This window comes from Mchenga conophoros, linkage group LG9 (assembly GCF_057382185.1).
Source record: "Mchenga conophoros isolate Kocher_MC1m ecotype Shallow Benthic linkage group LG9, M_conophoros_male_GT1.1, whole genome shotgun sequence".
Taxonomy (NCBI): domain Eukaryota; kingdom Metazoa; phylum Chordata; class Actinopteri; order Cichliformes; family Cichlidae; genus Mchenga; species Mchenga conophoros.
Genome location: NC_140534.1, coordinates 20,332,558 through 20,458,422, shown reverse-complemented (window position 1 = coordinate 20,458,422; position 125,865 = coordinate 20,332,558). Strand labels below are relative to the sequence as shown.

The 125,865-nt window shown below is 39.5% G+C and overlaps 2 protein-coding genes and 1 long non-coding RNA gene across 3 annotated transcripts; all 3 read left to right on the top strand.

Annotated features, from left to right (window-relative positions):
- The first annotated feature begins 4,279 nt into the window (after positions 1 to 4,279).
- pxdc1b (PX domain containing 1b) lies at positions 4,280 to 16,828 on the top strand. The gene is made up of 5 exons (XM_085286850.1): positions 4,280 to 5,047; positions 13,136 to 13,227; positions 13,320 to 13,437; positions 13,533 to 13,644; positions 14,159 to 16,828. Exons 1-5 carry the CDS (start codon positions 4,792 to 4,794, stop codon positions 14,280 to 14,282), a joined length of 702 nt encoding a protein of 233 aa, XP_085142976.1. The 5' UTR covers positions 4,280 to 4,791; the 3' UTR covers positions 14,283 to 16,828.
- A 1,028-nt stretch (positions 16,829 to 17,856) lies between these two features.
- On the top strand, positions 17,857 to 54,158 carry tmx3b (thioredoxin related transmembrane protein 3b). Its single transcript, XM_085286848.1, has 16 exons — positions 17,857 to 17,977; positions 18,243 to 18,300; positions 18,963 to 19,002; positions 21,985 to 22,108; positions 22,629 to 22,674; positions 25,463 to 25,543; positions 26,021 to 26,120; positions 26,324 to 26,401; positions 26,686 to 26,752; positions 31,846 to 31,944; positions 37,226 to 37,283; positions 37,487 to 37,540; positions 41,461 to 41,517; positions 45,609 to 45,738; positions 47,291 to 47,359; positions 52,045 to 54,158. The coding sequence occupies exons 1-16, from the start codon at positions 17,944 to 17,946 to the stop codon at positions 52,306 to 52,308; spliced, it is 1,359 nt and encodes a 452-aa protein (XP_085142974.1). The 5' UTR covers positions 17,857 to 17,943; the 3' UTR covers positions 52,309 to 54,158.
- Positions 54,159 to 65,284: 11,126 nt separating this feature from the next.
- On the top strand, positions 65,285 to 66,611 carry LOC146567180 (uncharacterized). Its single transcript, XR_014893887.1, has 3 exons — positions 65,285 to 65,756; positions 65,978 to 66,059; positions 66,585 to 66,611. It is a non-coding gene; the product is annotated as an uncharacterized LOC146567180 (long non-coding RNA).
- The last annotated feature ends 59,254 nt before the right edge of the window (positions 66,612 to 125,865 follow it).

The window sequence follows — 125,865 nt, the reverse complement described above, 5'->3', positions numbered from 1 at the left end:
AAGCAACGGAACGGTGGCCCAATATCAGAGAGAACTCCACTCTTGAGTGAGCACTGATAATTGAGCAGTCCGGTTTATTTTGCAGATTCAAGCTGCTCTTCAAAATTTTCACCACCAGATGTCACCGGAGAGGACTGTGTTGAAAAGCTTCGAGTAATGAACCGTTTTTCAATACAAGCTTCAGTGCTTCGGAAAGCTTCATTTGGCCATCACTACCGTGTAGTTTTAAACTGTTAAAAACACTGAGATTACCTTGTATAATCATTGCTACTGTCTCCCTAGATCAGACTGGAAGCAAAGAGAAACAGAAAGCCAGGCTTTGACCAGAATTAACATAGTGTGGACAGACTAGTTGATTCCCTATCACTGTTTCCTGGCTCCAGCTATAATTACACTGTGATTATATTTAATGGAGCGATTTCATCTCAATATTCTTGTCTAAATGATTTCAAGAAAGGAAAAAAAACAGCTTTGTTCAAACCTTTTTGTCCTGTGAGGACACTGAAACACAAACATACCGATGATATGTCATTCATGCATCAGACCAGGGGTCCCCAACTCCAGGCCTCGAGGGCCGGTGTCCTGCAGGTTTTAGATCTCACCCTGGGTCTACACACCTGAATCAAATGATTAGTTCATTACCAGGCTTCTGGAGAACTTCAGGACATGTTGAGGAGGTCATTTAGCCATTTGAATCAGCTGTGTTGGATCAGGGACACATCTAAAAACTGCAGGACACCAGCCCTTGAGGCCTGCAGTTGGGGACCCATGCATCAGATAAACCAAAGCCGATCAATACCTCCTGCGGCTTCCCTCACAGAGCTTTGGCATTCTCATGACTGTAATGGGAGACAAATGTGCTAGAACGTGGCTTAAACGGTCTGTAAGAGTGAGTAGGCAAATCTATTTTTCCATTTAAAGTTTATGCTTTCAGAGGAATTTCGTATATTGGAGCGAGGTATTGGGGTAGAATGTGCTGACTCTATAAATGTGGCCAAACCACAGATTGAAGCCCTGCTCAAAACAGACGTATCCCATTATTACACAAGGGGAGAAGGGGCTTTCTGATTATACCGAGGTGGTTTATTCAAGTAATATAATCATTCGTGCTTAAAATGAAATATGTAGCTTGTAGCATCTCCACACTTGGCTTATAGCTGAGAAAAGAAACCCCTAAACTCTTTTTCAGTAGGAAACTTGACAGAATGGCAGCACAGCGAGTTGTTTTCTAACAAATTAAAAGTCTGACATGTTCTCTGATTTAGTTTTAACTTTTGAAACATTTTGTTTTTAGTCATTTCCAATCTTAATAGGTTGGGCTATTTGCTAAGAATATATTTTTAGCTAATTTGCAATAGTAAAAGGCAAAACAGCCCAGTTGAACCTGGTTTAGGTGCTCAACATTCATCCCAAATGAAGTTAAAATGCTAAACTGTGATGAGCATCCTAACTTGCATCTTAGCATATAGGTGTTTTTGCCTATAGTAGCATTTGGATGTGAAAGAACTGATGGCTTGTCTGCAGACTCTTGTTTTACTGCAACTCACTTTTGGTTTTGTATAGAAGTAATCAAAGCAAAAAATGATGGACACAAATATGAAATGTTTTTAAAAATGGCAAAAAAGTTAATATCACTAAACCAACTAATACAAATGTAAAAAGTGGGTTGACATTCAAGGAGACAGAATGTATCTACTTGAAATACCACCCAGGCTAATAGGTGAACTGTTCCTCTCATCTTTCACCTCTGCTGTCCACTGGTTATCAGCAATGACAACTTGGCTCTTATTGATTCCTGTGTGTTTTGCATGTGTCATTCTGACACAAGGTAACCCCGTCTGTGGATAGATTTCTGCAACACAATAGTGCTGTAGTCATGCAAAACAAACTCTCCTCATAATAAAGACTGGGTTCTGCTGATGGGTCTGTCCTATGAGCACCGAGTAAAGGAGGCCAAGAGCAGGTGTTTTTCTCCCTACATGACAGCCTGGTATCAGTGTTTTTACACTGGCACTTTTTTTTTTTTTTTTTTTGTGTAAATTTCCCTCTATTTCATGTCTATTTGGTGTGTGAGCGTGAATTTGGACACGTCTGTCTGGTTATTTAAACACGATCAGACATTAGAGGTGTGCAACATAACCTTCATATTAATGTCTGGCCTCTAAAAAGCTAAAGAGATGGCTAACTGAGACTGTTACATTTCAGGATGCCTTTGCGAACACTTATAGATGAAACAACATGGCACGCCTCCACGTGACAATTCAACATCCAGTGCTTGTCAGAGCGACTATGATATTAAATGACAGTCATTTTCTTTCCACTCTGTAATTTCGGCTACAGCTATGATGCAGGTTAATGGTTGGTACTGTGCGAATAGCAATCTGAGAGAACAGTGTTTTATCCCAGTTCTTGGCGTAAACAACCAGCGACGCAAGCGATCATCTAATTTTGTATGCTTCGTGCGATGCTCCGTAACATTTCTAATGCTTTCTTTTGGACATGTAATATGTTTCCATACCAGATGTATGGAGGGATGTGCAGTTGTACAAACAAAACAAAGTACTATGAGGATCCAAGTACCCCAAAAAGCATCTGAATCATAGAGTGGAAAACTGAAATGGGGTTTAAACCAGGTTAGTTTCAGTCTTTATATTATTTTAAACAATATTCTTACAAATCAATAATTGGCCACCTCTATAGGACACTTGTTGGCTACCCAGTATTATACATTATAAGGAGATTGCAGCGTCTTTATGACCAGGGACTGTAACTCTGCTACTTACTTTCAAAGAGACGGCTATTCGTATTTGTGGAAATCACTTTCAGTAAGTAGGCTTCAAGATAATAAAACTGTAAATTAGAGGGGAAAAATGTTTCATGGGAAGTGCAAAATGAAATTCTATCTGTGGTTGACAATGTTGGACCTCCAGTGAAGTGGGAATCCCTCGAGTCTTTTTCCATAGCAGCCTTTCTGTGCAGACAGTATGATAATGAAGAGTGCTCACTGGCAGCGAGGAACTATGAAACAGCTTGATATTAAACTGTTAAATATGAAGGGATCCTCTTCGGACAGCTTCAATGTGGCAAATTGAAACTTTATACTTTCACGACTGGCTCGATTTCCTTGTTGGGAGTGCTCGTGTTTGCCATTATGATCCTAAGTCACTCACAAAGGTACAATTGTGAGCAACAAACGGGGCACAAAGGCGGACTCTGCACCAACCACCTGCTCTGTCTCATAAAACGTGATGTGCACATTGCACATCTCAGAATTTCTTTCACCAATCTCAACAGAACAATTCTCATTTTTTCTGTAATGATTCCTGTTACGTGTGCAGGTGCAATTGTGTTCCTGTACTGTAAGGGGTGTTTTACAGCTTGCTTTTACCAGCTATTAACATGCTATTTCCTGCGTGGAATTTTTATGAATTGCTTACCAGAAGTGTTTGCAGACAGTCCTTTCCCCCACTGTCTTTTAGTACAGCTGATTCGCCACTTTTTGACTTCCTGCAAAGCCTCTTTTAACCAGTCTCACCACTCAGCTAAACATCAGTGAGCAATGCAGAGAAAATCAGCTCTTTAGGTTATTCTCTCCCAAGATCAACATCATGGAGCAGCGCATCATTTTGCTGTGGTTACATATTGGCAAAAAATACCAGTACTTTGTGAAGACGGGAGTTATAAAATAGTTTGTGCTTCTCCAAGATTCTTCATTTCAATTTCATTGCCCTCCCGTGTTTCTGCCTGCTTCACTAGATTCAGACAGTAAGGGCTTGTTCTCTGTGTAATGTAATCAAATGACTGCAGAGAGGAGCGTAAAATGAAAAGAGACACAAACTTTTTGCAGACAGATGCAAAATGACCACAGAAATACAAACCAGTTCCCCAAAGCCATAACAGGACCTCATGGAGATGCAAAGACCACAAAGACACACAAACAACTGCAAGAAAACACACAAAGTTTCTCACTGCCAAGAACTAGGACCTTTAGTCCATTCAAAAGTTGTTTTTGGACTCCTTTCTGGGCATTTTTCTCCCTGTGGTTCATTCCAAACATCTCATTTCAAGATTAGGAGTGCTGATTTTTATGGAAATACACAGCAGCGACCTCACATGCAGGGTCACCAATAACTAGTTGACAGTGTGCAAAAGAAAATGAATGATTGAACCTGTCGATCCCGATTATACACAAGGAGATGGACAGTTTTGTCCTCACAGCCCTTTGCATTCCCTGCATAATAATAGCCTGTTGTCAAGGAGGGAGGAAGGAAGAAAGGAGGGAGAGGGGAGGAAACTGCGCTGAAAGAAAAGCAACTGCTGATCCAAGTGTGAGGTTAAATGCTCTGGAAGCGCAAAGAGGGAGGGAGCAGTGTCTTATTCTGAGAGGTGTGGGTTTAGTGTTGGATCTTTTCTTTCTCTCTTTTTTTTTTTTTTTTTTTTTTTTTTTTTTTTTTTTTTTTTTGTCAATAATTGACGAAAAAAACCCGCACTTGGATCAATATTACCAAATCAGTTTTTCAGGGGCGTTATCTCTGGCTCTAAAGTCTATTTTTTTTTTTCTAAGTCATGCCACGTTTGAGATTACGCCTGTGATGGGCTGAGCCATCATCCTCCTCTCGCTCACACTCTGCTGCCGCTCAGACTGTGCCGCTCAGACACAGAGGCTGGTCGAAAAGTTACCAAAGTTGCCTTGCCTTTTATTTGTTTATGTATTTGACATTGTCATCGCGAACACCTCATTCTGCTGTTCACCGGGCCCGCCGCAGCATGCTGGACTGACGGCTTGGAGGAATGGCATCGGCTGTGTTTGAAGGGACGTCCCTGGTCAACATGTTCGTCCGGGACTGCTGGGTTAACGGGATCCGGAGACTTATTATCAGTCAGAGCGGAGAGGAAGAGGAGTTTTTCGAGATCAGGACCGAGTGGTCTGACAGGAACATTTTATACTTGCATCGCAGTTACTCTGATCTCGGGCGGCTGTTTAGGAGACTGGTGGAGTCTTTTCCGGAGGACAGACGAGATCTGTCCAAATCTCCACTGATAGAAGGTTGGTGTGACAGCGGATAACATGTGACAGTTACTAATCTACAAGGCAGGAAGCGATGATCGAGCAGTATCAGAAATAACTCATTTCTATTATTATATTCCCGTTCAGGAGCGTAGCTATTGCATTTATACTGTAAGTGTAGGAAGTAAGTTGGCCACCCTGTCCTCTTTAGCACTACGAGTTTCAGATTCCAGAAGAGAAATATTTACTCTGAAGTCCCGAAACAAAGAAAACTAATTTTGGCATTTCAAGCAATTAAACTTGCAGATGGCATTTCTATGTAATTAGTGAAATAATTGAAGCTCAGTTTTCTACTATTTACCAGACTTTTGCAGCATTTTTCAGCAATATGAAGCTACCTCGAACTAAATCAGCACTGACCACTTCTTTTTTTTTTTTTTTTTTTTTTTTAACTAATTGAAAAGTTTGTCTTGGAGTTTGCGGTGGACTCCCTAAAGGAAATCCTCCTGCAGATTATATTCCTGTTTACATTTTGCAAGAGCTGGTACAGAAGTTGTTGTCTTTGTGCATTGCAGTCAGATCCAGATCTGCAAATGATCCATTGACACCATAGGGCTGATTAAAGTGCTGGTGATTAACAAAGCAGAATACACGAAAAATATTGAGCTTAATCAGCAAAGGCTTGGTTCTAATTTGAAAGGCTTCAGAGCCTTGGAGGTTAATAATTAACATTGTGCTCTTTAGGATGTCACATCAATAGAAGTCTGTGCTGACAGCATGTTTCTAATCTATGTCAATATTTAGGACCTAAAAGACTGGACACACTATGTGTAAGATTTGTTGCCATGACTCTGTGGGAGCTGGATTCCCTATGGGGATCCTTAAGTACCAATGCAGACTTTCAGTGTGGAAATCTGTTCTTTACATCTTACATCACAAGCTTGCTGCTGGAGCAAGTCTTTTCTGGTAGCTTAAAACTTGGATCAAAGGCCACGGCAAAAATATTTCTATTGCTTATGCACATTTTTTATTATGAGGGATAAAAGTACACAGTTTTGCAGAAGATGGGTGCTGAAATATAAACTTGTTGAGATATAAACAGTTAGTCCAGATGGTAGCATTTTAGGTTAACATCAGTTATTTGACACACTATTTTGCCATCGCATGTCTCCAGATTTGGTGATTCTTTTAAAGATATGAAAGTGAAGGTTTTTCCTTCAAAAGCAAGCGGGGTATTCAAGTTAAAGCTTGGCTTTACTGTGTCTGAGCATCCAACCAAAGCATACTGTTTACGTTGTCTTTGACCATGTTGCAATATTTGCCTTTCACAGTCACTTTGAACCACCTGTGTCTGGCTTAATCCAGGGGTCTTTTTAGTGGTTTTCCCGCACTCTTTTCCACTTTCTATTTTTATTTATTTTTAAATGGAAGTGCGGGAGAGCCATCCAGCCACAAACTACTGCAGAAATAACTTGTTTGTTTTTTGTTTTTTAAATTACTTCACTTAATTTTGAGTAAATATAACTAAAACGTTCGTCCAAAACTGAATGTGAAAGATTTTGTGCTACTGATATCAGGTAATTTAAACAGTAAAATATAAGGCAGTGCTTTGCAGACGGCAGTCTTTTGGTATACTATGTGTGAACCTCCAGCATTCAGGATTTGGATACCCCACAACTGTCACAAATTTGGCAAAACTCCCAGCCTCTCCTGTGTGAGAGAGGACCCCCCCCCCCCCCCCCCCCCCCCCCTCGGCACTTTGCTTTCGTGTCTACTTGCTGAGCTTATACCAGTGTTTTGGAGACATCCCTTTAGCTGGGACTGGAAAGGCTGGCTTCCTGCTCAGGCACTAAAATAGCTGACAGAGTTGTTGACAGCTAGCTGCTTCGCCTCAGCCAGTGCAGTGTGGAATGCATTTTGGGACGAGACATTTTTGATCTCATGACTCACTTTTCACTTCTTTATTCCGTCTGTCACTCTCATGCTGATTATAGCTCAATGATAAATGAAGCTGAAGGAGACATCAAGACCATTTTAGTGTTTGAAACTGGTTTGAGCATTTCATTGACGGATTGTGAGCCACAGGGTTAAAAGAAATTGAGGAATTCCTGAATTCCTATCCCTTTTTAATATTTCCTTTGCATGCCATCTAATCGCTGCCCTGATTGAAGATCTTGAGGGGAGGAAAAAAAACAAAACCATAGGTCTGCCCTTTCTCAGTCCATTTTGCCACAATTTCTGGCTCTGGTCATGTTTTCCTGTTTCTGTGCTGCGTCTAGGCAACAAGGAAGGCGTGCAGAGCTTTTCAGACTTATGTCATGATGAGAAAGAGGGCGACTGCGGAGGAGTGGACTTCCCATATTTAGTACCGCTGGTCTGCCAGGGCCTCATCACACTTACCTTACATGTGACCCCATGAGCATACAGACAGCGAGTGATTGCTCACATTCCATGTGAGCTAGATATGATCAAGGAATGTAGACGCAGACAGCGTTGAAATCACTCTTACAAACTGTCAGCTTCTGTTGCCTACTCAAGCAGTTTCTCTATTTTAGGCTTTTTTTTTTTTTTTTTAACAGTAATATATGAATGCTAAACAATATAATACAACCTCAATTTTTACTCTGTAGGCAGCGAAGGTGACACTTTGACACTGTGGAGAGGCTATTAAATTGGCAGACTACCTATAATGCACTGTATAATAAAAAAGGAATATGTGCACATCACTTTCATGCAATTTGACATTTAAAATGGGATGTGCATGCATTGTCTGTTCAAAATTTGCATTAGATGAGAGATGAGAGTGAAGAAAATAGGCAATTTGATCATTAATGTGCTCAGAATGGCTACAGACAGGAGAATTCACCTAACCTAGCACCTTTCAAAGGTACACGATCTGCTCTCATGTCATCTGTAAACGTCGCTATTTAACATAGTTGTTTAATCTAATCAAGAAAACTCAATACAAAACAACATTGCTGCATTTATCAATGATCTCGGAGGGGCAGGTGAGCTTTGGACGTGCAACACTATCAACATCAAGCATAACTCAAGAAACGAAATTCCTCGAAATGCCAAAGTCTTCTTTTAACTTCCAGCTTAACGACAGCTGAATCAAACTGAGCCATTTCAGCTTTTCACAAAGCAGCTTTGTGAAACCAAACAAATGGCAGCATACACGTAGCGGCTGCAAATAGAGATTTTACAGGAAATATAGTGTGCATGTGTAAAGATTAAAATGGCCTGCAGCAACAACTTGGTGCAACTTCTTGCTAATAAAAGTAACATCTTCTTTCTGACCATGCCTGGGGCTTGATGACAGAAGTATTCGGGAATAATGTGTTGACAAACTGTGGCATGTTAGTGGTTGAATGATTAAGTACTGTGCTGCTGACTGCAGCTTATCAGATCCCTGCAGAAGATAACTGTGAAATGTGGCTCTTACAACATAGGATGACTAGATAATGTGCATGAGGAAGACGTGGGGACGGCTGAGTTCCTGTTGTACACATGCTTCTATTTTTTGTAATATTACAGAGCTTCTCGTCACCATGGCATTTTATAATAATCTACCTTTATAATGACTACAATTAGTGCTACTGATTACTGATCACATTTTACCAACTAGCAGCCCCAGGTAAATAAACACAGTCACATGTTCTTCTTAAAAATAGAAGTACAGTAATCAAAAGTGAAAGCTACTAAGAGACAACTAAAAAGAGCCAAAATGGCTGGTTGTGAGGTCACTGTAGGGTAAAGTGAAAATGGTTTCACTGTAGAATAATTTGCTCTATACCACCAATGACAGCGTTGTTTAATTATTTATAGTGCATGCACCACTGTAACCAGAAAGTCCAAGCAGAAAAATCAGTTTACAACCATGTAATTCTAGCCAACACAGAAAATTAGACATCCTGGGTTAAACTCATGAGACACATGTCAGTAATCTAGCGAAGCACTCTAATATTGATGTGTTAGAGTGATTTCCAAAGCTATGGCACAAAATCCGCTCCCGAAAAATCCCCAAACTTTCTTTAATGAATATTTTTTCTCATCCAAAAGTTTTGCTGTGTGATTTAAAATGAACATTAATCAGTATTTGTCATCTACAATAACATGCTTACACGACATTGGGCCTTATGACTGATTAACACTGTATGAAGCCAACTGATAGCAGCAGTTGCGTGCTGAAATTTGCACTCTCTAATTAGACACATAATCAAGCTACACACACCAGATTAACAGTGGTTACAACTTGCACAACTGGCAGAAACGCACACACTTCTCTTTGGCACATCACACACGTTTGAGTCTTGGTGTTATACGCAGTCTTCCAGATTATGCAGTGAAAAACGTCCCATCGTTGTCACCCCTACCCACTAGTTCCCACTTTGAAAATATTTATGTGCAAAGACACAGCCAAGATCAGACTGTGAAGAAAAGAACAGCAATTTGTGAGCTTGATCGCTCCAAATCTCTAAGATTAAATGCTTATGATTTATTCCTCATAATTCATTCCTTGATGGACTGCGTGCATGCATGCAATAAAGTGTATTTCTTTTCATTTAATTTATAACATTACTGCACTACATCAGTGGACACAAACTTTGAAATCTGTCCCCGAGGATAACAACTAACAAGACAGGGTGTGGTTTGAAGTCTCCGCAGTGACGTTGTCATCCAGGCTTTGTTTCCGTTTAAGATGTTAACTGCTGACTGCTGACTCACACTTGAAACCTCCTGAGGTTTTGAATTAATATGAACAACTGTAACACAACCTAATGAACTTTATGGACACATTTCCAACATTGTGAAGCTTGTCTTGTTTAATCCAAGAGGTTATTTTCTGACTTCAGCTACATATTTTAAACAATTTTTACTTGCTCTCCATAGAGCTGCTTTTATTTACTGACACTACTCCCTGATTTTTCTGGTCGAGTGGACCAATCTGTAACACATTTATCTAATTTTTGCATGTTTACAACACTGAATATTGACACAAACCTATCACTAGCTTTAGTAGTAAAACATCTTAAAGTGCCTAAAACATGGGTGTCAAACATAAGGCCCGGGGACCAGAATAAGCCTGTGAAAGACAGCAGTGTTCATTTTGACAGTAAATTTTGATTTATTTTAATCACAGACTTTTGACTAAAATGTGAATTAGTTTTTGTCCTAATTTAGGCATCTAAATTTGTAATTTGTCTACTTTGACATTTTGTCACATTTTCATGAGAAACAGGGAGCACGGGAGTTAGCTGAACCCCTGTTCCCACCCTGTTTCCCGGGGCCAGATCAAATTGTGTGTCTAACCTAACTGCATAAGGAGTTTACTTCTGATTGAATCACTTCCAAACTTGCCCCGCCTTTCTACACATCTTAATTAGTTCTGGTTGGATCTTGTCTCTCTTGAACATTTTCTTCTTTTTATTTGACAAAAGTGTAGATAAACTTCATCATTGCTTTTTCCTTGTGCGTTAGTACTTATTTAGGTATCGTCTTGTTTTTATCAAGAACAAAAAAGATCGTTGAAGAAAACTATGAAGAAAATTAGTGAACTAAAATGTGAAGAACACATTTTAACTCTACTTAAAAAGAACACCCCTATGGCCATTCATACCATACCAATGTAACTAAGTGAGAAACAATTAAATGGCCGATGTGTCTATTTACAACAGAAATTTCTGTTTTAAAGCTTGTGGGGATAGGTTAATTGGAAAATCCAAATTGTCACTAGGTGTGAATGTGCGAATGAATGTGAGTGTGAATGGTTGTCTGTCCCTGTGTGTTAGCCCTGCGACAGACTGGCGACCTGTCCAGGGTGTACCCTGCCTCTCGCCCTATGACAGCTGGGATAGGCTCCAGCACCCCCCGCGACCCTGAAAAAAAGGATAAGCGGAAGCGAATGGATGGAAATTTCTGTTTTAGTTTAAAATAACTTTCTGTGAATGAACAAAAACTTTCTGTTTTATAATCACAAGTCAGGCTGGGCAATGCACTACCAGAATTTTTCTGTATTATTGCACATTTATTTCTTACAATTTGAGTCCAAAGATGCTGACAGATTTTGTTTGCATTTCTTTATCGCGAAGAAAAATTGAGACGTAGGATTGAAATTGTACTTCACTTCCTTATATTGAGATATTTCAGAGAATAAATGTGTAATTAAGCTTCTTTACACTAACAGAAACAGGAGTTTCATTACTTAGGATCAAAGTGGGCTGTACGATATAAAATGAGTTTGACATCCTTCGCCTAAAACTCGTATCTGTTCTTGCACCGCGCTCTGGCAAACGGATATCGAAAGGACTTTGCAAGTTAAACAGGAGGAGGGCACAACACAAGCTTCAGATTGGGCACCTAGTCATGATTCAACTGCCACATCACTCTTCACATCCCCCAGGATGTGATGTCATCACTGTGGGTCATTATAAATGGATGAGCCTGTGAGTGTGCATAGAGGTCGTCTTACTCAGTGCTTCCATGTAACCACTGTGTGACTACGTTTCATCTGTCCCAGTCAGTTCAGACAGAGCCACATCCCTGTGGCTGCAGTCTTCATCATTATTCTCCTCACCACATCCCTTTGTCAGCAGGCTGGCTGTAAATGATGCTCTGCTGACTTGCTCACTCATATCGGCGGTAGCCTTCTATTACCAAATGTGCTGATTTTACGCTCCCACTGCCTCTTAAATTGCATTCCTAGTTTTATGCAGGATTAGCGTGCTATCACAGACATTGTTCTACAGCCACTCCACCACCTATTATTACTTTCCTCTGTTATTACTGCTGTTATACAAATGCCAGCAATTGCGGTGGCAGTTTTACAGTGTTAGTGTGCACCCTGCTCTTGCTCTAAGGACAATGGTATGTGGTCTGTTTTTCTCTCCTCCTACGAGAGGTAAATATCATGGGGCATTGTGAGGAAAAAGGTTACCGAAATAAAAAGGACTCTTGCATTTGAGCCAGTCTTTTTCAAGAGTTGGGATGAATTAAAATCTGTCTGGCATTTGTGTCTTGACCTACAGAAAGCTAACACAGTGATGGCTGTAAAGGTCGTAGAGCTTGCCCTCTTTCATTTTCTAGGTGCAGAAATAGTTACACTTGGCCTTTTCATGGAGGGAAAGTTTCTTTGTACATCCGTCTCTATGTACAAATGATAAGGGCTCACCAAAAACATCTATACTAAAGGCACCGCTGCGTCAAATTTCACTGTGTCTTAGAGTTGTTGCGATACACTTTTTACAATATTAAAAAGACTGACAGGTGAAGTGAGTAACATTGAATAGGTCATAATAATGCAATGCTTTTAAGGAAAATGTTTGACCCCAAAGGAAGCTCAAAGGCTAAAAGCAAGACTATTTATCATCCAGGGCTCTTGAACTGTCATGGTTCTGCGTCATTTTGACCCAGTATTTTCAGTTTCTTGTATTTTGGTGTTTTTTCTGTATTATGGTTTGTTTTCTGATTCTTTAGTTGTCCTGTTTTGAATATTATAATCCTAAGTTTCAGTGTTATTCTGGTTAAGGGTTTGTTCTTAGGTTTAGTTCAGTGTCTAGTCTGTGCCTGTCATGTTTCCTGTTTTACTTTGAAGGTCCGTGTCTCATGTTAGTGTGTCCTGTGTAATTTTCCCCTGTGTTGTCATTATGTTTCATTCGAGTCAGCTGTGTCCTCATGTGTCTCCACTTCTCCTGATCACCTCATGTGTGTATTTAAGTCTTCAGTCTTCCTGTGTTCAGCGTCGTGTTGTCTGTGTTTCTTACCCCATGTCTGATCATAGTTTATTGTCGCAGTTTAAGTTGTAGTTCTAGGTCTTATTTGACTCGGTATTTTCTCAGTTAACTCTGTATGTTATCACCTGCAACTAGCAAAATAAAGGTTATTTTTGGACTTTAAAGTTTCATCCCCTCGCCTCTGTCTGCTCCTGGGTCCTCAACGCTAACCCACACATGGTCTGCCTCGGCGGCCTGTGACATGAACGGATGTAAAACACTTCATGGAGATCCAGTGGATGGTTTTAAATCGAAGGAATCAAGTTAATAGAGCTTTATTTCACTGACAGGAATTCAAATCAGCAGCCAAATCCAGCGTACCGCAATCATTTAGAGTTCTTTTTGTTTCTTTCAGGGCTGGTGAAAATCAAAGAAGCGACCGACATCGAGGAGAAGTTAAACGAAGTGGAAAGGCTACTGAAGAATGCAATCAACATGCCATGCAAGGTTGGTATTTCATCTGATGGCATGTCATATAGACTTATAAAAGCTTCTTACATGAGCACATCAGCTCTGTACTCAAAAACCTCTTTCTTTAGTATTCCAGATCAGAGGTGATGCTGACTTTCTTTGAGCGGTCGCCCCTGGATCAGGTGCTAAGGAACGACAAAGTCCACAGAATCCAGCCATGCTTTGACAGTCCAATCAAGATATCAGGTTCATATACTTATTTAATGTGAATATAACTACATTTCAGTTATTTTTCATGATTTCTTTAAGGATGATGTAATATTCCTCTCTGCATTTTCCAGAAATCATGCGGTCCAATGGATTTTGTCTGGCCAACACAGAAACCATCGTGTTCGATCACAGTATCCCCGAAGAAAAAGAGAGACCTTCATCGACCGACTCTGTAGAACATACGTGAGTATAAGGATCGCTCAGTCATTAATTATATCTGCCTTTGCATATGTTACTGAGCAAGAAAGCTATGTTTAAAATCACATTAAGGGCCAGAGTGAGTTTAACACAGTTGTAGGTTTGAAGGCCACTTCAGAGTAAGAAACTACCTACTTGCCTTCTCACAAATGTGAGGATTTCCATGCTTGCCTTTGAGTGTATACAATAAATGCTTTGGTGAGTAAAGAGGTCCTAGAATGTGAACCTACCCCAGGACCCTCCACCCGCTTCACATAGCACAGGAAGTGTGTCTGTGCAGCTCTTCCTTCCCTGGGTGTGTGTGTAGAAAGCAAAAGAGGAACACATTCCTCTCGGTACTTCACAGAAACACAAAAACAATGTAAATCACCCATAAATGGCAGCACAGTTCTAAGGTTTTGTCAGTGTTTTGATGTTGACACTTACATCACACCTTTGATTCCTGGGGTAAACTACACAGGCCTGGGTTAACCCAGTATGTCTTTCATTTTATTGCCAGGTATGAAGATGGAACAGAGTTTTTGCCATTGGAAACAGATGTGTGTGATGAAGAAACAGAAGCATATGTCACCAACCTCTCCTACTACCATCTGGTCCCATTTGAAACAGACATCCTGGAATGAGCATTGATCTACCAGATGCTTGTCGATGATGGCTTGTCACGCTGTAATATGTAGTCCTCAGTGGAACTCAACTATGCAATGCTGCACACCACGTAGCTGCTGCTTATTCCAGCGACTTTAAGAACTTTTTAAATAAGCATTGGTCATTTTGGAGTTGGCTGGGTGTACAGTTTGCACAGTAGTATTAGAGGAGCGCTACAGCAGCACGCCTTTGTTTTCATCCACTTTATGTGACATCACCGATGTGCCTCATCCAGAGCCTTACTTTTTTTCCCCACTTCAAAAGGCTTTCAGATGATGTACCTGAGGCAGCCACACAGTATAGATCCTCAGTGACACTTTTAACGTGCTGTTTGGCAACTTAAAAGAACTAAAATCTGTAGGTTGGGGTGTGATTGTAGTGGCGACTACGCAACAGTGGAAATTAAGAAGCAAAAGTAATTTATGGAAACATTCATGATTTTCTCTCATGGACCTAAGAGATGGATCTTTAAGGTTTATCATGTTCTCTGATTCCTGAAGTGATGCCACTTAGGAAAAAAGACAAAAACAAAAAACAGTTAAGGAGATTTTTATAGGATTTTTTTTTGTTGTTGTTGTGTGGTGCAGTTTCCACCTGCATTAAGTTTTTTGTAAAAGCTTAAAACTCACAGGAAAACTCTGATTTTGTTGCTGTGTCATGCAGCAGGATCTTTGGTATGACAGTACACTGAAAGCTGAATGAAACTAGAAAACATGGGCTCTGATGATAGACACTTGTGGAATTTAGCTAGTCTTGGAGATGTTACCTGTGACAAATTGTTGCAATTGCTAAATTAAAGGCACTGAAGTGTGCGCAGGGCTTTTTGAGTCCTATTTGACCAATCAAAGCAAACACCAGTCCACAAACTGGGGGGCAAGGTTTTCAATTTTGCATCTGTCCCATGACTGAACCACAGAGGTTTTGATTATGATGGTGAATTGAGCAAGAATTGTTATCTTATCCTCCAGCAGCATAAACATCAGCAGGAGATTCCTTTTCATGCTTCAGTTGGGCCTTGGACTGCTGTCAGTTAAAATAATATAAAGAAAATACAAAGTTTGGTTGTTATGTTGTTGCTTTGTGTTCAGATAAATGCTGCCGAGTTTGATGTTGATGAGACGTTTTTTGTATTAGTTTTGTCTGAATTATGAATTGTGATGTTAGACATGTAGCTTCATAAAAATGCTCATATTTTTTTGCCCATAAAGGAATAATTTGGTGTCAAGAGTGAGTGTAGCCTGTGGAAAACAGAATCATGTCTCTGCTGTTGTTTTCTGATGAGTGATAAAATGGGGCAAAGAAAGCTTTGTTTAAAGGCTCCATTGAGGTCACTTTTGTAAGATGACATGAGTGGGTTCAGTCAGACAGCTGAGTGTGGGAGTCTACAGAACAAGTCCTCTCTTTATGTAAAGAAGACAAACAACTTTGCTGTACTACAAGTTTCTATAGGAAAAGTTGTGAAGCAAGGCAAACAATTGGTTAAAATTCACGCCTTTGTATGTTTGTACTATAAGGAGGGCACTTTTACTTCTGAAACTGAGAACTCAGTGGTGCATTGCAGAGGCTTTGAATGTGACCCAAATGCTAAAAATGTATATTTGTGTTGTGTTAGCTGTCTTTGCTTCAGCGGTTTTGTCACTGCAGGAGTCACCGTGGCCTTACAATGTAACTTAACAGCTTGTGTCCAGGTTCCTGCCCTTCCAAATACAAAGGCATTCAGCCCTCCACAAACTTGGCACATGAGCCGTCAGCATGGCGATCCTCCACATGAATCTGTTTAGTAACACAGTCATGATCACTATTCACCCCGTGAGAAAGTACAGCTCTTTCACAGGATACAAAAGTATTTCATGCTTTCTCTTCTTGTTTTTTGAACAAGAATGACGTGCTGATTTTGTATATAAGCATTTCTGTCTAAGGTGCGAAAAAAAAACTGGAATTTCCCACTAAAATTTCTGGACCAAGATTTTGTTCTACATGAAATTGTCTGATATTGATGAACGAGCATAGGCGTTCATATTTAATAATGAAAACTCCAGCAAGACCTCTGCCTTCTTTACGACTCTTTTGCAAGCTTATGGCATTCAGTTTATTTTGAATATGAAGTTCTGAAATGGTACTCAACGCATTCAATGCAATGAGGAAAAACACAACGCTGGTACTCCAGTGCCAGTGAAACTCTGAAACAAAGCTACATGCCTGGTGTGCCAGCCAGAGGTTTGAAGAGAGACAAGTGAAGACAATAGGAAAATAAAGTTACACAAAATATTCTTATTTATTTTGTAAATTTCAGCCACATTCTGTGAAGCCAACCATTCTATGCCTTGTAATGTATTGTATATTTACTTGTGTGCGTCATACGTGAGATGAACCTTTGGTTTGTAAATATGAATCTTAATTATAAACTTCTAAGATGAAGTTTATGTGCAAACATGTTTGATAACCTTAAAGATATTCAGTATTGGTTACAAATTATTATTCAAAAAACCTTCTCAAAACAAATAAACGTTTTCAATAAAACAAATGGTCCTGTGATGTCTTTTGTGCACAAAGTGATTGGACCTTAGGGTCATAGAACGGCAGATGTAGACTGTGGGTAACTTGAGAAGCAAGGTGGCTACAATCATTAGTGTTGGATATGAGATTCAGAGGCATTCAGTGATAAGTGCACAATACTCATCCACAAACTCAAAGAAGTGGAGAATATTTGGTTGGGAAATCATGATTTGTAAATATGAATATCAGAAGCAAATATTCCAAGTTGCTGGAGCCTTATTGGAAGCAGTGCACAAATTTGGACGGCAATCACTGGCAAATTCTCTTATTCTGGTAGTATTTTAATGTTTATGTATTTAAGATGCTACTAAAAAGAAAGTGAAGACAGAGATGTATGGTAATATTGATGATATTTATTGTATATGATCACTTTATTCTATGGAAGTACACAGGCATTGAGGTGCTTGGCCCGCTGCCCGTTATCTTAGAGCGACACCTGATGGTGGGTACAGGTAGTCATCATCAGTGTCGCTTCTTCAAAATTCAGTACAGTTAAAAGGTTGCTGATTTAAAAAAAGGGGGGAAACTGTAAAATAAGAAACAGCAACAAGATGAAGTAAGTAAATAATTACAGCAACCAGGCCCCCCGTAACAAACAGATCAACATCAACACCTTGTGTTGTTTTCATTAGATAATCTTTGTTATTCTATTTAACTGTGGAAAAAATGTTCTATCAACGGAATGTAAAAATAAAAAACTAAATTGAACATAACACAATAAATATTCATTAATTATTTGTTATTAACCACCTGTTTATTAGGACGACCTGCATCACAAACCTTGACTTGCAGTTTCATCAGTATAAATACTTATATTTTTGCATTTGTGTACGTTCATAAAGTGGAAAAAATAGACCGTAAACATGGCGTAAACGTCGATGAAAATCTTCTGTAAAAAATGTAGTAAGTGGTACAGATCAAAAGTGATTTAAATACTATTAAAACAAAATTAAACTACAAAAAAAAGCTAAAGGAGGAACCGTTTTGTTTGGTAACCCCTTCAGGAGGCTGCGCAACCCGGCGCATGCGCGGAGGGAGGTCGATTTAGCGGTTGTTTCCTGCTTGCTGTTTCCACTCGAAGCAATGGCAGAAGTAAAAGCTTCCCTGGCTTGTGGAGGTATGTTCAGCTTTTGTATTTCCTGTATGAATAACAGTGGCCCACACACGCTATCCCAGCATCAGTTTAAAGGCCCCTAGCAGCTGCCGTTGGTGAAAATGCGGCTCAAACTGAAGCACAGTTAGCCGGAGGGGCGACAGCTTTAGCTGGTGATGCTTCAGTCATGAGGTTTAATGCTGGGGAGGAAAAGAAACCTTAAAGCTGTAAAGCTTCACATTGAGATAAACACCTTGTCTGATTTCAATGTTTTCTTTTACCGTCACAGTTATAGCGGCTTTCCTGAGTTCAGCGGTGCTTGCATTTGTTGAAGACCTAGATGACACGTAAGTGATGCACTACTATGTGCTTTCCCCCCTTCACTGATTCACCAATTCAGCTTCCTGCTACGGCAACTTCCGAGTTTAGTAATCATGCTCCGTGTGGATGCAAAGTGGCTCACTGCTCCTACTTCCTGTACTTTAGCAATGCTCTAAACCCTGCATGGTAAAAAGTGCCCACATTGCAGTGGTTGCATTAACAGAAAAAAAATACATGGTGGTGATGCTGATTTCCTCTCTTTCTAGTTGCACAGTGCTTTATTTTTTTTAATTGGATGCCTGTGGTGAAAAGTCTCTGTAGATTATCTCTCTTGTGTGTAATAAGCCTGTCTTTGTATTGGAACATTTTTCATGGTTTTGCCAATGACAATTTAAACATTAGCTCATCAATGGGCAGAGAGTAGTCTGCACGCCACAGGCTTTAATTGATTTTTTTCAGGCCCCCAGATGTCAGCAGTTTAAATGTGAGAATATGATTCTTACGTTAAATATGAGTTTGGATTGCTGTGGGGAGATTTACCCATATGGTATACTCACAGTCTTTTGTGGTATTTCATTTGATTTTATTATTCATTAATTTTAATGTGATTTATTTGATTGTCAGAACTTGTCATTTCTGTCTAGTCTCAGCTGAATGGTTACAACTATGTTTTTTCTCTATTCCATAGATTTAAAGACACCAGAGTGAATGACGTCTGGCTGGTTGATGTGAGTTTGACATTATGGACCCACACAAACACACACTCTAATCTGGGTCCATTGAGCTATGGTTTACTTCATATCCAGCACGCCACTGTCTGAATCATCCCTTGCGGAAACAATGGGAGTCTGGGTGGGATGTCATAAGGGAGGGGGTCGTGCAAACAGTCCCCTGTGATTAGTGAATGAGAAGTCATGCATGCACGGCAAAGCCGGGGGGCTCTGAGAGCTTTAAAGCAGGGTTTGTGTCGACACCCAAAGTAGCAAAAATTGCTTTTGCTGCGCGTTATGGGCTCCATGGTGAATTGTGACATTAGTTTTATTTTTGTGTTGTTTTCTTATACTGATGAAATTGTTATATGTTGTGTAATTTGTGGAAACTAAGCTCCTAAAAAGAAATTCAAACAAACCAGACAATCACTGGAGCAAAAGGCATTTACGTAAAATTAGTCAACAAGTTCTGCTTAACACTGAATCTTTGTCTTTTATTGCCATAATAACTGTTTTGTAATCCTTTTGGCTTTCAGTGGAGAAAGACCACTGTAACTGTTACCCATGGTCACATGTTAGGTTAGCCATTAAATCAACAATAAAGCACCAATGTGTAAAATTAGTACAGGAAAAATATGGTGTAACCGAAAATGCCATAAAAATAACTTGCACAAGAGAGCAGATACAAACCAGTGTTTTAAGTATACAAAGAATCGTAACCAGTTACATAAGACATGTAATAGTCACACATATAATATAATAGACTTGTAATAACATTTCAATAAAAATGATGATTAAAAAACAGACAAAAACCAAACACTAAACGAGACCAGATAAAACAAACCTTTAATACACTACTTTTTGTTATTCATAAATTCAGACATACTTAACGTCCACTGATAAAGACAAACACGGTGTGTCATACCGGCTTCATAACTGCCTAACTTGTAAAATGCAATGGTACCTTAAATGGCCCTCTGGTTAAAGTGATGATTAAGAGCATGGGGAATCATACTTTCTCATGCTACTATCTCACCTCTGTGTGAAGATCTTTTTGTGGTGGTGGAATAAGACGTGACGTGCAACCTTTAGCGGGTTGTTTTGTTCTAATGAGCATGTCGTCATTTTGTGCATGCCTGTCTGTTAAACCCTACGTTTAGTGCTGCCGGCGTGCTCTGGAATGATGGTCTGGCACTTTTTCCTCCAAGGGAGGAAATGGAACACAGTCTGACTTAAAGTCAGTCATTGCTGAAGTGTATTTCATGCAAAAGATGCAAAAAGGCAAATTAAATGGTCAAAAGCTAACATGACCTAACACTGACAACATAGATGTCACAGTTTTCTCCTTCATTCACATGAACTCTGTTTCATCTTACAGTACCTGTCTTTTAGTTATCCTAAATGGCCTTTTATTCTTTTTGTTTGGTAAGCATAGTGTGCCATGTTAGTATTTTATTTTCTCTTGTCCTGTGAAACTTACTTCATTACGTTATGTCTGTGTAGGTTCTCAGTTGTCCAGGTCATGGTAGCTTCAGGAGCTTGACAAAAGAAGTCCAGTGGCCTTCTTTTCAAGCTCTTAAGACTTCATTACATTGTTCACATAAACTCAACCTTTCCTCAATCAGTTAAATTAAAAGTCCTGTACCTTTGCATATATTTTACTTTGACATATTTCTATAAATGTGCTGAAAATGTTAGAACAGCTTTTATTTTGAAGACATATGGGTACATAAGGATTATCTGTGGATATTTCATTAACCCTTGATGTATTATAAATCTTACCAGCAAACAGACAGATATTAAAAAAGAGAGAGTTTAACATTTAATTATAGTCTCCCTTAGAGGTAGCTAATGTGTCGTCATGGCAAAAAGAAAGTTAGACCTTTTGCCAATTCTACATTTTTTATATTGGGACATAATAGAAGTAATGCTCTCCTTACCAAGTCTTAAAATTTGGTAAATATAACCTTAGATGGACAGCAGCACGTGACATATCACACAGTGTCATTATCAGTAAATCATGAAAATGCAGAAGCAGTTTGTGGAAAAATTAAGTACACCCCAGTGTCTACTGATTAGAACGACTAGCCATACTTCAGCCTGTTAACTAATGTTAAGATCTAAGATGCTAACTGAGGCCTGTAGAGTCTGAGATGCTCTGGGGGTGAACTTGCCGCGATGTCCACTTCTGGCAAGATTAACAATTGTCTTGAATTTTCCATGTTCTCACTGTAGAATGATGCACTTTTAATTATTTGGAAATGGTCATATAGCCTCTCCAACACAGATGGACAGCAGCTTTTCCTTCTCTAAGAACAGTTAGACACTGCATTGCAGATGTCGTTCCTTCCTGGCAAACAAGTGTCAGTGCTCCAGACAGGAAAAACGTCTGTTTCTATGGCAGTGCTCACATTTGCTAATGACCAGTGCATTTGATTAGTAAAAGCAGGGTGTGCCTTATTTTTACCACAACTCTGCCTTTGTTTTGCCCCGGTACTAAAGACACTGCATCTGTACTGTTAATGTGACATCATGAAGTTCAGACTTCTGCAATGTAGAAAATATGAAAATATACTAGCGTCCCAAACCCTGATAAATGGGAGGGATGGATCAGGAAGGACTGCCGACATAAAATCTGTGTCAAATCAAATATGCGGATCCATCCTCTGTGGTGAACCGTTGGGAAATAAAGGACCAGCTGAAAGCACCTTCTCTTTTCTCTGTTCTTTGAAAACGGGATGACATGAGTACAGTTCTTGAACCACTATTTCAAGCTTAGCTTAAAATTAAACAACTGCAATTGTTCTTCCTTTTTTATCTGCTGTTAATTACCAATAATGCTTTAACTCAGCTGTGTTTGTCCTTTCAACAATGGGGTGAATCTTGACAGCGCAATATTAAGGTCGCTATTAATATAGTTTATGATTATATGAAAGACTTCACAGTAGGTTGTACATGATCTAAAGAATGCTTTTTTTAAATTCTTGTGGTCTCTTTCAGTTCTATGCTCCGTGGTGCGGCTATTGTAAAAAACTAGAGCCAATATGGCATGAGGTAGGAGCTGAGCTGAAGAGCTCAGGGTCGCCGGTTCGTGTGGGAAAGATGGATGCTACGGCTTACTCTGGTGAGTAAATCATGTAGCAGTTTAATGTCTTCCCCTGGAGCTTGCGTGCCCCCAGGTGATTACTTTATGTGCTAGAGACAACATTTCTCTGTAATGGACCATGTTGTTCAACATCATGATGCTTTCAATATAAACATTAGAGTATTAATGCCAGTTACTGTGACATTTGTGTGACGTGTAGGGATGTTGGTACAGCAATATTACAAGTGTGTTAGAGTAAAAATTATACCTCTACAAATGCAACAGTTCTGTGTCTTATTAAGCAGCTGCTAACTGCAAGATTAATCTATGGACACGTATTCTCCAGCCACAGGAAAGCATCTTTCTTTTTGAATCTGTAATGCTTCAGAGAGATATACTTAATTTTTGCATTGAGATTAAATTAGGAGAGCATTTGAATCCTTTAAGACGATTACAAGAGGGTATTAAAATCTTTCAAAGAGAGAGACGTCTTTCAAGATGTGGAGATTAAGCCTTTCAAAAAAAGCAAGTATGATTTGTATTGTTTTCTGTGTTGCAGGAATGGCATCAGAGTTTGGTGTTCGTGGTTACCCCACAATAAAACTGTAAGTACCACTCTTTAGTTTGGTATAGATGCAAGATGAAGTTAAATGATTTGAATATATCCCACACTCATTATAGACTTTATGGGAAGTAATACCAAGCAGTTTTTTAAAAACAAGTTATTATACTTGAGCGCTTAGAAAAAGTAATATGCTATTAAAAGGTTAATTAAATTTGAACACAATATTTAATTATTCCATTAAAGTTGTTTTGCAGGTAACACTGTCTTTGTGAAGCTTCAGTAATTTTCCTTTCACTATTTAATCAGAGGAGCGTTTTTTTTCACCAACATGTAGTAATTTTGGACTGTAATTTGTTATGTGGCTGTTGCATTATTTATATTTTATACTCTAGCTATTGCTTCAGCCACCCCACCCCCACTGTAACCTCCTGTATCTAAGTGTACCTGCGTGTATTTTGTGTCATTATAAAGATGCTTTTTCCCTTGTTGCCTTGCCTTTGGAGATGCCCTTAGATAAATTATTCAAGAGGGAATAAGGTGTTGTTGCTTTCTCCTTAAGGCATAACCAAGTAACAAAGTCAGTTCACACATTTTGAAAAAAAATTATATTAGTTTGGCACTTCAGAGTGCTGTTAATTACACATTTCTTGTGGGATGATTGTGCAAAACTCCCTTTAATCATTGGAATTAGCAATAGCTTCTTGATTTCACTCGTATGCCTTTCTTACAGTATATCTGAGTGTACCTGTGAAACTACAAATGCAGTTGTCCAAATGTTTTAGCGCATACTTTCCATTTAATTTATTTCAAATCATTTCTTAAAATTCAAGTGCCATTTTTTTTATTATAAAATGAATGAATTTAGGTAGACACCAGCTGCTTAACGGCAGGGCTCATGTTGACATGAGATAAATGATCTTGCAACTTAGCAGAGTTCCCTCCATTTATATGAAGCTGAATCATTTATCAGCACACTAACATAATGGGCTCCCCATTTAGTTTCATCAAGCTCATTTGGAAAAGTGCCACAAGATCACTGCAGGGTTCATAACATTAAACCAAGCAAGTGATGAAACATCCATCGAAGAACACGAGATACCTCCCTTGGTGACAGAAGGAGACTTGATTTAGAGTTCTGTTTCCCCCTGAGTTCATTAAGCGCCGTGGGCTGATGCAACCTTAGCAATCCTTAATGCATTTTGCTTGTTGTAAGAGCTCGACTCGAGCAGTTTTCTCGGCTGGAACTCAATTAGGTAAAGTCATTTGTCTTTTTTTTTTCCCCTATTGGAGGTGTAATGATTTAGATTAAGTTGACCTTTGCGGTGAACAGGGTTTTCCTGGTAGGTGCTGTTTCACCAGAACATGCTGTTTGTATGACAGGTTGTTGTTTTTAAGTTCAGATGTTGGTCACAGACTTTTAAGTGAGATAATTTGCTTTTTATTGTTAAAGGCATTCATTTCATATGTAAAGGTATGATGTTAATATAAAACATGGGCAGAGTTTCAAAATTATGATGGAAACGTCTGTAAAAGAAAGGCTTAATCTGGCATTAAATTCCAGGTTTTCAATTTGTTTTCTTTTCACATCATATACCACATATCTTATATTCAATGTATAACATATGAGACACCTATAACATGAAAGGGATTTATAAAACTGCTTATTGCGATGGTTTCTCAAAAATTGCTAACTCCTGTTAACTTACAATAGCTGTCTCCATAGTTTACAAAATTAGATATAAAAAACAAAAACATCCAGTGATGGGCTGTTCTTGTCAATGACAGAGGTCAGAGGAGAACTGCTTGATTGGTTAAGGCCCTCCCCCCAAAAAAGAAAAGTGACTGCAACTATTTTGAGCATGATTGCTTTGCAGATCAGTATCTCAGTATGCGTAACACGCTGAAACTTGATTGGCCAGACCAAACCAGGCTTCACTCCCTGTGACTCACCAAAACTGAAGTGTGGAAAAGCATGTCTTGGTACGATGACTTTAGATTTCTGCTGTAATGCGCAGATGGTAGGGTCACGATTTGGCATCCAGCTGCCTTGTGTCAACGCTTCAGGCTGGGTTAGTGGTAAAATTGCGTGGGGAATGCTTTTCCCTGGCGCATATTAAGGCCCTTAATACCAACTGAACATCATTCGAATGCCATTGCCGAGTATTGTTGCTGACCGTGTGCATCTCTTGATAGCCACTGCCAGCAGGGTAAGGCGCCATTTCACAAAGCACACATGATCTGAAGCCGGTTCCATCGACATGCCAGCGGGTTTTGTATGTTCCATTCGCCTCGGCTCTCGACCAAAACCCCCTTTGGGATGAGGTTGAAAGGGAGAGCCGTACAGCCAGCAATTCTGTAGCATCGTGTACTGGTTTTATATGAACATGGTAAACAATCTGTAAGGAATGTTTCCAATATTATACTGAATCTATGCCACCAATTAATTTAGGATTTTTTTAAGTGGGCAAAGGTGGGTCCAACACTACATTAGAAAAGCATACAAAAAATTGGCACCTGCTATATAAAATGAGGAAGAACCAGTAGAAGGAAAAAAATATTTGTGTTGCTTAAACAGCAAAAATAATCTACTCTAAAATGTCAAAAGAGCGGTCCAATCAGAAAATTTAGTTCGACGTACACCTCTTGCATAATATTCTTTTTTCATACAAATCCTGAATGCATGACTGCCAAGCAGTTAATTCCCGTTTTATTCAGTTTCACATAAATATGCAAGCGGTGTCATTCTGTTGGCACAAAACAGTGAAAGGTGTTGAATGGGTTTTCAATGAAATATTCAGTCTTTCACTATTTTTTCTTATTATTTTCAGGTTAAAGGGTGATCTTGCCTACAATTACAAGGGACCGAGGACAAAAGATGATATTGTAGAGTTTGCCAACAGGGTGGCAGGGTAAGTTACAGGGTTCAAACAACACTTGGAAATCAACATGAGGAGAAACTGAGAGCCGAGTAGAACTTCCCTTATTTCACAGGAAGACATGCCAAGCTAAATGAAAACCATCTAAGGCAGCTTATCAACCCAGGCCATATTTGTTTCATAGCTCAATGGATTTCTGCCTCTGATGCTCCACTTTAAACCACTGTATCAAGTGAGCCTGACAGAGTTCTCCCCTCCTTGAGGGAAATCAAACTAGATCCGTGACAGAGGGGCTGATCAAAAGCTTGGCTCGGAGACGGGTTGAGGACTGCAGTGGTTTTTTGAACTGCCACTGGGTGGTGCTAGCAGCACAGAAACCAAGATTAGGACGTTACACATCACTGTTGTACTCTGTGAGGTTTAAATACTTATCAAAATGAACTCCTGTCTATGTTTTGTTTGTTTGTTTGTTTGTTTGTTTGTTTGTTTGTTTGTTCTTTATTCCATCAGACCAGCCGTCCGAGCCCTTCCCAGCAAGCAGATGTTTGAGCACATGATGAAACGGCACGATGTGCTTTTTGTGTATGTTGGTGGGGATTCTCCTCTCAAAGTAAGCAACATACATCAATACACTTTCATTCTTTTATTCTTTAGCAACCACACAAAAGTCTGCATCATAGGGGCAATGCTATGCTGCAGCATTGACATAATATAAGAAAGAATTAATTCTATGCAATACCTTCAAGTGATAATTTACAATCTTTGAATACCGAAAGCCTTTTTTTTTTTTTCCTTCTTTTTTTGCTATTGCAGGAGAAGTACAACGACGCTGCCTCTGAGCTCATCGTCTATACTTACTTCTTCTCTGCTTCAGAGGAAGCCTTGCCAGAGGTAATGCTTTGAATAGGCGATCATCTTTCGTCTTTAGAAAGTATGAAATTAATTTCACAAAGATACACTCACAAACATGTCATTAATGCACTTGGGAATGACACATGCAGTTATATTTTCTTAGTTTGAGATAATGTATTTAGATTCTTTGAGCATGTCTCTTGCCCTGGGATTGCACACGTTACAAGCTCTGATGTTTTTTTTTCCCAGTACAAAGAGTTTTTCACATATTTTATATGATTTATGGATCTTTGTCTAAAGTGGTGTTTTTGTGTTTTCAACAGTCAGTATCTTTGCCAGAGCTTCCTGCTGTCGTAGTCTTTAAAGATGGAGGCTACTTTACCTATGATGGTAAGTATTTTATTTGCTTTAGGCTTTGTCCACTACTGTTGTCTTGTTTTTTTCAATTGGTTTAGTTTAATAGCTTAACTAGAGGGCAGTAGGGTGCCATGCTGTCTCCTGCTCCCGCCTGCTATTCCCTCCTCCTTCTCGCCTCTCACATAAACTTTGTAACCAGAGCTGTCTTCATGTAGTTTTCCCGTTCCTGCCGCTGCTCTTTCATCCTCACCACACTGAGTTATGGTGTGCCTGGCCCATCATAAAGCACCCCAGGCTCTGCCCACTATTGTGTGTGTGGTTAGGCCAGTGATGTTGTGGCAGTTTGTCTCTGGGCGGACATACATAGCAGGCCAGGGTGGATGAACTGGCTTGAGTGGGCGTGCGAGACCGCAGATTCGACCAAAGAAGAGCGCAGAGCTGGTAGTGTGTATACAGTCAAAGCCAAGAGGTGAATCGCTGCATCAGCCATCGAGTCAAAGCAGACAAAAAAGAAAATCACATTTGCGATGCGTAAAAGCTTTAGAGGATCTGCTTTTTCAGGTCATAATTGAAAGCTTTCAGCGCAGTAACATGAGTTCACCGCATTCCTCCATGATCTCTTGTATTTCTCTGCCGCTTTGGGCCTGAGTTGGCAGGCGGAACCGGAAGCGAAGAGCGTCGAGGCACAGCGACAACACAAACGGACCCCAGTAGTGGCTGTTAGGGAGGTCAGGCGCACGGTGTGTGACCCGGAGAACAAAATCCATCTGCGTTGCGGTCTGTGCGTTTGCATCCATCTGCTCCACCTGACCATTTCGGAAGGCGGGCTTCACGCACCAGAATCTCAGCAGAAGAGGCTCGCCACAGTAGATGTTAACCACAAAAACTCCACACTCTGCAGAGTCCTCTAGGACTCTGATACGGAGGATGTGATGAATCTGTAGCATTGCCATGGTGACGGTGTGTTAAACTTGTCAAGGACTGAGGAGAGGAGCAGCATGGCAAAATGACATGGTTGTGTCCTTCCTTTCTTTGTCCTTTTCAGTCGTTCGGAAACTGCAGAAGAAAAAAACTTTGATTATTTAGTATAGTAACACAGAAACTGAGTCATTAAGCATTAGACACTTACCTCAAGTGATAGCAAAAGAGAAATTTAAGAAAGTGGTTTGCCTCGCTTTTTTAAAGACTTATAGCCTTCAGCCTCGGCTTTCTGTCCATCTGCTGTAGTATGCTTCTAGTCTCCCTGAAGGTCTTCTGGCTAAATGTTGGATGAAGGAATAAATGAGTCAACCACACCTCATATGGTTTGCTGTTGCCCTCACTTTGCATGGTGTTCAGTCAGAAAATTTTATATGGCTAAACTTATGAGCCCATTTGCATAGGCACCTAGTGACACTGTTTTATGGCAGGCTGTGACGTTTAGTCAAGCGTGTGAGTATTATACTGTGAAACTAACACGTTCTTTTTTTGCTGCATTGTTGTTTATCTTCTAGCTTTAGAGGCCGACAGCTGCCAAGATATTCTAACGACTTTGATCATGCCCCCCCGCCAACTATTTGCTTTCATATGTATTTTCCGAATACACAGATTCAAAGTACTCATTAGAAATTCACTGCACACTTGCTGTTCTTGCTGTGCACTCTTGTTTTTAAAGAACGGGTCCCACTGAGCACAACCACACTGTCCAAACACAAGCTCTCGCTTTGTGTAAAATGATATTTGACATGTTATTGTTTAGCTTTGATTGCTTTAGTGCGCATCACAAATAGCGGCATCCCCTTTGAAGAGCACTGTTAAGATATAGTAGAACACAGAAGCTCATACATATTTAATTATCCAAATCCTCTGTTTCATACAGTTATACAGGTCTGCTCTGCTATTGTGCTTAAAAGGCCAAGTGGTTTTGATCATTGTGTAGCTGCATTGAAAGCTACTGGGCAACATGTAAGAAAGCAGAAAAATATAATTAGCATATATGTCAGCATGCACAGTATGGCATTTGTAACTGTTTCACTTGCCAACAGTCTTTAGACACGTTTTTGGGTCTTTGAGTCCTCCTAATGCTCAGAGCTCCACATAAGGCTTCCTGTTAATCTGACTCAGTGGTTAATGGTTTGGCCTTTCCACTCCTTGTATGGAAACATTCATAATGCTGCCAGCTGTGAGGCTGAATGTGTTTGCATATGTTTATTGGGATCATGTAAATGACAGGATGATTAACAGTTTGTGAATGTGATGACAGAAAAGATCACACTTAAACAGGTGATAACACAATGATGACATTTTGGTACAGCGCACACGGTCAGCCTTCATTTCACTGGTTATTGCAATCTGCAGTGTTGGCAAGGTCAGCGTGAATGACATTGATGGAAACTGGTTGTTGTTTTTACTTTGTTTGGACAGAGGAGTGGTGGGTGGGAGATGGGGTATGAAGTGCAAAAAAGGCAGAGATGCTGCATGTAAATTGTGACCGTGGATTTCACGATCTTATTTTGGATAATTGTTTTTGGAAAGTGGACAAAAGTATTTAGACATGATTAACATAAGTCAAATGTTTAATTATTGTCAAATTATTAGGTCAAAATGATCAAATTATTGTTCCAGCTGCTGGTGTAATGTTTAATTACTAATTTATTGCTGAGCTATAAGTACATAATGTAGAGTGGAACCCCGACTTACGAAATTAATTCGTTCCCAAGGGTCTTTCGTAAGTCAAAAATTTTCTTAAGTCGAAGCACCCATCGCACCTTTTGAGTGACCGATAGGCTATTGGCTAATTGCTAACTGCAACAACAATACACCGTTTAAGTGGAATAGCGAAGCGCAAGTACGAAAGCCAAGGGGGTTGTCACATGATCCGGAAGGCATTGTAGGCATTCTGGGCTCAGCCAATCAGAGCCAGCGGATTTCGTTATGCGGGCATGTTGCCGTAACACGGGCAGAAATATTGCCGTTAAGTGCCTACATAACTTGAATTTTTCGTTAAATGGGGTATTCGTAAGTCGGGGTTCCACATTCTGCAGTTGCATGCAAATTACAGTGGAGTAATTAAAGTAGGAATACAGTGAAGTACTTCAGTGAATTTACTTTAGTAGTAAGTCTACTTACTACATGGCTCTTGTCCACTTTTCTATATTTTTTTATTCATGTGGCATTTGTCACCAACAGTGGCTTCTTCTTCACTATAAATAATATAACTAACTATAACCGATATAGCTTTGTTTGATTTGATTGCTCAAGCATTACCTTACATGAATATGAGCTGCTAGCTACTGACAGCATCATTTTTTTTCTTTATCTTTACCCGATCCTATAACTGAGCAATACATAAAATATTTTTATATCACACTCTTTATTTGTTGTTGTATTCCTATTTCCTTTTAGCAGTTGAGCCAAAGCATCTTCTTTGTTAAACCTTATGTGTTCTTTTTTTATAATAGCAAATTACCCATCATTACACCGAGCTTTGTGTCACATTTCAACACGTCATTCTCCTGGATCGTACGCTGTCTGAGTTATCTTTATGAAGCAGCTTCCTCCCCTCTCTATGCGTTTCCCCCTGTGGTTCTGTTTCTACACTTTTTGCATTGTCTTGGAGGTCTTCTGTGCCATTAACCTTCATCCTTGAAATGTGTCAGAGCTGCCTCCTCCCTCTGCTCCAAACTCTGACACTGGATCATCCTCACTCCACCCACTGTCTGTTTATATTCCCCCTCATCTTTCTCTCTCACCTCCCACTGTGTGAACTCTGGGCTGAAGGGCTCCTGTAGGGCAGTATGGAGATTGTGAGGGTGGCGCCCGGGAAGAAAGCAGTTCTAATTTGTTTCAAGGTGAAGCAGGTTCAGTCGGTGTAGAGGTGGATCAGGCTGTACAACCCCAGTATGGGGCCTCCGAGCTTTCTTTTGCTTCTGGGGTAAAGTTGGGAAGCTGCATGCTGTCTGTAAAGCCAGAACATCTGTGGAAAGAACTCTGGAATGTCTGCCCTATCCACTGACTCAGCAGTCTTAACAGCAAGGCTCCGCTCCCTTTGCACAGTATAATCACTGAGGAATAGTTTCTAATACTACTGTAAGCTACGACCTTGGGGGGGGGGGGTTTAAAAGTGTGTTCCAGGTTTTAGCTTGTCATGTTTAGTATTATGCTTCCAGCTCACTTGGAGCCCTGCAGGATGAGAATCATGTTAAAAGTCATCAGTGTTCTTGTAATTACTATGATGGTAGCGAAAGGTCACGGTAACTTATTAACGTGTCATAATAAGGTCCCGGCTACATTTGACATCAATTATGAGCGTCCTGTAGCCTCTCAGCTGGAGAAAACGGTGTTGTTTAAGCAGCTTCGTTACACCCTATTTATACCCTCCAGGGACATTCTCTGCTTCCTGTTTGCGTGTTGCCTCCAGATGTTAGAGGAGCAACAACATGTGGCTCGCATTCAGGAAGTAATTTTTTATTTTTCTGTCTTTGTTTATTTTTTTTTTCTTCTCTTGTTGCATCTGTTGAATTATACATTTGCTCCAGATTTTTTAAAAATAAATGTATGGTTGCAGAATCATTTACAAACCAAATGTGATGTTTTTCTTTCCTTAGCTGTTAAAATTAGGTCAGGTTAGCCAGCATTTTGGGGGAAAAGGCATCAATTGTGAATGAAAATTACAGTATTTTTCCTCTTAATGTTCTTGACAGCCATCTATTTGATAAATAGTAATTAATCTGGAAATGTGACTGTGAACAGTCAAGGCTAAACAAACTGTTATTTGATTTATGACTTGGCCATCTGTTGCGTTTGATTGTTTACATCTCCATCGATTGCCAATCTGTTCGCTCTGAGTCATAGATCATTGTGCTGCTTCAGATCTTGAATACCCTGCCTGACTGTTAAGCCAGAGGCAGCTGGCTGTCAAAACAGTTTCTGGTCATTGTTTATCTGACCTATGGCTATGACTGCTCAGCTTCTGTCTTGCTCTTTGTTCCCCAAGAATGCATACAGGTGGCAAACGCTGATCTTCTTACATTCCAGCCATCAATACACTCTTCTGCTTTCCCTTTTTATTATAGGCAGTCTTTGGGCTGAATATTGATTAGCTCTGTGCTTCTGTTTCTGAAAGATTTTACCTGTCTGTGTTGCAGAGTACGAGGACAGTAGCTTATCATTGTGGGTGAACAAGGAGCGCTTCCAAGGATACCTTCAGATTGATGGCTTTACGTTGTATGAGCTGGGGGAAACAGGTGGCGTATGCTCTTTTTCAATATATAACGTATTTATTCCTGAATTTCATTTTCCTTTGCACATTGTTTTTACTTTAGTTAGGGTTTATAATAGAATACTGTCCAAAAGGCTTGAGCCACCCCTAATTTCTTTAGATTTTGCTAAGAAAATGAGAAATAGATGCAGTGATCTATTGAAACCTGTGAAGATAATGAAAATACAGTTAAGATTCCCTGCCAAGTTAACTGTCATATGTAGACCCTTGAGTTAGGTGGCCTTTTTATGCCTGAATTATTTATATGTTAGGGCTTTGAGCTTAACAAACAATCATTCCTCTGAATAATTGTTACGACCCGGCTCAAAAGCTGCAACATAAAAAAGGAGACTAATACCAGCGTGTAGGTGAAAAGAGGTTTTATCTTAAAATGGACTTAAAATGGCTAAAATGGCTGGTGCCACCAAGGCAAAGACTAGTGAGCTCCCTGGGAAGCTTGCCTCAGGTATGCTTTTATCCACACCTGATTAGGTGTGGCCAATTAGCACCAGCTGAGCTGAGCAGATTAGAGGCTGCAGAGGGACGTAATACCTCCTCCCTTAAAAGGGTTCCTTTAAGACCCCTAAATTTATTAAAAGCCCCTCTGAAGCCTTCAGGTCCTTGACCCACAAACCTGAAATAAAAGTTACAGCTAACAGAAGCACAGTGTTCACATTATAGTTGGCATCTCTAAGCATGGATGGGCATGAGGATTTGAAGTTGCCACACTGAACACACAAAAAGTAACATGTGACCAACACGAAGGAGCACAGTCACAAACCCAAAATGATTACCTGATCTGCTACAACACAAAACCAAAAGTAGCAACAAATAATCACAACTAAGTGATCTGTTGTCTCCACCACACAAACAGTCACATACAGTGGCCCTATACCACAACAAGTTACTTAATCCACAAAGTTCAGTAAATCAAGCACACTAGTGACCAACCACAAAATGGAGAGCTATGGCCACACAATGATCACATCAAGGGTGGCTCAGCACCCCACAGTGTTATTGCCATCACCTGGCCAACAACACTCGAAAGTGATCCAACAAAATAGCCATATTCCCCACAACACTAAAGGTCACAGCACAAAACACTCACCTCATGAGGATCTCATTAGCATCCATCAACACTGACATATGCACACACATGGTGTACACTCAATGCCAACTTAAAAACAGCCTACCTGCCTCAGCTACAGACCATAATCATGAATGGTCTCAAACCCCCTACCAAGTTTGGGGCCACTGATTTACTATGTGCAACTCCCAGCCTAAAACACTAAAAAAAACCAACAAAAAACAACAACAACAAAACCCTAACTTTACCTACCCTAGTCTTCAGTGGTGTACCAGGCTCGAGGCAACTTTAAACGCGAGCTCGAGAGCAGGCAGCAGACCAGAAATATAGTCTCCTACCAAACTCTGAAGCGTACCCCCATCCAGGATAGCCACCAAACACAAATTAAAACAACAAGGCAAAACAACAAACAAGTGCTTCGCTGGAAGGGCAGCACAGCCACCCAGCTGAAACACACTTACTAAAAGGGAGTTTGCTCAATTACAGTGAACACCATCACTCACCCACTTAAAAGCAAAACAAACTGACATTCAGTCTCCATTAAAATGTCCAAATATCCCGGACGAGCCCCCACTTATGTTACGACCCGGCTCAAAAGCCGCAACATAACAAAGGAGACGAATACCAGCGTGTAGGTGAAAAGAGGTTTTATCTTAAAATGGACTATCAGGTTGGCTAAAATGGCTGGTGCCACCAGGGCAAAGACTAGTGAGCTCCCTGGGAAGCTTGCCTCAGGTATGCTTTTATCCACACCTGACTAGGTGTGGCCAATTAGCACCAGCTGAACGCACTGAGCAGATTAGAGGCTGCAGAGGGACGTAACAATAATAATCAGAAAACCTGAAGAACTATTGCATGAGAGGACTTTAAAACTGATTTGGAGAAAGTCTTGCTCCTTAGAAGCAAAGTTTACAAAAATGACAGGTGGCTCAAGACTTTTGCACAGTACTGTAATATCCTGCTTCAAAATGTATGGAATCGTGAGTTTCTGGGTCTAGTTTCATTTGTTTTTTTGGTTAGTAGATTAATTGCTGAAATTTCACTGAGAAATAGAAGAATGAACCGAAAACCTCAAAATATTCAGTTTCCTTTCATGGAAAACAAGACATGCAGCCAATGATCACTTTAAAAAACCCAGCACTGGGACATTTTATGTCTTTGCTTTATTATCAGAATAGATACAGATCAATTTTCTGCAGAATGACTGTTTTTTAAAGGGCTGTATTTTGTTAATTGTGAGCCTAAGATGTGGGACTTTTAATGTGTTTTTTTTATGTGTGTGTCCTTTTTAATCTTTATGACTGTGGAACCAAAGTGATTACAGATTGAATACCAGCTTATATCATTTGAACTGCATCAGCACTTTATACATGGCTTTGCTCAGACTGCCTGCCTCATTTTATTACATTGTAAAACCCCTTAATATTTTAGAATCTCTAAACATGTCTTCCACTTAACAACTTTATATTTAAGAATCAAACAACATAGAGCTGCTGTTTTTAAAAAATCCAGTAAAAATATCCAGGGCTAAGGTAGCAAAGAGTATCCCTTCCCTCCAGATATAGCCCATGTTCTGCTTGTTTAAATGTACATACACTTCTCCTCTAAAAGGAAATTTAAGCTCAAGAGTGAAATACAAACTGCCTCTTAAACGGCAGTAAATTGATGGTCTGTGCAGAGAAAGCTGTGCTTTCTAATATTAGATACAGTGTTTTCCTCCTTTATGCTGATGTTGCTGAGATCAGTGATGCTCAACAGTTGAATGTTGCTTAAATGTGTTACTGTGTGCAGTTTTAGTTTCTGGCCCATCCATATAGCAGGCTTTCCAGTTAGTTTTAACAGTTCTGCATATAACACGGTCTCCATAGCATCTTAATTGGATAAACACTGTAACTGATTAAAGGCTACATTGTTAAGTTTGATGTGTATCTGTGAATTTGCTAGCCTTGTCTTTGAAGCCTTTTCAACAAAGCATCAGATTTCACGCTCTTGGGCTCAGCAGAGCTGTAGGAGTGACATTTCATGCTGTAAAATCCCTGCTCCAACACATCGTAAGTCACACTGACACAGAACTTGGTACCCGCGACAGCCCCAGTGTGACCAAACCATTGAAAAGTTTGAAACTGTAATTTATGGGCTAAGATTTAGAGCACATGAGACCTATATTGGTAGCATACTGAAAGCAAAAAAACATGCAACACATGGATTTTAAAATTAAAAGGCAGCAGTTTGGATTTCTTTGCGGTGTAAAGAAACATTGAAGGTTTTTCTTTGGGGATAGAAGATAAATAGTAAGCAAGCGCTTTCATAGTGCGGTTAATTTGCAGATTTTCTAATTTAACCCATTAGAATCCAACTTGCTTCACACGTTATTGGATGGAGGCAGTGAACTAGTGAATAAACAACTTCTGCAGGTCAAACATGAATAGAAACCTGATAGAAATGTAATACGACATTTTAGAATATGTGAATTCTTTTTTTTAAAGCTATTATTACAAAATCTTGGAATTTAAAGGACTTGAGACTTGAGCAGTAAGGGATTCAGAAATTCTGTCTACATGTAAGCCATGAAAAATATCTTTTCTATGCTTTGATCTTTTTGCTTGGAGATTGTTTAAAAGATATAATAACAACCCTATGATCACAGAGCTTGGAAGTATTGGATGTCGAAACTGTAGAAAATAACACCAGTGGTTCTTCATTTCATCTGTGGGTCAAAAATTACAACTAAATTCACAGAACGAGGGGCTTTGATGCCAGAGGGTAGCAGGCTGAGAAACATCAGTGGTTTCAAAAAGTGGTTGAATAAATAACGACACAGTGCAAACACGGTAAATATAATGTTCGATGGGTGTGCCGGTTGTAAGTTTTCACTAATACGTTTATTAATATTAGATCTATTTAATGCATTCTGGATCAATTATGAGTAGGTCACAAGCTCAGCTTTTTTAAGTTGCCAGGTTGTGAAAAACCCACCTTTCACATAGGATTAGTCTTTTTAGCTCTTTAATTAACCCCACAGACCCTTTCGGATAATCTGATGTTTGACATCCGATCCTCTGGAAAGAGCCGCAAGGCTTCTGAACCAAAAGTCAATTTATTAACTGTTTTCCTTTTAAATCTGCAGACTTGATATTTATGTGAAGAAATCCCTCATTAATCACTTGAATGCACTCACTTTTATAATTGCACTTACTACACCTTGTTGTCACCTTCATAGAAAATAAGAAGCCTATGATGCTTATCAGCATATGTAACTAGTGAAATTGCCACATGTAGAGGATTGAAAAACAAAGAGGTTTTGAACACTGCTGCACTTGAGTGGCTTTATTTGCCATAGTAAATTATTATTAAATTGGCTACATTGTTAAAAATACTCCATAAATGTCTAAATAATACTTGCATGGTAGTGCAATTTTATTGTAAAACTTAATTTGTCCTTTTCCAACTTGAGTTGTGCAGAATCCATCTAATCTTCCTGGAAATACACAGATGAATGATGCTGCTGTGCTCATGCTCAAACACAGCACAGAGTTAATTATACACATTTCCACAGGTTGTATTCCCATGAAGAATAAAAACACCAACTGAACCATAAATTAACATTTTTTCCTCTCTGATTTTCTGTTTCCACCAGCAGTTACAGAAAATCTGCAATCAAAGTTATTTAGATATACAGTATAATTTCACTGAATATACATGTTAAATATTATTCCTTCTCCTGATGCAAAGCTGGCAACTTTCTTTATATAACCTCATTCTTGGCATCTAATCAACGTGAGTGACCACCAGGGGGCAGGCTGGCACTCTCACCCAAGCAGCAAGGGACGTGTAGCATCAAAGCATATCAGGCCGAGAACAAACCTTTAAAGTTGTGTAACAGTTTTTTGTTGTGCTTTTTAAGCAGATCTATTTGTTGTGGGTTTGGGTTTTGAATGGCACTGAAATAGCTCTCCCACCACAAAGTGACCACTTGTTTCCTATTCAGCCGAGCAGAAAGCCTAAGCTAGCTTAATGTTTGAGTGATGAATGAGCAAAGTGCTCGCCGTGTCCCTTCCTTTCTTCTTCCCCTATTGAGAGGTGTTAGATCTCCTCCGGAACCTCTTACCCTCCCACCATTGTCTTTTCACCGTCCTTTTTGTGTGTCTGACTGATTTGTAATCCTTGTCTTCCACCTCAGGCAAACTGGTGGCAATTGCAATCATCGATGAGAAGGACCCCACAGAGGAGAGTGGCAGGTACAAAAGAACACTGAAATTAAAAAGCATGACTCTTATAAATTACTCCCACTCTCACCACAATAATTGAGCTTAAGTGCATGGCTTTCAAATACAGATAAGACCATTATTGTTTGCATCTGCCCACAAATTGCAGCCAACAGCTAAAAAAAGGTTAGACTCCAACTCGTGTGGTATTTCTCTGTCTTCTAATTTGCTTTTAGATTAAAGACCTTGATGCAGAGGGTGGCAAAGGAATACCGGGAACACTTTAACAGGTAAGGCACGGGTAAATGATGAGGTCAAAGACGGAGATCCAATTTATACATTTATTCTAGGATGTTGCGCTCACTGGGGAACGCTGCCTGTCTACTCACAAGCAAGTTATACCTTTGTCAGGGCACGTCTGTTTTTGTTGAGGTTCAGTAGGAACGTAATTATGCAAAATGTCAGATTCCAAATATAGGTGTTCTTTTCAGCTGTCACTCAGAAACACAACTCGGCTTGTATTAATGCATAATTTTCTGTTTTCTCTGGCTCCAATTGTGCGATAACAACTGGAGATGGGGTATTTTTGTTACGCGCTGTGCTGCTCGACCTGTTCTTTTACAGGAGAGGAGCCAGCGTAACAAGGCAAATGAAAGGATAAAAAAACACTTGAATGCATAATTTCACACTGCCACTATTGTTATTTTTGCTCAAGTGCGCTATAGTTGGCAGGTCATCCTTCCCCTACAGCACCCAGGTGGAAGCAAACGGGGTTTTTTGCTGAAGTGGCTTCAGGTAAAATGAGCTCAAAGGTTGCTGTTCTTTATGTGACCCTCATTTCTGATCACTGTCAGCAGGGAGTCAGTCACCAGGTGGATTGCCACAAAAGATTAGTTAAAAAAAAAAAAGTCCAATACATTTGCATAATGATGCAGTGCTTTAGTTCCTCGCTGTGTCCTGTCATTGACCGCGTTGCTTCATCAGATACATTTCTGCTTTTGAATGAAGAGGTGTGTCTCAAACCGTAATGATAAAAGTGCTTCTCACTCTGCAGGCATGCCCATTAAGACTGATTGAATTACACAGATCCCTATCATCTGTTATACTACTGTCTGCCACACTACTCAGCGCTGTTTTTGAAGGCTTCAGAGTCTGAGATCCCTACTGAGATCAGAGCTGCCTGCGGCGTTCAGACACACCTAAACGGTACTTGTAATTACAAGCTGCCGAGTGTTGCCCCTGTTAGTGGGTGGAGCCAGCATACAGAGTCAACAGAGCATAGGGGGTGACTGACATTTGAATGAGTTGGTGCCGTTTGATGTAGTATTAGTTCACCTTCAGTTTGTAGCATTTGCAGAAATGTTGGTGTGGGGCAGTGGAGGACTCGTGCCCACGTTTGTGTGGCGGAGTTTGATTTTTGTCACTTTGATGGGCGTGTAGGCTGGGTTGTCACTCTACACCAGTCTTTGTGTATGCCTTTATATTTTACAGCACTCATGACAAGATGACAAGCAATGTCACAATGTCTGCCTCAACTGGAGGTTTTTATCCAAAAACGACTCTGTGCGCTCCTTTTTTTTTTTTTTTTTTTTTTTTTAAAGGAAACTTTTGCAACATTTCAAGAAACCCTGCTGTTAAAAATAATGTGAAAATGACCAACTCTGAAGTGTCACTCTTTTGACTGTCACAAACCACAGCGACGTAGCACAAGTTATTTACTAGAAAGCGCAGAGCAGAATTTAGCTGCAGAAGAAACTAAAACGGAAGTAAGCATTGATCTTTAATTCACTAGGAGAGCAGAAACACATCCAGGTTAGTACTTATGAATAGTTGGTGTAAATAGGCAAAACTAAATTAATGCAAGTATTATGAATTTTTAAAAAAAGGTCTTCAAAAAAGACCATAGTAAACAGCAGTTCATCCTACCTCTTAAACCCTCATCTGAACTGCGAATGTAATGACAGATGAAAACATTTACTCATACACATTTAGTATAATCACATAATAAGAATGTATTAAAAGTGACCCTGTTATGCTCATTTGCAGCCTGTATTTTTATTATTTCATTCTACTAGAGTTGATTTGTGTGGCTTCTTTCAGCTGCTCCCTTATTCTTAAGGGGTCGCCACAGCGGGCAGCACTGCATGTTTGATTTGGCACATTTTTATGCGGGATGTCCTTCCTGACAAAACCTCCAAGGGATTTGTGTCTCTTTTCTCAATCGAAATGGGGTCTTTTGCTTGTTAGGCGAACTATTCTGTTCAATAAGTAGGAATCAGTTGGAAGAAATTAACATGATTTTATTGAGATACAGAATTCAGTCAGACTGTTTGGCAATTAGACTATGATAGGAGTGAAGGACCCCTTGAAGTCTAGAAGCTGGTGGTGGTGAAGATGAAGATGGTGATGGGGAGGAGGTGGGTTGTACAAAAGGCAGAAAGACATAAAAGCACAGAGATTTAAAGTACGCAAAATGCAGGCAAGAAGATGATTGGACAGCCTCGATGATGTCATCATTAAGTTTGACAGCGTGAGAAAGTGGAAGTGATGTAAAGGAATAGACTAGCAGCCGAGTACCCGGGAAAGCAGGCGGCTGAGTGATTACAGATCTTCCTTCTTGAACTTGCACATACGCTTCACGGTAACTGTTGAAAATAATCCTTGTTGACCTTGCACTGGGTGTTGGTGCAGCACCTCAGTTCATCCACTCTCTGCAACAAGCTGTTTGAGCTCCCTTCCCCTTTCCTTTAAAGCCAGCTGTCTTCTGATTGGCTGCTCAAACAAGCAGAACGCTTTGAAGGTGGGTGGAGCTTCTGATCCAGAATGAATTCACTGTTGTTTGTTTTTTGTTTTTTAACCCTGACTGCTTGTCCCATCTTTTAATTTCAGCCCACAGAAACATTTTGTTTTTAAAGCATTTCTAAGAACTGTGTGCCATGAGATGACGGGGCCACAAGATTATTTTATGATTACTCATTACCTAGCATAAAAACACCCTCTGGGATTTGGCTCTAAGTATAATGATGGTCAGAATGATGAGTTTAGATAGGTGAAAAAATACACCGACCTTACTTGGAATTTCTTTTTTTTTGGTTGTGCTCTGACTTTTGAAAATACTCAGTGAGAACTGCAGATAAAGTCAATATAGACAACCAGGATTTTAAAAAAAGTTTATTAGAAAACCTTGCCACAAAGGGAATATTTTATAAAAACGCAAACAGTTTGGACACACTTACCTTCAGTTTGTTCTACTCTCACATATACAAGGCTCTCGGTAGGTTACTCACTTTTTTGGCCAGTGTGCTCCATGATTCCTCCAGCCAGGAGAGTCAGTGGAAAGATATACATACATGGTGAAGAGACTTGTAAATGTTTAATTTATCGGATCTGAAAAGTACTAATAATAGCAAAGTAAAACTGGAATGGAATTTAATTTAATATTTTCTGTGCCTCAGTCTCGTATCTCAGTGGTTGTTTTGCCAGTCTTTGAGATCTGGATCGTTTCTAACAGTGCCTGATCTGTGTCTTATAGCATTGAAGTTATAAGCTGACTTTTTGATGAGCTTTATTCCCAGTCAGGCCCACTATTGTCAGCAAGATTATCAGTAACCCAGACTGATTTTTATATTGCATCCAGTGGCTATATTATACAGTTCAGTTTCTTCATAATCATGTCAAGCACAAGCAGTATTGTTTAGCACCCAGGGGACCAATGCCCTAGATGTTGCTGTGATTCAGAATGAATATAATATATATCTAGAGGCCTCCACAGTCAGTCATTCAGAGAAAGTTCCTAGTTTTCCTGGACTTGTGCAACCCCCTTTCCTAGTCTGCCCACAATACACTTTGCTCAGACATTGTGCAGCACAATGAGATACAAATTGAATTCCTCCTCCTACCTTATCGTTTAGATAAATCACCTGAGTCTTTTCTGTGCTAGAAAAGATGAGGAGAAACAGGAGATGGCACAGAATGGAGCTTTGGGGATATTCCCCTCTGTTAAACCGTTCTCCAGTTTCCAATAGCAAGAACATGTAATTTCATTCACCAAGTTTTCATAGCTGTATACTATTGTGCGTTGAAGTTTGTGTCCCAGTTTGTGCTAGTGTCATGCAGTCCACCGAGACAGGAAAAAGAGTTCATTTCACTCAGCTTTTTTTGGATGCAATGTTTCGCTTTCTCATGCCACTGATTTCTCTTGCATCTCCAGAGACTTCCAGTTTGGCCACATGGACGGGAATGACTACATTAACAGCCTCATTATGGGGTAAGTGTCTCACATTCAGCCTCCCTCTCTCTTCTCGTGTCATCCTCCTCGTTCTCAGCTTCATGTTACCTTCTGTCAGCTACTTATCCAGGTCTGCACTGACTTGTAATGCCAGCCTCTGCCATTAAAGATGCTCTCTTGTGGAGAAGTCAATTACACAGACTGTCATTTCTTTTTTAGTGCTCTTGGAAACTTTAAACCCCCCTTTCCCCCCTCTACATCCAGCATACACCCAGGAAAAGCACAAAGATCCACAAGCTCATGCAAATCTGGTTGTGAAAGTGCAGCCTATTGAGATGAATATGTGAGGAGTTTAGGGAAAGCGGGCTGTGCGTGGATTAAATCTATAGCGGTCATGTATTTTTCTAATAGCTTGCCAAAGAGCAACGCTAATGATGCAGTTAGACCCTTTGCTGCAGCAACTTTGTGCCCAAGCTGAGGCTGGCTGTTAGGGTGTCATGCTTAGGGAGGCCTTGAAACTGACATCCCTTCCTTTTAATTAGGCAGAACCCCACTACGACCAGGATGGCCGTCGCAGTCGGCATGTCTGTTTTGTGTCTACTAACGTACAGCATCTAATTATGTGTGTCTGTATAATTTTGTGTGAGAATCTGCATGCGTAAAACGACCGCGGCAGGATGTTATTTTAATTTGAGCATGTTATTGTTTGTATGAGCAAGATTATAGCAGACATGGTGTCCCAAGTCCTGTGTAATTTAGTCAGTGTGTCACTGAGTACAGTAGAAGTTATGGCTTGAAATATAACTACATTGAACCAGCAGGCTTCTGGTGCACAGTTGAAAATAGGCGGTGTTTATATTTAAGGATAAAAGAGGTGATTAGCCTTCCTAATTTTGTATGAGCACATACAATATGTATTTTTCCTGGGTTTTAGGGGACTGAATTTAGCTGCTGTAGCGCAGGATTAATTGCCCTCCTTTGAGGAATAAAATCCTGGCCTGTCAATGTCCACTAATCCTTTCCCTTAGGAGGGCCATGGAAATAAATCTGATGGCTTTTTATTCCTCTTTCTGTCATCACAGCGATTACTGTGTTCTGGCAGCAGTCTGTCTGGCGTAAGGCTGCTTCTGCTTTCACCAGAGGCACACAAACACACTCAGGAATACACACATACCAGATGAGAACCACTCAAAGTCTGAGGTCGTCTTTGTTTCTGTTTAAATGTAGGATTATCTCTAACCCCTTATATGGGATGCATTGTAGGCTGTGAAAAACGTGAAAAGATGTGAGCTGACTGAAAACTGGCAATATCGAGGGAGGACTTGTAATCGGAATGGGAATGATTACGAAAGGCATTTCTCCAGTTGGACATCCAAATGAACGACCTCCTGATGTCAGCAAACATCATTTTCTGATAACTTTAAATTGATATTTATCCAGATTTTATGTTGGCACGCATCCTAAATGTATATTCTGGACATACTGTGATAATGATTATCATAGTTTACAGCTGGGATTAGTAATTAGGCCTTCTTACAATAATTAATGCTCAGAAAATGCTTCTGGTAACAAAGCGCAAAAGGAAACTTTGAGAAAAACGAACTGATGAACTGTTGCTAATGAGTCCTGTTAAAAAAAAAGAAATAAAATAACATGAAGCCCTCAAATGTGTAAACTGCACATAATTTGTGCACAATTTGTTCACTTCTATTTTCATTTTTTAACACCAACTAACATTAGTGCATTAAAGTCAATATTTCAAAAATGTATTAATATATATGTTGTCCAATGTGCACAAAGGGTCAATGGGAAAGCACAAGACATGCCGAAAATTGCATAATTTAGAAATTGTGTAATCACATTGTGCCCAGCAGAGCAGCTTGAGCTGCAGCACATGTAGGCGAGTACATGCTAAAGCTGAGCAGACAGTTGTGAAGTCTTTGGTTGTATTCACAGTAAATTAATAACTAGTTTGTTAAAATTCATTTGCTGAATTTTTAATGAACAACAACCCTGTTCAGAATATAAGGAACAGCTTCTGATAAATCAGTATTAGACAACTGTTGGTTAGTGGTTGCTGGAGGTTGGAGGTAGAAGTCATTGTTTAATTGATTGCTAAAGCTTTAATCAGGCAGGCATCGAGACTGGTCAGTCACCCCCCAGCACTGACCAGCCTCCAGAGAAAGGAGGAATGACGAATAGTTGCTGGCAGTCGTAAAGAGGTACCAAAAACCTCCTTGGGATTGCTTTGGTTGTTAGCAGACTGCCTGTAGAGTGGCTCCAATACGCTGACGAACAAAAAACTTGGCTCAAGTCTTCAAGATGGGACTCTCATGTAGTTAGGGATGGGTACCGGTATCCAGTGTCATTATGGCACCGGTTCTGACATAAACGGTAGTAACCAGACCGAAAAGCAGCGCACATTTCGGTGCTTTATTTCAGTGCTTTATTTCAGTGCTTTTTTTCCTGAGATGTCATACACTTTGGATTCTAGCCAATCATTTTACCTTTCCAAGGATAGTAGGCGGGCCCAGGTACGTATGCTCTTTTAGAGCAGAGCTACAGATTAAAAATGCCCAAGGCGAAGCGGTCAAAAGTCTGGCTGTACTTCACAGCAAAAGATGCAAACTCAGCAGCAACAAGTGCTTTAAGGTGATACTGTGCAAAGGAGGTAACACCTCGAATCTGATGAAACACCTGGCGACGCATAGCCTTTTTTTAAAAGCCGAGAAATCACCGTATTTGATAGCTTGCTGCAAGACCGAGCACCGAGCACATCTACCCATCCCTACATGTAGTCTGTGCTTCTTGTGTTAGTTCTAATGAATACCAATAGTTTCTCAGCTCCTGCTCCATAGTGAATCCAAAGACATGTAATGGTATCTTATCGTCTAACTTTCTATCTAATATGCAAATTCCCGAGTTATTACTTGAATAGTGAATTTTGGCTAGACTAGAAATGAGCTCACTATTACTTTAATTCCTTTAGCAGTTTGTACAGATCTTGTAGGATGGTACATAAAAGAAAAACAACAACAAAACCACTGGCCCTAATTGCATAGAAACCATTTTTTGCAGTAGAAGAAGAATGTGTGCAAATGGTAGAATATATGACCCTTAATTATGGTGGCGAACCCCCAGTAGTCCCACTAACTGAGGCACCTAGGCTAATCCATATTTATTTTAAATGGGTGCCATCTGTTGGAGTAGGCTGGATGTCAGATGGAAATACCCATTCATAATGTGTGTGTGGTTGTGTGTGTGTGAGAGAGAGAGATTGCAGAACTCAGCTGGGCAGAGTAGTGAGGCACTGATGACTCTACCGCACAGGCGTATATGTTTGCACTCCTGATTTCAGCGGGGTGGTGGATTGGGACAGTGATGGATATGCGTGCGTGTGTGTGCAATTTGTTGCTGGGTTGAGTAACACCGCGGGGATGTAAGGTGGCAGCGCCGTGATGGACTGTTTGTGCGCCTGTGTGCATGTGTGTATCTAAGCACTAGGATACCTTATCTAAGCCAGGCTTTGGTGTTGTGCGAGACGTGTGGAAGAGGGATCGGTTGTTTGTATGACCTTATTCCCTATCTCACTGAGTTTTGTAATTCCTCTGCTGATTTGTCGAAATGAGCCGGCTTGGCAGCGTACAGCGTGTCACTGTTTCTGTGTTTTCTGTTAAAACAAAGCCTGTAAGATCACTGGAGTAGTTAGTATATGTTTTGTACGTGTCTCGGTGTGGATGCAGAGCTGCCTTCCTCTGGACTCCCTGGGCTTCACTTGTCAGTTTTAGTTTGTAAAGGTCTCTTTAACTGTGACCGGCACAGACCCATAAAATCCCTGAGTTGCACACTCTTTGTATAAAAGATGGAAGAAATGCCACTCTGAAATGGGCCACACTGCATCGCCTTTTTCCTTGGGAAAGAAAAATTCTCTGTTTGAAAGAAAACCCATGGGAAAAGTTGGGTTGCTCAGAGTACAAAGGGTTTGTTTATCTCACTATTGTATTCTCTGTGTTGCAATTTATTCTTTAAGACTACAATTTGTTCCCATCTAATGATGCTCTTTGATAATGGCAGTCTGAGGTGTGGGGGTTAAGAAGATTAAAAGCCGTGTTTCCTGTTTTTTTCCTCAGCGAGGTGACAGTTCCCTCCGTTATCATCCTCAACACATCCAACGAGCAGTACTTCCTGCCCAGTGAGCCGATCGAAAGCATGGAGCAGCTGGTCCAATTCATCAGCAGTGTTCTGAACGGTTCTGCACAGGTCCAAATCCTTCCCTCTCCCCTCCCTTGCCTCCCTTTCCTGCTTTCTGTTTATGTATTCAGCCTGGTGTAGCCTTCGCTCCCCTTCACCTTATGTTGTACTGTTGTAATCACACCAAATCTTCATTAATCAAGCATGTTGCCTTGCATTTTAAGTCCCCCACTCAGAAATTTTTTTTTTTATCAGATTAGATATTTTTCCAATCTCCTTTTTGCATGTTTAGATTTCATATTGCATTCCCTTTTGAATAGATTATCTGCAATAATTCTATGTTCTGAGCCAAACACTGAGATTACTACATGACTTTGTATTGTAGTGTGCGCACTAATCTGGAAAATAAATGTCATCGTTCTCTCTACTCTACGCTAAAGTCACCAGATGTATGAAACCATAAGCCAAACACCCAAAGGTCTTTTTCCTTTTTCCGAGAATGGTCTGGGCTATTTTTCGCCTGGCAAAACAAACCACCCTCCCACCAAATAAACAGCAACAGAAACCACCATGTTTCTGCAGTCCAGTTTTAGCCAAGCCCCGGACAGTTTCAGCCTCTACACGTCAGGCTCGTAATCTCAGCCATGTGGTGTCTCAGGGCCCGTTTGTCCTTCATGTAGAAATGCACCAAATAAAGTTTTTGCCCCACAAAAAATGTTACCATAGAATAGAAGTGGATTTCAAGGATTTTCTTGTGGAGTGTAGGGAGCTTTTTTGCTCCAAGCATGATCAAGTTTTGTGAATCTTTAATGCTTTTTCAATGGAAGTATAAAAAACATGAAAACTGGGTGTGTTTTTTGTGGAATTCGCCTCCTGTGAAGCATGAACCAGCCTCAAGAACAGAGTTACCTTAGCAGTCTGTCACATCGCTACACCTGGTTTTCATGGAATAATTATTTTATTTTTTTAAACTCACTGCTGCCATATTTAAGTCCTCGTTCCTTTGCTTCGTTTCAATTAAGAAGAAAAAGCTACAACTTCTTTATATGTTGTTTTTGCATAAGGATGTCTGATACCTTGCGTAGTTCTCATGCAATTTGTGCTTAGTCTGTTCAGCAGCTGCATCCACAAAGATTGTCTCATACCCCACCTTCAGCTTATTTCCAGAAGTCCTGCTTAGTTGGAGCTCACTAATTGGCCATCCTGATGAATTAGCATCAGGACAAATCACTCATTGGCTGCCCCGGTGCTTTTTGCCAATAAATGAGCTCAGATGGAGCAGAACTGCTGCACTGTGAGCAAACTAGAGTCAGGCACATTAGATAATTTTGTGCAAGGAAGTGGTTAATTAAACATTATTTAAAATGTCTGAAATGTACTAAGCACATTACTGGAGAACTGAAACCTGGATATTTCAGTCTGTGTATAGTATGTGTTGCTGTTTGCGAAGTTTTTATTGATTTATTGATTGTTTTGTGGTTTAGGGAATGCTTCCAGGTAACTGCATCAAATTGTTGTTGCCAAGCTGAAGAGTGCATGAAACCCTGCGCATGTCCTATAGAACTGGGATAGACTACACGTAGTAGCTTATCTGTGTCCATTAAACTCTGTCTTCCTGCAGGCATATGGAGGTGACGGCATCATTCAGAGGATCAAACGTGTTGCCTTTGATGCCAGGTCCACCATTATGGTAAGTTGGTGAGATTTCAATCAGAGAATATTGCCTAAGCAGGATGTAGCTCAAGTTCAAAGTGAAATGAAATACAAAACATCATCTAAGATTTCCACCAAAAAGCAATAAATATGTACAAAAGAGCGTAAAATAATTCAGTCTGCAGGATGTCTGCATCAAGTGTTCCTCAGGACTGAAGAAACAATATGACTAAAATTCAATCATGTCTTTTTTGTGCCCTGTTCATGAAGAATCAAGCTCCAAAACTATATTATTATTATTATTATTATTATTATTATTATTATTATTGTTGTTATTATTTCGTTGCATAGTTGCATTCCTAAAAATGAATTTAAGTGGTTGAATGTTATGCTTCATTATTATGCTGACCTCTCAGAGGGACTCAGTATGCCGGCTGAAATTTGGGTATAAAACTGGTAATTCAGTTTATTTAATAAATAACAATACATTTCTGAGATTTAAACAACCTTTTGACAAATTTTCTCAGTTTTGACAGACGGTATCGTAGATTTGTATTAAAGTTGACTTAAGCATACAGTGGCCAAAAGTTCAATATTTGCACTGCTTTGGTTCTGTTTTGGTCTCCACCACCTTCATGGGGAAATGTGTTTTTCTGTGTTCACCAGCTAATTGTAACTATTAACTAATGGCTTGTATACAGTTGGAACAATGTTCTGTGGGTTCTCACATTACATACAACACTTACTGTTTGTCAAATAAGAGTATTGCAGATGATTATCCAATCTAGCTTTCAAGCTAATATTACTTCAGGGTAATTTTACTATGCGACATGCTACTCAGAGGACGCTCTCCTGTTTAAGGATACCAGGCTTCACCTCTACAATTAAAGCGCAGCATTATCGTGCTGCACAATATCAAATTGCCCCTGTTATGGAATAATATTCTTGCTGTGTTTCAAAATGTGCTTCACCTTGACTGCGTTTGCTAAATTAGGGTTAATGCTCTGTGTTCAAGCTGCTCTGCAACAATGTCAAACAAATGCCCCTGTGCACTCCACTTTTCCTCTTTGAGGAAAAACAACATTTAGAGGACAAGATTGGATGTACAACTGAGAATATGCAGTACAGGCAGTAAACAGTCCGTAGGGAGAGGGGGGGAAAAAACAGCAGAGCAGATGGAGGTGGAGTGTTGAGGGAGGAGAGGGTCAGGCGGCTGAACTTCTCCTCCTTCTTTTACTCTAAGTAGTTGGTTCTTTTGGGAGAACTAGTGTTTATTTTACCAAGGGTGTGATAGGAATGTAAATACAGCTGTGAATAATACCTCTCAGCAGGCATGGTTGAACTTTAACCACGACTAACACTCTGCTCCGCCCATAACAGTGTCCTTAAAGCCATGTGGAGCATGTCTAAATGAGAATCGCATGCTTTAATGTTAGATTGAAGTAAAGGGTTTGACTTAAAGCTCAAACGAGAGCCTTTTAACAAGATATTAATTGAAGGTTTAATTCTTCGTGCGTCAGATCAGGCTTGACTCTCGGGTTATTAAATGAAATCAGTGATAAAGTAAGCCAGATGAGCAATGGGTAAACGTTTCAGTGCAAAAGAAAAGCTGTATTTCTTTGAGCTAAAAAAGCAACAATGCAGGATCTTTATTTGACTTCTTCTATTGGCTGCTTAAAAGTAAAAATCTTGTGTCAAGGGTCTGACTTACATCTGTAAGAGAAATGAAATGTGAGACTTGTGCTTTCCTAAATTTAGCAAGCTGGAAGTATCACCAGTCTAGTTTTGCTTACAGTGACATGATATAATATAGAGGAGATAGGCAACAGCCATCACCTTGCCCCTAGAGAGCCTATTTAAATTCATGTCTGACAGGAGCATGAAGAAGCAAGCGCATTAAGCCCAATGAGTCATAGCCAGCTGTGTTAGCATAGCATGCCCATCCGTTCCCTCATCCAGCATCACAGAGCACCGGCAATTACCATTCCTCTTCCTGTGGCAACGACTGAAGGGAACGTGAGTGTTTCTCTTCTTCTCAGCTCAGTGGCTGGCAGGAGTTGGGACCGAATGTGCCCTTTTAGGTGGATTCTCTCTGATGCAGTTTGCTACATTAAGATCATCTGAATTGTGCTTCACGTGTTCCTGAAAGAAAAAAAAAACAGATTTAATTACACTGGAGTGCTTAAGAAATATTAGAAATAAATTGTATCAAAGTGGAAAACATGGATGTGAAATGAGGGGTGCCTTAATTATTACCAGAGAGCAACTTGTTGGCTCTGCGTGTTTACTTTGATTTTTCTCTTAAGTGATCCTCAAGGATAAATGTAGTTGTTATAAATGTGCAAATTTGTCACTAACGCTGGTTTAATTTAAAATGAAAAGGTTGTAATTAGGATGGAAAGCACAGTCTCGACAAATGTAGCGTCCACAGAGGTTTGCGTCACGTTCCTCCAGCAGCTTTTTGCTCATTTCTGTTTCATCTTCGTCTCATAAGCGAGATTAGCCAGCTTGTGACCTGTAGTTACCTATAGCATCATGCTCTGTGCAGGTCTGCAGAGATTTACATTCATATTCATGGAAGCATAATTTCGGCTTTAATGTGCTCGCACGCACTAAAGCCGAGGGAGGTGGGAGGTGAGCCCGTAATAAGCAGGGCAGTGTGTGTGCAGGCAGTATCTTCAGAAAGACTAGTGCGTAACGGTGGGCCTGTGCTCGTGTTTGATTTTTCTTTATTCATCTTAGTTGAGTTTGTAAAATGAGAAAGTAAAAGAAACATGAAGGATGTTCGATTGAAGGCCAACGCTCTCCAATATGGTCATTTGGTGTAAAACAAAACAAGCGGCACAGCAGACGATACAAATAGTTTAACACACTATAAGCATCTGAAAATTACAGGACAGAAGTGGAATTAATACTAAAACATTAAACCCTGCGTGAGTGTATGGAAATGTTTCAAGACCAGCTTTTTAAAAACTTACACAACATGTAGTGTAAATGATAGAATACATGAATAAGTTACAAACTTGGCGAAAAAGTGTTTTGATCTGCAGATCTGATTTGAATTTGCTTAACTTTCTGCAGCTAAAGGCAGGCTCTTTGCTACTACAAACACTGGTTGTTGAGAGCAATGTGATGCTTTTATGGGACTGGACTGAACAGGTTGTGTTACAAGTAAGCAAGTCTCAGTGTGTGAATTTAAGAAACTGCAGCACTGACTCATCGTGGGACCTCTGGACCACAACTGAGCTTTAGGGTCTTATTTATCATATTTCCTCCCTTGTAGTCTCCGATAATGTGTGCACATGTCAAAGTACATGTGGCAGTTTCATTATATTTTGCCCCGAGCTCATAAACTAACCATCACTCCTACTAGCTGTTAGTCGTGGTAGACAGACAATCGGACCGAATTGACATTTTGCTGGATATTGATTTAGCCTGACATTTACCTCTTGTTAGCAGATTGTTTTGTCTTAAGCAGTCCTCATACTCACTTGACATCCCTTTTACTTTCCTTTTATTACCATTTGCTAGTAGTGTAGCTGGTTATTTCTGCGAATGACCTCAGATTACTGTGTACAGATGTATTCATTTTAATTTTTACTCCCCATTTTCTTGTCTGTGTCATGCGTGGATCTTGCTGAGAAGCTAGCTGGATTTCAGATTTTTTTTCCCCATAGAAAGGAAAACAAAATTAATCCTGTGAACGATGATCAGTTAGTGAAGGAAGAAAAAATCAGATTTCTTGGATAATATTATTGTTTGCACATAAATGTTTTGACTGACAGACAGACATACAGATAGATCAAGAGCATGGTGATGGATGAGACCATTAATGACAAGTCGTTCGCCAATGAGTGTGTAGATTTGAACCAAATCTACACACTAAAAATTAGTTTTTATTCAGCATGACCATAAATGGGTGACTGAAAGTGTTCACAGACATCAAGACAGATTTTTTTTTTATATATAGACTTCTATAGGGCCAGGACTCTATTTGCAACCACAGCTGTCGCCATCTGGTGCACGTTCAAGACACTTCAGCATAATTTAATTTTCCATATTAACTTCACAATATATTAAACAACACTGGAAATAGCGATTGAGTAATTAGAAACCTATCTGGAAATAATTCTCACTCAAATTTTTAAATCAAATGACAAACAATGATCACTTCCTCGTGGACTTCTGTTCTGTGAGACCTTTCGAAACCAGAGAGTTGCCCCCCCAGCTGTTAGAAACAATGCAAGTTTAAGGTACGCTGTATGGATACAAGTATTGGGCCACACCTCTAAATCACTGAATCCAGTTGCTTTTCGACCTGTTGCCACAGGGGTATAAAATCGAGCTCTTGGCCATGCTGTCTGCTTTTACAAACATTTGTGGAGGAAGGGTAATCCTAATGCACTAACAGAGTTTGAGTGTGGTACCATAAGAGGATGCCACTATTGCGAAAAGTTATTTTGTGAACTTTCTTCCCTCATAGATATTCATCAATCTTTTATTTGCAGTTAATGGTGTTTAAAGTGGTGTTTGGTTGCTGAAAGATAAAACGAAGGTTATATATTTTTCTCTTGTATTTTCTCACTGGATTATTTCAGTGTTTTCCTCAAGTTACTGTATTAGTGTCTTTTACAAATTTGTCTCCCTATACTCTCCCTCACCCCTCGTGCTTCGCGTTCTTAATTTTCCTTTCATCTTTCGCTGTCTTCTTTCCCTCATCAGTCGGTGTTTCGCAGCTCTCCACTGCTGGGCTGCTTCCTGTTTGGCCTACCGCTGGGCGTAATTAGCCTGATGTGCTATGGCATCTGCACAGCTGAGTCTGATGACGGTTCGGATGACATAGATGCGCCGAAGAGAGAGGGCCTGACTGACGAGGAGGAGGAAGAGGAGGAGGAGGAGAGGCAACGTGCTGCGGCGCTGGAGGGCCCAGAAGAAGAGGATGAGGACGTTGGAGAGAAGGATCCTGAAGAGAAGAAAACCGATTAACACAGGGGCACCTGCTGGATAGAGGATCATAGGCCTAGTCAAATGCAGTGACATGAAACTCAAAGACATATCAATGTGTTACTGTTGTGCTTTGTTTTTCATCTCACTTCCCCTCAGAGCCCCTCTAGCACAGACTATTCTTCCATCTTTGAGTTCTTTGTCTGCGTGTAAGGTCGGCTGCTTGGCGAAGCCACTGAATTATGTTGAAAGCAAACAGCCTCTTTAATGATGGAGTGTAAACACTGTTCACATGAAGAAGGGATGGCTGCGAACCAAACATACCATCTTATTTATTATGATTCCAACCAACCAACCAGTGGTTAATTCCATGTGACGTGTGACACCCTGATTTCATAGGTCAGTGTCTTGAAACCACTTTTTTTTTTGTCGCATACCGAACTATTTTTCATTTTAATTCTCATTTTCTATATTATCCTACAGTAGTAGAAACTGATTGATGTTGCCTTTAAATTTGCCCTCAATCCATTGTGTAGGCTTGTGTATTGTTATTGACGCGTGTAGAATGAAAAAGAAGTGCCCAACAAGGAAAATCTGCCATCGTTGAAATGTGCAGTTTTTGTTTTTAATTCTGTGTTATTGCCTAAAAATATTTCTTCTTATAAAGGGTTACAAAGTGCCCAGACAGTTCTGCACTTCACCGCATTTCTCTGTCAGCCATCTGCTGTCATTAAGAAAGACTGGGGACAATAATCGGGATCACTCGCTGTGATACCGACACACGGCAGATGGACATTTTTAACCCATTTCCTTCCAACATGACCAACTGGGTAAAAACAAATAAAAAATATCCTTATATAGACAGGTTGTACCTGTCTAGCAAAAGCCATAACATGCACCAGTAGCTCCTGTGGATCTTAACAAGTCATATTCCTCAGACAGACAAGCTCTGTCTGTTTCCATATTTCAGGCTATCCCCCATCACCGGTTTCTATATTCAATTCATTTGACATTTGAAGTTTACATCCCAATGCCCTGAGATGTACACAGAGCATGTAGAACATTAGGATTGTCTTTATGCTGCTGAGTTGTTGTTGTTCTTTTTTTTTTCTTTGTTGGTCTCAAGGCATAGAGATCCTGTATACCCTCTCCTTGTGACTAAAGTGTGTGTAATAGCTGAAATCAAGTAGGGATAATGGATTCCTCCTTAATTCACCAGACCAATCTATTTCATAAAAAGACAGAGTGTTCCCAAAATCCTCTACACCCAGTGTAATAACATTTTCATGAAAATTCCACAGTACAGTGCACCTTACTGGATTTAGGGTGCAATGAGGCAGAGACCTCAAAGCATCTGAAAACACAACTTGAATATCTGTAAAATAGATTCTTACTCTCAGCTGGTACGGCGAGTTACGTGGCGTCCACCTTTTCCAATAAAGATCAATTTTCTTCAATATAAGATTTTCTTCTTGTTTTTTGCCAAGAGTTAGAGGACATGGTTGATGCTGCTGACATGTGTCTACGTCAGCAGGTAGGCAGCTTATAGCATAAAGACGAAACTGGGGCCGCGCTCGCCCGGCTCTGTCCAAAGAGCTGCCTCAGAGCTCCTTTAAAAAGCAGGAATAACAGTAATTTCACCATTCGGTTCTAGTTCAGTAACCCATTCGACTCAATATAAGCACACCTTTTCTCTTTTAAAAGAAAATTGTTATTATCTGTGGTTTACTGTGAAGCTGCGCTAAAGGAGCCATGCCCTCGCCTTGCCTTCTGGTCTGTAGTTGCCTACCACTATCTGCCAAACTTCCCGTTAGGGTTTGAATTGAGTTTGTCACATTTTATTACAGGTTTGAAAGATTGAAATAAAGATGGTCGTCTTTTTTTCTTGCTCATTGGAATTTCTTTCTTTTTTTCATCATGTAATGTCGGGTTGTTAGGTTTCCTTTTTTGTTTTTTCTTTTAGGTCTGTCAATCTTCCAGCTACTGTGCTGTGCAAAAGTCTTGAGCCGGTCCTCACATCTTTGTTTTACTTCCAAGCGCCAGAGTTATTTAAATTTTTAAAAAGTGGTTGTGAGCAGTAGTTCTCTGGGCTTTTTGAAGATCTTGGACATGATGCCTTTTCCCCTCAGCAGTGTGGGTAGGCGGCGTGGACATTGAGTTTGTGAATTTGGTAACTCGAGAATGAGGTGAAATAGGAGCTTCAAGTTGATACCAAAGGTGTATCTACTAAAAGCCTTGGACAGGATTAAAACTCAGTGACCTAGACCTCAAAGTCAGAGGTAAATTTCACTGAGAACACAGTAAGATTTTCAGTTAATGCCATTGGTGAATGTCCTAAAAATTTTGGATGTGTCTCAGGGACCTTGATCTGAAAGCAAAAGTAAGTTTTCTGACCATCTTGTGTATGCAATAACAAGATGATGTAGGATTTTGTAATTGATACTATAGGTGGCTGAGGGGTAGCAGTATCACAGTATTTCAGTATAATGATTTTGTTTGGTAAGCTATGTAACTGACCTGTTACGGTTAACAAGGCTCCTAACTCAAAGAATGAACCAGTTCCAGGTCTACACCAACACATACCAGACAAAAAACAGTTGTAGGTGCTTTGTTAGTAGCAGGTTGTCAGAAAAACACACTGAATATCTTTATCTGCATGTATGAAAAATGCCAAAGATGACAGAATCTGACAGACATAAAATAGTAATTTTGTACAAACAAAGTGATTCCCAAAGAGTTATTAATCAACAATTGGCAAATCACAACACATCTACACTGAAAAAGAAATGGCAGCAGGTGTTGCTTCTGACTTTAAACCCTGGTAGAATAATACAAACTCCTTATGTTCTGTATTTCCTTCTGTACTAATGAATAAATCACTGCACGTATTTTCTTTGGTAAATGGTAAATGGCCTGTATTTATATAGCGCTTTACTAGTCCCTAAGGACCCCAAAGCGCTTTACATATCCAGTCATCCACACACTGGTGATGGCAGCTACATTGTAGCCACAGCCACCCTGGGGCGCACTGACAGAGGCGAGGCTGCCGGACACTGGCGCCACCGGGCCCTCTGACCACCACCAGTAGGCAACGGGTGAAGTGTCTTGCCCAAGGACACAACGACCGAGACTGTTCAAGCCGGGGCTCAAACCGGCAACCTTCCGATTACAAGGCGAACTCCCAACTCTTGAGCCACGATCGCCACGATAGCCACGATCTTTGAAAAACATAAAGAAATGAAGGCTGCTTCAAGACTTTTGCACACTATAGTTCTCTGCCAAGCTTCAATTATCACACAGACAAATGTGTTTTTTTTTTTTCTTCCCCCCACTTCCACCATTATAATCCTTGGCAGAGGTGTGTACTCACATATGGCAGATATAATCACATTTTTGGAGAGCTAGGTTTAACCAGGGCTGATTGCTTTCCTTGATGTGAAACTCATTTATTTCTTCTCTTTAGGGAAAGACGACGTTCTCAAGTCAAACTCAGAAACGTGACTTTACATAATGAAAAAGCACACCGTCAGCATACTTCCCTCACATGATTTGAGAGGGGGAAAAAAAGTGTTGCTTTTCGTAAAGTTTGATTGGTTGTTTTCAAGTCTGATAAAGTCAGAGAATTTTCCAGCGGATGTCTTTTTGGGGACAAATTACCACATAGGGGGAGATAATATATTACTACATCAGAATCAGTGTCATTGAGTGGTGCTGATGCAAAAAGTAATTCATCGCTCAATTACCTCGCGCTATATTCTGAGAATGAGTTTCATCGTGTGCTAAATGAAGGAGGCCTGGTGTCTCTCTCTCTCTCTCTTTTTTTCCCAAAGTACCAACAGTCTGGCGCGCTAGACAAGGGCAATTACACACTGAAGCTCGTTCTGACGTCTGTCTTATGTTGGAATGGCAAATTAAGGCGAGATAGTAATCATCTCATTTCTGACTCACATGGGAGGTGTTTAATGGTTTAGGTTCACATGTAAGGTCAAAGCAAAAAATAAAAAAGAAGGAAAGATAGATGGTTATTTCCGTTAATGCTTCAACCCTCCATGTCGAGTGTAGTCTGAGCTCAGTTGGTGTCAATCAGTAGCAAGATGAGAAATAGCTGATTAACTTTGCTCACCATGGAAACCAGCCCACACTTGTTCTCTGTGAGTCTTTGCAAATCCTGTTAGAAACAAGAGTATTTTATTTATTTATTTATTTATTTATTTTTGTATGGTTGATAGATGGCTGCAGCTGCCCGATTCCATCTGTTTGCTGCCACTATAGAAAAATACCTCAATGCCTAATTACACAAACAATGTAGGCAAATCTGCCCTTTTGAGATATCTCACCTCCTCTCAGTGAATCGGTGTGTGTGTGTGTGTGTGCACACGTTTATTTCGTTCAATCATCAGCTGTTACATCCTTTCTCATAGCCCTGTCTATGACTATTTTTGGGGATCCGACTTTACCTCAACAGTTCAACTGGGCTTAATAGGCACTTGTCAGCCTGTCAGTCGATAGACGGTGCTCGTTGCTGTCGTTTTCTTCTGTGCGCTCTGACAATTTGGCAAACTTTTCTTCAGGGCTTGTGTGAAAATGATTCTGCAAAGATGGTTGCTGCCCATCAATGCTGTTACAACTTCTCCTGCAACAAAAAGCATCAAGTAGGCAAACTCCTGCAGGGGATGGTAACTGCAGATAGAAGCTGAGATAAGAACTCCGCATTAGAGCAGCAAACACACCCTGTTTTTGAAACACACAGGACGTGGTAAAGAAACTATGTTTAGTTTGTGATGTCTGAACACTATTAGATCTCACCCATTATGGTACAGAATCATCACAAAGATTTCAACCCACTTATGCACGTGTGCCTTTTTCTTCCTTAAGTCCGTCTATTCCACATACTCTACACTTACTGGCCACTTCATTAGTTGCACCTTGTTATTGATGGATTGGATTCCTTTTTGAATTGAAACTGCTTTGTGGCATAGATTCAACAACATACTTCAAACATTCCTCTTGATCTCACAGTCACAGCCACCAGGTTGTTGTCATGCTCAAGAAACTAGTTCTAGATGATCCGAGCTTTGTGACACCATGCATTATCCTGCTGGAAGCAACCATCAGAAAATGAGTACACTGTGGTCTCAAAAGGGATAGATGTGGTCAGCAACAATACTCAGGTGGGTTGTGGTATTTAAAACATGCTTGAGGGGCCGAAAGCGTGCCAAGAAAATATCCTCAACACCAACAGCAGCGCTGGCATTTGCTCACACAAAGCCGGACGGTTCCATCCAGTTTCGAGACTCATCAGACCAGGCAATGTTTTTCTTCTATCAATCTTCTTTTGTTCAGTTCTGTGAGCCTGTGTGAAGCCTCGGTTTCATGTTCTTATCTGACAGGAGTGGCACTTGGTGTGGTCTTCTGCTGCTATAGCCCACTTGCTTCAATGTTCAGAGATGCTCTTCTGCATACCTTGGTTGTAACAAGTGATTATTTCAGTTACTGTTGCTTTTTTTTTTTTTTTTTGCTCAAAGCAGTCTGGCCAGTCTACTTTAATCTCTTAAATAAGCAAGCTGCTTTTGTCCCCAGAGAACTGCAGCTCACTGGATATTTTCTTATTTTCAAACCATTCTCAGTAAAACCCAGGGATGGCTGTGCAGTAAAATCCCAGTAGATCAGCAGTTTCTGAAATAGTTAAACAGCTCATCTGGCACAAACAATAATGTCATATTCAAAGCCACTTAAAATTACCTTTGTTCTCATCTGAGATGCAGGTCATCCTTCAGACTACAGATATTTGCATTAACAAACAGTTGAACAGGTGTACAAGTATGCGTTGAAAGATCACAGAATGTTCTTGTACACAAACTATTTGAGAGCTGTATCAAAAACAGTACCCAAATAACTTTTAAACTACATTTATTATTATATTATTATTATTTCATGTTCAACCTGATGGACGCGTGTGCTACCTCTGCATCCTGTGCTCCACAAGCTCTGTTTTCTCTGCTCGGGTGTTTATTTTTAATCTAAAATTTGGTATTTTATTGTTGCAGTCCATGAGGGTTGACTAAGCAGCATCTTCTGGAATAAAAAAAAAGGTAAATCCATGGCTATGCAATAAACTACAGCTGGGGGCGGGGGTTGTATTATTTCATAAGTGATTCATTTGGACACTGGATTTAGATTCATGGTCACTTTGATTATTCAAATGTCCCATCAAAGGCTCCCATGTTCCTCAGTTCTTTATATGTGCCATCCTAAGGTTCCTATTCTCTCCAGCTAACAGGAAGCTAATAAACAAGGTGCTCTGTATGAAGTTAAAGTAGGTTATCAAGAACTAGAGTCAGTGTTTGGGTGTCCATCCCACAACAGATATTTTGATTTGCTATATTTCTTCAAAATCTATAAACAAAAACAACTTTAATTCTTTATTTTAACATTTTGAAGCCTCTACATTCAGCGTTATGTCTGCTTACATTTTATTCTTTTTGGAGCTATAAATGACCGTACACAGACTAGAGAGTGGAGTGCTAAGTTGTCGGCTAATGCCAGCATGCTACAAAGATTCATTTTCAAACTGTATGGATGCATTTTACAGGCACAGATATTTACTTATTAACATATAGATACATTGGACAGACTGTTAGTACAGTTAACTCAATAATAATTGCATGAAATATTGTCCAAAAGGCGAAACCACAAAAATTGATAGAAGTTAGCTGAGGTGATTCCTAGCAGATAGCTAGCAGATAGCTAGCAGTAGGCTAATCATGTACAAAGAAGCCAGACAGCAGTGTAAGCCTTAACAGGGCTTCAACAGGTGAGTTATTACAAAGATTTAAATGAAAAGGCAAATTTGACATTTTCTATTAAGTATTTTTATCAAACATAAAACCCTTTATTCTGTTCAGAGTCCATGCTGATCCACTCCCATCTTTGAATGAATATAAGCAATGCGTTTGGCCAAAGCTGCTGGAGTATAACCTTCTCTACATTCAGATAAGTTCACACTTGCCTACTGACATGAGACATAAGCCCTAAATACTAAAAACTGTTTGGCGTTTAGACGTGCACGCTGATGATTGCTGCTTTGCTCTTGCCATACCTTTAAATCGATTCCACAAATGGAAGCAGAGTATGACAGCCTGACAGTGTGGTCTGATATCAGGCCAGTTTTGCACCTGTAAATGATGTTTTTTAAATGCTGCTCTTGCTAGAGCCACATGCGCCCCTCTATAAGGTGGAGAGATTTAAAGCTTAACAGACCTGCCATGTGCAGTCGCTGTTGGAAAAATGGTCCATTTAAAATCGTGACAAATAAATCAACTTCTTTCCGTATTCCAGTTTGTGACAATTTTTTATTTATTGCTGAAATGATGCACATCTCTGCTGAGAATAACAAGTGCATATTATCCCCTGCCAAGAGCACTGTAAGCGTTTCCCAGTGGTGTTTTTCTCCTTATCGCTCTACCAACGGGCCACTGCCACACAGCAGTTGCCTAATGATGTTTCCTGGGTCGTGATCATTTACTGAAGGGACCTGTCCCCTCAGGGTGGTCTTGGTGACTTACAGTACCTGAGATGCAGCTGTTTCTGGAGGAGGTGACATGTGCCCAAATGTAGCTGTGAATGCTGTCACTCCAACCGCTGCCACAGGCTCCTTTCCGTCCTCCAACCTGATTATCGAGAGAACTTAAAAATCAGCCTTCACATTCAAGGCGCAAAACAGGTTCATCAACAGATGAATGAGTGCAAGCAGTGTGTGCGTATATGTGTGTCCCAGCCTTTGTGTGTTTAATCTGCGCTATTTCACACAGATGTTCAGGGACGTTATGTGTCTCGACTGCTGGGTCCAGAGCTTACTTCTAAGCCCCCTTATAGTGACTGTAGCCAGCTGGGTGTCAATGATGGTACAGTCAACAACACTTCCACACTCATGCACTCTTCCTTACTGCGCGCGCACACACACACACACACACACACACACACACACACACACACACACACACACACACACACACACACACACTTTATGTGGGACTTTCTGAAGCTCAGGCAACAACCTGGAGGAAGCTTGTGGGAGCAGTCTTTGAATCCCTTTAACTCTTAAAAACCGGATATCTCAGAAAATACTACCCGGGTATAAGAAGCTAAGTGCTATACTCTGTAAAGAAAGTGGGATTTATTTAAGTTAAGGGCTTTTGCATGATAATCCTTTCACAGGCATGCCTAGAACATTTCGAATGGGTGGGTTCAATAGCTGAGGAGAAAGAAGTAGCTATATATATATGGAGAATACAATACATGGATTCACACATGTATTCAGGACTGTTTCATCGAAAGATTACGAATATTTCCATCTCAGCAAAACAAACCTAAATGACTTGATTTGCTTTGCTTATGTTTGCTTTACAATATGTTTGAGGTTGGGCCAAGGGAAATCCATTATAGAAACTTAACAGGGCATTTCTAATCAACTGCCAATTCCAGGACTATCAGTTTAGTCAAGTGCACGAGTACAAATTATTCTAATGTGTCAATACGTTGCCAAGATCTGGAAGAAGATCCAAATTGTCATTTCTGGATTAGAGGAAATTGATTTGAATGTTCATGAACAACCCAGGAACCACCAAGTCTCAAGCTTGCCTGAAGTGAATTTTACATGGCCATGGCCTGAGAGTCAGGCTTGACTGAAATCTGTAGCTGCCAAAATGTTCAGACAATTATTGAGCTATTTATGCACAAGAGGGATATTTAGAGGGATAAAGGTCATGTTTTTAAACTTAAGATTACTGTACCAACTCTCAAGCACGGTGGTGGTAGCGTCATGCTCTGGGGCTGTTTTGCCAGGAAACCAAATAATTTAAATGAACTCTACCAATTTCATTAAGAAGGGTGGTCGATTATTCAACCAGAATTATGCCAGAAGGCAAAAACGTCTAGTTGAAGTGCAATTTGCCAAAGGACCAAACTTAATGAGGGTGCATGTATATGTTCGAGCCTGTGTGGATTAGAGAAAATCCAAAATAGTTTCCAAATTCTGCATCCTGTTCTGGTTTTTAAAAATCATTAAACATGTATGCTGTACAACAATGCCACACTGGAAAACGAACAGTTCAAACAAATCATGAAAGTCCCAGGTTTACCACAACATTCATGCCCGTGATGAGTGTGTACTGTATCTAAACGTCTGACCTCAGCTGTACGCACTACTTTCCTATTAGTTGCTCTCTTGTAAATGTCATTATTTGTTGGAGAACTAATGTGCAACAATAGACAATATAGATAGTTATATAGATAGTTATGATAAAGCTTTGTACACAGAGGAGCCTTCCAAAAGAGTGTTCAAAGGATAATCCGAATCTTTTTAGTCTATTGAGGAGGAAATGCACTTATCTGAGTTGTTCTGTATGATTAACTGCAATAACAGGCAGCTTGAAAGAGCAGGCTTCTATATTTATTCTCTTCATAAGTACTTCATTGCTTTTAATGAGTTGTTGAATGCAAACAATTTTGTTATTTTATTCATGTTCATGACAAACATGTCCAAGATTTTAAAGGTCAAGGACTGAATGACTGTAAAACCCATGTGTGCCAAATGCTCAAGCTTTAGGCACTTTTCCAGTGTCATTGCAATGTTTAATACACCTAGATTTGGGATTTGAGAAGAGATTTCCTCATAATGTCTTTGCACTGCACTCCCACACACCTGGTGTATCAGTTTCGTAATAGGCTTTGATTTCAGAATCCAGGAATAAAAATATGTAGCTAGAAATGAGCACAATAAACAGCCCACTATCCCAACTATGGTGCTCTGCAGAAACCCTTACATCAGTGCGGCACCAGAGAAAAATCAAGCATTTAAAACTTACCAGATGCCTTTGAGATCTGATGTGAACAATGACAAGTCAAGTACAGACAACTGCTCCTGATGTGCTAGTCTTTGGAAGAGCGACACAAAATGCTGTTAGTGGTCATTACTGAGTCCACTTTAGCATCCAGCACCACAGAGAAATAGCCACATAGAGCCTACAGAGAGTAATAACATCTTATTGCTCTTGTGGTCACATTTGGCCCAGGCCAGTGGTTAACTTTGCAACCTAATAGGAAATGTTTCCTTTTCAGCTCCCTCTGATAGCTTTTTAATTGCTTTCAGTGACACTGTCACCTCTCTTCCTCAGTAGCCTCAGGACCATGTTGTGTTTTCTATGGCGAGGGAGCTCTGCAATGTAATCATGAAATGATCATAATTAGGGAAACATAATTGTGTGGAGTTATTTGGTTTAAAATGACCTAGAGGTACAAACTAAACTCTTAAAATGCATTTTTGTTGATAGTAGATGGCTTAGGAACGCATTCAAAACAAGCAATAATGAGGCCCAAGGATTATTACTGTTTGTAAGGACCACAACAACAAAGTCTAACAGACTCCTTGGGGCTTCTGGGTTGTAATGCACTGAATTACTTTTATTGCATGAGGCTATGCTGAAAAACGTCTTCAGTATTTGTTGACTGTGGGAAAAATATTCCAAGGACAAAATACTAAAGGAGCCTTAAATGATCGGTGTGAAATAAAGTACCTGAATAAAATGGTCCCCGACTCATTTTTAAGGTGCGACTGGTATATCTCGATCTTACATAAGAAACCAAAATAACTTTATTTTCTGAAAAAAGCTCGTCTTAAAATGGCACTACTGTTTCACAAGGAGGAAGATAAATCAAATGTTTGAGGATGAGTAATTAAATATAAATATTGGTAAAACATTAATTAAAAAATGTTTTTTTAATTTTTTTTATTCACACAAGATGTTAAGAAGACAGTTTTACATATTTTAGATGATCTTACAGTAGTGTGTAAAGATCTTTGCCACTCATTATTTCTTGTTTTGCTAGGAAAATAGAAAATTATTTATAATTTTATAATTTATAATTTTTTGATTTTTTTTTGAAAAATGTGCGATGTGGACGTCGGCTCCTTTTGTTCCATCCTCTGTTAAAATTGCTGCTTGGCATTGTGTTTTTCAGTCACTGCCATCCTGAAAATAGAAACGATTGCCAATTACAAGGCTTTTCAGATGGTATTGCATGATGGATCAAACTCTGACTGTACTTTTCTGCGTTCATCATTTTTTCAATTTTGACCTGATCCAGAAATCATGACAGAACCTCCATCGTGTTTTTCAGATGGGTGTAGACACTCACTGACACTCACTCCCTCTTGACCTCCTCTCTGCATACAACATTTTGGATTACTCACTCCATAAGACCTGTTGCTGCTGCTTTTCAGTTCAGTTCTTGTGTGATTTGGTATGCCTCAGCCTTTTCTGACTGTTTCACTTTGTTAAGAATGGCCTTTTGAGAGCCAACCTTCCACTGAGAGCATTTCTTATAAAGCTTAAGTGAACATTAGATGGACCAGGTGAATGATCAGATGCATCTCTCAGGTCCTGTGCCAGTTTTTTGTTAGATTTTGTCCTATTTCTTGAGGGCATGAGTTTCATATACTGTTCATTTGGTCTAGATATATTTTTTAGGTTTGCCACTTCTTTTGTCCTCCACTTGTTCAGTTTCTTCAATTTTTCCAAGGACACACTAACAGCATGAAACTTGGACTAAACAGTCCAAGTTTTTGGCTAATAACTCTTTTTTTCCACTTGATTCCCAAAAAATATTTTATTTCTGTTATCTTTGGCATTTTTCAGACATTCAACTAAACAGATGGGAACAAATTGTGTTTTTGTGAAACACTGTTAGTAGCGAATTGTTCTATGTAAACACAACAATGATTCATCCCTTGCGTTACACACCGTTTTTTATGTTTGAATAATTCATAGATCATTCCAAAAGGTCTTAACAAACAAACCAAATGATTCCCCTGAAAATGGTCGGATACAAGGAAAAACCTTCTGAAAGCCTGGAGAACAATGGTTTAAAATGTATTTAAAAAAAAGTCTGGCTTGGACTTTCACCCATTATTGAATTTCTTCATTTTATGTTACTTTGTATATGTAAATGAAAAGAGAAGCTTATTTATATTGATACATTTGTAGCAGATGTGTGAAGCTTTTCATATTGATACATTTAAATATTTGCCTTCTTCCATCATGTAGTTATTTATTTACATCAGTATGGAACTCCAAAGTGTTCAAAATTAAATAAATAAATAGGTCAAGATGAAATAAATAACTATGTGAATAAATAAGACACAGATATGTAATGTGAGAATGATATTGTGAAATCATGGAACACATTTTGAAAACAATGCTCATTATTGTGAAATATATTACATTCTGCTATATAAATTTACTTATTATTGTGAAATATTATTTCATGGTCATTATTTTTCACAATAACAGAGATTATTCCTGAGGCATTTTATTTATTTCCAGCCGTTTTTATTCCAAAATGACCTTTTTTCAAAGTCAGTCTTTATTTCAAAATCCCGTTTTTCCCGATGGTCTATTTATTTCATAATGCGACTTTTCAGCAGAATGACTTTGTCTGTCAATCAAGAGAGACAGGGCGGAGCCAGTTGTGTGATTGGTTGCTCCTTTACTCAGACATAAGTAATAGCACATGAATTGTCGATTTAGGTTTAATGGTGCAATGCGTCTCCTATGCAGCTGGCAGCAGTATGCAGCTCAAAATAAACTTAAGGCACCGACAAATGCAAAACACTGGGCGCGAATAACGTTACAGGTGTATCAATTCTTGTGAAGGGCATGGCTGCAGGAAACAAGTCCGTTTCTGAGTTACTCAAAGAACTTGCTAACCGCTTAGATTGAACGTCTTCACCTCAGTCTGAGTATTGCAGCAGTGTACTGGAGATGAAGTGGTCCCTGGTCCAAGTTCTCATCACAACCGCACAGGGTTAACGTTAGCAAATGCTAACGCTATCACAGCTAGCTCCACTCCACGAAACGCTGTTTAGGGTAAGTAACGATATGTTATTATTGCTTGGTTAGTCTGTCTGTCTGGCAAATATGAGCTTTTTAAACAGTTTAGTCACAGATTTTTTTTAATACTGTTTTTTATCATAGCAAAGAATTCTATAAATTAGGTAAGAGAAAATAATTGTCTTCTGGGTTAATGTCTGTATTACTATTTACATTGTTGTAGGTAATAGTTATTCATGACTGTTTTAAAGTGGCTTATCTTCTGTGCTAATATGGAAGACAAGTAATCTATGTGAAAGAAAAGAAAGCAATTTTAGTTCAACGTAGTGATTTTGTAAGTGGGTATAATTTGAAAATGCTTTTACTAGTACAGTGGATGTTCTTTAAATATTTAACATTTAAAGTGTGTGTCACTTTACAGACTCCAACTTCAGTTTTGGTTTGGTCTCACCGTTGTAGGTCATAACACAAACAAGTCGTCAAGTCAAGCAGCTGAGGAAAGGGCTTAAGGAAACCATGGTATGGCCGCTTCTGACAGAAAGATCAGACATCATTCCTCTTTTCTTACCAAGGGAATCAGAGACTGCTCCCTGTTGTGAGGTAAGGTCAGGTCACATCTTTTAACATCTGAATAGTAAAGGTATTTGGTTAATTTATGAAGGATGAACATTAATTGTTGACACAAAACACCAATATACTGTTTTGTATGCTTGGGTTAGTTGAACAGTTGGGTTACATTTAATAAAAATACACCTAATGTTGCTGATGCTCTTAAGACTACAAGATAAGTAAAGCTATAAAATGACTGTGGCCTGCCACAGAAGATGAAGATGAGGAAGAAGAGGAATGCTCTCGAGGATAAATGCAGAGTGGCAGGTTACCTTCGGTCCTTCATTGAAAATGGTAAGTCTGCTGCGATAGGTATTTTGCCATTGGTTTTCTCTGATTATACTTTGGTAAATTACATACAGTCCAGTGATCTTGGGTCATTAACAAAGTACACTATAGTAGAGCTGGGCGATATGAGATTTTTTCATATCACGATATATATATATTTTTTTATAAAAGGACAAGAGCGGTGAGGTCTATCACAATAGTTTAATTTTTCTATTGAGAAAAAGTTATTTCGCAATACATATCATTATCGTTCTATCGCCCAGTTCTACACTATAGTATAATTTTGTTTTGTTATTTGCTCCATGCAATACATAAGTGGTGGCATTATCAGTTGCACTAGAATTGTATGTAGACTACTTTTAGCTTTGTTAACATAAAAATATCTATAAAAGCTACAACAGCAATTTGAGTGGGGCAAAAATGTCTGGTGCCCTGTATGTAAGTGGTCATCTTTTATGGTATTTCTCTATAAAAGATTCAAAATAATGAATATAGGATGTCATTATAGTTTAAAACAATCTTCTGTTGCAGCATCTTGTGCACAACAAAAAGCCCTCATCAAGTTTTGGACAGATGGGAAGTCTTGCCGAGAAATGACTGTGGAAGTGGTCAACAGCAATCTTCCAAAGTCTTCCACCGGTTTTGAAGTACTACGTCTTCCTGCACACTACTGTACCTATGAGTCATTTCTAATGGACATTCAGGTGTGTCTCAACTCTACTGACTCAGGTTTTGGTCTGGTTTACGATTGATTCCATAACCACATGGTAAAATTAGACCATTTCTTCTTTCTTGCATCACATTACTGTACTCGGTGTTCAAAGAAACGGACAATCTAGTGAGTTCTAGTTCTTTTTAATACACTTGACAGTGAAAAATACACACTACAGGTGTGCATTTATGGCTTTTTTAATATAAACTGATGAAGAGTTCAGATATCAAAATCAGTTGTTCACTGTACATTATAAATTACACAATGTTTTGTTTATACTCGCTACTGATACAAAAAAATTTCTAGAAAAAATTATTTGAATTAAGATGTTACACTACTGTACTGTGTTCATTGTATTAAATCTGCTCAGAGTTGACATGTACTGTATATCCAACCAAGAAATGAATATCATTAAAGTGACAGCTGTATAAAACAAATCCTGTTTTATAGCCACTCACTGTTTTGTTGAAAATGAAATTGGTTATGCTGTTTTGAGTCAGTATTAGCTACAAAGCTGTAGAAATTAAAAAAAAAAAAAAAAATCCTCCTGACATAGAAACTGATTAAATGTAATAATGTCTTTCTACAAGTGATTCTGAAGTATTGGTAGCACAGCAGGGTCTTGTTCATTCAGTGCATCTGGGAGCTGAATCTCAGGAATGGTGATCTCATTTGATGGGCGGCGATTATGTTGTCCTGTCCAGTCCACACCATAATCCTCATCAACCTGAAAGAGCATGCACATGTTTTAAATCTAAACTGAAGAGGTGTTTCCTGCAGCTGTTCCTAGATGGACTTATTGAGTCTGCCAGGGCCTATGTGAGTTGCTTAGGCATTGGCTACCAACTAATTATTCATTCACCCATTCTAGGTCAGGATTGGTTCTCTTCAGGTATAACAAATTTAACTTTGTTTAAAGTATTGCCATCTATACCTGACAGGTGGGATAAAAAAGAATGGCTTGGGAGACACACAGCAAATCTCAAAGTTTTCCAATTAATGCTGAAAGAACCAAGGATGTAAATGTATTCTTGTTTTAGCTTTGCCGAAGACACCAGAGAAAGTATGATATCTATAATGCTGCTGAAATAGACAAAACCATTTCAATAAACTCGCTATTTAACATCAACCTTGTTATGCATTATCAGAGAACAATCAACTGCAAACAGCAATGAAACATTCAACTATGTACTATTTAAAGCACTAATGACCCTGTTGTCTAACAAGATGTGATAAGTAAGTAGACTGTGGAAAGCTGGTGGGTCTACTCTCTGTGTAAAAGGTTCCTACAGGCTCCACTGACCCCAGTCTCCGAGTTAACACACTAACAGCTAACACTGCTAAACGTGTCTCAACGCCGAGATGGCGCCGATAGCTTTAGCCGTAGCTGCCCCACTTAGTTTAGACAGTAACAAAAAAAAGTAAGCGATAATAATTCATTGTCATAATTAAGGTCAACATCTAAACAATGCTGTGTACAGAATCACACAGGTGCTCAATTACAGCATAAACTTACCTTAGACCTTCCTCCGTCATTTCCCTCCTAATTGTGCTCGGAGACACAGAAAATGTATCGGCAATTACCCCGACGGTTATCCCGGACAGCACTAAAGTCCTGAGTGCTGCACCGGGATTTCTAGACGTGGACGGCCAACATTTGAAGACTGTTCTTCCTCGGCGTATTCCAAACGAACACGGTGCTGAATTGCTCTTAAACCTTCGACAATGCTGTCATCGATGCTAAGATTTTGAAGAGCAATTATCATCCAGACATTTCAGAAACATCATCTAAACGACTCAAAACAGTATCTACAGGTAAATGATCCCTCTCTGATTTGCTTAAATGAGCAGAACTGGCTGAAGTTCACACCAGTCCGCCATCCTCCGTGACTTTTGACCTAGCACGCTGTTGCTAGCTGTAGCAGCCGTCCGCGGAGCCGGTATCCAGGAAAACTAGTCGATGGTAAACGATAAGCCAATAGGTGCAAAGGTCCAGCCCACTTACATTGATTGACAGACAAAGTCATTCTGCTGAAAAGTCGCATTATGAAATAAATAGGCCATCGGGAAAAACGGGATTTTGAAATAAAGACTGACTTTGAAAAAAGGTCATTTTGGACTAAAAACGGCTGGAAATAAATAAAATGCCTCAGGAATAATCTCTGTTATTGTGAAAAATAATGACCATGAAATAATATTTCACAATAATAAGTAAATTTATATAGCAGAATGCAATATATTTCACAATAATGAGCATTGTTTTCAAAATGTGTTCCATGATTTCACAATATCATTCTCACATTACATATCTGTGTCTTATTTATTCACATAGTTATTTATTTCATCTTGACCTATTTATTTATTTAATTTTGAACACTTTGGAGTTCCATACATCAGAGGCTGTGCAAAAGTTTTATGAGAATGCTTTCAGCATTCATTTCAGCTGTTCAAGTGTCGTAAGTTCGGTGGCTGAGTGTCACATTTTCATTACATACTAGTCATTTGCCGCTTATATATTTTTATTGCTCTCTGAAAGAATAGCTGCTGTAATAATGGGTATTTAAACAAACAAAACAGTAGCTTGAACTGGAAAATCTGCAGCTCGGCAGAGAAGAAACCTCAACGCTCCAAGTGTGCTTCCTCAAAACTTTTCCAAATTAAAGTGAAAAACCAGATGAAACAACCCCACATGTCATTGTCAACTAGCTTTACTTTTAAAGCCGTGACACACACTCTCTTTGGAGACATGAGCGGGCTGGATAAGTGCTGCAGAAGTTGTCAACAATCCAGATAAATCTTCTCAGTGCTCCACACTGCTTGGACCACCCAGGAGTATCTGGCCCGGAGGTTTGTCAAGGACAGTCACAGGCATATTCAGAACTGGCCCTCAGCCTTGTTTTTTTCCCTAAGTGGGTTCTCTTCTGTGGTTTCAGTCCTATGCATTTCTCTGATGTTTGTGCCCATGTGTTGTAGCTGCATATAGGACAGAGATTGTCTGTCATGCGTTTCCGCCCTTCTGCTCTCGGTTTAAACAGAGCGGAAAGTGAAAGCGTTGCTCAGTGCGGGCAGTGCATCTCAGCTCTGGCCATAGATGACAGAGGAGGAAAAGATGGGATGGAACACCTGGAGTTAATGAAAGAAATGTAACGCTCATACGCAACATCAAGGGTCCTACAGGATCACAGCCTGCCACATCCACTTAGAGGCTACATTTGTCACAGGCAAAGAACAGGGAGCTGAGAGCCAGCATTGCCTGTTAGAGAGAGTCCTCTGCTGCACCATTTTTTTTTTTTTATCACTCAGCTTTTTCTGACAGCAACATGAGACAGAAAGGGAAACAGATGGCATCTGTCTTTGCCTTAAAAATATGAACATAGGATATCAGCAGGCATTAGAGACACAGGCAGTTTGTAATCTGCTGTCCTTTTTGTCTCATCTGTCAATGAATTTCAATCTGAAATCCATCACAGAGGGTCTGAGAGTCAGATTTGAAGACATAATTTCCAACTTAAAATAAATGCCATTGAATCATAGCTCAAGAATAAGCGGATCCACTTTAATAGCAGTAATCATACTGTCAGAGCAAGTTGTTTTTCCTCAAATGGCAAACGCTGTAACTCTCTGGTTAAATTTGACTTTAACAAAGAAATAAAGCATCATTTCTACTTTCCTGTCCCTTGAATTTGCTCTTTACACTGACATTTTATTCATGTCTCAGAGGAAGACATAAAAGAGAATGGAGAGCCTGGCACCGCCGAGCTGCACATCTCTGTGTTATGTGGAATAAAGCATGATACAATTAAGTGGGCAACCTTACAAAATGATGAATGCTGTAGCTGTTGTTCCATTTATCTTTCTTTGTAAATTACATTTTTCTCTGTTTTCTGAACTCTCTCTCTCTCTCTTTCTCAAATGCAGCTATAACAAACGCTAGCTACCCCCCCCTCCCAACATAATGCTAACCTATTGTTTTCACTGCAGCTCTTTTGTCTCAAAGTGACTGCTTGATGTAAGCTTCAGAGCACAGTGCTTGCACAATAAGTAGCCTACTAGTGGCCCAGATTAAAAATGATCACACTGTACTCATTTCCACTTTTGTAATAATGTTTTGGTGGTGTAGTACAAAAGGCTTAATGCTTTTATATTCTTTGTACTGAAAATTGCTGCAGCACCTTTTTTGCCCTCTTTGTGAAGAACACTCCTATGTTGCTCCTACTGTATAGCTGTGAGGGTCAGGCTGCTATGATTGATCAATATGCAGACAACGCGGCGATACAGGAGTCACATGTGTGCATGCATGATGGTGGGCGTGCCTCAGGTTTGCAGGTTATTATGCGTGAACTCACTAGAGACTCTCAATGGGCTTTAATTAGCAGTAAGGCCCATTAAGACGTGAGTCTTATTGGACTTTGCACTGCATTGTATTTCATTGTTTTGTGAATTGCAAAAGGTTTATTGTGTATTCAGTCAAATTAAAAATAGTGTAGGTGACCACAAACACGAAAAGAGATGAAAACAGAGACATGAGAAAGAGAGAGGACACTACTGAAAGGATCCTGAATTAAAATTTATGAGAGGACAAAGATGCTGGTAGACATGCCATGCTCCTGTACTGAGCTCTATACTAAGAAGCAGGATTTCATCTTATCTAGGTAACTTTGGAGATAACCCTGGCTTTTCTGTTCTGATTGTGGTTCACTTGTTAGCAGGGTATATCACCATGGTAACTTATGTTGTGATTTGAAATCACCTCCTACAGACCAATCAAATCTAAAGAAAATAGCGTCAAATTCCCGAAAGATCTCACGAACCTCTGTGACTTTATTCCTTAGTTTTTTCTGTTGAGAGCAAACAATTTAGCAACGATTTTATTGTTCCATAAATGTTAATATATGATCCTCAAACAGCACGTCCACACTGTAGATGTGATGTCATATGAAATTTGTATGCAGACTGAGACTATGTTTGGTTTCTGTTTTTATATTTAATCTTTAACCTCAAACCCTAAAACACCACCACGCCTGTTGCTGAAAGAATAAAAACAAAAATCTTCCTTTTTGAACATGAATTTAATGAAATAGTTGATTATAATCAGATTGCTCTGCTGTCTTGATGGAGTTGTGATATTGCTAAATCAGTTCACTTACACGGGGGCTTCTGGCTTTCCTTCGTGGCTTCCAATAGACTGAGCTTTATTAATATAGTCGGTCTTTTCCATTCTTATTGACCAAAGTGCTTAAAACACACACTCTTAACACTAGATTACTCTACAATGCTTTTTCCTCTCACACACATTCACATTGCTGCTTTGTCTGCAGCCACTGTTCAACTTTCAACCTCTTTTATGTGTTTACTGCTTCATAATTTCTCTTTAGAGCAGTTTTATCTTCCTTTCTAAAATGAGCCGCTCTGATGCCAGTGCACCAATCTGCTGGCAGCCCCTTTCACGTGAACACGCAGAGCAAGTTGATAATCAGCTTTGTGTGACTGCTTATCCTGATTGTCAGTTCATAGTAAGAACCCAAATAACAGAAAGATACCCTTTTTAGGTTGAACCTGCTTCATAGTACACGACTCAGATTCTGGCTCATGGTTTTTCCTCTGCCTTCACTTACCTGAATTTAAGGACCATGTCCAGCATTCCCTTTCCACCAGATTATTATCAATAGTAGAGTGTAATTCTGGGACAGCAAAAGAGCTCACTACCTGCAAAGTTTACTTACCTGTATCCATGAAAATGGCCCACTGCATTTGGAAAGGTCTGCTTAATATTAGCCTGTTCACCTTCCAATGGCCTCAACTATCCATGGACCCATGTCCTGGATTCTCTAAGTAAGAACTCCAGTCCCAGATATCAATTACCATCTTTAAACTATACCTGAACTCATCTCATCCAAGCTGCCAACCCCTTGATGCAAGTTTCTCTCTGCTGACCCAGTCAACAGCTGAATTAGAAAACATATTACCCACTCATGATCGTGTATCGATGCAATAGAGATTCATGACAGTTTCAGCCATGTAATGAGAGCAATATTAGTCTTTATCAATGAATGAATCCACGACTTTTTGACTGGAACACAGTGCTGAGGTCCAACTGGTGCGTGGCATTAAACCCTAGTGGGGAGTTTCCCCTTTTGGAGGTGGTCAGTGACCCACTATTGATCATATGCGTGTGTTCACACCTTAGCTCATGTGATTAGGCACATGATTAATAGGGGGTCACAGACCACCTCCAAAGTGGCCACCCCCACTAGGATTTAAAAATGTGGGACTGTCCACCTTTTTGTTTTTATGACTGAAGAACTGGTGAAACGTCTTTACAAACATAAAAAAGTCCAGTTGCCTTCTTTTTTCAGTCGGCTAAGACTACCACGACCTGGATGACTGAGAGTCATTCATCACTGAGAGTTTCATGCAGCCAACAAAACAATATTGGGTGTGTTCTTCTCATACCTAAGATATTTTAGATTTAGTAGAAGAGTAAACAATGGTCGACCACAAACGATGCTAGCTGCATCTTTATTTAGTTAACCCTCTCAAGGCAGGCGTTGCCGATTTGCAACAGTTAAAAACTAACAACCTGATTACCCCACATACATATTTTATGAGTTTTTTTACTCAGAAGTACCACTGCAGGACTTGGTTGTGCATTAGCAACAAAAAGTTTAATTTGAGCCTGAGAGGGTTAAAGCAGCTGCTTATTTTTTGAGCCTGTGTGTAAATGGTAAACATGTAAATAAAAAACAGAAGAAGAGCCAGGGCTACAAACCAGTTCAGGAGCTGTGCTTTCTTTAGTGTGGACTCATGTCCAGATCTTTTGCAGAGAAGGAAAAGCTACGCATAGATTCCATCACAGCAATGTGCAGTGAAACAATGATGTTTTCTCCAAAGCCTTGGATGAGGTTGATGGTATTCATTTTCCATATGACATTCTAGGATTCCAGGCTGCATGAGACAGTCTAGTGGGGCGATAAAAGTAGAGGTCAAAAGTTTAGGTTTGGCTTTACCACACCAGAGATATGAAGACTACCTTGATTTTCAGTTGACTGCAATACTCTGAGCAGCAGCTGTTGTGAAGGTGCCTTTTGCTTCACTACAAATCGGTTGCTAAGAACAAAGCTCCTTCCTCAGCCAGTGTCGTCTCCCTCAGTGCAACAAGCAAGAGGCAGCAATCTTATGTGATTTGGCTTGTTCCCATCGGGTCTTTACGATCATTTACTGACACAGGAACAAAGACTGACAGCCCTGCTGTACCCATTAAAGTTTGCCAATTGAAATAGATTTCACAGTTTCCTAAAAATATGCACGTTGTTTGCTCCGCTGTGTTGCTGTCAGTGAGGTGGCCCGTGCGGATGGAAAATGTTGGGGTGCAGAGTCAGTGTAAAGTCACAAATTTATAACTATTAATATGATTTATGGCTTCCTAAATTGAGTGTGGCACAAGCAAAATTGTCCATTTTCATGGTCAGAAAGCGCCGTAGCTTCTGTATTCACACAGGTACAAACACCCTGAGTGGCGGAGACTTCTCTTTTGTTTATGGCGGATGGCATTTTTTATTACTCTAGAAAAACGACATTTTTATTACTTTATTTCCCTTTTAACAGACAACCTTGTCGTCTTTAACTTCAAAAAATGCTTCTCTGACGCACGAGTGCAGATGGACACACTCCCACACACGCACACACTCTTTGTCCTTGTAATTTATTCCACCATATCTCTTTTGCTTCTGTCAACAGCGCCTGATATCAGAATGAATCTGAAAACTTGCTCGTCTTTGCCCATTAGCATGCAGGAGGGATGCCACTATTTTGCATGTGAATAAACAGTTATTAAAGTTACTGTCGGAATCTCAAGAGGATCAAAGATTAAACAGTTACCATGACTGACACTTTCTGATACCATTTCAAAATAGAGGAAGTCACATTTGAATAACCTTCTGTTTATTCTAACCTCACACCAGGAGTCTCCTCAGACAGCAGCGTGACATACAGGATTGTGGCGACCTTCAGCTGGATGACCCGGAATCAACTACTCATGTTGTCAAGCGCGAGTCCTTGATGTGCATTTGAACACAACCTCACCATTTGTCTGCACTGGAGTGCACAGCCAGTAAAGTTTAATTTGCACATTTAGATTGCCACATTTTTGGTTACATGCAAGTTACATATTAAAATAAAAATACATTTACTAAATCTTAAGCATTTATAAATATTAAAACACTGATTAAAAACAGAAACACCTCTGCTATTTTCTGAAGAACATGCAGTTTGCTTCCTGGGGGATCTTGGTTATTGCTTGAAAAGCTGCAAATAAAGGGGCAAGTGAAGCAGAATGAGTTGCAGAGGAATGGTGTTAATTCAGGTGAAAGAAGCGAGGAATGCGCAAAAATGAACTTGTGTGTAAGCAGTGAATAGAAATGGGCTCGGAAAAGAAAACTTAAAGTGCTAACTGAATTTTTGTTGAGAAAAAATCCAAACCTGTTAACAGCTAAAAGCTTTTTCACTCTTGTTAGTGAAACTGTTAGAAAGCCTTTCTTTATTTTAAACGTTGTCAGGGAGTAAAATGTGCTGCTTTTATTCATTATGCATGTAACATGAAGTAAACGTATTAAATTCTTCAATTCAATTGTATTTATACAGCGCCAAATCACAACAGCAGAAGCCTCAAGGCGCTTTATATTGTAAGGTGCACCCTACAATAATACATAAAGAGAAAAACCCAACAATCATATGACCCCCTATGAGCAAGCACTTTGCTTTTAATTATTTTCTTCCACAATGATTAGCAACTGCAAAGAGATGTCTGATTGTATAGAAGTCTATAGTAAAATGACCCCGATGTTCATTTGATATATGAACCCTTTCCTAATAGGTAACCCCTTATTTCACCTCTAGTTTCAAGTATTATTTAATAGAACATCATCTTTGTGATGATGACTGTCAAGCAAGTATTACATAGAAGTATTACATAGATAGATTTTAAGTGCTATTTATGACAGCATGTTTGCACTGAAGCACCGCAGCAATTTCCTAATGTTGTAAACCTGCTCAACATTTGGCAATAAACCCCATTCTGATTCTGATTCTGAGATGAGTGGTGTCCTTGCCACTCTTCACTTTTCTTCACTCAAGTTTAAGCTTCACCAAGACAAAGCAACGATGCCACTTTCAGAGTGACTTAAATCACCTTCCTTTTTCATTCTAATGCTCGGTTAAACTTCAGCAGGTTGCTTTGACTGCGTCTACATGCCTAAAAACATTACGTTTCTTCCATGTGATTGGCTGATTAGATAACTACATTAAAAAGCAGCTGAGCAGGTGCCCAATGAGTATAAGCGTACCTTTAGTATCCGGTCGTTAAGTGACGTCACTACCCGTGTCTGGGCCTAAACTCCGCTGCAGGTCCATATATCAAACGATCACTATGGCATTACTGAGAGTTGAAAAACTGTCTAAAGTCTTTCATCTTTAATAAAATGATCAGCGTTCTGCTCTACCAGGTGTAACAATTGAGTTTAACATCCAGGCATCCATGAAAACGGAATTTATGACATTTAACGAGTTAGAAGTTAGCAGGAAGTTGGCTCGCTAGCTTCCATCTAAATACAATATAGCATGTCCTGACTGCGGGGTTTTGGAAACATATGAAAACGTACAGCTCTGTTATCACTTCCAACATAAATGAAGACAGAAAACTAAACAGCAGTGACGTTTGTAGGGTCACTGAAGTTTGGCTAGCTGTAGCTAATGATGTGCTACGTGAATGCTAGCGACACAGCTATGTTAGCATAATATAAACAAGCTAACTTTTGTTCTCAGTGGTCAGGAATAAATGTAATCGCATGGCAGGATGCTGTAAACGGACCAAACTTCAGCCAGGAGAACAACTGAGATAATCCATTCACAATACGAGGTTAGTCATTCATATACTGCTGCATGGGCTGGGCTGTAGTTACATCCTAAGGTTTTAAAAACTGAGCTTAAATAAATGATTAGTGGTAATAAAAGCCGAGGGAGGTCAACAGTGATCACTGACTGTTTTAGGAGCTTTTTGAGATTAAATAGAAGAAAATACAAAACATTAAACATGTTAACAACACAAAAGCCATATTAAACGCAGACTACTTTAGGCCCGGAAGTAGGATTCGTCACGTCATCACTTAACGACCGGATTATCACACTTTAGGCTTATAGGGATCTCATTAGACATTTGTTTACACATTACACATGGAGTGATATTACGCTGCTGGCTGTATTTATATGAAGCAAATAAATTATAAACTCTCTCTTCTCTCTCTTTGCTTTCACTCTTTGCTTTGACTGTAGGTTCAAATGGTGTAACATGTCTGGCATGTGATACAAGGCAAAAAAAGTAAAGGTGTTTTTGCATTTTTTTATTAGACATTAGGGCTGCTGTGCTCAAAAGTAACAACACAAGAAGAGTGAGATTAAACTGAACTCGTGATATCATGATTCAGATTAATGAAACGAGCATAAAGATGGTTGAGGAGAGCTGCTCTGTCAGCTGATACGTCCCTATAGGCTCATTACTAGACATCATTTTCTCACCATGTGATCCGTTGCTCACATAACATTGCATTACTCATGTCCATATTTAGAACTGAAGCTTACTGTTGTAAAAATTTGAACATTTTCTTTGCACGGCTCCAGAAGCTTAGAAACTATTTCTCATAACTCAGCTGTCAAAGAAGAGCAGCCAGTGAAGCTTTTGTCTGTTTGTAGACTGCGTTCTGTCAAAAACGTAGAAAATGTTGATGATGGAAAGACTTGAAGCAGCAGCTCCGGTAAACTATGCTACACTGCTTTAAGTCAAAAACTAAGCGTATGTGGAGGAGATGTGTCTGCTGCCTTGAATTCAGAAATCCAGACAGCAGTGTGCTCATAAGAGATAAACACGATGATGACTGCTTCCTCCGTGTCAAATAGTGGAGTGTCTAAGCTGTGGTCCCAGTCAGTAGTAATGAAATGTTTCTATCTTGGCTAACAAGCACTCTCTAACTCTCACCACCGTACGCCCTGCTCTCTCATTGAAATCCTTAAAGGCACAAGATTGCAAGGCCCCCATGTTACCTTGATGAGTGAATAGTGACACTTTCTGTGTTCACAGCGGATATGACGCTCTTCCATCCTCCATCCTGGCTTTTGTATCACATACACACAAACACACAGACTTTGCATCTACTTTATCTGCTTCACTAATGTCGGACCATGTGCCTCAGCAAGAATTTTACTGGCTCCACTGCACATACAGCTGCATTAGTCACTGGACCAAATGAATCTATGGGCTGTGAAATCATTCAAGGGGTGTAATGATGAGCTATCACTGATCTGTTCTAGCTTTTGTAGCTATAAAACACACTGATGGAGTTGGGACCGTGAATTTGCTGACACTTTGGAATATGAAAAGCTGCAATAGGAGAGTTAGGATGCACTGTACTTCCTCCCCTCCCTTCTCATTCATCCAGAAGCCTGTTTCCTCAGACAGTGTATATTTTTATTATATCTAAAAAAAGCACCTGAAGGCTGTTCATGCAGGGTCTGTACTGAATAACTCATGATTATTTCTAAATTCATTCATGGCCTGAAAACTTTGTGTTTCTTTGTGCGCTTCTGCTTCAATTCACAAAACAAAAAAGAATCAATATTTTATGGCTGTTTTTACAGGTTATTGCACAGGGAAAAATAAGCTTTGTATGATTTGGGTGGTTAACTGATCTTGGAGATTAGTCCAGGATTGCAAGGTGGGTGCAGTGTAATAAAACAATGTGAGTATTTGAGACTTTTTATTGCAGAAAATTCTGAGGCTTTACTTGGCTTATTGCACTGATAGTCTCTTTTACTACTGGCCATTTTTAGTCTTAGACCTGGATAAAACTGTTCTATTTGGCAAAGCTTATTGCTGTCAAAATACTCACTAACAAAATGAATATGTTGCATATCAACCTGTGCCGGAGGCAGGTTTTTGACCCAATATGCAGAACTCAGTACATACGTTTAGAACACAAGGTGAACCTTTATTGCTGTCTGATGAAACTTAACAAGTTCAACAGAAATACACTAGCAGGGAATACATACATGGAGGGAAATAAGAACCATGAGAAACACTGAACAAAGGAAATACAAAGCACTAAAGAGGATACAGGGACAGTGGACGATGTGACAATACTCACAAGACAATGAGAGAAGTGGAAGACACAGTGGCAACAAATCAAGATAAACAAGACAAGGGAAGCAAAACCAAACACAGTGAATTCAAAACTAACGACCAAAAAATAAAACAGGAAACAACGACACAAAGTATAACCAGATGTAATGCAACAAATTGACCAGATACAGGAATGTAAGGCAAGAACACTTTGGGAACTACAGGGATACAAAATAACCTTAAACTCAGAACAGAACTGGATGACAAACAAAACCTAGAAAAATCAATATAAAGAAAAAGAAAGCAGCATCCACTGCCTACCTGACTGAAATGCTACTAGGTGGTAAAAAAACTGACAAAGAGTATAGTAGTTAATTACATGCATAAGTGTTGAGTCCAGGCATACAAAGCAGGTTCATATACATGCCAGTCATTAACTACAATATAAAAACTGTATATCTCTGAAACAAGGGCATTGCATATTCAAGCAGTGTGCATGGACTACAAAGAAAAAAGGAATACATTTCTTGAGAAAAGTGAAACGTGAATGCACTTATTTATCCACAGTTAGTAAATGCTGAAATGTAAAAAAAAAACACCATATTGCTGCCCTTCAAAAATACTGAAAAAATACTGCAAATAAAATCTTTTGTAAAAAAAATCATTCAATAATTCAATAACAGTGTGTTGGTGCAATTTCTACATACGATCTTGTGTATTGTTTCAGATCGTTAATGTGTACTAAAGGGTTTTTAAAAGTGCAACAACACCTATAAAGTCGTATTGTCAGACACTATTATAAAAATAATTAGGTTTAGAATCACACGAGAGTGCAATTATTCCTTTACTGCCTCAGATGGTATCCTGGGCATTTTTTCTTCATCGGAAGAAAAATGACAGGCCTTTATTTAACCAGACTTGTATTCAAAGCATCTATTGTACTAGAGGCAGGCATTTATTTTTAAGTGCCAATGTTTGACTAGAGCAATTGGTCATGTCCATGCAATTAAAGTCTTATGCTCATTATACCATAACAAGTGATGAATCACCCATTAGACAGACAAATGAGATTGCTCGAGATTCTTTGTAAAATGACTTAATTTTCAGCCTGCTCACATACGTCTGGTTGGTGAGAGGTCTTCAGACCAGCAAAGCACCGCATTCATAGCTTTGGTCATCTAATTTGTGCTGTATTTAAATAAAACACAACATGAAGAAACTGTAAACAATATGGACCAAACAGAACATCTCATTAGGACATGAGTGTTGTTAGGGAAGTTCCAGGGAACAAACTCTAAATAAATACAAAAGTACATGTTCAAAAGTAAAACTGTTTGTTATTTTTAGTGGACAGAAATGTATTTTGTTTTTAACAAGACCTTTATTGTAAACGGTTGCCAGTGCAAAGACTCTGTTTTCAATAAATCCCTTAGAGCTGGGCGATTTCTGCCAATTAACAAGCAGATCTGTTTAAAACTCAAAGCTAACACTTGTTTTGCTGTAAATTGTCATTAATTTTTGTCTAAATGTGTTTGAAAGCTATAATTAGCATTTTTATTTTTAGATAGAAATAAACATTTGTGATGTGATATATTTGTAAAGATGTATTTTTTCCTGTAAAAATAAATCAGTGGTGTTTTTGATATTCAAAGTTTTAACAGAATACAGTCAAAACTTTCCAAGCTATTGTGTTTACAGACAGAATGACACACACGCAAATGCTACCAAAAACATAACCGCTTTGACAGAGGTAATTAATCATATACTTAACCTGTACTGATGTCTGTAGGTGTCACTAATTACTAGGTGTGGCCATGAAATAGAATATATACAGTGTAATACTTCAAGTCTGATTGGATCTGACACGGAGCCATTACTCTAAATCTCACACACCCAAGTTCTGGCGTTGTCCTTGCAACTAGGAAAAAAACACTCTGTGGTTGCCCAGTGATGACATTGAAGTCTTTTGCTACTGGTGACCAATTACCTTAAGTTGTGGTGACCAACTTTTTGTGGTCTGATGCAGATTGAGTGCAGTCACTCTCAGACACACTGGCAAATAATTGGTGTATAATTGTTAAATGCAGACTGCCGTAAGCATCTATGTTCAATAGGGTCACGACTCAACTAACTGCCAACTGGTTGTACTCTGGTTGTATTGCTACAGTATATACACAAGTAAAGTTGCTGAGTGTCAGTCATTTTGCAGTTAAATTGCTAACCGGATGTAACTATTTGTGGAACATTCTTCTTGTCCTTAGCGGGCGTCCAGCGGCGGTGGTCGGCTGCGCAACCAGTACGCTGCTGTAGGTGCCGCAGGTTGTCTTGCTTGACCAACGATTATCTTCCACGCTTCTCGATCTAAGGCGATGGTTCTTGCCTGCTCGAGGTCAAGTCGAAGGGCCTTCAAATCATCCTGAATTTGTTTCATCCATGTCTTCTTTGGTGCATTTTGATGCACCCTCCAATCAGTGGAGCGGGTCAACCAGAGTAGGCCATGGGGGCAGCGGCTCGGGTCCATTCGACAAATGTGGCCAAACCAACGGAGTCGGCGGCGCTGGATTAGGTCGCCGATCGTTAGTTGGCTGCCGCAGCTGGTGAGGATGGCGTCATTCAAATGACGTTCGCGAAGGGAAATGCAGAGAACGCATCAAAAGGCAACACATTTGGAAAACTTCGAGCTTGCTCAGGTCGTGTTTGAGCATTGTCCACGTCTCGGTGCCGTATAGTAGAATGGGCAGGATCAGCGTTCGGTAAAGGTGGATCTTTCTGGAACATTAAAAATGTAATTTCGATTAAAGAGCTTGCACATACTGGTGGATTAACCATTGCAGAAAAATAAAAAAAGGATTTTGACAGTTACCAAGACTATTCATTTGGGGCAGTTGTGGCATAAACCTTATGCTAGGCATTGGCCTAATTTGCACCTGGACCCCACGCAATTGCAAACTGTGAGCAGACTGACAGGTCACTCCATGTATCTTACTGTCATTTTATCACCACTAACGCTAATCTGTGAGTGGTTGCAGACTTGTCCCCATCCTCAGAGCAACTATTTCATAAGCAACATGATTCCAAGTTCATTGGATGCAGTCTCAATAATTCTTCTTGTGTCGAAGTCTTCAAAAACTGATTGCCGTAGCATGACTGTAGCATAACACAGAAATATCTGGTTCTTAATCGGGTTAATTCACTTTGATGCACCACTGATTTTTCAGATGATTGTTTTGTTGTTAAACACATAATATTCTTCGCCACACTGTATATCACTGCAAATCCCAAAGGGAACTGTCAGATGACAGCAAAATAGCTAAATGGACACAAGCGCGGCACACAGGAAAAGTCTGTTCTAACATTGTGTTACATCGCTACCTTATGATTTTGTCACCTCACACAATGATTTCCCTGTGGCCAACTATCATTACCAGCTCTTAGATAACAAGACAATTTCAGCTCTGATTCTGAGAGGTAAAATAGCAGCTTTGTAATAAAATATGAGTCAGATTTTGATCAGATTTGATTAGTGTGAAAAGATGGTTAATCAGGTCAAAATGGGAAATCTCTCACATTAGGGCACTCTCAGCAAGCACAATCTCTTATAGTCGGCTTCTGCCTGAGACTTATGAAACTGATAGCCCTGGGTGAATCATAAGCCTGCTGCCTAGCACTATACATCCCACCAATCACTCTTTTCACATGTCCCACCCTCGTCTCCTCCTCCTGCTTTATAAGTGTCTCATTGCTCTCACCACATACTGTCTGTGGGGGGAAAGTGACTGCCTCACAGGTCTCTGGTATCTCAGCACCCATCTGTCATCGCCGTTCAGCCCGGCTCCACGCTGTATCCAGGGAACATCAGGCGTGGGCTGGCTGCTCTGCCGGTTGGCTTGATGGCTTCAGTGTATGCTCACAGTCACAGAACTGCCCAGAGATTGGATTTGTGTCAAGTTGAGCAGCAGGTTTTAGCAGATATCAGCTGTAATCTTTGTGTGTCTGTGCGTGGCCGCTGCTGATGGTTTTCACAGCCTCAGCAGTTATCACATAACCGCATGATTGGATGTGACTGAAGACTTCCATTCACATGACATAACTAAAAAACATGGCTGACAGGATGGCAACATGACTGCCGCATACTAGATTAAATGAGCGACAAATGTTGGAATTAATAATACTGAATTTTTAAAACCTTAAAAATCTTCGAGGTAATGTACTTCACTGTTGTGTCTCCATTTCATGCAATTTTATGTCATGTCATGCACATCGAAAAGATTTCTAAATACAGCAACACACATTTCTAAATGTGTTTCGGCAAAAAGATGACTCCTGTCCTGTAGTTCTTTATGAATGGAAAGACGAGTAACAAATAGGCCAGTATAGGCTGGTAAAACAAACAAACAAACAAAACAAAAAAACTTTGCCACCTTCAGTACCTTGTAATTGATAATTGAAGTAATTATTCTTTGTATGATTTTATCAGTCTCTCACTTCATTGTGGAGGAACCCATCACCCATCATCACCCCTCTACCTCCACGCTTGACAGTTGATATTTGATGATTGTGCTGATACACTGTTCTTGGATTTCTACAGATGTCGAGTCACAGCCAGACATCTCTACCTTGGTTCTTACTGTCCAGAGGTTTTCCAGAAATCTTGTGGTTTGCTCAGTCACAACTTTGCAAATCTAATCTGTGCTACCATGCTCTTTTTACAGAGAAGAGGCTTTCTCCTGACAAACCTTCAAAACAAACCATACTTATTCACTCTTTTTCTGAGTGTACTGTTATCAACTTTAATAATTAACACGACAACTGAGGCCTTTATATTTTGAGATGTAGCTCTTGGGTTTTTTGCAAATTCTATCAGATTAGCACAATTTGACAGTGGGCATTCCCTGGAATGTCCTCTCGTGGGAAGACTGGCAATTGTCTTGAACGTTTCCCAGTTGGCATTGTGGCAACATGCAGCTGAAAGCACCAGATCAGCAAACTGCTAAAATGTCAACAAGTGTTCACACTTGGTGATGATGAATTAATCAAGCACATGATAAGTGACACCTGGCTGCTACTTAAGCTCTTATTTCCTCTGGAAGCCTAGCAGAGCCCTGTGAAAACTTTATTTCCACATAACTTTTTAAGGCAGGGATTTTATTTTTTAAATTTCATGCCTTCTTTGATTGATAGCTGTCAGACCTCGTCTCCACCCATGGGAGTCACAGAATGGGATCTCTGCCGTGTTTGTCACTTCTGTTTTGGTGAGTGGAATTCTAGCAATTTATTAATCTTTTTCTTTGCAGATACATGTCTGTTTAATGCATCTCTGCAGTTCATGCATGCAGCTTGCAAATATTAACTGAGAGTTAGGTTAGCACTCTACCCACTCCTTAAAAAAAGCATGGTAACTTCTGGTTTCAAACTTCTACTATAGCAGTTGGCAAAATGCTAACACTTAATGAACAAAATGCATCATTTACTCATGTAATAAATGTCTTAAATGCCCCCCCCCCAAAAAAAGAGGATGATTTTAATAATATTAGGGTCTGGAAGTAGAAATAGTTGAATTTATTAGCTAATAGTATGGATAAATAAATTAAATTATTAGCTTATTAGCATATTAGATAAGCAGCTGTTGGTAGCTACCTAAAATTATTATATATAACTGTTGCTACCAGTTAAACTGTTGACAAACAATATGTAATAACAGTTGAAATGCTAATTTAAAATATACAAATATTGCCCTTTATTAGCTAAATGCTCATAAATTTTAGTTAAACATATCAAATTGATGGGGGAAATTAGTCACTTTGGAGGTTAAGTGTAATACTTGTCAAAAGTTATATCAATTTAAACCTAATAGTTATGGATGATTGAAATGCTGACCTAACTGTAACTGAGAAGCACTGAGCTGAAAGTTGTGCAGAGCCAGTTTAAGACAGCACATGTTATGAAGGTTTTTTTTAGTCTATCTGACAACAGATGGCCAACTAGAAAAAAGTTGGAAACCATTGCTGTAGCAAACCAAAGGTAAAGTCAGCGTTAACACAGTGGCGACCTCAGCCCCAACACGTCAGTGTGTGAATGAAAATAGATGATCTATTTGGTCATTTATTCTCCTTAGTTTATGGCAAGGCAATGTGTGTATCCCAGTTTCCAGCAGTAAGTGCTGAACATGTGATTCTATCAAAGGCCCATTTCCACTGGTTTCAGCATTTTTAAATTACTTGCTAACCCAGATTTGGTCTCTCCTGAATCCCAACCTAGATCTGGTGTCTTGGCTAGCCACTCCACAGAATGCTGAATGGGTGATTTATCAGTTCTTGGAGTGGTGGGAAACTAAATGATTTATGGCCCATCTCTCTCTCTCTTTTTTTTTTACCCAAATCTTATTTATGTCACTGCTTCTGTTGCTGTCTTGATCTCCCTGCTTGTCTCTTCTGCTTTCCCCTTCAGAAGTCATCTCAGTGATAATAACAATGTATGCTATAAGTTCTGAGAAGCCCTGTGTGATCCCAGAGAGGAAATATGAATGATCAGAGGCTGGATGTCTGTGAAATCAACTCTCGCACAATACTGACACGCGTCAGCCCTGGCATGTATTCCTGGCGGGACATATGAAAACATGCAGTCAAGTACACATAGAGAAGAACACACATGTGCAGTGTCAAACTGAATTAATGCACAGGTCGAAGCATTGCCAAATGCAAGTTATTGCTTATCCTCGATTCCATGGAGAATGCATCGGATGAATAAAACATTTGTGAATAAAGGCATATATTGATTTAAATATAACCGTGAATAGGTCATAGATTGCTCTCGAGATTTTGTCCCGTTCCTTTCTCCTTACCCATTATTCCATAGACACTGACGTTAGCATATTTTCCATCTCTTTTTCCATTTCACTCCTTTGCTATCTGCGAAAAACGAATTGGACTATTATCATCATGCATTCAGGAAACGCAGCCTGGGGATATAAATTGGTCAAATGCAAACAAGTGGAATCCCCTGATCCTAAATGTGAGTCACTAAGTTGAGAATTTGGAGCCTTGAAATGTCTGACAGCTTAAATCACTGTCACTGTGGGCAATGACACAGAAAAGAAGGACAGGATGGAGATGGAGAAAAGAAAGGCAGAGAAAGGGGAAGAACTAATGAGATTTTTTTAGTACTATTTCATCTATGTGACCACAAAGGCATTAGTAAATAGGAACAGCATTTAAAATTAAGCCCCAAATCTTCTGTGGCTTCATGCCTTTTTCATGAGGTCTTCTTGATAAAAATTCATAATCTGTATCTGCGTTCTCTGATCAAAAGCCCTCCTGAAATGCGCAAACAGATCGTCACCTCGGCTGAAACAGAGATGTTTCACAATGAAGGGTTGCGGGAAAAACCACGGCAGGACACACACACGCTGTTTCGGTATGAAAATGATACTTGAAAGGCGAGATGAAATATTCACCAGAGAGAAATATGGGGAGATAGCACATAGCCTTGAGCGAGCAGGGCTCCTGCTGCGAGATACAGGGAGAGAGAAAGAGATAGCGAAAGAGAGGAAGCTGGGGTGAAACTGGGAAAAATAGAGAGTGTGAGGGAATATAAAAAGAGATTTATTGAAGACCAGATAAAGAATGAGTGGATGAAAGAATGACTAGTAGGCGAGTAACACCTCCAAACTGTAAATCTGTCACTTTACCGTGAATATTTATGTCACTTCAAAAGGTCACATGTCTTTGCAACTTTATCAAAAAAGTTCAGGAAATTCATGTGTCCCTAAAACACTCACAAAGACATTGGAGCACAACGGTTTGCTGTCAAAGTCGGCAAAGCTGCAACAAGTATTTAGTATTTATTTATTTATTGTCATTGTCAAGAACAATGAAATTGTGTTTGGGGCTTCCATACAACCCAAAAAAAAGAAGAAAATAATAAATACCCCTTAAAACCCAAGTGTACATATTTAACCCAGTGTGACTCCAATGCAATAAGACAATCCTTAGCAATAATGTTCGTAGAAATTCAGACAAAGACCTGAGAAACATGACAAAATACAACAATGCAACCCATTCAATATTATTGTACTGTGAGATATGATATCAGATATGATAGTTATCTATTTAAGAAAGAGGGGGGGGGGGCAGGAGGGGGAAGAGAATAAAGATATGATGCACCAATGCAGACCAGTTCATTGCTATTAAGAAGTTGGATATGGTTATTGTCCGTGAGAGGGGGGCAGAGAGTTCAGGAGCCTCACAGCCTGTGGATACAGGCTGTTGGCCAGTCTGGATGTTCTGGCCTGTATAGACCTGTACCTTCTCCCTGAGGGCAGCAGATGGAAAAGGTGGCGCGCAGGGTGATGTTGGTCCCGCAGGATACTGTGCACCCTCCTCAGACAGCGAGTGGGGAAGATATTACTGATCTCTGGCAGACTTGTTCCAATAATTCTGCCAGCTTCCTTCACCACCCGCTGGAGTGCTTGCTGATCGGCCTTGGTGCAGCTGGGGAACCACACTAGAAATCCATACGTCAGAATGCTGCTGATACAAGAGACATCACTAATGTTTTCACCTGACATTTTTGTCTCCACAGTTCCTGAGAGTGTCAGAGACAGACACGGTCAGAAGATCATTAGATCATTTGAAAAAACATAAAGAAAACATGATCTATTGATTTGGGACATAACATTCTAGGTCACCATTGATTAGCAGACACAGGCTTTTTGCTTGCCTCTTTCTTTGCTGGGCCCTAACTTTATTTTTAGGCTCGCGCTGATCGATAGGAGGCAGCTTTGTGCAAATCTCAGTGGCATTGTGCCTCCCGGCAGAGCCTGTGTAGGTCAGACTGAAGACATCCAAAAGGTTGAACCAATGATGGAAATCAATGGATCAGAAATGTCAACTAACATGGCTGTTTACCACAGTGGAGGACATTTTCTAGATATTTGCTTGTACGTTGTTTCGTGTGAGCAGATGTCTAAAGCCCATTTATAGTTCTTATCCTTTTAAACTGATACAAATCTAGCACAGATGCTTGTGACATTTTCAGCCTATGTAGATACCAGTTTCTTGTTGGTTCAATTATGTACTCAACTGGCTCACCATTTGGTCGCCCAGATTCAGAGACTGCAGTGAGTGTTTGCTATTTGTCAGTGCTCCTTTTAACAACTATCTGCTAATTCCCTTTTTGAACAGTAATTACACTGAATTAATGCCATTGTTTTGCAGACTCGAGGAAAAAAACAACATCATTGTAGCACAATAATTATTCAGATAATGATGGTGGTGATGATGAACTTCTGTTTTGTGTTATGTGAAAATATATGACCATCCCAAAGGGGGTTTGAGATACTGTGAATTAATAGAAAAACACACCATAATACGTCACAATGCATAAACTATAATGACCAAAGCTAATTGTAGCTTGTATGTATTACCACTAAAGCACATGGAACCTAAAAAGTGAAGTGTTAATAAAAAACATATCTGAGCTTCTACATTTACAGGGAGTGCAGAATTATTAGGAAAATGAGTATTTTGTCCACATCATCCTCTTCATGCATGTTGTCTTACTCCAAGCTGTATAGGCTTGAAAGCCTACTACCAATTAAGCATATTAGGTGATTTGCAACTCTGTAATGAGAAGGGGTGTGGTCTAATGACATCAACACCCTATATCAGGTGTGCATAATTATTAGGCAACGTCCTTTCCTTTGGCAAAATGGGTCAAAAGAAGGACTTGACAGGCTCAGAAAAGTCAAAAATAGTGAGATATCTTGCAGAGGGATGCAGCAGTCTCAAAATTGCAAAGCTTCTGAAGCGTGATCATCGAACAATCAAGCGTTTCATTCAAAATAGTCAACAGGGTCGCAAGAAGCGTGTGGAAAAACCAAGGCGCCAAATAACTGCCCATGAACTGAGAAAAGTCAAGCGTGCAGCTGCCAAGATGCCACTTGCCACCAGTTTGGCCATATTTCAGAGCTGCAACATCACTGGAGTGCCCAAAAGCACAAGGTGTGCAATACTCAGAGACATGGCCAAGGTAAGAAAGGCTGAAAGACGACCACCACTGAACAAGACACACAAGCTGAAACGTCAAGACTGGGCCAAGAAATATCTCAAGACTGGTTTTTCTAAGGTTTTATGGACTGATGAAATGAGAGTGAGTCTTGATGGGCCAGATGGATGGGCCCGTGGCTGGATTGGTAAAGGGCAGAGAGCTCCAGTCCGACTCAGCAAGGTGGAGGTGGAGTACTGGTTTGGGCTGGTATCATCAAAGATGAGCTTGTGGGGCCTTTTCGGGTTGAGGATGAAGTCAAGCTCTACTCCCAGTCCTACTGCCAGTTTCTGGAAGACACCTTCTTCAAGCAGTGGTACAGGAAGAAGTCTGCATCCTTCAAGAAAAACATGATTTTCATGCAGGACAATGCTCCATCACACGCGTCCAAGTACTCCACAGCGTGGCTGGCAAGAAAGGGTATAAAAGAAGAAAAACTAATGACATGGCCACCTTGTTCACCTGATCTGAACCCCATTGAGAACCTGTGGTCCATCATCAAATGTGAGATTTACAAGGAGGGAAAACAGTACACCTCTCTGAACAGTGTCTGGGAGGCTGTGGTTGCTGCTGCACGCAATGTTGATGGTGAACAGATCAAAACACTGACAGAATCCATGGATGGCAGGCTTTTGAGTGTCCTTGCAAAGAAAGGTGGCTATATTGGTCGCTGATTTGTTTTTGTTTTGTTTTTGAATGTCAGAAATGTATATTTGTGAATGTGGAGATGTTATATTGGTTTCACTGGTAAAAATAAATAATTGAAATGGGTATATATTTGTTTTTTGTTAAGTTGCCTAATAATTATGCACAGTAATAGTCACCTGCACACACAGATATCCCCCTAAAATAGCTAAAACTAAAAACTACTTCCAAAAACATTCAGCTTTGATATTAATGAGTTTTTTGGGTTCATTGAGAACATGGTTGTTGTTCAATAATAACATTATTCCTCAAAAATACAACTTTCCTAATAATTCTGCACTCCCTGTATATATATCATTGAACTGGTTGTGATGTCAAATTAATGGATGATGGACATGATCAGGTGCATACCCATCAAATCTACCTGTTGAAGTTCATTCTGACCGTCAGACTGTGGAAGAAAACTAATTTAAGTGACTCTATCGTGGTTGTTGGTGACCAGTGTTGGTTAATTACTTGAAAATAGTAATCAGTTACTATTTTTTTCCTCCAAGAAAGTAATCCCATTAATATGCTGATTACTTATTTTCAAAAGTAATTAGTTATTTAGTCTTTAAAAAGCATGATAAACAACCTTAATACGTAATAAAGCAATAGACCTTTCAGCCAATTCTGTATTTTTTCTGCATAATCCATCATATAAAATGTAATCAAATGAAAAAGTCTCTTTGTAAAACTTGTTTTATTAGTTTTAATCTTTTAACTTTATGCACATTGCATCAAACAAAAATTACATTTTATGCAACAGTCTTTGACTTGAAAAAAATTGTTTATTTATTTTAAACGCAGCAAACAATCAATCAAATCAAAGATTCAGCAACACTGAGTCCTGTTGCTCTTAAATCTGTTGTCACCTGTTTAGTAGCGTGGGGCGTGTGGATGTTTGCCAGGTACCTCAGCGGTCATGTCAGTGGGGGGATCCGGGGGGTTTCGCTGTGGATTTCACATTCCCGTGGCGGCGTGCTCGGTGGCCGGGCCGGGCCGTAGAAACGCTCTCACAAACAAAATCACAACAGTTTAGTAACGCAGTAACGCAGTAACACAGCGTGCTCACGGGAAAGTAACACTAATCTAATTACTTTTTGTTGCAATAGTAACCCCTTACTTTACTCGTTACTTGAAAAAAAGTAATCGGATTACCAATTCACATCTCTGTTGGCGACAGACAGGATGGATTGAGTATTTCAGAATCTGCTGAGCTTAAGAAATTGTCCTACTCTAACTTCTCCTGGATTTACAAAGAATAGTCCAAAAAATGAAAACTGTCCAGTGAGCTGCGGATCTCTGGTTGACGTCAGAGGAGAATGGTCAGACTGCTTTGAGCTGATTGGAAGGCAGCAGTAACTCAACCAGTCTTGATGCGCAACACGTCGATCGTTGAAGCAGATGAGCTACAGCAGCAGAAGACCACACCTTGTGCCACGTCTCTCAGCTAAGTACAGGAAACTGAGTCTACAGTTCTCATGTGGTGCACCTCTTGATGAGTGCAGATGACTTCACAATAGAAAATGTATACAAAAATAATTCGGTGTGCTAATCAACCTTGATACTTTTTTATGTATTAATAAAACAATCAAATTTAGTTAGAAAACAAAATCTGTAGCATGTTAACAATAAAGAGATTCAGCACAGTATATCCAGATCGGTTTTCCACTCTGCTAAATCTCCTAATGAGTTTTATGCTGTCGTTAGTAACATATCCAACTAATACAGCCAAGAAATGTCAAAGTACATCATATAATGCAATTAAACAAATGTTCTGAACAAAGGTGACCTGACAACCCAATTATCACTCCACACTGTTTTAAGCTTCTCTCCCTCTCATTTCCATGTGAGAGTCCACTCATGCAGTCCACGTCCACCCACTCATGTGAGCTGCTCGAGCTGCTCGATGACTCAGTGGCGTTACACAGTGAAATCACAATCTGTTTTTGAGAGGCGCTTAAAGATTTTTAATCCATTCTGAAACTGGGCCTGATGCAAGTGGCTGCTTTTACATAATGCTGTGACCAACTATGTGTTTATGATTTCAAACTGCACTTAAAGTCACTTGTTTGTTTTGTGCGAAATTCCCTGGACAGCACATGATGCAACAATGACGAAAAATAGATCCACTGCACGGTTATTGTTTCCTTGTGCATTTATTTCCCCTGAAGGTTTTTGGATTCTGTGTCAAAATTGTCAGAAGATATGAAGAGATGAAGGTTTTCTGTTTAATGCATTATGGATTTGCACTTGCAAGCATTCCTGAGATGGAGGCTCACGACAAACTGTTATCTCTGTTATCTCTACTGCAGCGTTACGATCACACAATCCAATTTTGCTTGAAAAATGGGAAAAAGGTGCAGGTATTTATTGTAACATAAATAAGAGGAAAAAACAGTGTACAATTTTGTTGAACTTGAAAGTAAATAATTGGTATAACCACCATTATTCTACAACACAATCTAAATTCTTGTAATTTCTCTGCAGCAATAGTTCTCCGGGCTTTTTGAAGGACATTTAAAGAGTTTCTTATTGGGTGTTTGCTGCCTTTTAAAAAATTTTGAGTTCTGTGGAGGCCAATCCATGACTGATAGTGTTACATTGTATAATTTTTCAATCCAGGTGTGTTATTGCCACATTTACAGGGTGTTTGGGATCATTATCATGCTGAAAAATGAAGCTGTTGCCACTCTCATGGTGTTTTTCTCTGTTCATAATTTCAAGAGCTCCAAACACTACTACCTGAAATGCAGCCCTAAATCACAACAGTGCCTCCACATGTTTTTTTACAAATGTATATCACTTCATGAGATCTGTTGTCATGAATTTTTTCAGCTCTTGTCCAGCTCTTGTGTAATTTGCCATTTTATCTGTTTCCCTTCGTTAAAAATGGCTTCAATAGATAAATCAGTTAAAGGTCCATATGCATCCCCCAGGTCCTGTATCAGGTCTTTTCTGGATTTTATCCTATTTCTTAAAGACATGACTTTCACATATTATTCATCACCTGTACATATCTTTCTTGTCTAGTGTCCAGTTTTCTCATTTTTTTATGGAAGCTCTGACAAGCTGCTGGCAACAAAGAGCCTAAAGATACAATTTAAAACAGGTTCTTAGCTAAGTTGTCTTTTATTTTAAGACACAACACTGTTCACCCCTGAGGTCAGGTACCTTTAATATTCTCAAATGATTCATAAGCCAGTGTCAGGCAGCAAAGCATATTTCTCTTTCAGGTACGATGACTGAAATGAAAATGTATGAAAAGAAGCCAAAATCCGAAGAAAAAGGCCTGGAGAACTTTTGCTCAAGACAAGTTTAAAAATTACACACATCTAGCTCCTTGAAAGCGAAATCTAAAGAAATCAGGGGAGGTTCAAGACTTCTTGAAAGCTATATATAAATTTTATCTGCAGAAATATTTTATTGTTACTTATATATTTATATGTAAGTTGCGTCACTCACCTGACTATCACTTCTAACAGAGCCCAGAACTCTAGAAACTCCTTTTCTCCTTTTTGTTCTTTTCCTTTATGTTATTTTGCTTTGGTCTCACTTCCTCTTCCTCTTGACAAATTAGTGTTACAAAGCAGATTTAAAAAGCTCGGAGACACAGTTTTTCCATTCAGGTTGAAATCCTTTTAACTTGTGCAAATGCATCCTTTCACCACTTTGCCAAAACAAAAACTTTGTTCCATTTAAAGTCGTCACTCAAGACGGCCAATTTTTGAGCAACAACAAAATCCTTTACAAAGGACAGGTTTGTCAGCTTTCTGCAGTATCACAACTTATTCGAGTACATCTGTAACAAAACTGTGTCACAACTTCCTTTGTAGATAATGACAGCAGAGCTGAGAGAAGGAGGTATGTGAAATCCTCTTTTCTACTTGTAAAGTGTATCAATGGCTCAGGTGCTGCTGTGAGAGAGATAACAGGTGATTATAGAAGCATACACATCTGCAGGCCCAAAGGGTCACCCAGAAGGTCTCAACAGTGCCGGTGTCAGCAGGGCTGTGGTGTATGCAGGGCGGCAGACGGTCAGACTCGGGCAGCCGATTCTCGACACAACAGCTCAGACCATTGATCCCTGCTACCAAGCCTCCTCACACTCATTAGTAGCGTTACTTGGAGCACTGTTGGTCCCTGGGATCCTGCTCCAATTGGACTGCAGAGCTAGTCGGCGGTCTGAGGAGAAATGATAACATGCCCATTTTTCAGGCCAAGGAGCACACACAAGGGCCAGGCGGATTAGAGTGAAGCAGTGCAGAAGTCTTGTTTGGCCAAAAAAGTGACTTTGACAATCTTGCAGCCAGCTGGTCAACTGTAGTGTATATTAGACGGCCGATTGTAGATTTACTGCCTGTGGACATCCCAATGGCAGCATTTGAGTCTGCACTGAAGTAATAGGCAAGTATAAAATACAAAGAAAAACAACAGATATTTGCAAATACTTATTTCTGGACTTGGAACGTGTTTACCTTGCAGTGTTTATTGCATTGTCTCACAGTCACACTAAACAGTGCGCTTGAAATTTAAGCTACACTCAGACAGTGTGAGAGGAATTTTTAAACATACTCTTTTGCACAGCGTTGATCTGCTAGTACCGAAGCAGAATTTGATACACATAAATCTCCGGTTATGTTTGTGTGAGTGTTAAATACAAACATTTACATATTTTCCAAAAGGAAAATCCTATCTGCAGACTGTTAATTTGACATTGTGCATTTGCATGAGACAAATCGCAGCGCTGTTGACTTTTTATATGACGCATTTATTCCAAAGTGCCAGAATTCAACCTTTGTGTTTTGTGTTGGGAAACGAGCTCCTGAAATAACTCCTCGTGCAGAAAACACGCTTGAGGAAAGGAGTTAAGGGTTGTCATGTCTTTTACGTTTCAGGTGTGTGTGATCACAAAGTGTCACAAATATGCCATTCACACTGCATGTTAAAAATCCATTTATTTGATCCTGCCAGCACCGCGGTGCTCCCACAGTACCAGTACAAAAATACTGCAGTCAAAGGCAGCAGAAGACCACTGATGTTCCTCTACTTTTTCTCATAAACAAACGTCTAACATTTGCCGCCTTGCTCATTGAACACTGCACCTTGTACTTCTATCAGAGAATACCTTTGACTTTCACAAGTAATTCTTGTTTGAGGGCACCTGAAAGGATGATGTGAGGAAGGCAGTCTCCAAAAATAGGCTGCTTATTTATATAATATGTTCAAAGACTCAGATATCGCTTGCTTCATCTAAAGACATATTTATATATATTCCTCCTGAGCGGTTTGCTTTAAACAAGATTTGGCAATGTCTCTGATAATAACGGGGGAATTGTGAGAATATCTGAACGCCAGTCTGACACACAGAGTATCAGATATGATGCCGGTGAGTAAATGTCCTGATAGGTAAAGTCGTAGTATACTTGGATGGCTTAAAACAGCAGAGTCAGTTGAGCTAAATATGTCCTGTCGCTTTCACTTTTTGTTGCAGAGATTGCACTTTAGAGGTAAGAGTCAGAAGAGCTACAGAAGTGTAGCTGTACATCAGGGAGGCAATTAAATGTCATGTTTAACAGCGCTTCAGCAGGGTGAAAGTTAACCCCAAATGTCTCCTCTCTCAAAGCCTCATTTTAAATGCATAGATATAAATATAATAATAGTAATAACAACACAAGTATGTTTCAGACAGTAGCAACTGCCATGACTTTGATGTAATGCCTCCCAAATCAGCTTGGTACTTTTCAAAGTCCTGTTATTATCTCTTGGGCTACAGTAACCAGAAAACATGTGTTTTACAGTGGGGTTGGGGAGAGTGGTGGGGGTGCTGACAGACACAGGCGCCTGAGCAGTGAGGCATGTGGGGGAGATGCACCTCCATTAATCAGCTATGTTGACCAAAGCCATCCTAAATGTTCTTGTTTCTTAGAATTAGGCACCATACAGTCCCTGAAAGTGGCCTATCTGATCATTTTTCTATTTAGAGCATCAGACAAAATCAATAATAACAGAATCACACTGTTTTGGATCACCGTTGGTGCTGTTTAGCCGAACTTGCGCCGATCGTTTGCACAGCGTGCCTTAGCTGTCAGTCACAGTCTGTCGATACAACCAGGAGTCTGTCTCTTTACAAAGGTAAAAAACATGCTATTTAGCTTAGCTGCAGCCACTGATTGAAAGGAGAAGACAGGAAACGATGGAGTACTGAATGAGCTTGCTTGGACCACAGATAAACTTTAAATGAGCTAAACTGTGCTGGAACTGTTTTCTGAGACAATGTTGACTGACCTTGCTAGTTTGCTATTCTGACTGGATTAAGCAGCATGGCCTCTCTTCCTCTCCCCTTGGGTCATGCGCACGCAAGCAGGAGTGAGAACGAGGTCACACACATTTTTTTAGAGTAGAATGCCTTCATGCAAAAACATGTAAACATATATACACAAATAAGTATCTAACTGAAATCTAGTGATATAATTTTAATGATAAATATTAATAATTTATTTAAATGACTCTATTGCACCACTGCATAGTGGTTAGCACTGTGTTACAAAGCAGAACAAAGATTCTGGGTTCAAACCTGCTACTTTTCTGTGTGGAGCTTGAGTGCTCTCTGTCATTACCACAGTCTAAAAACATGCAATTTAATTTAGTTGGTGATTATAAAATGGCTACAGGTCTAGATCTTGGTGAGAAAAGCTGCCTTCTGTCTGCGACAGTAACTGTGTTATAGACCGATGAGGCTCTTTCCAAGCGTCAGCTACGATAAGCTTTTTAGAAAGATTCGTGTTGGCAGGCTGCTGATTTTTGACCCGTCTATAATAAACAGATTATTTCCTGGCGATATCGTCATATTAACAGAACACACACTGACATTAAACTTTTAGACTAGATTGATCTAAAGTAGAAAGAGTAGGACCCTGTTTTTGGATTTTGTGCCATTAATTATTAGGCCACACTGTTACCACACTCACTCTTGCCACGCTACACATCATCTGCAAGCATAAATTATCATGTGGGTGTGAGCGAAGTGTGCTTCATCTGAGTAATTCATGATTTAAGGCTCGAGTTTGGTCATTTCAAGGCTTTGAGGACCCTCTGACATAATTTTATCCAGCTGTTTCTGAGCCAAGCTGTCGCAGTCTCTCTGCTTAGTCTGACAGGAATAGCATCCAAAAGCGCTTCCTTCAATAGTGCTAAATTAAAGAGGAGTCACAGATCCGGCAGGATGCACCCCAATCTTGACAAATTGGAATGATTAAAGCTCTAGGAAACCCATGCTTCATCTCCTAGTTTCAGTCAATTTATGACAGCTCTCATTACTGTCCCTGCTTTGTCCCAGACGTTCTATACACTGCCCAAATTAGCAGTCCTACATCATACTGCCTGTTTATGCATTCAAACCACACAGACTGGGCTGCAAAAGCATATCATGTCAGAGAAGAGGCAGGCACTTAACATGTGACAGTGCTGTCCTAGTCTGCATCTGGTCCTCCTTGTTTTGAGGGGATCTGTGGGATAGAGGCAATTTCCTAGATTTTATGTCAGCTCTGAAACTAGCACTCTCTCTCCTTTTATCCTGTGCTAGCAAGCCGCTCTACGCCTATTGTGTGTTTTCAGGGGAAGAATATGAAGTTTGGCAGATACAGAGCAAGCCTGATTGGTGTCCTGAATCATTAAGAATGGACCACAGCACTGGAGTCTGCGTGTCTGACATTTCAGAACAACGTGAAGCCGGGCCTGTCGCACAGATAACGTCCCTTGGGGGCGAGGTTGCGAGCGAAACACCAGCTTTATTTATTTATTTCGCATTAATTCCGTGCAGTCAAGGTGGCAGCTTCGTATGGAGATTGTCACGTTTGCAGCATCTTTGTTGGCTTCTCTTTGCTATCACAATGTTGCACCTTGTATCAAAATTGCAGAGGTTTCCGGTGAAGCATTTGCAGTCTGCTGCTAATGCCCAACTCCCGATGTAAGAATGGTGTGGTGATGTATGCAAGCACTCTATTGTTAAGTCTTTTGGAGTAAAATCCTCTTTGCTCTCGCCCAGCTGGGAGCGTAGGGTTCAGGGTTGAACATAATTGAAGAGAAACCACACTTGCTGGCCAGTTAGTGGTGGACCCTAGAGTAATAGCTCACGCAGCGTCTCCACTGACACCCCTAAAAGTACCATGCCCCTTGTTTATGGTTGTGGACCTTGCAGTTTTAAAATTCCAATGAGGTTCCATGGTGCTTTGTCTTCATCAGGCTGGATGATTTAAGTGCATCGAGGGAGAAGGGGACTGCCTTCGCTGCCTGCTTCACAGGGCCAGTAGAGCATGCAGCAGGAGGCCACTTCAAACAGCTTCACTAACTATTTCATATCAAAATCTTTCATTCACAACTTTTGATTTATAATTTCACTTGTAGAGTAAAAATTGTGATACGCTGACTAATTTTAGGGTATTCATTTAGGTTTAGTTTTTGGTGACATATAAATCAATTTTTTTCATTCACTGAATTATTATAATTCAATTTAAGGAAATGAAATGTACATCTGGAACCTAGCCACAATACCACATGTACAGCTAAAATAAGATTTAACACACAAGTGTCTGAATACTAATGCTCATTGTAAGATCTGCAGTCAGTGTGTATTTAAATCATCTAGACAGTTTTGGAAAGGAAAGTGGAGATTAATGAGCCTCATCACTGGCAAGTCCTGTAACAGAAATGGTTATTGGTTTAGATGGGCTGCCACTGTAAATTAAGAAAGTGGAAAGTGATAACATCTTTTTATCGTTTCGTTCGGTTACTGTGTTTCACTTCTCTTTGCAGCTTTAGTCAGTGCTTGTAAGAACAACATCTAGCAGTATAAAAGACTGTGTTTAGATTTTTGTAATACACCTAAAATTGTTGGATGTTTTACATTCAAATCTTATTTTGCAACTGAGCCAGATATTTATTGCAGGTATTGTAGGTTTATGTAGGCATTTACTCTGTATTCACCTCAATTTATCACTTATGACAATATAATGCATTCTTATAAAATAACAAAACTGGAAGTGTACCAATTAAACAGTGTGCCAGATTCATTTGTAATTAGTACTATTTTACATAGTTCTTCCAAAGGACCTCCAGATGAATTCACAGCTGCAGTTTCTTAGAAGAAATTACAGGATGCTTTGGGACCCCTAAGTGTTACCAAATGAGCTACAACAGTAAAACATGGGTGGGTCAGTTTATTTGCACTGTACTTAAACCAGTCTGTGTTGCTGTAGGTCCACATGTCCATGCCGCTGTCTTCACATGTTACCCAGCTCACACTGCACCTAATACCTGCTCCTGTGGTTGGTAGGCCAACAGAGCAGTGGAACCATATTATTATTTGGGCTGTGCCTCAAGACGCCCCTCAGACACATGCCTGGCCACCAGATACTTGCCATTGAGTGTCTCTTCCTGGGACTGGCTCCAGCAGAGGGCTCTGGTTTCCTGGGAGAGGTTAACCAAAGTCAAAGGAATTCTCCTTGTCTGAGACCCTACCAGAGGCTACTGACCCAGACAACACACCTCCTGGGATTACAAGGAAGCACAAACCTCCACCACGGTAAGCTGGTGATACAGGGGTGTCGAAAGGAGCCAGTCAAAATAGCTCAGTAATTAGAAAGCAACTAGAAAGAGACCCCAGGAAAGACCCAGAACCAGTTGGAGAGATTATATTTTGGGCCTGAGCCTGGGAATACCTCATGCTTGCCCAGAAGGAACTGAAAAATGTGTGCTTATGCTGCTGCCATTGTGCCCCAACGTTAGTGAAGTGGAAGATAATGGTTGGGTGGATGGATGTACTAGGGACAACAATGCAATACAAACTTCTGACATGTCAGATGGTTTCTTGAGAGTACAAATTTATTAGAAACATTACAAAAAAGAGATATGGCACTAAAATAATCTGAAATTAAAGTTACTCTAAATAGCTTCCAAAATAAGTGCCCAAAGGCATCTCATGGGAGGCTACTACATGGCAAGTGTTTGCAAGAACTTTGCATATATGGATGCAGCATTCTCATTCTTTCACTTGTATGGTATATTCCTACAGTGTTGCAAGAATACGACTCCTTTCTCAATCACTGAGACTTGTGGATAACTGAGCAGTGCAGCATGTTGACCCTGCATGACCAGACCAACTACACAGCGGTTATGTACCTCACAGAACACACACATACAGATCTACAGTATGACAGAAGTAGCCGTGGGGCCCCAACGCTGCTGCATTTAGATTTAAACAGGTTTGGAGTCTTCTCCCACCCCCATTCTCTGCGGCCTGCTGGAGCGGGGGGGCTAGTAGGAGGAGTTGGCCGTCCGACTGCAGTCTGGGGTGTGGGGCCTCCCTGCTGCTGCGGAGTCGGGGTGGTCTGCCTCTCCCCACCGCAGGGAAAAGGGTAACACCACCTGGGTCTGGGTGCAATTCCCCCCTCCAGGGGCAAGGGTACCTAGACCCGGTTTGTAGAGTACGCTTGGGGAGTGTGATTGTGTGTACAGCGTCTCTTTATGTCTGTCTCCACGTTGGTTGAGTGTGGAGTGAGTGCATATGAGAGCATGAGGGTGGGAATGGATGTTTGTGTCTGTGTGTGCCTGTATGTCTGTGTCTATATGTCAGGTTGGGTATCAGACGCCACCTCTCTGGGGACACCTCAGGCCCTCCAAGGTTTGGAGGCCTATCTCCACCCACCACCACTTCCCCTGCCGGTGGCGGACTCCCTCAGGTGTCGGTGTGTTGGTGGTTCTTTGTGTCTGGGGGTGGGCGTCCGGGTACACACCGGCTCACTCCTTGGCGGCCGCTTGTCGGGGCCTGGGGCCTGGGGCTCGCTCGGGCCCCTTTGGAGGTGGGGTGCCCCCGGCCTCTCGGCCTAGGGCTCGGTCACTCAGGCGCAGCTGGGGGCCGGCGGAGCTCACGGGCGCGTCACTGCAACCCCCCCTGGCTTCTGCTCCGCGGCTGCTGAGTGAGCCCTCATCTGGGACTCTCCTCAGCTCTTACTGGAACAGTGGCGCGGCTGCCCCTCTGTTGGTCTTCCATGGTCTCTTGTGTTCTGGGGGCCTCTGGATGTCTGGAGTTTTGATCTCCTCCATACCCGCTTCACACCCTGGAGGATGGGGCTGTGGCCCCCCCACACTCCCTAGCAGATCATTACATGGAGAAACCTTTGGAATGCAAGCATGCTGATCCACACAGGTATGCACACATGGGTATTCACAGACGCGGACTAAAGCTTTCTTGGCTGCTGCCTCAAAGCACACTGTGCGCTGTCTATCTTGCGTGCTGCACAATATCGTTTATTACTTAGTAAATACTGATATCTATGACTAGCTAGTTTATTGTGATGGTGCTTTGTTTTCTCTATTATTATGTTGCTCTTTGTTGTTTGCTGTCTCCTCTGTTTGTTTGTTTGTTTGTTTGTTTGTTTTTTCTCCATACAGGTGACCCAGGAGTTTTTTTTTTTTTTTTTGTCTCTCTTCCCCCCCCTTCTCACCGTCTCTTCTCCCCTTGGGTTTTCTTTCTTTCTCTCCCCCTCTCTCTCTCATTCATTCCCCCTGTCCTATTTATTAAAAAAAAAAAAAAAAAAAAAAAAAAAAAAAAAAAAATGACAAAGGATGAACTGAAGCTCTGCCATCACGTAATGTCGCATACTGCTGTTTCTGATGTCATTTAAAAAAAAAAAAAAAAAAAAAAAAAAAAAAAAGATTTAAACAGAACTTTTGCATCCACACATTCAACATTTATGAGCATTTCTTGTTTTCCTGGCATATGGTGCTCCGCTGGGGCTCCTCTTTCCCATATGCCGCAGTGCCCAGAGGAACATGCAGTTTAACAGACTACCTTGTTGGGCTGTTGCAGATGAAGGAATATCACTCAATCACACACAAACCAAGCATAAATGTGCATGCACTGCCAGAAGAGTCGATTAGCGTGTAGAATGTTTGAAGGCAAAGAAAGCCTAAGAGTGAAGACGAGCTTGATATAACCTGACACGTTTCAGCGTGATATACAATATGTGAGTACTACTGTATAGATTCACAAGCGATTGAATTTAAACTCTTCACTTACGATTGGTCAAAAGTTGGCATGGTTTACTGAATACAGTGAAATACAGAACTATAGGATTCTTAATTAGGGGAATGACAAAGACAAAGCAGCCAGTGCATGAAACTATTCTAATACTGAGCTGTAAATCACGAAGCACCGTTATTCAACAGTAAAGACCTCATATATATATACAGTTAAAAAACACTGAGTTGGAATTTGCTGCATTTAAGAGTTTATCACTTGGTGTGATAAACTCCAAGATTAGATTACACACAGATAGCTGGTTATATATAATTGGGCCAGAATTAGATTTCGCTACATGTTGATAGTCATGCCAGTGTACTAATGCATGTTTGGCTTTCATTAAGGTAATGAACATAAATCATCTCTATAATATCATTTGCAATGATTTTATTTTTATAACTCTGCTTAAGGAAAGTGTATATGCATAACAAACAACAGCCACTTCTAACAGGAGCACTTTGCTCTCAAAGTTGAAGTTAGTTTCAGCATTTTAACACGGTTTTCTGTGCTGTATCAGGGGATTTGAAGGAATAGCCGTTGCAAATGTATGAGTTGAAGAGATGCGTGTTTTCTACCCGCAATAAATGCGGTATGAGCGAACATAATGAGAAGATATGAAGTTGATTTATGAAGTTTTAAATGTATTATTTCTAAAGCTCCTTCATTTACACTTCTTCACTCTCGCTGTATCTTTCAATCATGCTGAATGTAGTAAGCGGACACATTCATCATTAGAATTTAATTCCCCGTTTCATTGTGGTCTCTGCAGCTCGGCTGTATCACTGACGAGGTCTAGCTCTCACGCTAAAATAACCGAATTACCGACATGGCAAAGAGGAGACTATGGATTCTGCCATTATCGCCATGGCAACATGAGCTGGGAGTGTGAGCTGCCGGTTTGATATTGCACTCCAGTGAGCTCCTGCTCACTCTTGTTAAGAGGATGGGAGTTCAGACCATTGTGTTCTCTTGAAAATGGGGGGTAAAAGCATCGCTTCGTATTGTGGGCAAGCCTCCAGGAGATATGATCAGAGCTATGAGAGACTGCGAGGTTTTCCAAATAAGCTGATTCCAGTTACGATTTTTTAAAAGGGTGGATTTCATCGGCACGTGTCATCTCTGCTTTGAGAAAATTCATCCTGCCCTGGGTTGAGCAGCTTTTCATGCTAGAAACAGGATTTGCTCGACTCTTTTAAAACTTATGAAATGAAAATCAAGACACACTTTTCAAATAAATTACTTTTCAGCTTCTTCAGATTTGTAACTTGAGTGTCTAGCCATTGGTTACAACAGGGCGAGTGTTTGTCAGCAGTGAAAGAAATACTCACGTGATAAATAAATAACTAATTAGTCTGTTTAAAGTACGATAATTCATAAAAAATGCCCTTTGTAATGTTCTTATTGTACATTATTACAGTTGAAATAAGACACAATATGCATGAAAGTACTCTGTGACTTACACTTTATAACCACAGCAGCAGCTCAGCCATGGAAACCCTTGTGATGGCACAATCTTCCACTTCATGTATAATTTGCTGTGGTTCCTCAATACTTTTATTTTGCAACAGTGGAAAACACTTTTACAGTACCAGACTAAAATTCAGTGAGCTGTTCTGAATGACTCATTCTTTCATAGGAGGTTGTAAAGGCAGACTGCGTGGCTTGCTGTTTGACTTTATGCACCTGTGGCCATGGGACTGAAAACACATGAATCCAAAACACTGTGTGCTTTCAGTAGACTTTATTCATGTAGTGTATGTAGCGGTCATTCTGGTCTAGGTGCAGCTGCTTTGAGATATTATATTATTCTGGGTGATCCAGATATAATGGTGTCTGTTATTTTAAAAGCACATCCAAATTTTTATGTGAAATCTTATTCTGTGAACTATTAGATAAAAGAATTGTGTTGCAGCTTTAGTACGCTTAGAAATTATTATTTTGTTTGGTATTTAAGGGGGTAATCTGCTGTATCTAACACACCATCAACATTTTTCTCACTTCTATTCTAAAAAAAACAATAAAACAAAAAAACAACAATTTCATTGTACAGTGGGGCAAAAAAGTATTTAGTCAGCCACCGATTGTGCAAGTTCCCCCACTTAAAATGATGACAGAGGTCAGTAATTTGCACCAGAGGTACACTTCAACTGTGAGAGACAGAATGTGAAAAAAAAATCCATGAATTCACATGGTAGGATTTGTAAAGAATTTATTCGTAAATCAGGGTGGAAAATAAGTATTTGGTCACCTCAAACAAGGAAAATCTCTGGCTCTCACAAACCTGTAACGTCTTCTGTAAGAAGCTTTTCTGTCCCCCACTCATTACCTGTATGAATGGCACCCGTTTGAACTCATCATCTGTATAAAAGACACCTGTCCACAGCCTCAAACAGTCAGACTCCAAACTCCGCCATGGCCAAGACCAAAGAGCTTTCGAAGGACACCAGGAAAAGTATTGTAGACCTGCAGCAGACTGGGAAGAGTGAATCTACAATAGGCAAGCAGCTTGGTGTGAAAAAATCAACTGTGGGAGCAATCATCAGAAAATGGAAGACATACAAGACCACTGATAATCTCCCTCGATCTGGGGCTCCACGCAAGATCTCATCCCGTGGGGTCAAAATGATCATGAGAACGGTGAGCAAAGATCCCAGAACCACACGGGGGGACCTGGTGAATGACCTGCAGAGAGCTGGGACCAAAGTAACAAAGGTCACCATCAGTAACACACTACAACGGCAGGGAATCAAATCCCGCAGTGCCAGACGTGTTCCGCTGCTGAAGCCAGTGCATGTCCAGGCCCGTCTGAAGTTTGCCAGAGAGCACATGGATGATACAGCAGAGGATTGGGAGAATGTCATGTGGTCAGATGAAACCAAAGTAGAACTTTTTGGTCTAAACTCAACTCGTCGTGTTTGGAGGAAGAAGAATACTGAGTTGCATCCCAAGAACACCATACCTACTGTGAAGCATGGGGGTGGAAACATCATGCTATGGGGCTGTTTTTCTGCCAAGGGGACAGGACGACTGATCCGTGTTAAGGACAGAATGAATGGGGCCATGTATCGTGAGATTTTGAGCCAAAACCTCCTTCCATCAGTGAGAACTTTGAAGAAATGAGGCTGGGTCTTCCAACATGACAATGATCCAAAACACACCGCCCGGGCAACAAAGGAGTGGCTCCGTAAGAAGCATTTGAAAGTCCTGGAGTGGCCTAGCCAGTCTCCAGACCTCAACCCCATAGAAAATCTGTGGCGGGAGTTGAAAGTCCGTGTTGCTCGGCGACAGCCCCAAAACATCACTGCTCTCGAGAAGATCTGCATGGAGGAATGGGCCAAAATACCAGCTACTGTGTGTGCAAACCTGGTAAAGACCTATAGTAAACGTTTGACCTCTGTTATTGCCAACAAAGGTTATGTTACAAAGTATTGAGTTGTATTTTTGTTATTGACCAAATACTTATTTTCCACCCTGATTTACGAATAAATTCTTTACAAATCCTACCATGTGGATTCATGGATTTCTTTTTCACATTCTGTCTCTCACAGTTGAAGTGTACCTCTGGTGCAAATTACTGACCTCTGTCATCATTTTAGGTGGGGGAACTTGCACAATCGGTGGCTGACTAAATACTTTTTTGCCCCACTGTACATGTACAATGACAATAAAGTGCTATTCTGTGCTATTGTATTCTATTGTATTGCATTCTATATCTTAAATTGTTTTGAAACTTGTTTGTTTGTGAAGAGAAAAATAAAGACAATTAAAAAAAAGAAGACTTTAAAGCTAAAACCAAAATTTAAAATGAATTCAACGTTTTCACTAAGAGAAGCTGATGAAGGACAACATAGATATAGAGATATAACGTTTTCTTTCTTCACAGTCTCGTTTTATTCTGTAAAATTGTGATCACCAAATCACCCCCAATTTTCTTGACAGGTGGCACAGATAGCATCTTTTCATTTGTTCAATGCATTTCCTTTTGTTCTCCCAAATCATTGTCTTCTAAATGCAAATACCTCAGGCTCGACTGTTCAAGACATATTTTTTTCCCCATTATTGGCCAGTCTCAAGAACGCTCGCGGCAAACTAACGACACGTTTCAAAAGAAGTTTTCAGAACTTTTTTCTTTCTTCTTTGCCTTGTTGAGACTAATCAAATCCACAAAGGCTGGTGCTCCAGACACTCAATTAACCAAATGTATTTCTTTTTTTATCAGCACAACAGTTTTCAGCTCTGCTAACATAATTGGAAAAGGTTTTTTCTAATCATCAATTAGCCTTTTAACATGATAAACTTACTTTAGGTAACAGTGTACCACGGGAACACAATAGTAGCTGCTGAAAATCATTTGCACGCGGCTATTTCCATTAAAAACCATTAGTGATTTATGATTAATGAACAATCATTAATTGCCTTGTACCATATTTGTAATCTTGTATTAATTTAGCACAAATACTTCTTTTCAAACTCATTTTCATAGTGACCCCAAACTTTTGAGCTGTAGCATAAAAGCACCTCAGTTATATACAGTTCAGTTCTTGCATAACTGTAAAATAAAGCACCCAGGGAATCAAATATCACCATCAAGCCAAAGTGCTCCAGGATGACCTGGTAGAAAATGAAAGGAAAATATACATGAAGATATAAAAATAGCTAAAGCAATGATATGGACCAACACTTTTTCTTAAGACTAATATTCTGACATTTTTGGAGATATAAAAAGATAAATGTAAAAAATATGTCCAAGAAAACTTTCATAAAAATCCAGGTCCAGGCAGTCAATGTATATTTGGAAATTAATGTCTCTGGCCCACTAAAATAAAGGCCTTTTATTACTTGTCCAACCCTACCGGGAGTGCCTGGACCTGGATTTTTATGCCAATATTAGGTCATAATTTTTCCATTTTTCTTTTTACCATTATTCCCTACTCCACCTGATGTCTCTCAAATGGGACATCAGGAGCTCTCCTGTTATTTTCTTACTTTAGGAGATATTTTTCATCACTTTTTTTTCCTCCAAAGTAAATAAGACTCGTGCTGTTTTTATGTCTGTGCAGAAAATTTCACACTAAAATTCAGGTAGAAAATGTAGAGAAAATGAATACCGGCTGCACATATGCACGTTTTCCAAAGTGTAACATGTTGCTTCACTGTTCTGTTTTTTGCAGTTATGATTTCGATCACATAATTGATACCAGATGAGTAAAAACTGTGTCATATTCAAACTTTTTCATTTGAATATGACACAATTTAGTTTCTTTGGTGACCAAAGAAAGTAGAAAATGATTTTATTTTCTTAAAACAACACATCTCTGCTGGTTTTGTTGCCATGCTGTGGAAACTCCGGTGGTCACATGTGGAGGCATTCATCTGACACCAGCTGGAAGCTGATTGGCTACATCGACTGAGCAGCACAGAAAGGTTTATTGTATCTACAAATGACGCATGAGTTTCAACGCAAAGCGGGGCATACTTAACGCGTGAGCTGAACAATTTGATTGAACTGAGTCACAGACAACCCTCAACAGCTACTAAAACATTTACCGCATTCACTGATATCGGATTAGTTCAAGGCCTCTCTGGAAATGATAAACATCTCTGAGCCGAAGAAACACACCGAGATTGCGATTGATGCCATCACTGACATAAAAACTTAAGAAAAAAAAAACTTTTCTACCAATAGCCCGTTCCTTGTGTAATTAATTAAAATCCAATTACAAGTACTCATTACCGTAAACAAACACCACATTAGCATCAAATATGCAAATGAGCGAGTATCATAATACTCAGTGTGATGAATCACTGTGCATTGGAAGAGAGAGACCTGGTGATGTGTGTGAAACAGCCTTTCTTTTGTTCAGGTTGAGTGTGTGGAACCCAAATAGTGTGTGAGTACAGTTATTTGCAGCAAATATAATACCCATTAAAGATTCATTAGTGAGCCAATGTACCAGACACATTCTTTTCATCCTATTTGGTTCAGCAGAAATACTGGCTTGCACATAAAAATGAGTCAGAAAATGTGTTGTGTTTTCCATTGGGTCTTTGCAATTAAGTCAAAAACTGGTGTGTGTTGTAAACCAAGGAGATTTGAAAAAGGAAATACTACTTCAAAGAAAAGCTGTCAAATGGGATTTGATAAGAGGTTAAATTTTCAGTTATTGTAAAGCAATGCCACATACTGTCTGTTCTTTAGGTTGCAAATCTGAACACTATTTCCACTAAAGCAAAAAGCTCTTAAATTCCTGCTTTCTAGTAATGAAGAAAAATGAGAGAGAGAAAAATAAGTTAATTAATAACTTCTGTTAGACTACATTTTCACAGTTTCACTGTTTTGTCTGTTTAAATTAAACTTTCCTCGGTTTCTTTCTTGGTGCATTTTGTGTGTGCAGATGTGAACATGGTAACCACACCGGGGTGCGGACCATTAAAGGAAGCAGATAGATCCTTTGGAGGAGGTGGTATGGGTCTGGTTCCAAGTCAACTCCAGAGAGGTTCATTTATGGTGAGAACGTGATCCGACAGCAATTCATCCCAGCTACTAGGAGTGTGCTGCAATGCTTAGCTGAATGCCTTCCTGTAACCAGATATGCCTTTTGCCATTCTGCCATAACCTTTCAGAGTACACAAACTTTAAAATATTCCCCAGATAAAGACGAATGTTAGGAGTAAATTGTTAGCTGCTACACAAAGACCACAGCACTTTCTCCCTGTATTTACTTTTGTTGCTTCCACTCCAGACACATCTGGTACATGTGTGTCTGGTAAATAAGTGGACTAAATGTTCTCACATGATTTGTAGTGTTGCATGTTGGTGCTCTGTGTGATAAGAAACCAAACTGGGGGGAAAAGCGTTATATTTACAAACTCAGCTGACTCATATCAGTGTGAAAATAACCAAAAACAAAGCAGTTGGGTTTTATAAAAACTGCTACAAAACAATTTTAGTTTACTAAACTAAATCTTTGCCTTAGCATACCATTTAGCATACAATTAACCGTGTTTACCATCACAATTTAGTTTAGCATGCTAGTTTTATGAAAAAGACTAAAATTCAACTGAGGTTGATGAGAAAATAATTTTTCTCGGCTTTGATTATAAACCAGAGTATTGGACTGTAAAAAAGTGAAATATATGAGCTTTTTATCTAATGGCATTAGATAAAAATATATCTTCAAATCAGCTAAAGTGAGTATCAGTCGGGCTGAAAGGAGCACAAATGTGTATAAAAGACTTCATGAAGTTCATCCAAGATACTATAAATGTCAGCTGGATGGTGATGCTACAGGGAATGTTACAGGAATCACAGAGGATATTGAAGTTGATGATCTTTGCATCATGACACCATAAAAATCTGCAACCAGATGTTATCGAGACATTTCATGCCAAATGACAAGTCAAGGGATAAATCAAAGTTAGTGTCCTTTGGGAGAATATAGTAATGATAATTCAACCATTTAACATGAAATGAAACATAACCATTGTGAACTGATCTGCTTTCCATTTCTTGAGCTGCTATTAAGTCAAAACTGAAACTTTACAGTTCAAATTTGAGGAAAATCGCTCACAGAACAGAAATAGTATCTTTGTGCATATATCGTTAGATATAGTGTTAGGTTTCCTTTGGATATGTGACTACACACTAGCACAATAACTACAACGTGCTTAGAAAGCTTCTAGTTTCAGTCCGTCTTGTTGTTGCTCGCCTGGAGGCAAGGACGGTACCTTTTCATTTTGTGTCAGTGTCAAAGTGCATTGACTGAAACACATTATCTGTCATCTCAGTGTATTTGCAGGACAATGGCTGGACCTAAAGGCCTCCCATTTTAACAGTGGTGCGTGTCAGGGTTATTGCCGAGAAAGTGGCATTTTTCTTTGGAGGGCAGATGGAATTTCTCATGGGTGACTCAGAACAATTTTGGTGTCAAAAATTTTCAATTTCTCTAAAGCTGTTTTTGTAGACGGGTTTACTTTTAATGCATTTATTCTCAGATGATGAAAAGAAAAGCGCCATTTTCTAACTGTAACTTGTAAATGACCCATCATAGATGTGATTAAGTTACCCAATTTTGCACAATTACTACTTCACTTTTTTTTTATGGGTAAAACCGACAGATAGGAAAAGTCCTTGCCAGCGATGCTGTCTGTTATTTCCATGGTGTAACAACACCCCGGCATCCAAGCACATTAGTATTCACAAAGCCATGGAATTTTTGCATGCAATATAACAAACATTAGGACTCTGCATTCGACATGGTTGTTGTGATAAGGTGATATGTAATTTTAGGATGCGCTCCATACAGCGGGTTTGTGTGCTCACAGCCAGTCTGCCATTTTTTACGTGTGCAATTCTATTTAGCAATCTGTCAGTGCCCCAAAACAATCCTGAATAAACTAAAGAAATGACACCAGAAGGTCTGTAATGACACGAACAGCAGGAATGTTCAGCAAACTCGCTTTACCTGAAATGAAGTCAGTGCTGCTTTCCACCAGTGGCTCAGAGAAAGAGTTCCACCTGATTATATTTTGGTGAATACTCAGCTCTTCAGTGGGGACTAGGATATCTGGCATAGCTGAGCCTTCTGCAGTTATTGTATATTTATTTCCTTGTCCTCTTCATATTTGCTTCAATGGTTCAACTAACATTAAGTGTGTCACTTATTATCCAAAATTATTATATAGTTATTATACAAATAACACACACCCATTTTTCTATTTTCCATTTTTAATTTTGATAACAAGTATAAAGAAGCATCACATGTTAAGAAATAAATGCTACGCCTATATAAATGGTAAGACCATTACACAGCGTGCAAACAAAGGTTGAGACAGTTACAGAGTTAACTTAAAAGGACACTCATTTTTCACTCAGTTTCTTTTTACTCAGATTCTAATATTTCCTTTTTTAAATTTCCGTTTTTTCTTTCATTTTCTTTTCTTTTTTCTGGTTGAGTTGATGAGTGATCTAACACGGTTTTCTTCTTTTTCTGTTTTCCGTCTCTTTTTACACAGCAATCACAGTTAAAACGGTTTAACTGTGATTGCTGTGTTGTAGAAAAACACATTAAAAATAAATGCATTTCTTGGAAGATTAATTTTTTCCCACCTCTTCTTTGGTGTTTTTGATGATATTACCTTTAGCACAAATCATCTTCATAAATTCCATCTAGTCCTCTACTACCTCTTCAGCTGCAACCTCCTATTTGATGTTCTTCAAGTCACAGTTGAGTTGCAAATCATGAATTTTGATACCTGTATATACGCATCAGCTATACCTTACTCCTTTTGCCTACAGAATTATGATAAAATTATGCTAGAAAGAGACTTTTCACAGAATTTGACATGATAGCATCAAAACATTACTGCAGATTTGTTGGCTGCACATGCATCATGAGACTCTCTTATTCCACCACACCCCACAGATGCTCTATTGGATTGAGGGTTGGTTACTGTGGAGGGTATTTGAATACAGTGGACCCACTTCATGTTCAAATTTCAGTTGATTTAAGCTTTGTCACATGGTCTATTGTCCTACTGGGATTAGCTGTCAGAAGATGGGTACAGTGTATTCATAAAAGGATGGACATGGTTAGCGCCAATACTATAGGTAGGCTGTGGTATTTAAACAATGCTCATTTGGTGCCAAAAATGGGCCAAGAAAATATTTCCCACCCAATTACACCAAAACCACCAGCATGACCAGTGGATCCATGCTTTCATGCTTTTTATTACCCTACCATCTGAATGTTGCTGCAGAAATCGAAGCTCATCAGACCAGGAATTGTTGTTCAATCTTCTTTTTTGTCCAGTTTTGCTGAGCCCAAGTGATTTGTAGCCTCAGTATCTTGTTGTAGGTGTAGGTGACAAAAACAGCACCTGATGTGTTCTTCTCGTGCTGTTAGCCCAACCGCGTCAAGGTTTGAAGTGTAGTGTGTTCAAAAACGCTCTTCTACATACCTTGATCTGCATACCTTGAGTGTTCGTTTGAGCAACGGTTGTCTTCCTATGAGCTCAGAGCAGTCTGACCACTCTCATCTGACCTCTGGCATTAACAAGGCATTTTCATCCAAGAGAACTGACACTCACAGGACATTTTCTCCTTCCCAGGCCATTCTCTGTAAATCCTAGAGATTCCAGTTCTAAATCCTAGATCAGCAGTTTCTGAAATTCACCTGACCAGCCAACAACCTTCCTACAGTATGTTCAAAGACACTAAAGTCACCTTTTCCCCATTTTGATGCTAATTTTAAACTTCAGCAGGTCATATTAAGCATGTTTATATGTCTAAATTTATTGAACTTGTGCCGTGTGACTGGCTGATTAGATATTTGGATTAACGAGCATGTAAGCAGGTGTATCCAATAAAGCCCACCCAGCTATCTATTAATCCATCCATCCACCCTCCATCTGTTAAAAGAACTAAATCATCATTGTCACAGTAAACGTTTTAGAATGACCTTCTACATCCTATGTTTAAATGTGCACATCTCTGTGACCTTAGCTTATAGTCTTATATTAATGAATCCTTCTTGGCTCAACTAATTATCCTGTGTTTGATTAACTAAACACACTGGCTTAACATCACCAGCTCAGCTGATTATGAATGACCTAGTTCTTCTTGGGGCTTTTAAGCGCCATGCAAAAAAATCTTGACCTGGGTCCCTGGTCAGTTAAAACTTATCAGCATGGACTTTATAAAGGAAAAGAAAATTAGTATTACCTCAAACTATTGCATCACGTTAATAATGCTTCATATGTCAACATTTTATCCAAATATAAATAAATAGACAGCCTCTACATGCTTTCTCTACTATTACCAAATTATTGCTATTTTTCTAACATTCGCAACTCCTTCACCACAGATGCTCCTTCTCATGTTACTGAAGCTTTCACATTGCCTTGCTGAGCTCATGTTCATGTGTTTCTGTATCTTACTCTGTAGTGAAGGATTAGCTCTCTCAGCAAAACCATCCCTTCAGCTGCTCATTCATTAAGAGCTCCTCAAACAGGAGACCATTCTCAGTCAAATTACACAGTATAACAAACTCGCTCTCACTCTGAACTCTTCACATTTGGTGGGGAATCATGCTTGAAAACACTATGTACCCCTTTAGCATCATATTTAAACATAAAGAATGGTCCAGTGGACTTCAATAGAAGCCCTTTAGTGACTTAAATGGATGACATGACACTGCAGCCAGAAATTCGAGGCTAGCAATGTCTCTGACACAGAACTCTTAACAGTGGTGAAGAAAACAGAGATATGTGCTGCAAATGGCAGAAGAATAAAGAAGTTAACTTTGTATAAGTGTCTCTACAAGCTTTTGGTTGCCTAAACCAAGCCAAACAGTAAGCAATGAAAAACAACAACAACAAACAAACAAAAAAAACAAAGTCTTAAAACTGTGGCAGTACATGGGGTGCAAAGTACTGAACTTGTCTTCATTTGATTTATGCCACCAAAACACCTCCAGCCTCCAAATGTAGATGCTTCCTTATCAAGCAACATGCTGGAGCAGTATCCTGCAGGCTGAAAGGTGAAGGTGTACCCGCTGCAAAGTGAACGTTTTCAGCAAGTGTCTCTAACACAACCTGAAAAGGGTGTTTAATTTAACACATGACATTTTTTGTCACTGGTTGACTTGTGCAGCACCATGGTTAAATATAACTTCCGAGTGAATGGGGAATTGTGCATCTCATGTAGTACAGAGAAAATCTTGTCTTGTCCTTTTTGTCTTCTTCTATCGTGCTAGAACTCTTAAGGCTGTTTTCTCAAATTGAGTTTTTACTCATAGTTTGGTCCACAAATCTCCTCTTTTGTAACACTTACATAAGAAAACTTTATCACTTTGTGTCCTGAAGGCTTTTATAGAACAAGGTTTTTCATATATCATTCAGAGACTCATTCAGAGCCTTTATAGAAGGCAAAAAATGGATTTGGTCTCTTTTTGGCTTTTGTATTTTCTTTGGCAACAATTTTAAATCTGAATAGCTGAATTTAGGGTTTATTGTTATATTATATGACACTTAATTTGCATACTGTTCCAGAAAACTTGCAATATAATGAAAAATATTCTTAATGTAAGTAATCTACTGGAGATATTTCATGATAGTAACTGCACTGCTACGCAATATTCCCAGTAATGTAAAAGAACAAGTTGGCAGTACTAGTGATCCCACTATTCCTCCACACACAATGTTTTCTACCTGCACAACAAAATAAATTAATAATAATAATAAAGATAAACAAAAGTGTAAAATGTTGTCATGATGTCTGGTTTTTGTTTCAGACTTTTGAGTTGCTTTAGTGTTTTTGCTTTGGTTTTGTAATTTTTTTGATTCATGTCTTGATTTTTTTTCCTGGCTTCGTTCTTCCTCTGTCTGTATTCATTTCCTTAACTCTTTATTTTCTTGTTTAATGTGGCTCTTAATCTTTAATGTGTCTTCATCTTTAGTATCTTTGGGGTACTTCCTGTTTTATTCTGATAGGTAGTTTCCTTTACTCTTACTTCCTCGGTCCTCTGTGTATAAACTGTCCTCTAAAGTGTCTGGTTCACAGTTTTCTGCTGTGACTGCTCATGTTTTTTTGGATTTTAGTTAATTTTACATTTTTGGACTCTTTTTAATTTTGTCATTTGTTGTTAGCCTGAATAAATTGCTTGTTTTTTAGTTTACCTCCAGTCTTCTGCATTTTTGGCCTCACTAAGGCATTAGGATTTCCAACTGGGATACCCATGATACATTTTTATATTTATAAGCACTTACTTACTTACATAATAATAAAAATAAGAACCATAACAGCTGATACAATAGAGCCCTTGCTTAATAAAGCTTTGAAATCATCACACTCATATAATAAAAAAAGTACCTTTCAAGGTTCCTGGCTTTGCTGAAGTCTATACTTAATTAAGTTGCTGGACCTTACTGCTTTGTGAAATCATTGCCACACCAGTTTCCACCTCCACCACCTTTACTCTAACATACACCCCCACAGCACAAGTTACTACCTGAATGCTTGTTTTGATCATTTCAATGAAAGGAAAACATTCTGGGCATTTCTGCAATGTCTAACATGTGTGCTGGTCGCATTCAGAGCTTTAGCCATGCAAGTTTTAATCTGTCAGTAAGCAAAAGCTTTGATTTTTCAGTGGGTGAGTTTGTATCAGTACCAGTGGTGGTAAAGTCACTGATATGGAATATTTTAATGAACACAAAAACTTGGAACAACAATTTGTCAGGTTTTATTTCATCCAGACTGTGTATATTAGGGCTTTGCTGATCTTGGTGTTTTAGATTATGTTTACTTATCATTACGTGAGTGTCCTTATAGTGGATGGGGCTGCCTAAATCCACCTACTAGGAATTAGATAGATAGATATTGTATAATAGGGGTGCAGAGAAAGAAATAATCCCGAGAGAGAGACACTGATATTTCCATTTGAAAGAACCCGAAAGTCTTTTGTTCAGTTTGGTGGGAAGCTGTTCCCTCAACCATACAAGACGTTATTAGGATTTGTGTATGTTGACAGTGAATAACTTGATCTTTAATCATTTACATATGTGGGTTATTTTCAGTCATGATCTCTTGTTGTTAGCTGATGCACAGCCATGTGGAAAAACGTTTAACCTTCAGCTACATCCCATTTGCCTCCCATGGTGATGGTGCCATAGTAATTATAACCCTCTGCAGGGTTGCAAAAACTAAACAATTTTAAGGCTTGATATCCAACAAAATCCTTGTCAGGACTGAGCTTCGGGCTAACATTAATAGGAGGTCTGGCAGAGCAGTCAGGTCCACCTTTGATAAATTGCCAGCTTTATTGTCCTTTACTTGCTGCCCTCTTTTTTTTTCCTTCCTTTTACTGTACACGATAAATTACCCTTAGTGTTAAATTCTCTCTTGTAAATTAGGAAACTCACTCAGACGAGCCTGAGGACATTTTTACCCCAGTTGTTAGCCACCTGGGGGTTCAGATAATTGATTAGGAGAGAAAGTGCCACCGGCAGCACAACGTCTGCTCGAAAGCGGGTGTCCCAATAAGCCCTAGGTGTATTCAGGTCTTTGTGTTTGTAATTTTACTTCCATTACAGAAGACTGAAGTTTTATGTCAGCTCTCTGCAAGGCAGGAAACTGGTCTTAGCAACAGGTGCTTCTTACTGTGGCCGCTTTATCGCAATTTGTATATGAAGAAGGGGGCCTACAGTGGTGGACACCTGTGTTTCTTGTATTCCTTAACATTGTCCTGCAGAGTTAATTCGCCTGAGGCAGAATGTCTCAAAGGGAGAGCAGTAATTCCAGCCGCTGGCAGCCAGGCTGACAACAAAAACCCAATTCTACATTCAGGTTTAGATTACAAGTAATTACATTTTTCTTGCATTTTTCAGGTTTTATTTACATTTGTTTTGTTGTTATGTTGAATCGCCTACCCCAACCTATAATATTGTGAATGTGTGTGTGAATGGGTGAATGACTGAATGTAGTGTAAAGTGCTTTGGGGTCCTTAGGGACTGAGTAAAGCGCTATACAAATGCAGGCCATTTACCATAATAGTCCAAGATAACCATAGATAACCCTGAACTGGCAGCCAGTTTATTGTTCACTGAATATTCCTTTGAACCTTTCACTGCAGAATGTGGAATACCAAGGTTGCCATATAGAAAATTGTATATAATGTTGACTCATAAAACCACGTTTCTCTAGCTAGGAGAGCAGAGTGGCCATTTTTATTATAAGTCTTTTTGTTTGGTGCTTTTGCAGGCCAGGGCTTCTTGTATACTTGGTCAACTCATTAGTTCTAGGTGTTATTTGGTATCACCTTTGTTTTAAAACCACAAACATATTTTCTGTTGTACCCAGTTTATGAACAAATATCTGTTTTCTACATAGTGAGAATATTTCCTATGGGCATGCAAAATTGGAGAGTGAAATAAATAAATAAATAGATGCTGCATGGCAACATTGTAACACACAGCTACAGTAATAAAACATATCCTGCAGGGATTCACATCCTCACTCCTGTTAGACACTCACTTGTGAAAGAATCATGTCTTACATTACAGTCTTACGACTTTATAACTAATTTAACCCGTGAATTAAGAAAGTAAGTAGCAGCTACTCAGACTCAGCTTTATTGTCGTTCAACTATTTGATATGTGAATGAAACACAGATTCTTAGGTTATGGTATTGTCACATTTTACCAAACAACAGGTATAATACTATAAAAAAACTACTAAAAATACTAAACTAAATCTTAAAAACTTAAGTACTAAAATATGTTAAAATATAAATAATGAAGCTTAATATATCTTACATCATGTGTGGCAGCGAATAGCAGTAGCTTAAGATCATTGTGGTGTGTGTTGTTGTTGTTCATCTGTGGTTGTATCTACCAAAGTTTATGAGCTGGACACTATTCCAGGAAGCATGTTCAACATCTCCGAGATTTTAAACTCGGAGATGTTGAACATGCTTCCTGGAATCAATTCTGGGTTGATTAAACGTGACATCTCCAAGTTCCCAACTCTTAATAAGTTCACCTAGAGTTAAGAACATGCGCGAGAGGCAAAGGAAAACCATTATCGATGGAACTCTAACACCAGGATTCACCACAGCAACCGGTAAAGCCAGTGGAGGGAGGAATATGAATGTGTGTCAGTGTGGGCCATAAAGTTTAACTTTATGAAACAGTGAAACAGCAGGAGACGAAAAGAGTCATTTTAATTAGCTGGGACCTCTCTGAAATTATCATACACAAAATAAAATACTGATGTAAAATATTTATTAATGTAAATTCATATATGCAAATTAATATTTTGCTATTCTGTTTTTTTCCATTTTCAAGAAATTAGAATTTTCTGGCAAGTATTTCAACAATTATTTTATATGGTCTTTTTTCAATATATAGCCAGCTTCAGTTTTCATTAGAAGCTGGAATCCTAATTTTACATTTGAAAAAACAACTGGAGATAAAAATAAGGAGAAACAGATTACACATCATTTACTAATGGACCTGTCATATTGGCTACCCGGATAGCAAAAGACTCCAGAGGCAGATCTGCCCTCAAGTCGCATTTTTCCATAATTTCGGTAAACATTTATTGTACTGATGGGCTGTATCAAACTCATTCCTATAGACGATTTGATTGTTTCAGCCATTACTGGATAAAAATCCTTCATGAGATTTAAAGAAAAACTCTGCTTCGGTTTTTCACCATTTATAATTTGAACTAATACCAGCCCTCACTGATAGATAATGGCTTTTTCACAGACATAGCAGAGATGTCTTCTGAGCTACTACTCATAGTAAGAGTTCACAAACAGTAACTGTTTCAGTAAAGGCAAATATTTTTGCCAGGCCTGCAGAGCCTTTTCACTTTGCTCATTTATGCAAACACAGACATGTATGTTCATTTATTATGTATCACTGTATATAGTGAGATTATAAACAGACTTTTTTGCCATCTAAATAACAAATTATTAATGATGTTTATTTTTCTTATTCTTTGCACGCTACATATTTATGGCACAGTATAAGTCAAATAAAACAATTACAGGCACTGTTAACATTACTGTTGTGTTATCATACATGCATGAGATAATAATGTTACAATGACGACTTCCATAACCCATAGAGATGCTGATATTTCCTGGCTGTTTTTAGAATAAGTTAGGAGTTAGTGAACAGACATACAAACATACAAGGTCTTCATGGTGGTGTGGTGATTAGCACTGTTGCCTCACAGCAAGAAGGTCCAATCCACCACTTGGCTGGAGCCTTTCTGTGGAGCATGTTCTTCCGGTGTTTGCGTGAGTCCTGTCCGGGTACTCCGACATCCACAGTCCATAGACATACGCCTATTTTTCCATCAGTGAGACCAATTACAACACGACAAATGATTGCTCATTGATCAATGTGTTATGTGTCTAAATATTTCTACAGATAACTTTAATTTAAATAGTGACTGCTGGTTCCAGTGCAAGGGAACTGGCTGAAAGCCTGGCAGCTGCATTACTATCCAACAAGTTACAGAATTACAAAGATATAGAGTCTGATCAGATAATACATGGTGTAATCATTGTCTCCATTCTAAAAACACTCCTGTTAACTTTAAAAAAGAACAAATGTCTAACTAGGATTTAAATGTCTGTAAAAAAAGTAAACTTCTGCAAATCAATTTGCTCCAGGAGTTTGTTGAAGAAAACCAGTCAGTGAGCAAGTTCACAGAATCTGTTACCCCAGTAACTGACTGAGAGCGAACGCTCTCAAAGCTCTTAGTTAGCCCTGGTTCCTTAAATAGGGCTGGATTTTTTTTTTTATTACATCCTGACACATTTTTAAATTGCAGGAGGGCGTACTTTCTTTTTATCATGTCGCACCACAGACGTAAAAGAGAAAGAAGAGAGAGAAATTAGGATTGAAGCAATACTTTCTTTTCTTTTTGTTGGTGTGTCTGGCCAACTTAAACATCTCTGATTGGATGGAATGGTAGTTAACCTTTCTTCTGAAATGGGTTACAAACAAGGAGACAAACGAACAAACAGAAACCCCGTATGCACTCCTGGACCTATTAGAACACAATCATTACTGTGGCCCTGTCCTTCTCATGGCAGTTGCAAGAGCATCCAATGAAGCAAAATGTCAAGTTCAGCCCCAAAGGGTAATTAGAAAGCAGAATTTGCCATTATACTAAACAGATTGGCAGTTAGATATGGACTGACGGTGCAAATTTTATTTAAAAGGTTTAATTAAAATTCAAATATAAAATATAATCAATGCAATAAAAGAAAAAAGGAATTCTAAACTGCTCTTGGAAGAGAAATAAATGACTGAAAAAGGATTTTCTCCAATACGTGTTGATGTGCTGCCAGTACAATCCATCTGCATTTCATAATATTTAATGCTTTGTAGAAATTCGGATCTATTTTTGTTTATTATTTTCCTGGTGAACAGGCGGCATACTTTTCTTTAACATATGGGAGTCATGCTTGGCAAGATCCTCACACAGAAATCGGCAGATTGTAATAAAATATGAAACCTGTAATTCAAAACGCAGCAATAAAATGTCAACTTTATCTAACAAATGGTCTTTAATCCATTTAGTGGCATGAAGGTTAGATAAAATAACCAAAAAATAAATTTCTAAATTATGTTTAGGATAAAAAAAAAAAAATCTCAGTATGTTTTTTTATTTCTAGATGAAATTTTACTATAGTAAAAGTGTTTAAGTAAAGCAATGTTTTACCTGTTGTTGTACAGGACACAATATTTGGTGCCAGCTGGAGGGCTGTGAAGTTTTGCCCTGGGCCCCAACATATGTATTAAAAACTATTAATTTACCGATAATTTCCTTAGGGATGATTGGAGTTCAACTCAGTTCAGTTTTATTTATACTGCGCCAAATCACAACAACAGCCTCGAGGTGCTTTATATTGTAAGGTAGACCCTACAAAGATACATAAGAGAAAAACCAAAACAACCAAACCAGGCTCAGGAGGGAGCGTCCATCTGCTGCAACCAGTTGGGGTGAGAGAAGGAAGACAGGATAAAAGACAAGAAGCTCATTTTAAAATGTTCTGCATTTGATGGCAACAACGGTTTGAGCAAAAACTGATTATTGATTAGGGATAAAATTTGGGGTTATTTTTTCCATTAATAATTTGGTCGATTGTTAATGTACCCTTCTGGTTTTGATTTCATGAGTTTTTCATTCATCATGCTTCTTGTCTAAACTGCCCCCCCAGAAGTTCCTCAAATTTGTACTAAATTTAAAGCTTCTTGGGTCATGTTAATCTAAGGAGCTTGGAAAGAAAGGTGACTGGACTTGTTTAAGTTTCTTTAAGATGTTTTACGTCTCATCCGAGAAGCAGTTCTAAGACCAAATGGTGGAGAGTCCCGGGTATTTTAGCCCTAGTGGAAGTTGTCCCATAAGAGGGTGGTTACACTTATGTGCCTCATCACATGAGCCAAGGTGTGAAAACGACTGGAGTCGAGGCAAATCACATGACCGATTTAAGATGACATAGAAACAAGATGCAGCCACAATGAGTCTCCATTTCAACTTGTGTTGGAAATATAGACTTCAAACTATATACCACTTTTTAAATTGTGTCAGTAGGACAGGTAAAACCAGGGGTATGATTAAAAAAAAATATATATATGCAATGTTTTTTAATGAAGGGAGCGTCCATCTGCTGCAACCAGTTGGGTTGCAACAGATGGAACCCAACTGCTGCCGTTTAGTATGGAAAGTGCTCACAAAAACCCCAACAAAAACATGACACCTCTTTCCTATTAGTGGAAAAATGCACAATGTTGAACAATCATGGAGAGCAATAGCAATAGTGTGTTTTGAGATGTGAGAGACTTGTGACATGTAGCATGTTTGGAGTGTATAGTTAGTGTGTTGTGCTGTCTTGTGTAGTGATTGTGTAGTGTAGTCATTTATTTTGGGCCTTACTGAATGTCACAGTTGCTAGTCCAACAGCTACCAAAGACAGACTGCAATGTAAAAGCTGTTTCTGAGTGGAAGTTTTTAAAATGTACAATTTATATTTTTGTGGTTTTTACAGTAAAAAAAAATATTTTCCTACTTAGATTTAATGTTTTTTTTTGTGTGATTTTAGATAAACTGTTTTAATACAGAATGTCTAAATGGAAAAATAACTTTGAATTCAGACATGGGAGATTGTGCTTAAAAGAATGATACCAAACAATGCAAGGTAAATCGTTTTTAAAGGTGAAATATAAAGGTAAAATCAAAAGTAATCAAAAACAGCCAGATATACTCTGAACCCCAGAGCACAGTTAGTGAGTAAACGTCATTAATGATGCTCACATTTAGATAGACTACACTGCATGTTTAATTCATTCATTTCAATTAAGCAGTATGTAATAATCCTTAGTCAAGTAAGTAAACGTTTCTCCAGGGATTCGCCAGCCACCACTTTGGTCTAGGCTGCTTTTCCTTCACAATTACTTTGCTATTAAACTTTGAACACACATCTGCACAGACCTTAATGATATGCAAAGTGTCTTTGGTAGCATTCTAATGTTTCCTTTAATGACACCATAATGTTGTCGTTCTTACTTCAGAGTGATTGCTGGATAGACAAGATACAAAGGTAATTCTTTTCCATGATGTTTAGAGCAAGTTTTAAGGTGCTCAGTGAAACTTTACTGACCGTGTGATTTTACTTACTTACTTTTGTTCCCTCTTTTTAAATAAAGCTCAACATGCTGTAATTTGTACTTACTAAACCTCCAAGTAGTTTTCTATAAAATGAAGTATAGGTTGATGGTATATCATATTACCTGTCATAGCTTTCTATCTAGTGCCATTAGCAGAGAGATGGATATAACGGTTTGATTTTACATGAGAAACTGCAAAGCAGTGTGAATATTTTACAGTAATTAAGAAGTATTATTAAAGTAGTTTTTGATCAAATCTATATTGGGGTTAGCTCTGATACTGCTGAAATTAGAATTGAAATAAGTGGTAAAACTGAGGCATTTAATATATGCTAATTTTAAACTACCATGTTGCTATAGCTACATTTGTGGTAGTGGTATTGCATACACTCATCATGGACATGAATGTCATGGTAATTTTGAGCTTCCAGTGGTTTCTTTGAATTATTCTCTTTCCAGGGTGCATTGATGTACTTTTATATTTCCCCCACAGCATCAAAAGGGTACATGCAGGCTCAGATGTATACATATTTCCTCCTAATAGGGTTCCACTGAATCGTTCCTTGGTCTTCTCTACATGCTAGACATCAGTGGTTGCAGTGGTGGCAATTTTGTGTGAATTCTCCTTGTAGCATTAACTGCATCTGAGGCTAAATAACCAGACTCAATGCATCTCCCGGGACTTTCAAGCCAATGAAAGTCTATTCCAATTTTTTCTGTCTGAACAATTTAAGTTTTCAATTACATTAAATAACTCCACCCTACATTGTGCTCGTTCAATGTATGGGGCAGGTTTCCCTCTGTTATTTCAGTACTGCCAGGGTGTGCCCCTACCAATGTGGTCAACTATTATCACCCCCTCCCCACCTAAATATAATGACGCTAAACCGCACCACCAGCTGCAGACGTAGTCTGGAAAAGCCATGCATTTTAGATTTTCAGATCACATGCCAGTTGATTATATAAGTAACATTCCAAGGAAAAGACCAAAATGACCTTGGCAGAAACTTGTGACAGAGATATAAATAGTCTTTTCAAATGGTCTTACATTGCACAGAAGTTTGTCCACACCACAATTAATGGTTGGTAAAAGTTAGAGTATATACTATAATAACTCTAACTTCTTGTTTCTCCCTACATTTAAAAAAAAAAAAAATACTGTAGCTCTAAACCGTATGTTTCACACTACCCTGAGTACCTTGCTCTCAGTAGGGTGCAGAGTCTAGACTGCCTAAGCAGGTGGTCAAGGTTAGCTTGTTTGACAGCCACTGAGAATCTGAAGTCTGTCAATCAGCACCGACATCAATCTGAGGAATCTTCTTGCGGTAGTGATTGATTTAGAGGTCTATCTCATCAAAGACCTCTGAGTGTTTTCTTCTCTTGGAGCCATGGGTTATAAACCGTCACGAATCCCTTAAAATTGTTTTTCTCTGCACCATCAGATAGAGAGAGACTGGGGTTTTGTTTGCCATTACATTTTAATAAGATAGAAGAGAGAGAGAGGGGAGAGTGTTTTCAGGGGGAAAATAAATAATCAGAGACCTGGCTGCTCTGGGCCATATTGTGAATGAATCAATTGACTATTAGCGCCTGAAGCCAGGCATGAAAATGCATCTGTCTTGAGCTAAGAGATATAGAGGTCAGAGATGACATTGGAAAGATGTGTGCTCCAGTCAGATTTGTGGCGATACTGTTGTCATGTCTCTTCTGGCAGAGTGGAGCTTTTGTTCTTAATGGTGCCATACTTCAAAATGGACATAACTGTCAACCACCCACTACGACCATGACTGGCGATGTTTCACCGCTATTGCATCACATAGAAAATCGAGTCGCAAGCATTTTGCCTGCATATCTGAATATGATATGACAATAACTGCATTCTTTCTGCAGCGAGGGCAGAATTTTAACTGTACATCATTATGTTTTATGTGTCGAGAATAAATTCAGAGACAATTAAAGTAGAGAGAAAATTAAAATGCCCAGACAGCAGGATTACTAGGAAAAAAATTATTGCAGGCTTACTATAATCTCTCTTGCCAAATACATTTTTGATTAGAACACAATTTTGCTAGGACAATGCTCATTGGAAATGTACTCAGGTAGAGAATGACCTCCCAAAAAGATAGATAGTATCAGATATTTCAGTAAACATAGTTTATGTAAAAGAGAAGGTGGAAACTCTATAGCAGGGGTCCCCAATCCCAGTCCACGAGGGCCGGTGTCCCTGCAGGTTTTAGATCTCACCCTGGGTCAATACACCTGAATCACATGATTAGTTCATTACCAGGCCTCTGGAGAACTGCAGGACTTGTTGAGGAGGTCATTTATCCATTTAAATCAGCTGTGATGGATCAAGGGCACATCTAAAACCTGCAGGGACACCAGCCCTCGTGGACCTGGGATTGGGGACCCCTGCTCTATAGTAATGACAATATATGGAATCCGAAGTTGGGAGGTAAGACCATTGTTTTTTTAGTTGTCATGTCAATAAATGTTAAACCAAACACACGTGTTGGGTCTTTTTTCTGAACCAGAAGCCTGACTTATTGGTATACATCCAGGACAGGTCTACAGTCTATCCCAGGGCCAACACAGAGGACAAACAAGCTTTTATGCTTACAATCCTTACACACCTTGTAAAATCACCACTGGGAACTTGGCTGTTTTTGATTTAGCCATTTTATTGTTTCTTTTATTGTTGTAATTTAAATATGGTTTGACTGAAGCAGATTACTCTGTAAATGAGTCTTTGATCCTCAATCTGCATAAATAATGATTTAAAGAGAAATCACATCTACAACAGTTTAAAGTTACCATTTCTGTGGGAGGAAACCTGGAGATAACACATGGAGACACTGGTAGAACATGCAAACTCCACACAGAACTACTGTTGATGACAGATTCAGGAAAAAAATAATAATTTGGAGTGATATAGGTCCAGTATTCACTTTCTTTACTTCTGTCCTTCCTTACATTTTTTCTCCTAACCAACACTAGAGTCATCTGGATCTCTGACAGTTAAATTCTTCAATGCATTCATGAATCACTCGCCATTTTTGCCTGTCGGGTGTTTTGTGCAGGTTTTATAAAATATTTTTTTGAAAAGTTTCATTAAAATCATTCCCATTTAAAAACATTTATTCAGTATTCTGATGAAAATTCAGACGACATTTATTAGCCATTTAAATTGGCTAGAATCTCGAGGAACACTACAATCAAAACAGACTGTGTGAAAGTCCTCCATGCATTTTTAACTCTATGCTTGAAAAGAAGAGGACGTTTGAGTTGTGTACACATAAATTCAGATGTTATAAAAGAGCTTCAAACTTTGCACGAATCAATACCAGCAAAAATAATATTATTTAAAAAGGGTTGCCCCTCCTTGAAGTTGGAGGTTTCTTCCTGTTAAAAGGAAGTTTTAATATTATTTAAAAAGGGTTGCCCCTCCTTGAAGTTGGAGGTTTCTTCCTGTTAAAAGGAAGTTTTTCCTTCCCACTGTCACCAAGTGCTTTCTCAAGCAGGTTGTTTGGTTGTTCTGGTTTTCTCACTATTATTGCAGCGTCTTGTGGAAGGACCAGATATGACAAGGGGGTGTATGCAAATGCTTTATTTTAATTTTGTTCCCAACACACATCTTTCACTGTTGTTGTTCCTTACTTGATTATCAGCCTGAATAAAAAGCTTGATTTGCTGTTTCACGTCGTAAATATGTAGCAGGAATATTTCTGGGATGGAAAATTATGTAGTCAAAAAGGACACAGCAGCTCAGAACTTCAAATGTATTTGACAGATGCCTCACATTAAAACCATTGATTACCATTAATCACCACCGTGTCACCTGTAATTACTTCATTTATACCGGTAAGCCCTGGTCAGCCCACTAATGAAGGTTAATGTGTTCAGCAGCCATCATTGTGCTGCCTGCATT

Bases quoted from the DNA above. Each gene is read 5' to 3' on its own strand.
- pxdc1b (XM_085286850.1), top strand. From the start codon at position 4,792: ATGGCATCGGCTGTGTTTGAAGGGACGTCCCTGGTCAACATGTTCGTC. The intron at 5,048-13,135 runs GTTGGTGTGACA...TGTTTCTTTCAG, and splicing joins CAAATCTCCACTGATAGAAG to GGCTGGTGAAAATCAAAGAA. The intron at 13,438-13,532 runs GTTCATATACTT...TGCATTTTCCAG, and splicing joins CAGTCCAATCAAGATATCAG to AAATCATGCGGTCCAATGGA.
- tmx3b (XM_085286848.1), top strand. From the start codon at position 17,944: ATGGCAGAAGTAAAAGCTTCCCTGGCTTGTGGAG. The intron at 22,675-25,462 runs GTAAGTACCACT...TATTATTTTCAG, and splicing joins GGTTACCCCACAATAAAACT to GTTAAAGGGTGATCTTGCCT. The intron at 37,284-37,486 runs GTACAAAAGAAC...ATTTGCTTTTAG, and splicing joins CCCACAGAGGAGAGTGGCAG to ATTAAAGACCTTGATGCAGA.